At 43.2% G+C, this 144,179-nt stretch overlaps 3 protein-coding genes and 3 long non-coding RNA genes across 15 annotated transcripts in view; 3 read left to right on the top strand and 3 right to left on the bottom strand.

Moving 5' to 3' along the window:
• mpp4a (MAGUK p55 scaffold protein 4a) overlaps positions 1-9,610 on the top strand; it is an 80,819-nt gene extending 71,209 nt beyond the window's left edge. For 6 of the 7 annotated variants that reach the window (XM_060076425.1, XM_060076426.1, XM_060076423.1 and 3 more), the window contains 6 exons: positions 5,540-5,578; positions 5,936-6,112; positions 6,342-6,603; positions 7,040-7,148; positions 7,402-7,536; positions 7,791-9,610. In XM_060076425.1, the coding sequence (XP_059932408.1) occupies positions 5,540-5,578; positions 5,936-6,112; positions 6,342-6,603; positions 7,040-7,148; positions 7,402-7,536; positions 7,791-8,066 (998 nt within the window). In that variant the 3' untranslated portion in view covers positions 8,067-9,610. The remainder of the gene's footprint in view (positions 1-5,539; positions 5,579-5,935; positions 6,113-6,341; positions 6,604-7,039; positions 7,149-7,401; positions 7,537-7,790) is intronic. The other variant, XM_060076427.1, reaches the window with a different exon arrangement.
• An 8,509-nt stretch (positions 9,611-18,119) lies between these two features.
• On the top strand, positions 18,120-19,292 carry LOC132474174 (uncharacterized). Its single transcript, XR_009529611.1, has 2 exons — positions 18,120-18,387; positions 18,666-19,292. It is a non-coding gene; the product is annotated as an uncharacterized LOC132474174 (long non-coding RNA).
• On the bottom strand, positions 18,673-48,939 carry lmln (leishmanolysin-like (metallopeptidase M8 family)). Of its 4 annotated transcripts, none has more exons than XM_060074677.1 (17): positions 48,490-48,897; positions 47,252-47,355; positions 47,110-47,140; positions 46,948-47,030; positions 46,624-46,741; positions 43,777-43,955; positions 39,511-39,616; positions 39,223-39,317; positions 39,003-39,120; positions 35,888-35,995; positions 35,291-35,478; positions 33,247-33,379; positions 33,005-33,164; positions 22,023-22,153; positions 19,929-20,133; positions 19,585-19,706; positions 18,673-19,346 (listed from the first exon to the last, which is right to left on the bottom strand). In XM_060074677.1, the coding sequence occupies exons 1-16, from the start codon at positions 48,616-48,618 to the stop codon at positions 19,624-19,626; spliced, it is 1,971 nt and encodes a 656-aa protein (XP_059930660.1). In that variant the 5' UTR covers positions 48,619-48,897; the 3' UTR covers positions 18,673-19,346; positions 19,585-19,623. The 4 variants fall into 4 exon arrangements, with proteins under 4 accessions (XP_059930660.1, XP_059930662.1, XP_059930661.1 ...); XM_060074679.1 differs by having other exon boundaries at positions 33,005-33,152; XM_060074678.1 differs by having other exon boundaries at positions 43,777-43,952.
• Positions 48,940-64,367: 15,428 nt separating this feature from the next.
• On the bottom strand, positions 64,368-64,660 carry LOC132475177 (uncharacterized). Its single transcript, XR_009529827.1, has 2 exons — positions 64,504-64,660; positions 64,368-64,449 (listed from the first exon to the last, which is right to left on the bottom strand). It is a non-coding gene; the product is annotated as an uncharacterized LOC132475177 (long non-coding RNA).
• A 9,502-nt stretch (positions 64,661-74,162) lies between these two features.
• LOC132474127 (alpha-2-macroglobulin-like) lies at positions 74,163-132,709 on the bottom strand. The gene is made up of 36 exons (XM_060074655.1): positions 132,555-132,709; positions 132,156-132,336; positions 131,668-131,821; positions 131,403-131,455; positions 123,151-123,171; positions 122,746-122,914; positions 122,576-122,660; positions 122,218-122,368; positions 120,757-120,871; positions 114,544-114,653; positions 114,277-114,447; positions 113,801-114,031; positions 109,017-109,080; positions 108,450-108,595; positions 108,167-108,316; positions 95,310-95,453; positions 95,128-95,218; positions 88,908-89,052; positions 88,539-88,764; positions 87,695-87,821; positions 87,448-87,569; positions 87,279-87,330; positions 83,072-83,155; positions 82,507-82,683; positions 78,804-78,879; positions 78,573-78,729; positions 78,296-78,370; positions 77,219-77,381; positions 76,654-76,838; positions 76,262-76,474; positions 75,950-76,074; positions 75,122-75,212; positions 74,973-75,041; positions 74,629-74,737; positions 74,421-74,462; positions 74,163-74,340 (listed from the first exon to the last, which is right to left on the bottom strand). Exons 1-36 carry the CDS (start codon positions 132,638-132,640, stop codon positions 74,318-74,320), a joined length of 4,383 nt encoding a protein of 1,460 aa, XP_059930638.1. The 5' UTR covers positions 132,641-132,709; the 3' UTR covers positions 74,163-74,317.
• On the top strand, positions 122,798-131,815 carry LOC132474150 (uncharacterized). Its single transcript, XR_009529582.1, has 2 exons — positions 122,798-122,938; positions 131,406-131,815. It is a non-coding gene; the product is annotated as an uncharacterized LOC132474150 (long non-coding RNA).
• Positions 132,710-144,179: the final 11,470 nt, after the last annotated feature.

Genomic DNA, 144,179 nt, shown 5'->3' with positions numbered 1-144,179 from the left:
GAAGTCACCAGTTATAACTAGACAGTCAAATTCTGTGGAGATGCTAGACAATAATTCTGTGAAGTCATCGAAAAAATTTGCAGAATATGTGGGTGGCCTGTAAATAATTAATAGGAGAACTCTGGGGGAGCATTTCAATACAGCACTACGGTATTCGAACGATGGAAAATCACCAAATAACATCTGTTTCCCCTGAAATACATTTTTAAATATAGCAGCAACCCCTCCACCTCTTTTTCCAGATCTACATGCATCAAAAAAGTTATAGTTGGGAGGAGCTGTCTCTATCAGAACGGTTGCACTGTTAATTTGTTCCAGCCATGTTTCCAGTTTTAATCCAGTTTAGAAGTGGTAATAAAATCATTAACTAAAAATGATTTGTTATTAAGAGACCTCACATTAAGTAGAGCCATCCTGATGGTGTTGTTGATAGGCTTTAAGGTTGTTTTTGGTTTGGAGGCAATAGATATGAGATTTGTGAGGTTAGCAGTGTGTCTAAGTTTCCCTTTGTTTACTCTCTTAGTGGTTACAGCATGAATGCGAAAGTTGCCCTGCTTTGACGTAGGCAACCTTGGGTTCAGCAGATTATGTGAAACTTCCTTTATACTGTGTCTACGGCTGAACCCTTTTTTGTCTCAGTAATACTCAGGACTACTATCAGTATAGGGGGGGGGGCTGGGGCGCCCCCCCTATAGATTATAAAACACTTATAAAATAAGTGTTTTATAATCTGGCCTTTATCAAATAGCTGTGTGTAGACAGCAGTGAGGGCTGTCATCAGGGAGCGGGCGGGCTGACTGATCATGTCAATGAAACTTGGACGCGGACGCAGGTTAAGGGCACGCCCACCAACAAGAAACAATGCAAAGGCGATATAGTGGACTCAGTTAATTTAGCTCACGTTACCTTTGTCGAAGATAGAGCTCAGTGCAACTGTTGCTTCCAAATCGCCTCTCGCCAGGGTGGTGGTGGGAATTTGTGACAACTGATCTTAGCGGACGGCGAAGTGCACGCGGCAACCGGAAATATATATATTTTTTCATGAAATAGGCTATGCTTTTGTGACATCTGATTGCTCCGGGCTCGCCATTTCTGCTGCTTCATCGAATCTGTTTGCTGTGTGCGTTTGCGTGGCGCGCGTGTCCTGGCTTTTGTGTAAAAACACTGGCTTCGATTGGCTACCATGAAACCAAGACCACAACCATCATCCCTGTTCCAAAGAAGAGCCCACCAAGCTGCCTGAATGACTACAGACCAGTAGCACTCACTCCAATCATTATGAAGTGCTTTGAGAGAGTGGTGCTGACCAACATTCAGAGCAGCATACCAGACACCCTGGACCCCCTGCAATATGCCTACCGGAACAACAGGTCCACCTCTGATGCTGTCGCTGCTGTTCTCCACTATTCCCTCTCCCATCTGGAAAATAAAGACTCCTACATCAGGACGCTCTTTGTGGATTACAGCTCCGCCTTCAATACAGTCATCCCCCACAAACTCACAGACAAACTGTCTATACTAGGTCTGCACCCCACCATCTGTGACTGGCTCCAGGACTTTCTGACTGGCAGTTCCCCAATCTGTCAGGATTGGAAATAGGACTTCAGCCAGCATCATCACAAACATTGGCACGCCACAGGGCTGCGTGTTCAGCCCCATACTCTACACCCTGTTCACACATGACTGTGTCGCCTCACACATAGACAGCACCATCCTGAAGTTTGCAGACGACACCGCAGTGATAGGACGCATCACGGGCAGGGACGAAGCGGCCTACAGGAGGGAGGTGGCCAGTCTGGTGTCATGGTGTGAGGACAATAACCTCACCCTCAACAAGGACAAGACCAAGGAGATGATAGTGGGCTTGAGGAAGAAAAGGAGTCCTCATCGGCCACTGTTCATCGGGGAGCTTGAAGTAGAGAGGGTGAGCAGCTTCATGTACCTCGGCGTCCACATCAGCGACGACCTCACTTGGACACTCAACACCACACAGCTGGTTAAGAAATCTTAACAGCGGCTGTACTTCCTGAGGAGGCTGAGGAAGTTTGGCATGTCGCTTGAGATCCTCAGAAACTTCTACAGCTGCATTGTTGAGAGCATCTTGACCGGCTGTATCACCGTCTGGTATGGCAGCACTTCCGCTTTGGACCGCAGACGACTGCAGAGAGTGGTAAAGACTGCAGAGAGGATCATCAGAACCCCACTGCCCTCTCTGCAGAGCATCTACCACTGCAGAGTCCACAGGAGAGCTGCCTCCATACTCAAGGACCCCACCCACCCCCAGCATGGACTGTTTACATTTCTACCCTCAGGACGGAGGTACAGAAGTATGAAGTCCAAAACATCAAGACTGAAGAACTCTTTCTTCCCCACTGCCCTCAGACTCCTTAACAACAGATAGGAGTCTGTTGTTAAGGAGTATTCTACCTCAGGACTGCCGCAGCTGTTTACATTTTGCTCACGCACTTTGGCTTTCTTGGATTTGCACCATTCCGTTTTATTTATTTATTTATTTATTTATTTATTTATTTATTTATTTATTTATTTATTTATTTATTTATTTATTTATTTATTTATTTATTTATTTATTTATCTATTTATTTATTTATTTATTTATTTTAACTTAAATGTATTATTTCTTTTATCTATCTATCTTGTAAAAACATCTTGGCATTCAGTCTGTGGAAACAAAGGAAGAATTTCATTGTACAACTGACAACATCTCTTTTGTGCATATGACAATAAACACTTTGAATTGAATTGAATGAAACATGACTCTGCCTTAGCCAATCATAATCGCTTATCGCGTTGTCAACCCACCCGGTCTCCTCACTAGTAGTTTGTGTTTGGAGCCAGGGGTGCGTTTGGATTACTCAGTTCATTCAATCAATTCATAGTAACGCACTGCATTTATCGTACAGTAACGGTAACGGCATTGTAACAACGGAAATAGTAATTAGTTAGATTACTCCGTTACTGAAAAAATAACGCTGTTCTTTTAAACGGCGTTATTACCAACACTGATAATGAATATATATATATATATATATATATATATATATATATACCTGTGTATATTCTGCGTGTATATTCTGAGAAACACTCCAATCCAAAATACATGGGTTTACATTTCGCTCTGTGCAGTACGAATAATGTCGGACAATCGTGCTCTCGGACACGATTCAATAGATTACTTTCTGTGAGCGTGAGAACGAAAGGTTTTTGAGGAGGTCTACTTTAAAAAATGGGGAAATTAGAGTATCCCTAATACACTACATTTACCCTTTAATGTCTTTGTTGTTTTGATACATACATTAGTAGAGGGTGGACTGTACTATCTCCGCACACACCTTCTGTGGTCAAAGAAAATATCCCAATAGAAAGGCTGGTTTGAATTTCATTCTGTGTAGAACGAAATAAGTCTGACAATCGTGCTCTGGGGCACGATTCAATAGATTACTTTTCGTGAGCATGAGAACGAAATGTTTTCGAGGTGGTCTGCTGTAAAAAAACGGGGAAATCAGAGTATCCCTAGTACACTACATTTACCCTTTGATGCATATATTGTTTTGACACAAACATAAGTAGAGGGCGCATTGTACTATCTGCGCCCACCCCTTCTGAAGCCTCTCTCTCTCTCTCTCCCTCCCTCTCTCTCTTTCTCTCTCACTCTCATTTCGTTCTGTTGAGCACGATAATTGTCTGAGAAACGCGCGTTCTGTGGAGGACGTTCGTATACATTTTTGAGGAGGTCTGCTTAAAAAATCGGAATATTGACTTATAAATAACTAGAGGGTGCACTGTACTGTCTGTGCACTCTCTCTCTCGTCTGAAAAACACTCTGATTCAAATTGCATTGGTTTACATTTCTTTCTGTGTAGCACGAAAACATCAGATATTTTTAATCATTTATTTTCAGTTTTATGAGAAGGTCTGCTGCAAAAATGGAAATATTGACATACATATACTGTAACTAGAGGGTGCACTGTACTATCTGAGCACACCCCTTCTGAAGCCTGCCTCGCTCTCTCTCTCTCTCTCTCTCTCTCTCTCTCTCTCTCTCTCTCTCTCTCTCTCTCTCTCTCTCTCTCTCTCTCTCTCTCTCTCTCTCTCTCTTTATCTCTCTCTCGCGTTTCGTTCTGTGGAGCACGTCCGTTTCAGTTTTTGAGGTGGTCTGCTTAAAAAATCGGAAATATTGACATAAATATAACTAGAGGGTGCACTGTACTGTCTGCGCACACACTCTCTCTCTCTCGTCTGAAAAACGCTCCCATTCAAAATCCATTGGTTTACATTTCGTTCTGTGTAGCACGAAAACATCGGAGAAACACTCCCATTCAGAATGCATTGGTTTACATTTCGTTCTGTGTAGCACAAAAAGTCGGACAATCGTGCTTTGGGACACAATTCAATAGATTAACGTTTCTGAGCATGAGCACGAAATTGCATGATACCGGGTTGCATAGTATGATAGTATCTTGGTCTACTCACCAATAAACCAAATCAAATACTACAGCCTACGGACCAATAACATCAAAATCGAGAGTGTCGAGAGTCCACCTCGACACTGCATAGCCACCCACCCCCTTCTGGCCACCATTGTACACTGTATTGTGTTGTTTTGTGTTGTATTGTATTGTATTATAGTACTTAACTGTGTAGCAACTGCAGTAGCTGCTATCATTGCTGAAACACGGGGAATTGGTTAGCCTAGCAATTGTTGTACTTGCACTTGGTTCTATGAACATCCTTTCTGTACCGACAGCGATATATTGATGCACTTCTTATGATAAATGTACTTATTGTAAGTCGCTTTGAATAAAAGCGTCTGCTAAATTCCCTAAATGTAAATGTAAATAACATGTAAAGTTGCTTTCCTTATAGCCTACATACGCGATTGATAAGCTTCTATTTAAGCACATTCTTGACTGATATACTGTTATTTCACTTTCTATTGACAAATGTAGGCTACTTATTATTTGTCGCTTTGGCTAAAAGCATCGACTGAATGGTTAAAACATAAATTTAGTGCATTAGGTATACATAGGTCGATACAGGTTACAATGAACACAACCGTACTAGACAAAAGTCCAATAAAACACATAATCGGTACCTATACAGATACAACAAAAATTTAGCCAAGCTCACACATAATACCCAATACTGAAATTCATCATCTTATTCAAAGTGCCAATTGCAGCATTTATAAAATAATCCTTTGATTAGCTATTTTGTAGCATATACCACCCTTACATCAAGTTGTAAACCATATGTATTTGGAATTAGGGAACAGTATCATACGAACAGTAAAGGTAGAGCCTCTTCAGGTCTTTTGTGGGAGGAAGAACAAGAAGATTTATTCAGATGGTTGACCTTTAAATATAAGTAAACGCTCTACTTGGTGAAAGACCCATTCCTCCGCCACTAGTTCCTCCATTATCTGATATCGTCGCTCTTTACACGTCTCTATTACGTCGTAACCGATGAAGATTTAATTAATTGCTGCCATTGATTCCTGTGATATTTATTGTTTCCACAGATGAAGCTGAATCAGATGTAATTAATGGACTCTACCTGGGTAAGCTGATTGTTGTTAAGGTAGTTGGTCAAGTTCTGCCGTTGTATGCTGTTGAAAGTTCTAAAGTATGAAGGAGGATATAGATTAAGATATAGAATGTTCTGCTAATAATGCTCTCTATAAGGTTCTGCAGTGTAATGTTCTATAGCAGGTTCTGTAGTGTGATTTTCTCTAGAAGGTTCTGCAGTGTGTTGTTTTCTAAAGGTTCTGTAGGTGAATGTTCTCTAGAAGGTTCTGCAGTGTGATGTTCTCTACATGGTTCTGCAGTGTGATGTTTTCTAGAAAGTTCTGCAGTGTGACATTCTCTAGAAGGTTCTGCAGTGTGTGCATACTCAGTGAGTCCTCTGTGTGCGCCAGCGGGGTTCCGGCGGAGCCTCCGTCTGTGGCGGAGGATGGCCTACAGGGGGTGTCGTCTCTCCTGCTCCTCCTGCTACTCCTGCTCCCCGCACAGCACCTCCCTATCCAACCCTTATGAGGAGGTGGTCCTCTACCAGCGCTCCCCCCAGGAGAACCCCCGCCTCATTGTTCTTGTGGGTGAGACTTTCTCCTGCTCTGGACTGGTATCTACTGTTTATCCCTGGTCTGGACTAGTCTATACTTGGTTAAACTAGTCCAGCTGACCCTTCGGTTTCTATTGGTACTACTACTTCTGGTTTTATATTGGGCTCCAATAGTCTCTAATAGTTCTCTCTGCTGTTCTCTACTGGTATCTAATGATCTCTACTGTACTGGCCCGACCAACTTCTGGTTTGTGGTTCTGCAGGAACTTCAGGGGTCGGAGTGAATGAACTGAGGAAGAATCTCATCAGGATGAAGCCCTCCTTATTCAAGGGTCCCATACCACGTCTGTACTCGCTTCCCACCTTGTATCATGGACCCCTTTACCATCTCTATACCCTCCGTATTACCTGCTGTGTCTGTGTGTCATTAGATACCACCCGACCAATGAGAGAAGGGGAACAGACAGGGAGAGAGTACCACTTTGTCACCAGAGAGCTGTTTGAGTACATGGTCTGCAACAACAGGTACTCACCCAATTACAGTCACATCGACTGCTTCTTTGTTTCCATACTTGGATGTCTGTGTCCATTTGGTTTGTTTTTCATCTGTAGCATTGTGTTCTGTATTTATTATTTGAAATTGTGGACAGGAATAAAGAATTCATGAGTGTGTGTGTGAGTGTGTGTGTTTCTCTGTGTGTGTGTGTGTGTGTGTGTGTTTCTCTGTGTATGTTTCTCTCTGTCTGTTTGTTTCTCTATGTGCGTGTTTCTATGTGTGTGTGTGTGTGTGTGTGTGTGTGTGTGTGTGTGTGTGTGTGTGTGTGTGTATATGTGTGTGTGCGTTGCTCTATGTCTGTGTGTCTGTGTGTGTGTGTGTGTGTGTGTGTGTGTGTGTGTGTGTGTGTGTGTGTGTGTGTGTGTGTGTGTGTGTGTGTGTGTGTGTGTGTGTGTGTGTGTGTAGGTTCCTGGAGTATGGGCTCTGCAGGGGCCACCTGTACGGGACCAGCAGCGATGCCATCAGAGAGGTGCTGAGGAAAGGCAGGATCTGCATCATCGACGCTGAGCCTCATGTGAGACCAATCCTCTGGGCCAAGGGAGCCGCTCTCCTGCCCCTAGTGGCCACTCCAGACACACCACACCCTGAAGCAGAGATGAGGGATACGTTGTTTATATCCATGAACCTTCTGATAGATAATACAGCACGATCTTCAATAGGCTGTATTAATATGGAGAACTGAATGCTGCCAATTGAATATAGAATAATCCATTGTTTGTGTTCCTTCGTCTATGTGTCTGCATGCGTGTGGTGTGTCTGTGTGTAAGAGTCTCCATGCGCTGCGCAGCAGGAAGTTGAAGCCCTACGTGATCTTCATCCGACCCCCAGAGCGTGACGTCCTGAGACTGACCCGGCAGCACGCCCGCATCCTCACCTCCTGCTGCAGCTGCAGAGCCTATACCGTAACACACACACACACACACACACACACACACACACACACACACACACACACACACACACACACACACACACACACACACACACACACACACACACACACACACACACACGCGCACACACACACGCACACGCACACTATCTTACTATCAGCTCGCTCATTTCATTTCTCCCCCATTTCTCCTCCTTTCCCTTTACATCCTCCCATCTCCTCCTCCTCTCATTCCTCTCCTGCTCCTCCTCTCTCCTGGTGCAGGAGGAGGACTATGAGGAGCTGGAGGAGGCGTCAGGGCTGATGGAGATGAAGTACCGCCAGCTATTCGACCGGACGGTGGAGAACGGAAGGCTGGAGGAGGCGACGGCGGAGCTGCTCTCTGTCATCCAGGAGGCGCAGGAGGAGGAGCAGTGGGTCCCTGCTCCCTGGAGTGTCCCAGAAGAGTCCAGACGGGAGGAGCGGAGGGACAAGGGGATCCGGGAGGAGCGGAGAGGAGGTCTGACCTACACCATGGACTACACCAGCGATGTGTACTAGGAGGAATACCTTATGGCCGTCGCACTCCGGCGAGCCGTCCACTGGCATGCAACCTTATATCAGTTCTGAAACATCATTTCTAACGTGAGCGCTCTGACCCGAAGCTCATTCCAGCTCTGCTCAAAAGCTTGTCGCACCGTGCGGCGCCATGAAACACAGAACAAGCCCTCGAATCAAACCAAACGGCGTGTTTTGTCCTTTCTACGAAGCAGTGGTCCGTGGCTCGTCTGGTGTGCCACCAGCTTTAACTCAGACAGAGATAGTCAGTTCACCTTTTCGCTAACATATGCAAGAAAAACTCCAGTTAAGCACAATAACTGCTTTTAAACTGAGGAGTTCACATGCAGTGAGGTGAAGCCGTACATAAAGACTGGGGGCTTACGCTAACGTTACGCCAGAGGTTGGAAGCTGCAGATGCATGGTTCAAAAACCAAACACAAACTGCAGCATTTGACTCAAGCCATGTTTCCACCCAAAACGACGCATTACTTTTGGTCCACGGAACTGCCTTTCAGGGAACTGGAAGGTTCTTTCGGCCCCTTGAATGAAGACCCTCTTAAGTTAGGAAGATTAAGCTCCTTAACATCAGATATATAACGACAAGGACATGACAAATTGAGTAACTTAACATCAGGTATATAAGGACAAGGACATGAACAATTATTTCCCTTTACATCAGGTATATAACGAATAAAGGACATTACAAAGCGAGAAATAATGAGAGAACAATCATTGCATCATCGGTTACGACGTGAATATGCAGCATTTTCCAGAGTTTAACTGGACGGACCCTGAAGCTCATACAGCCAGAGTGTGTGTTGAGTGTAGAGTGCATGCTCCTGTGGGTTTAGCCGATGATCATAGAGCTAGTTTTAAATCCAGTTTGCAGGACAAGGGGGACTATGACCAATAGCGTGAGTGCGTTCTGTTATTCATCCATATTTTGGAGTCAATCTTTTTTTAGGTTGATTCCCTGCTCAATAACTAAAAGTAGTCTATTCCTCTTTCGGAGGACTGTAGCGATACAAATGCCCATCTTCATTTTATTGAATGAAACGCACGTAACAGATAGTGATAATTATAGGTCTATGATGGTAGTTTACCACTCGGGATGATCAATACATATAACAGATATTGATAACTATAGGTCTATGATGGTAATTTACCACTATGATTTAAATTACCACTACTACAGATTTTTTACATTTGAGGGCATTTAGCAGACGCTTTTATCCAAAGCGACTTACATCACATTGAAACACCAACGGCAGAGTCAACCATGCAAGGTGACAGCCAGCTCGTCAGGAGCAGTTAGGGTAAAGTGTCTTGCTCAGGGACACATCAACACTCTGGGGAGCTGGGGACTAGCAACCTTTCGGTTACAAGACAACTGCTCTACCTCCTGAGCTAACACCGACTCCTCACACACACACACACACACACACACACACACACACACACACACACACACACACACACACACACACACACACACACACACACACACACACACACACACACACACACACACACACACACACACACATCAGCTCGCTCATTTCATTTCTCCCCCATTTATTCTCCTTTCCCTTAACCTCCTCCTATCCACGTCAGCGCTAACGTCAGCGCTAACGTCAACGCTAGCGTCACCGCTGCCTGAACGTCGTAAAAGTAGACCAATTTGACGGTAAAAAACACCCAATCTGGCAAGACTGCCTGCACGGCCCCCGCGCTCTAATCTCAGCATAAATCACTGAGACCAGCTGAAAACGAAGCCGATATGGAACTTAAACTGTGATTCTGAAAAAAGTATAAAGATTATCGGAATTTGGTTTTCCGATTAATGAAGAGTTTACCACTATGGATGATCAATACATATTACAGATATGTAAACAATCAGAGTTCCTAGAGTGCTACCCCCCCGAGCAGGGACCTTTTGAGGGGTAAAATAATGTCCCTGGAACTTAATTGAAGATTCCTGTGATGGAAATTTACGTTGCACATTTTCAAGTAAGCAATTCCTGTCCATTTCATGTCCAACTCATCGGTTTAGATTGTATTCAGGAGCATCAGGACATAAGCTAAGGCCTACTGATACGGCCGAACAATAGCCACACGAGGGTCCGGTTCCCGTGGTGCTACCTTTCCTCCCAACCGGAGCGCACTTCCAACCAAGTGTCTTCATTGGAAACCCGGGACGGGTTTGCTCACAACATTAAAGTACCGTTGAATACTCTTGCTCTACCACAAATTAGAATGCACACGGAATTGCATCAGGAATTCAAGCTCTGTTGAAAATAGATGTCCAGGGGACAAAGCAACTGTCTCTGGGACCACAGACAGTGGTGTACTGGCCGCTGGGCTTACTGGGACAGATCTCGCTGGGCCACAGCATCGTCAGCCCTGTTCCAGGAATGCCTTAAGCATTTTGACTCAAGTTGTGCAGCAGTGAGACAGCGGACGAAAGCAATGAACGATCACAATCATGGCATCAGAGTTTTTGTAATTTATATTGAGTAGAACAAAGAAATAATGACGGTGTCATTTGAGGCTCCAGTATGCGTTTGTTTTTCACTGCATGCATCTTATACTGGTGGTCAAACAGTGGGTTCACATGTTAGGTCAAGAAAATCGAATAATTGGGTTAGTCCGACTATGATTGGATTATTAAAATGCATGTAAACACCTAAATCTGACGAAAATCAAGTTGTGTTTCTCATAGTCGGATTCAAACCCCTAGATTATTCGATTGATAGTCGCATTAATCGGGCATGTATACACTCAATCGGATTGGAATCGGATTTTGCGTTCTGCGCATGCTCGAGATTTTTTCCAGGGGCCATGAGCCGTAATTAGAAGGAGACGATAGTCGTCTTGTTGTCGACTAACGGCGAGAAACTGCGATTTATCTAAAAAAGGAAGCCGGGGTCGTGCAAATGTAGTTACCCCCTATAAAAAGAGTATCCCCGGCCGCAGGAGCGCGCATGTATTCAGTGCAGATGGAAGTACACAATACGCTTCGATTCCGCCCCGTTCACCTAAGGCTAAATTAAAAGTACTTTTTTTTCTAAATGTTGGTCATCAACAAGGTTGTAATGTAGTAACTTCGGGCACATCTGTCAAAACAATTGTTTTTTCTTCCGACAAGTTTACGATCTTTATTCATCGCGCCGTGACCAAACTGACGGGCATATTCCCAGTTATTATGTATCTTAAAGACTGTGTCTGGTTCTCCGACTCTCTGGTACCTTCAACAATAAGTTGAGACTCGTGGTGGGGGTTATCTCGGCCATGGTTGAGAAGAATTGGGGGAAAGGAACTTTGGCTTGGACTCTCAGAAGTCCCGAATGAACTGTGACGTGGAGGAGAAAGGGATTGTTGTTGTTGTATTGGGACTCCGCCGGAGCTCCGCCCCCGCAGGAGCTGCTCCGCCGCCGTAGGAACTCTGCAGCCGCCGCAGGAGCTCCGCCACTAGACTCCCTGCCAGGCAGACACATGGCCGACAACGTTGAAATGTGTTAATAGACTAGAGAAAAGTAATTTTGTTTGTTATTGTGGATTCAGATCTTAGATTATTGGAGGGGATCCACAAAAGCCTATATGATCGAAACAAGGAGATGAGGGAGCGGAGGGTTTATTTTTGGAAATTTTTCGGGTTATTGAGAGGTCGCAACAATGGAGCGTCGGAGAATATCATGGACCCGAACAGTTTGTTGTTGCTGGTGACATAAAGAGCTCAGCCGGTGGCTCCATTACCCCTAGTTGAAATGGGTACAGCGCCACCTATCGTACCGGGGTATGACATGCTTCAGCCAATGAATCGATTATCTCACCGCCATGTATACTCTGACAATTGAAGTTGTCCGATTGAGGAGCATAGTCAAACTAAGGCTTGAATCGGTTTAAGCTGTTCATGTTAACATACTGAATGAGAGGCCCAGTGGTTGACATTATATGTAACACAATATGTAAAGCACAAACATGTGTGCGTGTCAATGTTTATTCTTACCCAGCTCCCCCCTCCTCTGTTTCTCTCTCTTAATCCCATGACAGATGGTGTCTGATATGTTTTAAGTGACGGATTAAGGCCTGGCCTGGTGACCTCCAAACTCCTCCTCCTCCCCCACCTCCTCTTTTCTAGCCATTACGGCACTGGTTTATCAGCCCAGGATTCTGGGAGACAATTTGCAGGCGTTGCAACTCTGCTCATCAAATCCTTGCATTCCGATAAGCATTTTGACGCGAGTTATTGAGATACAATAACAAACAGGGAAGAGGTGAGAACTGTCAGAAATACTGAAATATATTTGACATTGAGTGCTGTAAACAGTAAAGACAGCAAAAAATGGGCTCTTACATGTTCATTCCTCACACGGGCCGCTCTAAAGCAGTAGGTGTTGTATGTACTGAGACCGTTGCGATGGTGATTGTGGACCATGGTCTGCTCCACATACAGCTGGGAGGCAGAGTTCTCCACCATGAACTACTAGTAGTGTTGCAGACTCACCATGAGGCCCTACGCGCCCCTACACACCCTTCCCGGTGTGAGTACCAGATGTGTTCGGCTGCCAGATCGGCTCGGGGTCCTGCGCTTACAGATGACGTATCGACACAAGCCAACGGACAAACCCGGAAGGGTTGTCTATAAATGGTGCTCAATCAGTTTTGGTTTTGATTTCATTGAACGGAGCCCGTTTTCTCACAAAGCCATTGGAAACATGTCTAAAAGCACTGATGAATGCATATTTTTATTTTCACATATGTTAAAGTAAGGATTGGTATTGTTAAAGTTAGATATTAAGACAGTATTTTCTAGTTTCTATTAACTGAAAATGAAGAACTTGGACAGTCATATGATTGATGAGATTTTATTTGCGCATACAAAACCGAATAAATAAGACAATACATTGATACAACTGAGGAACAGCTCAATGTAAATCCATAAAAAACGGCATGTTTAGATCCCATGGTGAATTGAGGATGAATTCATGAATGTGTTCATATTAGATATTCATCCTATTCCTTGAAAATAGATTTTTTTTTTTTATGATTTTCCAGATGTTCAATGAATTGTAACCTTGCCTATACAACTAATAACAATTTTCCACTAGGGTTATCTTTGCTCTATAATTTAACAAACATCTGTAAAATAATAAAAATTTCAAGGTAGGCCTATAAGAATGTATATAATGTGTTAACACATTCATGAATATATCCTCAATTGGCCGCGGGATCAAAACATGATGTTTTCATGGATTTACATTGAGCTATGTGTGTATGTGAATTGCAGTGTATGTGTTTGGATACACACACGAGCACACACACTGACATATGTATATTATTACTTTTTTTCTTTTCATGATGCCTGCAGTGGCGATATCACACAGGTGTATTCCCACAGGCTCTGAAAACAACAGTCATCAAGCCATATCTAACTTACCATTTTTTAGCAAAATCATTGAAAAAGCTGTTTATCAACAGCTAAATAACTACTTCAATCACTGGATGTGCCAAAATTGTCTTCAATTGAACAATGAAAAAACTGAAGTAATGGTCTTTGGTGCAAGGGATGAACAATTAAAAGTCAGTGCACAGTTGTATGTTAGAAAGCACACACCAAGACAGAAATCTTGGTGTAGTCATGGACTCAGACTTGAATTTCTAAAACCACATTAAATGCCATACTGAACTAACTGACTAAGGTGTACATTTGAGATGCATTTTTGACTGATAGATGCTTCTGCTTAAATTATTTCGGGATTTATAAATAACATGAGAAAAAAATGTCTGACAAAATCCCAATCCCAATGTATTGGCATTTATAAAACTTTTGAAGGACTAACTAAATACATTTTAATACCAATACCATTTAAGGTATTAATTTGAGCATTTGTATGACTTGGATTTATTTTATACAGCAATTAAATGACTTACTTGTAGATGTATGAAATCAATGCTTGTTTAAAAACAGTCATCAACAGTCATCAATTCACTTCTAAGAAAAGAACAATATAGATACATCACTCATGAACAATTATAGGCCCATATCTAACTTACCATTTTTTAAGCAAAATCATTGAAAAAGCTGTTTATCAACAGCTAAATAACTACTTACTTCTTAGCAATGAATACATTTACATATCGCTGACACACCGGCTACTGAGTGACGCGCGCATGCGCATTTAATGACATCGTTTACAGGAAGTGCGTCATTATTGCGCATCTAGGACTCGATCTGGCAGCCGAACACATCTGGTACTCACACCGGAACAGATTCAAGATCCTGGCAGGAAAATCTAGAGCACACTCCTGTCACAGTACAGGAGGATGCGGGCGGTGGGATATGAGAGGGAATAAAAGAGATGGGAGGCATCAAAGATGTTCAATTGTTACAATGTTTTTAGTCGTTGATACAATTTCTTGAGACCAGTAAGCTGTTGACTGCATGCAGTCATTGAAACAACTATTAGGCTAATTCAATTTATACAACGGGGGCCTGAATCCAGCGATATGATTGGTTCCTAAGTAACTGTTGTATAATGAGCGTATACATAACTGCTATGACGCCCAATCATTTTGTGAAAGTATCACTCCGCGCCTTGAAGTGGAAAGTGTCAAAGAATACAACCGTGTTTTTACTAGTGTGTGTGTGTGGAGTAATTTTGCCATAATTTTAACAGTTGTATAAAAGCAATAGCACAGTTCACTGAAGCCTAAAATCGGCGAGTGAACTGCTCCATAGGATAAATTGCCGGCGAACCGCTCTATCGGAGCCTTCTCTCGGAGGGACGCTAAAGTGTGTTGCATAGCGACCGTCGATGCATAGCGGCAGCCAGGAGGGACTACTTTTTGGTAGTCGGCTACTTTGGCTACTTTGACTTTCTTGGTTTCTTTTTAAATGTAGTGTGTCTATGACTTTCGTTTCGCCATAACAGTAACCGTTGTATAAAAGCAATAGATCACTTCAGTCAGTGCTGGCATGTGCTCATTATACCACTGTGAAGGGGGTCGCCGGCCCTCCGCTGCGCGTCGGGGCCGGACAACGCCCCACTGTACGTCCACACCAGGAGCGACCAAAGCGTCGAAGACGCTTTGCAGCGAATTTTCGCTGCAAATTCGCAGCGAATTTTCGCTGCAAATTTTTCTGTTCGCTTTGGTCGCTCAAGTCGCTCATGACCTACAATTCAATTATGCAGACGCATTTAAAGGAGCCGTATGCGTTTAGTAGGCCCTACAGACAGCCATATCAAATATTGAACTCTCCCATACACCTTGGCCATATTGCCGAGACGGTTTTGCTTGTTCGATAAAGTGCTTCGACAACAAGTAGGACAGTGATTCCCCCCAATATAAAAAAAATCCTAAAATGTAGGCTAATTACAACCGAGAACAAAAAACCCTGCGTGCTGTAGTAGTTGAAATATGTTTCACTGATCTGGATCTGCAAATCATGATCTGCACTCATTCGTCGCATTCAAAACAAATAGACGTTGGCGCACATGGCTAATTTGCATACGTGCACAGGACTGGTTGGCTCCGCAAGGCAAATAATGGAACATATCTATCTATCTAGGCCTTTCTGTCTATCTATCTATCAACGCGTGTCTAGTTTTAATGTGATGTATTGTGTGTATGTCCAGTCAGACTTGTTCTGTGTGGTCTTGTAGGCTACTGTCCTGTGTGGGACGAACCACCTAAATGGATTCCCGACGATTTGTGTCGTTTGGTATTAATAAAGACTTGACTATCTATCTATCTAGACTATTTAATTAAAAATTATTCACCTCAGGCTCCGTGAATAGTGGGGAATAGAGGGATAAAAGACAAGAGATATATCCCTTGTCATTTATCCCTCGTCTTGTCGATTAGTTTGTTTATGTGACGGTTTTGTTTAAAGCATGCTACACGCGATTGGTTGGTTAGATTGGTGGCATGTAGAGCAAATTATAATGATTCCCGCTTAAATACGAACGTTCTAGATGTAGCCTATAAATACTCCCGCTTATCATCACTTGATATCCAAACCACTATGGCGTTTCGATCTCTGAACTGAAAAAGGGTGGGTTCGTACAACACCGGGTGCCCAGTTACAGCCGCGATTAATACTTCAGCCGACATTTTGTTCAGTGAGTGAATAAAGGTAGGTAGGAACCAAAGTCCCTGCCGATGTTCCCTGGGATCCACGCAAGCGAAGAGCGTCTACATTCCGATTGGCTGTCAGTGTTTGGTCGCTGAAGCGAATAATAGTAATTTGCATAAAGTTAAAAAGTTTTCAACTTCTTTTTGACGCTCTGGTCGCTCAACTTTGGCCGCTGGTAGCGTTGGTCGCTTTGGTCGCTCTTGCCCATAGAAAGTGAATGACTTCCGGCGATTTGGTCGCTCAATTCGCTTCTGGTGTGGACGGACAGTGGTATAATGAGCACATACCACAGCCTGGCGTGATCTATTGCTTAAATATACCGCCGAGTTCACCTGGACTCTGCATAGCCTCCTCCCTTACCCCCAAACGACCCTCCTCCTCCCTTACTCCCCTAAAACCATCCCCTCTTACAGACTTATTATATGTTGTACGTCCTGGCACTTAAAAATGGTACTTATCTACTATCTTACCCTAGCTACCTTTGTTGTATACGTGCAATGCGTTAACCTGGTGATTGTTAGTGCTTAGCACTTGGTTCTATGAACATCCTTACTGTACCTACAGTGATATCTTGTTGTTTCTCTTTCTTCTGACAAATGGACTTACCTACGGTAAGTCACTTAGTCATAAATTACCCCTAATGGCCATTCAGTCCAACCGACTAGAATCTTTAGAGTAGAGAAAATATGTTGGTCCCTCCCTACACTAAGGCCTTGTTAGTGGTTATATAGGGCTGAGGGACTGACCCATACAAATAGGCTTGGGTAGTTGTAATATAGGGCTAAGGGGCAGACCCATACACTAAGGCTTAGTGGTTACATAGGGCTAAGGAGTAGACCCATACACTAAGGCTTAGTGTTAAATAGGGCTAAGGGACAGACCCATACACTAAGGCCTGGGTAGTGGTTATATAGGGCTAAGGGACAGACCCTTAAACTAAGGCTAGTGGTTACATAGGGCTAAGGAGTAGACCCATACACTAAGGCTTAGTGTTAAATAGGGCTAAGGGACAGACCCATACACTAAGGCCTGGGTAGTGGTTATATAGGGCTAAGGGACAGACCCTTAAACTAAGGCTAGTGGTTACATAGGGCTAGGGGGCAGACCCATACACTAAGGCCTGGGCAGTGGTTGTATAGGGCTAAGGGGCAGAAACTTATTTTACTTCAGGGAAAGTTAGATTTACTTGCGGTAGATTTAAATTATTTATTTGGTTGTTTAACATGTTAAAAAGTCAAGGTTAAAACAAGTAATCAACATGAATGTTAAGAGACAGCATTCTTTTATTTAAAAAAAAAAGGTTTCTGAAATAAAACAATTTCATAAGGACATACATAACAGACATTTCAATAAATTAAACAGGGGCACTGGCAGTGTGCGAATACGGGGGGCGAGCCCCAAATTGAAGACCCCCTGATTGAAACTTGAGACCCCCCGATTGAAACTTGAGAACCCCTGAAAGCCTAAACTACCTAATCGATAAAGACGGCAGTAGAAGAATAAATAATAATAAATGTCATAAATTGGCTAACAAGGTTTGTAGTGTCATAAGTGTCATCAAATAAAAACAGCAAGAAGAGTCAAGAAAAAATACATCGTAGAAACAACACCTTGATGTGTAAATCTTATGCGCATGGTTTTGTAAATCAATTCCCTCGGGTCTCAATCCGGCCGCACGGAATAGGTTTGTTCTACACCGCAGGGAATTCCCCATTAAGCATTGTGACCGGTTGCCATGGTTATCTCCGTGCGGTTAATTTGCAGTTGCGGTGTCAATTAGGATGTTGTCAGCTTACTGTTACATTAAACTGTAATCAGAAAAAGCGGTTATATGCTATAGACCCTAGAGTATCCGTGGTATAAAGGCTGGGACGAATTTCGAATTATAAATATGTTGAAAGTATGAAAGTGCACACCCCCACCAGCAATTATACAGTAGGAATGGCTGAAGTTAGGGTTTATCTTTTCACATTTTACTGTACAGTTACGTTGGTTTTACCATCCTGTTAAAGCTTCTCGTGTGCTTTAGTCTGATAGAGGTGCATCATGACATAAAGCAACTTCAACAGCTGATTTACAATCGTGTCCATAAACTCAACTCAGACTATATCGCTGTGGTTTTCATGAATATGTTGTAAAATTAAGATATTTCTGTTAATCAAAACCAAATATTGTTATTTTGTAACATTGTTGGATTGCCTCATCTTGACTATATCTTCTCCTCATGCTTGAGGCCTCTGTAGGGCCAGTAAGCCATCAGAATGCTTCATGGGGAACCCCTGCCGTGCGGAACAGATCAAATCCATGGGCACAGACGGGGAACCCGAGGGAACGCTTTACTAATCTGTTTGCACCAAAGTATTTTTTTCTACCATGTGACAGATAAGCCAACGTCTCAGACTCTACGTTGGTAGAACCTGCACTCCAGACTGTGGCTCTGGAGCTTTTCCAGTTTGGAGATAATTGCTTATATGGAAACATGTAAAAAAACAAAACTAAGTTCATTATTCAGTTTGTATTCTAAAAAGCTATTAGGGCCATGCCCATAGCCAGCAGTGAGATCACAAAATGTTAGAGCTAAAAAGGATTTGGAAACTAAATACACCCACCCCCCCCCCCCCCCCCGCCTGATACACACTGGGTATTTCGCACACTGGACACTGGCCCACCAGTCCCACATCACATTCACACCCTTTCATATGTACAAAAAACGATTCAGAAAACAGTGCTTAAAATGTTGATAAACCGCAGCTAAACTATTGAATAAACTTTAAAGTTAAAAGCACCATAGGAGTCAGCTTAGTTAGCATTAGCATGGCTAGCGGTAGTCACTAAGAATCAGGATGGAGTTGCCTTCTCACTTTATGACACAGTGAGTCAGCATCGCCATCATCAGCCTACTGTTTCATGTCCTGGGATTGGCACCTAGCGTTAGCATTGTCCCAAAGGCTAAGACAGCTTCGGCTGGTCACTGGTCGCTGCATCTGTGTGTGTTCCAACATTTACTGTCCGTTTTGGAACAGTGCCTTTATCTGTTGAGATCTGAGCAGAAAAGGATTGTGGGGATTTTCCCTGAGGATTCGTGATGGAGGGATGAAAAACCCTGCCTGGGGACCATCACAACCTGGTACTATGGTCAGCTGAGAAGGAAAGAGAGAGAGAGAGGTGAGTTTCTATCAAAAGTTCTCGCATATTGAACCACATTATAAAAAAATAAAATTGCTAATGTAGGTGCCTTTTATCCAGTGTAAAAAATCCTTACTTCATTATTTTGGGATCTTTTCGAGATCTGGCTTTTCCACTTTAAAATGTACAACTTTAAATTGTGCATAAAAAGAGAGAGCAGGGAGCACAGAGATAGAGAGAGACAGACGGTACCCTAGAGGAGGCGCTCTCCATCAGCTGTGTTGCAGAGCGTCACGGGGAAATCCGACTGCCAAGCAGGCTGACCAGCAGCAGCCGGACAGTGAGAGCCAGACCAGGACTTGCGGAGCACGGGTCTGGAACACAGCAGGTTTTCACTCTGAAAACATCTCTCTACATACACTATTTTGTAGTTGCAGAAAATAATACTTTTTGATGACATATTTAAAGGTGTTTTTGAGTGAAGTTAGCTAGAAATGCCATAGCCATCCGCCAGCATTAAGGGAGTGGAATGCTCTGAGAATGTCTGTTCCTGGTTGACTGAAATGTGATTGACGGCGTGGGGAGGACAGACTGACCTATAGCAGTGCTTCGGGTTGCGTTGAAGGGCACCGCCTGCTCAGGGCAGAGGTCACAGTGGTCGGCGCAGGAGGGACAGACCAGCATGCCGTTATAGACCCAGCCGCTCAGACGCACACTCACACTGATCAGCTGACCAGGACGCACGCACGGGAACGAGCGCTCCTCCACGTACACAGCCAGACCCTGGTGCGAACACACCACCTACACACACACACACCCACACCCACACACCCACACACACACACACAATTTGTTGAGATAAACAACCGCTTTTCAGCAGCGCACCTGAAGGATTTCCGCACATGGATGTGTTCCTTTCAAATAGTGCTGTAGTCAACCTAAAAAAAACCTCAATATATTTTCAAATCTGCACGTTCTATCTAGGTAAACTAGATGAACTCTAGAGTGCAATCTACTCTTAATTTTATCCTTAGTTGGAGAAATGTACAATATTTTTGTTCTATGTTGCGTGATTTATCTTGCATGGAATGATTATGTTGGGGCCTGATTCTGTCTGTGTCACGGCCGGGCACAGATTGGGTCTGCCCACACTTCCTACCTACCTACCTACACAGGTAATCAGGATAGGGTTTCTTTGGGAAAGAGCTGGCGGAAGCAGGAGGGATACTTTTTATTTGACCATGATTCATGAATCATGAATAGTAAAACGTGAACGTTACCGTGGGCATCAGGGATAATGTACAAGTTGTTTTCCCTAAGTTTATAAACGTTATTTAAAAATAATCTGCGCCTCTCCTGCACCAGTCTTAGCGACTCCACGCCAATTGAAATGCTACGGAAGCCGCAACATTCTTAAAGGACAATTTCACCGGCCAATATAATAGCCAATCAGCGTTCACTCCCTGCAGTCCAGAGGGAACTGCATGGAGAAGTGATTGTTGCCATTTGCGGACTCCCGGAGCGCTATATCTAAATAATATAATATTTATATAGGTATCTATAGTATATAATATAATATTGTATTATATTATTATTATATATCCTTTTTTCTTTATATTATAACATTTAGATATAGAGCTCCAGGTCTCCCGCCGGAGCTCCGGGAGTGTTCTAGAGTATCGTATAGAACACGGCCAAAAGCTGTGTGCACCGGATGATATTATGAATAAACGACTGCTTCTCTGGTACTACATCATTGCTTCTTTAGCGTTCGTGTGATCTACAGGTCACACGGTCACGTCAGAATCCATACCGTAGTGCAAATTCACACCGGTGTACTCTCTACCGTTTATACCATACACCCCTAAGTCCCACCCACTAGCACTGATCTGTTATGTGCTTGTAGTTTTTTAGAGCCCCCTCCCCCTTCACTTCCTGCTACAAATGACGCAAAAATCTTAATTTTACATCATTTAAAGCAGAAAGTGTTAGAGGTAGATACGGATCTCTCCCGTCTCAGGGGGAAATGATGGAATGATGCAAGACCATTAAAAAATACAACCCTTTAATATCAGTGTCCCTTTAATATCACGCAAGTGCTGTTTGGAAGAAGTCCGGAGTTCAGATCCGCACGGTCTGAGTCGAGCTCGGTTACAGCTTCAATGTAAAGCAGGTCTCACCAGACCAGACGGTCAGCGCAGTACAAAGACAGCACGTCGGGAGATTCACTTCTTGTCTTTGTTGTATTTAATAAAACGGGTCCCAGTGTAGGACGCTGCGATGCAGGCCGAGGTGGCGAGTCAGATCCATCCTCCGCTCCCACGGGCCCTTCGACTCCCAGGCAGACGGCGCAGCCAACAGGAAGAATAACGTAGGCCTTTCATTCTAACAAAGCCAAAACACTTTTTAACCAAATGCTGCCACACCAACGACTTAACGACCTGGTGTCAATGACTGTAGCCGAGTGAATGTTCAGCATAAAGACAAGTTATCATCCTTAAGTTGGGCGGGTTCAAAGTTGTGGAATCTGGTGTTTTGACCTCCTGGCTTATACGTCTTTTAGTCCAATCAACCATACGATTATTAAAACAGAAACGACAGAGCCTTCAATCTTTTTTCTTTATTCATAATTAATATGTGTGTTAAGTAGTTGAGTTTAATAGTGTGCTCGCGTGCGGGTTTGCATGTACCTTGTAGCAGCCTGACCCCCAGTCAGGGTAGGTCATCTTCTTGTCACACTGCTCCATGCTGAAGGCGGACCGCTGGTACACACACACCGAGTCTGGACCGTAGTGCTCAACTGCATAGTTCCTCCACCACTCTGCAGACACCATCACACTGATCAACAGCCCTTACACAACTGGGCACTTTCAACAGCAATTCAAATCAAGGGATCAATCAAGGAATAAAGGAAGGCCTCTGGACTTCCAAACTAAACCCTATTTTCCCATCATTCATTGGGGTCAACCATTTTTTTTTATATGGACAGCATTGATCCAGTGTAATCCTTATAAGGAGTAACACTTCTTCAATGTATGTTCTCTAGCAGTGCTTGTTTTTGCCACTTAAAGACTCAAATAATATTCCAACATTATGGAAAGGATCCCTACAGAGAAATAAAACCTTGTTTATTTACCTTTTGCTTGATCCTAGTCTGTTATTGTGTCGAATCAAGGGTGACGCTCCTTCACCCAAATCTCTTTGGGTGAAGGATAACACAAAGTAATGCTTGATTTTGAGAAAAACAATCAAGTCTCCTATCTCCAGCTGTCACTCTTGGTTGGACACAATAACAACCAGATCGTGTGAACAGTTTTTTTTTAATAATTATTGTATAACTCTAAAGGCAACCACACACCGGACCAACTGCCCGATTTGCGTCGGTAAATGAAGTCGGGCTATTTAATCTGGCCGACTCGAACACCGACATGGGCGGTACACACCTACGGGATTACAGCCGACGCCGCACGTTCCGCAATTGTGCGAGATGTAATGTCTCCAAAACAACAGGCGGCGCTAATCTGTATTGTGAGCCAAATAACACGAAAACCGGAAGTAGCAGGTCCTCTCTAGACCAAAACATTTGCTCTAGCTCTTTGATCCATTTTATTCAATCCAAGGTCAATCATCAAAACTATGCCAAACAATGCGTTGAGAGAGTGTGTCGACATCTTCTTCGATTACACTGTTTATCTGGTATGTTTACCATCCTCACTTCCGGGCTTCACTGATTCGCTAGTCAAGCTGCTAGCCCTCCACCAATCAGAATGGTAAAAGAATGACCGACTCGAATGGCCGATTACACATGTTTTTTTTTTTGTTTGTTTTTATTGAACATTTAAGACAAAACAGTAATTAAACAATACAACTTCTCGTAAGGGGACAAACAACCCGATACAATACAAAAGAAAAACTAAATTATGAAGGCCTAGGGGGATCCATAGCAAGACAGATTTACAATTACAAGACAATCAAATTATAACACATGGAACAGGGACGTCAAGGTCCCAAAAGGACTAATCTTCAAAATAACAAAAACTTTGAAAAATCTACACTTATCTTCCTTGCAATCCTGCTAGAGTGTATTGTTTTTAAGGACAAGAAAAACAGCTTATATCATTTAGAAACCAGTTAAAGGAGGGTTTGCTTTTTCTCCACTTGAAGATGATATTTACTCAACAGTAAAATAATATTAATCATGTCAGACACAGATGCATTCAAATTATCCATAAAAAAGAAAATGTGAGAGATATCAAATGTTGGAATGTCATGTACTTTTAGTGATAGCCAATTTCTTATATCAGACCAAAAAGCTTGGGACAAGGGGTATAAAAAAAAAACATGTTCTAAGGTTTTTTCACACACCACAAAAATGACACGGGTCAATTTCAAAACTAAACCTTTTATGAAGAAATGCGGCTGTTGGGTAAAAATTATTAATAATCTTAAAATGAGTTTCTTTAACTTTAGGCAGGGCTCCAGAGTGCGCCTAATTTGGGCGCACATGCACCTAGAATTCGGGGTAGTGCGACCAAATATTTTATTTGGGCGCACCGGTGCGACTGAAAATGTATCTGGTATGATTATTATTATTTATCTTTTTACAGAGCAGTCTATTGATAATATTGTAATAACCACGGAAGAGGCAGTGAATGAAGTATTGATTAGACAGCGATTTATTAGACACCTAATAAACCGTTGGAACACGCAAGACCGGTAACAATAGCAACGCCGGTGAACAAACCCGCGAAGCCCAATCCAGGGGCCTGTACTACGAAGCTCGATTAGAGGGTTAGCGAGGTATGTTGAGCTGAAAGCCTGGGTTAGCTGTACCATGAAAGTCGATCTCTTTAAGCGTCGCTGTATCACCATGGTGACTTACGCTCGCAACCAAACCTGGTCGGGAGCAGCTTTTCAGCGAGTCTACCTGGAGATCGGCTGCTTATATCGGCGTGCGCAGCTTCCTAGCCCCTCCTCCGATAATGGGTCACCATTTGTGGGTGTTCCCATGGACCTCGGTGCACTTATCGTACAGGCGTCTCTCCGGAGACAGAGGGTTTTTCGGGACAGAACCGATCCCTTAGCATTGTCTGACGATATTCTTTATGAGAGATACAGATTCTGCATTTATTTAAGGCATTTATTTAATGGTCAAGATATTGGCGTAAATATAGGCGTAAATATAGACGGTGCAACCGGTGCAGCTGCCCGGATTGCCCCCCCCCCCCCCCCCCCCCCCCCGTCAACAACTCAGCGCAAGGCAGGCACGGTCCAACCAGGGGCGTTTCTAGGTTTCGGAAACATCCGGGGCTTAGCCCAAGAGGGAATAGGACAGGCAAATTGTGTTGTATACTTTATTGCGAATGCAAATTTTTTTTCAGAATTCTTTACCTAAATAAACAAAATAGGCAGGTAATTATAGCTTTGAATAGCTACCTGACTGCTGCTTATCCCCAGACATCTAAAGTTCCATTCAAGTTATTTCAGAGTAAAATTAATACAAGTGAGACAGACGTTATATTATATCAGGGGTGTCAAACTCATTTTCACAAAGGGCCACTCTATGAGGAAATGATAATCACACTAAGGGCCGACATGCAGTTTGCTGACATGCCTTCTTTTTAATCCAAAAAGTAAAAACAACATATCTATGAATATATTGTATACAACCTGCGTACAGGGTCATATAGGCTAGGTTTCATTTCAACATTTTGGGGGACAAATTATAGGTGGGGGGTATGGGGGTGCTCCCCCAGACATTTTTGAGCGACAAACACTTAATTTCCTGCATTCTGGTGGATTTTTATTAATCTATCTGTGCCTTTTCTGCATCATTTTATAGTGGAAATATTTTTTTTCTTTCTGTGCAGGAAAAGACAACATTCAGGTTCCTAAAGAAAAACTATTATGGAATATAATGCAGTAAGGCTCTCAGGAATCCTGGATTTTTCAAAACTTTCTGCAAATTGAAAACATATCACATGTTTTGGGTATTTCTTTTTTAGGAATCATGATTCAGCACCAGTGTTAACTATTTATGACACTTAACATTGGTAATGAAATGACATCGAGCATTGGAATTGAAAAGGGTGGGCAGCTAGCTAGTTAGCTAAATTGTAACTTAAGGCAAAAGTTGGAAACAAATCATGTTAGCGTTCATCCTTAGACACTTGACACAATCAGTCATCAATATTGGCATGCTATTTAGCCTCATTGGCCTATTTTGACATATTTTCTTCAATGGAAGTTCATCAATTCATGGCTTAAAATCTTGAGCAGTAGAACAGAAATTCCTAGCAGTAAGCTACGGAAGTCCTAACAAATGGGAGCATGTGCGACGTGCGGATATGGCACAGGCTCTGCATGCAGCAAAATAAAATTATTAAAAAATATATATAATATTTTTTTCTTTTCTTTTTTTAAGAAAAAAGAATCGGGGCTAATCAAATTAGATCCGGGGCTTTAGCCCCGAATAAAACAGCCTAGTGACGCCACTGGGTCCAACCCTCCCACCCCCCCCCCCCCCCCTCTACAACTCAAAACTTGGGTGCACCATAAATATGTGCTGGTGCACCCAAATTAAAAATGTAGGCGCACCAGTGCACCCAAGGAAAAAGTTAGTCTGGAGCCCTGACTTTAGGGGAGACGGGCCATTTAATACATTTCTGAAATGCTTTATGTGTAATAGATAAGACTGCTGAATCTGGGACCTCAATAAGTGCCTCTCTGTGATAATCATGATCTATCCTAGATTTTAAAACTATGCCAATTACCTTGTTGTTAAAATTCCTATCAGACAAATTAAATGTTCCGATAACTAAACTTGGTAATAACGCCTTAATATTTGAGTAAAATAAGACATTTTTAATCAAAACAATCAAAGATAATGGAATTGCTTTGCAAAACCTATTGAATTCTCGCTGACAACAAGGGAAGTTATATTTAAGTATAAAAGTATGATAATCCAGAATGTTACCATTACAATCCAATAAATCAGTTACAAACATAATGCCTCTCTCAAACCAATCATTTTTAAATATCGATTTCCTATTAATGAGAATGACTATTATTCCATAGAGTTGAACAATGGGGAGAAAAATTATGGGTAAACATCATCTTCCAGAATAAGAGAATTTGCCTGTGGAAATTAGAAAGCTTAATGGGAATTTTGCTGACCTCAAAATCGCATTTTAGAAGAAAGTCTAAATCCCCCAATTTGTTAAACAAAGATCCAGGAACATGAAACCACATTGAAGTAGCCTGAGACAAGTAAGATTTAATCCAATTTATCCTAAAGGTACCGACCAATGCTTCAAAGTAAAGAGCTTTAACACCACCCTTCTCATATTCTCTCACCAACAGATCTTTTAATATGAGTTTTGTTTCTCCATATGAACTGGAAAATAACTGAATTGGCTTTTCTAATATTGTTGTTAGAAACGAACAAGGAGTGACAAGGATAGATTAATTTAGATATACCTTCTGCTTTTGACAAAATTATCCTTCCAAAAATTGTAAGGTCTCTTGTCAGCCAGTGACTGAGGGATTTTTTCACATGTTTTGAAACATTAACGTCTTCTCTTCTAATAAGGTTTTTAGATAATGTTATTCCTAAGTATTTCACATCAGGTTCAACTCTAATTGAAGCAATGACTGAGTCGTCACTAGTATGAATGGGGAGAAGTTCACATTCAGGACTCAAGTGCGAGTCCTGAAGCTTTTGAAAAAAAAGAGATTGTATTTAGGGATTTATCTCCCATTGATTTATGTTTTTAAAATATGGATGTATCATCTGCAAATTGACTTATTTTAAATTCCTTATTGAAAAAAGGAATACCTTCTATTTCCGTGGTATGATTGAAAAGAACTGTTAGCAATTGGGTTGCCAATATAAAAAGCTTTGGGGAAATAGGGCATCCCTGTCGGATGCCTCGCAGTACTTCATACCTAGAGGTAAATCCAGGATTCAGGGAAACAGAACTGCTTATATCAGTATAAAACATCTTAATAACATTACGGAAATTTTCCCCGAAGCCCAAAAAATGTAATGCTTCCAACAAAAAAGGATGTTCAACACAATCAAAAGCCTTGTAAAAATCTAGAAATAGCACAAAGCCATCCGTATTAATGAAGTCATTATAATCTAACATATCAAGAATCCACCTAGTATGTTTATGGATACTTCTACCCTTCACAAAAGCTGATTGGCATTCATCAATTAATTTTGGCAGACTGTCATCCAATCGGTTTGAATACACGTGTGCCAACAATTTATAATCATTACATAATAAGGTTATTGGCCTCTGTTACGTAGGTGGGTTGGCTCATCATTGTTATCGTGTTCCGTTCAATGTAAACATCAGGTTGGTATAGGTAGTTATTTTGTATGAGGAATTTAATCCCTTTTCTTTTCCCCCCCCTCTGCTCAGGTACCCCCGCCCCTCCCTGTAGAGTATCCTGCAGGCCCAGTGGTGACAACAGCTGAGGGCAATTACAATCAAAAGGGGCGGGTGGATAAAGCCTGTGCTCTCCCACACCACTTGGCTCTAAGCCACGGTTGATACTGGTTGTATCGTGTTATGGCGCTACGCCATTGATGTGGACACTACCTGTCACATTTGTAGGCTTTCATGCCATTGTTGGTAGGCTCTTTAGCCTTCAATTATGTTGTCTTGCTGATCTTTCCCGGCAAGTTAGATTTCCCTGGCGATAGTCATTTGCTTGTGTGGTACTAGTTTGTATTATCAAGCTGAGTGGGTTATTGTTTAGTGCTTGTTTGTCTTACTGTTGTTCCTGTTTTGTTCTCCCTTTTCCCTTATCCCTTTCCAGTCAATAAATATTATTATTCACTTTAGAAAACGTGTTTGCTTTGGATCCTTTCTACTACCGGGACCTGTGCTTTGGCACCTGCTGTACGGGCTGAGGTCACGCCAGCCCTATTCAGTGTATGCTGTGTACATTTATAGTTTGGTTAAATACATTTGTATGTGACAGCCTCCAATTATCCAGTGAAAGTTCATCCTTGTTGGGCTTCGGAATTAGTGTAATAAGACCTTGTTTCATAGTAGGAGACAGGTGTCCTGTCGAAATACAATTTGTTAAGGCATTATACAGTAGTAATCTGATTTCTTTCCAGAAAATGTGTAAAACTCAAAAGGTTAATCCGTCCAATCCTGGTAGCTTCCCCTTAGACATCCGCATAATTGCACTATCCAATTCTTCAATTCTGAGAGTATCCTCCATCAACTGCTTGAAATCCTCATCCATCGTTATTACACATTCCTTAAGTTTCCCAAAAAAATGAAAGACAGTCATCCACTGAAAATTTTGTTGTGTATAAGTTGCTATAGAAAACTCGTATTTCCTCAATAATTTGATCTTGACCTCTATGTTAACACCATTCATATTTAAACTCTGAATTTTCTTTTTGGTTTGTCGTTGTTTCTCCAAATTAAAGAAATAGGAAGAATTTTTTTCGCTTTCTTATAACCAGCGAGCTCTTGAGCGTATATAAGCTCCTTTTGCTTTCTCCAAATATAAATTATCTAGTTCAGTTTGAAGGCTATTTAATTTGACATGTTCTGCTATAGATAAATCCACTATTTGGCAAAGTTTGTTTACTTCAGTAATAATTTCCTGTTTTTGTTTTGATTTTAGAAACAAGTTTACTCGTTTTAATGGCAGACTCTTTAGTTTTAAATTGAAACCACTCCCATTTGCTCAAAGGTGACAGTTCCAATTCAGAAATTTCTAAAACCAAATTTTAACCTCTTTGCAAAGTCAGTATTTTCCAGAAGACTATTATTAAACTTCCATATGGGAATAAGATTTCACTCACCATGATGAAACTGAAAAGACAGTGTTGCACAATGGTCAGTTAAAGGTGAAGGTACAATTTCACAATTAGAAACATCATTAATCAGGTTGTTTGAGATTAACCAGTAATCCAGCCTTGAGCATTGACCATTGTTAGATGCATTGAACCATGTACCGGTAAATTGTTTTCTAGTTGGGTTCTTCATTCTCCAGTAATCTAATAGATTGGCCTTTGTCATCAGTTCAAGTATTGTTTCATGTAATGCGTGGCACTGTCTCGTTGAAGGTAGGCGGTCTAACCAAAGATCAGGGACCAGGTTGAAATCCCCCCCAATTATTACTGTCTGTTGAGTAAAGCATTTTCCACTCCTCTATATACCTGTTTTAAGATGAGAATAGATTTGTGTTCCGTAATTTCCGGTTGTAACCATATACACATAATAAAATGTGGTTTATTCCATTAATTTCTGCTGAAACCATTAACCAATAACCATTAGGGTCACCTTTGTGGTCAATTATCCTCCCAGGGAATCTGTTTAGTAAAATCATAACTCAAGCTGAATGTGAGGTTCCATGACTGCAGTAAATAGAATCTCCCCATTGCAATTTCCAAAATGTTGTGTCAGTCTCGGCAGAATGGGTTTCTTGCAAAAACCACAACTAGCCCTTTGCTCCTTACAGAAAAGAAAAATAGCCTTACGTTTTACATTATTTTTTAACCCCCTAGCATTTAAAGAAATAAAGGACAACATTTAGGTAGCAGGCCTAAGTAAATAGCCTTAAAAGAATGTACCAAAAGAGTGTAGCGATGCGCAGGAATGAGTAACTTAGTCCTTAACCTTTATGTTTAGTGCAAAAAAACCTCCAATCATCAAGGGAAAGAAAAAGACCTTCATACAAACAGCTATTGTAGTAAGGTCTAATATGTGAATAACAATTACCTATTATTACTCATACTATCGTAGTTCTCCGATTTTAAACTTTTATAAACTTACTAATAGAAAACTTTCAAGTCAATAAGCAGAAAAAAGACCAGTTATAGAAACCAGTATAACATAAAGATATGACCCTTATTATGAACAAAAAGAAGCATTCTCAGCCAAACACTGGCATGCAAAAATAGGATATTGGCTGTAACAGCGTCACATTAACCATATGATCTAATCATAACATCGGTTTATTAGCCCTGTAATCTACAATATAGTCATTCACGAACAAAGGGCGGGTAGGTAATACCTACAAATCGGAACTGGAGCATAAATGCCAACCGAATGTTGGAGAAAAGAGCTTCAGTCAAGTGTCAACGTAAGTTAGAGTTCTGCCAGCCATTTATGATAGAAAAACTTGCGTTCACTCTTCGATTATCGATGAGCGCGTATCCTTCCTTCAAGAATGCTCTTTTACCTCTCTTCCTGGCTTCCTGAACCAACGGCCACAGCTTCGTACGAGCCTCCCGGTCTTCTTTTGAGAAGTCTTCTTTGAAGCGTATGTGCATGTCTTTGCACACTCTGGCATCCTTACACTTCTTCCCGACTTCATCCCGCACCACTCTCATTCCGAACTGGATGATGATCGCTCTCGGTGCGTTGTTGGAGGTAGCGGCGTCGCCTTTTCTTCCCAGCCGGTGAACGGCGTCTACGGTGTCTCGCAGCCGCTCCACGGACATAGGGACAACTCTCGTAAGTATGCCGAGAATGACTTCTCTGGTGTCCTCTCCATCCTTCTCTGTGAGACCAATCATCCGCAGGTTCCATCTTCGTTTGTAGCGGGTTTGCTCTGCATGAGCTTCTTTCAACAGATTATTTTCTCTGTGAAGGATGTCAAACTTTTTTTGTAGCACGCAGATTCCCTCTCTGTTTTCTTTGGCAGCCGTTGTATTAGCTTCGATACGTCTGTCGAAACTCTTCAAAAGTTCAGTCTGTTCATCCATTTTCCGGGGCCTGAATTGTTATTATTTTAAGTTGTGCCATCCATACAGAATAATAAAGAATAGCGGTTGTAGTCAATTCTGTGTAGGACATGGTCATTATTCAAAAACAACGTGTATCGCGATACGCATCGTATCGTGGCCTCTGTATCGTGATACGTATCGTATCGTGAGGTTGTAGGGAATACCCAGCCCTAGCTGGTACCCAGTGGTGTAGTGCAGGGTATACGCAGGTATACCTACTTATCTTTCAGTCGGCATAGCGAACAACCGCTTCCCTTAAATCTTCTCTGATGCGCATCATTCTCAATATATTATTGAAATAATGGAGTTATATCATAGACACATGATCCCTCATAGAGTTCAGCCTCCAAGATCATTCAATCCTTAAAGAGTTACATTGGTTGTCAGTGAATGAGAGGATTCTGTTGATCTAGTGCTGGAAGGTTGTTTCTTCGTCCTTAACTCATAGTGGCCACTCATATTGCCTTTTAACTACTGTCGAGGTCTCAGAAGTAATGAGAGTTACTGGTTTGGAATTGTCTGTGTACTAGAATGAACGTGTACAAGGCTATTAATTAACTGAATGGCTTGATTCACTCTGACCACTCTCTGGTCTGGTCTCCCAGTTGCTGCTCCGTTTGTGTGCATCTCTGACCAGTCAAGTCTCCCAGTTCCGGCTCTGTTCGTGTGTATCTATGACCACTCTAGTCACCCTGTTGCTGCTCCATTCGTGTGCATCTCTGATTGGGTGGGTAGTGGTACGAACAAATTTAGCAGGCTCCACTGAACCAGCACCATAAAGGCTAGATAATCTGCGGCAGTTCCAATAAAACCCTCCCTAAGCATGCCTTCCGCTGATGTCAGAATCGGGATGCAGAGTGCTCAGAGACGTAGACGTGGTGCAACTGAACTGCAGCTTAAAGGGACCAGGGGCCGGTTGCACCAACTGGGCGTAACTAAGCCTGGTCGTAACTGCTAAGTAGGTCTTAGTTAAGACCTGGCGTTAGAATGGAACTAATTCCGGTTGCACCAACGGGATTTACGCCTGGTCTTAACTACGCCCGGTCTTAGCCATGCGCGGCCATGTGAATGTTCCATGGAAGGCGCATATCACGCGTTGCTAGGATACCTCGTGACAACAGCTGTTTACTATTTTACTTGACATGCTGTTGGACACCGAAATAAATAATTCATTCGTTCATTCATTGTCATTCATCCATTGTGTTAATGCCTGTAAAAACAGTACAACACTGCAAACGAATATAATTAAAATATGTATTTGTAATGTCTGGTTCACAACGAGCAGGCATTTAGACGGGAATGGTTCTTTCGGACAGAAGCAATGCATTGAACATCATCAAATGACAAGGAGCTAAATTTAGTTGTTTTGAGACTGTAGGAGAGATTTGTTGAATGTGTCGGCCTATATAAAACATATAAACATAGTTAAAACAACATTCACAACTGATTATAAGTTGAGAACGGACTAATCGGCCAGCGATATCTTCCCGACAGGCGGTCGATCTGTGAACACTGATCATATCGCCGGCTGTGTTTTGAAATGCCCCGTTTAGCGAAGCGCAATGAGCAGATGGTGGTAGCGCTGCATTGGATTGGATGTAATTGCTATAGAAACAGCCTGGAATTTCAACTCTACGCCTGCCCCTGACCAGGCGTAGGATTTACGCCTGGTCTTAGTGAAAAGAACGCTAAGCCCAGTTGGTGCAACCGGCGTAACAGTTAGGTTGGACTTAGAACGCCAAGTTACGACCAGGCGTAGTTAAGACCAGGCTTACGCCCAGTTGGTGCAACCCACCCGTGGGTAGTAGCACTAGTAAATAGCGTCTATTCCCAGTAGTATGGAGCACTGGTAGTATGTAGTACTAGTAAGAAGTGTGTATTCCTGGTAGTATGTAGTACTAGTACCTGGCTGGTTCTCTGGTACCCTGCAGTAGGAGTTTCTCTGGTATTCTCCGCTGAGGTGCCAGCTGAACTCCTGGCTGAAGGGGCAGTAGTCAGCAATCTCCACAGCGCCCCCGTAATACGGGAGCTCCTCCGCAGCCACGCCCTCGATCTGATCAAAGTACTGACGCACACCTTGAGATGAGTAAGTATGTACCTGGTGCTCTTGGGATAGTGCGTGCGTGTGTGCGTGCGTGCGTGCGTACCTGATATTCGGAGGGCAGTGTGTGTGTGTGTGTCTGCAGGTTGCAGACCGCCACCGCCTGCTGGTCCTGTCTGCAGCTGAGCCGGAGGGGAGACGACCTCACCGTGTCACAGAATGGAGTCGCAGGAACCCGCCTGCACACACACACACTCTGTACTGTATCGTGTTTTGGAGTACTGTAGCGTGTTGTAGCGTACTGTAGAGTGTTAAAGGGGACTGTAGTGTGTTGTAGCATACTGCAGCATGTTGCAGAGTACAGTAGCTTGTTGTAGAGAACTGTAGAGTGTTGTAGAGTATTGTAGCATGTTGTAGCGTACTGTAGATTGTTAAAGAGTACTGTAGAGTGTTGTAGCGTGTTGTAGGGTACTGTAGCGTGTTGCAGAGTACTGTAGCGTACTGTAGAGTGTTGTACTGTAGCGTGTTGTAGAGTACTGTAGCAGAGTACTGTAGCATGTTGTAGAGTGCTGTAGCGTGTTGTAAAGTACTGTAGTGTACTGTAGCTTATTGTAGACTACGGGAGTTTTAAAGAGGACTGTAGCATACGGTAGAGTGTAGGGATGGGAATCGAGAACCGGTTCTTGTTCAGAACCGGTTCCGAGTCAACCGATTCCTTGGAATCATTAACAAGCCTGCTTAACGATTCCGCTTATCGGTTCCGGTCGCGGCAAATGCGTCGTGACGTCACACACACGCTGCTTTGATTTGGTTCAGAACGCAGCAAACATGTCGCCGCCGAGGAAGAATCGCATTGTGCGTTCACACCAAACGCGACGGGGGGACAAGATCCCATACAAAGTGAACGTAGAGACGCGTATAAGGGCGAATTTTTCGCGGGAGAAAACCGGCGACAAGTTTTTGTCGTGATGACAGCCAATCAGCGTTCAACAGCGTGATAACTGAGTGACATGTGTAACGTAACAGCCAATCAGCGTTCAGCCGTCAAACTCAGTGCAGTGCAGTCCGGGTGAACTGCAGCATGGAGGAGAAAGTGATTGTTGCAGTTTGCGACTCCCGGACTCTATATATATATATATATAATAGTATATAATATATTATAATTGGATATACAATATCACGGCCAACAGCTCTGTCGCCTCCGGATGGCCGTAGCGTGGGGAGCTCTCATAGGGATTGGGCTTCTCGGGGTTTGTTTACCTGCATTGCTATGGTTTCCGGTCTTGTGTGTTCCAACGGTTTATTAGGTAGGCCCAACTAATAAATCTCTGTCTAATCAATGCTTCATTTTGTTTATGTCAGTTGAATTTTGTTACAAGTTGAATGCAAATGAGCACTGTTAGCATTCCAAAAGGCACAAGCTCTTACTTGGCTGTTTTCAGTCTGTGTTTTTAGTTTTATGGCACATAATGATGGCATTTGGGCTTAAAAAGCCAAACATATATTTTTTCGTCTGGACCAATTGATTTTGAAAATGTACAATTTCCTAATACTAGAAGCACTTCTGATCAGATATTAAAGAGATTTAATGCAAACAAACACATTTATACTTATTTTCTCACCCAATGAGAATCGATAAGAGAATCGATAAGGAATCGGATCGATAAGCAGAATCGGAATCGGGAAATTCTTATCAATTCCCATCCCAGTAGAGTGTTAATGAGGACAGTAGCGTGTTGTAGCGTACTGTAGCGTGTTGTAGAGTACTGTAGCATGTTTCCGTAGCATGTTATAGAGTGTTGTAATGTGTCATAACATGTTTGTAGTATCATAGGCCCTGTGTAAACAAGAACGGTTTACAATGCTTTTGATATTGCCACAAATAATGTTTAACAATAGTAATAAAAGGTCCAGGAATATTAAGAAAAGTAGACACAGCAAGCAATGCGGCAGATACAGCCTATAGTACCCTCCCTCTGGAGGGGGCTGTATAGTTCAACCGCTCCTGCTAGTCTTGACAAGGACAACATTGCTTTGCATTACGATCTCCACTAGTTTATAATTCACAAATCAAGATATTCAAAATCCCTTGGTAAAGGAGCCGCAAAACGGGAATCAGCAGGTCCTACTGTGTTGAAGTGACCCCTGACCTCTGCTTCTGTTTGTCCATCCAGAACTTGCAGCTCTTCATGACGAAGTCACAGCCGAGGCCCCGCCCCCAATCGAGGCGCTGGGCGTGGCTGTAGTCGGCATGGTACCAGCCTGTGTCCTCCATGAGCGCCAGCGTCAAGCGGGAAAACACCCGGTTCTGAGTGTGGGAACCCGTCATCGCCTCGTTCTGTCGCCAAGGAAACACACTTACACCGTTTCACTGTTCCTAGAGTTCTGCTACCTTAACTAGAACAACGTGCTCATTAACTTACCTAAGCAAACTTAACCATCTCTAATAACCTGAACCAACGTCCTCCAAAGCAGAAGAGACATCTGTCTGTAGTTCTGACCACTGACACCTGTTGCGTGAACAGTGAGGGGTCAGCAGACACAGTCCATAGGAGGGCATCCATGGCCCAGCAGGGCATCCGTGGCCTACTGGTTAAGGAGTTGGACCGGCAACCAGAGGGTGGCCAGTTCAAATCCCGACCGGTAGGCAAAAATGTGGACAGGGGGAGTTTTTGTGCAGCACACTCCTACGTCCTCAAACACGGATAGTTATCCAAAGGATAACTTAACTTAAAAGACAGACTGACCTCCAGGAGTCGTTTCTCCCAGTGGTTGAGCTGGGTTCCCGCTCCTCCCTGGTTCTCTAGCTCCATGCCCTCCAGGACAGGACAGTTGAAGTGTCTCCGGGCCTCCTCCTACACACACACACACACACACACACACACACACACACACACACACACACACACACACACACACACACACACACACACACACACACACACACACACACACACACACACACACACACACACACACACAGCTGTAAAGTGATGCAATGGTCTACAGGGCCAGATTAGTTCTACAAAAAGAAAGCTATGTTTTAACGTTTAATTGACCCCATGTTGCAGCTGATGAGGGGTATTGTTGTATATTAAATGCTTCACACACGCCATGGCGTTATTTTATAAGTGTCCAGGAAACCTAACCCTCTTTTGGAGGCAAACGTCAAAATTAACAACAGAAAGGAGAGAACCATAACCCTCACTCGAACCTCTGCCCAAACAGAGCTCCACATCCACACCCATCTCCCCCCGAGGAAACCCTTTGACATCAGACGTTCAGAGCAGCGTGGAGCGTTCTCACGCTGGCTGACGGACTGGCAAAGAGTTTTACTCCTGCTTCCCTTAAATAAAGATCATATTTCAGTAATAGGGAAAAGATTTCATAGATTACTGTGTTGAAGATATATTACCACGCAAAAGGAAAGAAAAAAAAAGCTGGAATCAAAGCTTCAAAAACATACACTAATTGTAGATATCCTACCTTTCCCCTTTTTTTATTCATTGTTTGTTTTCTAGAATGTATTTTTGTCCTTGGTTTGTGTTAGTTACATTTTGATGATGCTAAATCATTGTCTGTTATTGGATCATGGCTGTCAATTTGATATATTAAATTAACCGTTATTGGATAACAGTCTTACAAGTATTGGAGCGCAGGAGGACGAGAATGACACCTTGACTGTTCATCAAGGTGTCAATCGATGGGGATCCTTATGATAAACAAAATTTATATTAAAGGTCCCATGACATGCTATTTTATGTATTCTTTAATATAGTTATTAGTGGGCAACTAACACAGTATTCAAAGACGTTCCCGAAATTCAGCCGTGGTGCAGAGTTACAGCCACTCCGAGCCAGTCGCACATTGAGCTTCCCCCAAATGCGCTGTTTTGGTGTCTGTAGCTATAATGCAAATGAGGAGGAGCGAGGCGGGTCAAGGAGGAGGGTGGGGGTGTGGCCCTGAGCAGCTTGCAGCCACGGTACCATGCGCTCTGTTTACAGTGGATGTATCGCAATGGCGAGGCGCACACAGCCTTTAGCCGTGTTCTGTAAATATTCTAGAACACACAGGAGTCCTGGAGCTCTGTATCTAAATATTATCATATAGCCTACATAGATATCTATATCATATAATATATATTATAACGGCCAAAAGCTGTGTGAGCCGATATTATGAATCTCAAACGACCGCGTTGGGTTCTCCGACGTTCCTGGTTCTTCAACGTCCTCATCAATGTGAAGTAGACTGAACCGCGACAAGGAGGAGAAAGGGATCGTTGCCGGGCAGCGCTTAGGCACCTCCGCCTCCGGCGGTGGTCCCTCAGCGGGTCTCAAGCTGGAGACATTCGCCGCCAACAATCCCTTTCTCCTCCATGTCGTGGTTCATGTTCTTGAGGGAGTCAAAGCCAAAGTTCCTTCCCCCCAATTCATTCTCAACCTTGGCTGAGATAACCCCCAATACGAGTCTCGTTGTAGAAATACCAGAGATGAGAGTCCGACAGAACGGTTATCCAAATAACAAGGAAGTGTACAACACTTGCGTTACAGTCCTGGAGCTCTATATCTAAATAATATCATATAATACATAGAAATCTATATCATTTAATACATTTTATCACGGCCAAAAGCTGTGTGCGCCTCCAGACGATATAATGAATCACAAACGACTTTGTCGGGTTCTGCGACGTCTCTGGTTCTTCCATCAACCTGAAGTCGACTGAACCGCGCGCTGCCTGCTGCCGGCTGCCCGCTGCCGGGCGATGGTGCCTCGCGGCAACCGGCGGCATGACGCAGTTCATGTACTTCAGCCAGTCAAAGCCAAAGTTCCTTTCCCCCAATTCCTTCTCAACCATGGCTGAGATAACCCCCAATACGAGTCTCGTTGTAGAAATACCAGAGACGAGAGTCCGACGCGTTATGCGCCATAACGCCAAAAGCAGAACGGTTATCCAAATAATAAGGAAGTGTACAACCCTTGCGTTACAGTCCTGGAGCTCTATATCTAAATAATATCATATAATACATAGAAATCTATATCATTTAATACATATTATCACGGCCAAAAGCTGTGTGCGCCTCCAGACGATATTATGAATCACAAACGACTTTGTCGGGTTCTGCGACGTCTCTGGTTCTTCCACTTTCACATCAACCTGAAGTCGACTGAACCGGGCGCTGCCTGCTGCCGGCTGCCGGGCGATGGTGCCTCGCGGCAACCGGCGGCATGTCGCAGTTCATGTACTTCAGCCAGTCAAAGCCAAAGTTCCTTTCCCCCAATTCCTTCTCAACCATGGCTCAGATAACCCCCACAACAGTCTTGTTGTGGAAATACAAGACACGTCAAAGAACCGACAAGAAACACTTGCGTTACAGTGTGTGTATTGACACACACACACACACACACACACACACACACACACACACACACACACACACACACACACACACACACACACACACACACACACACACACACACACACACACACACACACACACACACACACACGTGGCGCTCGCACGGTCGAGTCTCATTGGCGGGCCAACGTCTCTGGGCGGGCAAGGCAGAGTAAGGGGAGGAGCTGAGATTCCTGATGACGTCATGAATACAGACATTCCAAATCAGCGCACTTGAGCCTCCGTTTTTTCAAAGGCGAGCAGAACAGCTAGTGCTCGTTTTACACCAAACGCAAGTTTTAGCCACTGGGGGACCATAGGCAGGCTAGGGGAACTCATATTTATGTTAGATAACCTCATAAAGTGAGATTTTCATGTCATGGGACCTTTAAGATATTTGTTTTAATACACGCACACACTCGTGAGTATGTTAACATTCGCACAAACAAACCCCTCCCTCTCACCACAACACGGGGCGTGACCAATAGATGGACCTGGTGTCTGATCATGAGACCTCCTCTGACGTCCCAGAGGCGGGAAACAGAGCGGACCACTGCCTCGCTCCACTGGTACAAACCCAGGCTGAGGAGAGAGGTTAACAATGTACTGGTTACAAGATGGATAGAAAAGACAGATAGAAGTAAATATAAGAGAGAGAAGCAGTGTGTGGGGGTGACCTCTGACCTCTCGTTGAAGGCTGGCAGCCCACTAGCGTAGCGCGGCGTCAGGGGGGACCCCTTGTCATCGTGGAAGAACGCAAACAGACCCGCTGAGAACCCCTAGAGGACAACAGCAGAATCAATGCTCACAAGACGGATAGAAAAGGCTGGCACCAATGTACAGTATGGAGTAGTAGGACAGAGTCACTGCTCAATGCTATACAGTATGTAATAGGAGGAGGAGGAAGATCCACAGCTCACTGCTGTACAGTAGGAGGAGGTGAGGAGAGGGAGGAGCAGGGAAGGGACTGACCAGTGCATGGATGACCTCATGCTTGACGGTGGCCAACATGCCCTCAAACTCCTGGGGCTCGGAGGAGATCATAGAGGGACACAGGTTGGCGTAGCCAGCCACCGGCCTAGAGGGAGACAACATTCTTTAAACATTCATCCCACAGGTAAAAATATGGCCCGGGACCCTTTGACGAAGACCGGCCTGCAACAGAGCAGGTCACAGATACTACAAAAACTCACTTTGGAATCACTCCCGGCTTCACCAAATGTTTTCCAGAACAAATGTATATCTATTTTGCATATTGGTATTGGGTGGCAGTAGGGATGACCTACCTATGTCACTCAACAAGCAACAAGCCATATCTTTCGACAATGAAAACCCCTTCTCTTGGCTCTTTAATTAAAGTGCATGTTATCCCCCTGTTCCAGCCTGAATGCGAAAGATTTGAGAGAATGGGTTTTGGGGTCTAGGAAGGAGTTATCCCCATGGTTACGACCCACTGCAACTTTGAAAGGTTTAGTAGGTAGCCCATGTAGCCTATATAATGAGGGATGTTGTTTATGAAATGCACCACACATTGTGGAGTTCTAATAAAAGAAGCATAACTTTCTCTAAGGCATGAACATCAAAATCAACCACTGCCCAGCCGGAGCTTCACAGCCACACGCACAGACGACAGCCGACAACACTGACAAAATATTGTATAGTATACTATTAGCATAGTATAGTACCGGTCTAGCGTGGTCTCCAGCTGGCTGTGCTCTGCATAGTATTATGCCCCTTTTCAACCGACAGAACCAGCTCAACTCGCCTCGACTCAGCCTGCCTTTTTTTGCGTTTCCATCGCCAAAATGTGGTACCTGGTACTTTTTTAGTCTCACCTCCGTCGAGGTTCCAAGAGAATTGATCCGATACTTTTGTGTGACGTAAACAGGCTGCTGGCCACTGATTGGCCAGAGAGTGACGCCACTGGACGAGCGTGATGTCCGAGCCTGAAACCCGACACCAGATGTTGTGCCGAAAATGGAATCCCCGTCTGAAACCGCAGCCCCTCTCCGCGTTATAGTAGTGTTTATAACACATCGTCACAAGAGATATGTACGATTTCTTCTTCTGACGAAAAGAGGGTTGATAGTTTATAGCAGTGTTTATATCATATCATCACAAAATGAGCAACTTGTCACAGAAAGCGATATGCAAGCTGTCGCATTCAAGATAATGAACTACGAGGGCACTAAAATCCATAATCGTTAACAATTCATACATTTATGCTTGATGTGACCCTAGAAAGCACAGACAAAATAAGCGAAAGCGCGTTCACGCCGAGAGGGGGTGCGATTTCATATGGGGATTCCATTTTCGGCATTACACGCGTGCTTTGCGACCCGCCCATGTTGAAGAGGTACTATTCTAGATGGAAACACGACGTGCCTGGAACCAAACTAAGTCGTGCCATGCCAAGTCGTGGCGAGTTGAGCTGGTACTGTCGGTGGAAAAGAGGCATTAGTATTAGTATGGTTAATATGATGGTATCGTATAGCATTGGTCTAGAGTGGCCTCTAGGGTTGGGTGATGTCCCCTAAATTGGCAGTTGACGATGTCTACAGTAAAACATCAAGACAATGATGTCTTCATCGTAAGGTGGGGGGGTTTAGCACTTTTTACTATCTATTTACTAGGGCTGTAACGATACGCGTATCAAACCGAAAATCGCGATACTCAAAGCCACGAACCTGTCTCACGGTGTGAGAAGGCAGAAGCGCGATATGCCCTTTCTAACTCTTCAGTCAAATTGTCAGATTGAAATTTGCCAATAATTTGTCTAAATAATAGTCTGCTGACAGCGCCCCCTCCTATCGATGCCGTAAATATGTGACGAGATGCCCTCTCTGTGATCACAGCTCTCCGTGGCTACGGAGGATTGCATTTCTCCACAGCCGTCGAAGTCCTCATATGCGATATGAACGACATTTATCCAGAGTGGGCCAAGCGCGAAAAAAATTGCCTGTGTGATTTGCCTGCAGTTTGTCTGCTTATAGGTCGGAATGAAGCGGCCACCGATTATTGACAGGATGGGTACTTTATTCTACCGGACTCGTTCACTTCTTCACTAGACACACGCACTACCGCTCGCTCTCCTCGCTCGTCCACTCACTCGCTGACGTCACTCACACACGCATACGCACACTGCCATTCTCCCGCACACACATATGCTACTCGTAACACTATGCCTCGTTATTGCGACGTTCATGTTTTTCCTCATCTATTGAAAGTTAGGCTATTAAACATGTTGCATTCTATACGGCCTGATTATGTCATTATTTAAGCTACATAGCCTAATAAGAAGCGCTAATAAGGATATTTGAATAAACCAACCAAACAGTTAAAGGGGCCCTGTTATGCCTACCAGCAAAAAGCATCCTCCAACTGCAATCTTTATTGCAGTCTTTATTATTTCTTTATTAATTTAGCTATACTTTAATAGTATTCTTTCGGTTCAAATCTGTTCAGTGTTCCAAATTATTTGTTATTAAATGTTACATTAAAATAATTGGTATTAAAGTGTTGTTTAAATAAAATGCTTTTTAAATTTAAAAGAATCGTGGGATGTATCGAACCATGGGTCAAAAATCGTGATACAAACCGAATCGTGAATTTGTGTATCGTTACAGCCCTACTATTTACACAAATATTTTTTTTACTTAAAAACTATAATTGGGTTATTTTACTAACCTAACTAATTACTCATCCAGGCTTTTGCACGCAAGAAAAAAAAAAAGTAACTTCCACTTAAGAGGATTTGAAACAATGGTGTTGTGTGCAAGCTCATGAGTGATCCATGCAAAAGATGGGCGACCAATCTTCATGATCACTTGCGTGTGCGCCACGCAGAAGTTAATAGAAATTATGATAAACAAAATATCACAGAGCATAAATCAGGTTTGTGAACGTATACAATGTCTGATATCAATTTGTAATATGCAAATTGTGTCGGCGTCGGCCCATTAACATTTTTTAAATTAAGATATTGATGATGCCTGCCTCCTCTTTGCAACGGAATTTGTTTAAGATATAAAACCATTTAATTTAACATACACTCAAAAACGTTTTTAATTTTTTTTTTGGAAACTAAAATTCATGTTTCCGCAGTTTGCTTTCCTGGTATTGAGCGGGTCTGCAGGATCGCACTCTGCGCAACCCAGTCAGAAAAAAGTGAATGGTCACAGTCACGTACGATTACGTACTCAACGCTGTCCAAGCATTGGTGGTAAAGGCAACTTTCTCCGCTAAGGAGAGGATCTCATGGAGGAAGGCTGCTGCTTCGCTGTACATTTTCTCCAGCCGCATAGTTTGGCGACATGGCACTGTGTAGTCTGGCTCGGAAAATGCGATCAGGCCGCGGGAGACTAACACGTCACGTCTCTGGCATAGGCTGCCGTATTTAAAATAGCATTCATATGCATTAGTTATATTCTCAATTTAATTTACAGAGCAATCCCTGCGATGGTGACTCCATCGGGACGATGACATCGTCAATCGGCACAACCCTAGTGGCCTCCGGCTGGCTGTGCTCTGTATAGTATAAGTATAGTATAGAATTAGTATAGTTCAGGATTAGTATAGTATAGCATAGCATAGCATTAGTGTAGTATAGGATAGTCTGGTATTAGTTTCGTTCTAGCGTGGCCTCCAGCTTGCTGTGTTCTGCATAGTATAATTATAGTATCGAATTAATATAATGTTAGTTAAGTATAAGTGGAGCATTAGTATAGTATAGTGTAGTATAGTGTAGTTTTAGTATAGTATTAGTATGGTATAGCATTAGTACCAGTCTTGCTTGGCCTCCAGCTGGCTGTGCTCTGCATCGTATTAGTATAGTGTTAGTAAAATATAAGTATAGTATTAGTATAATCGTATTGGTATAGAATAGAGTAGTGTTGGTACCGGTCTAGCGTGGGCTCCAGCTGGCTGTGTTCTGTATGTTATTAGTATAGATAGTGTTAGTATAGCATAGTATTAGTGTAGTGTAGTATAGTATTTCATTATTATTACGCTATCACGCTAGACCATTGTTTTGGTCTAACGTGGCCTCCAGCTGGCTGTGTTCTGCATAGTATTAGTATAGTGTAGTACGAGTATAGTATTAGTATAGTGTAGTGTTAGTATCGTATAGTATTAGTATGGTATAGTATAGTACCAGCCTAGCATTGCCTCCAGCTGGCTGTGCTCTGTGTAAATTAGTGTTAGTATTAGTATTAGTATAGTAACGTATAGTATTAGTACCGGTCTAGCGTGTTCTCCAGCTGGCAGTAAGCTGCATAGGCTATGATGTTCTCCTGACCACAGCGTTCTGTCATCACTCCGCTGACGTAGAGGATGAAGTCGGAGTGCTCCACACCTACGCCGTCTGGGGGCCCCTGGGGGCCACAGGACGTCCCTGACTCACTGCAAACCTTACACTGCTGCAACGAAACAATACTTCAGTATTAATACACTTTACACACCTCACAATGCTGCAACACAACAATATTATAGTATCAATACTCTGTAGACACTTAACACTGCTGCTACATAGTACTAGTATCAACACTACAATACTATAGTATTAATACCCTGTCAGCGACTGCTCTGTAATTGTTGTGCATATGACAATAAAACCATCTTGAATCTTGAAATTAATACCCTGTACAAACTTAACACTGATGCTACATGGTACTAGTATCAACACTACAATACTATAGTATTAATACCCTGTACACAAGTTACACTGCTGCTACACAGTACTAGTATCAACCCTACAATACTATAGTATTAATACCCTGTACACAATTTACACTGCTACAACACAGTGCTATTATCAACACTACAATACTATAGTATTATACACTTACTTTTTATTATTATCATTATTATATTTATTTTTTATTATTTAAGTCTCAGCTTTCCTACTTGTGTTTCTCATATACTTTTACTTTCTCTTTTATTGCACTGTTGGAGGAGCCCAAGACGAAAGAATTTCATTGCCAGCGACTGCTCTGTAATTGTTGTGCATATGACAATAAAACCATCTTGAATCTTGAAATTAATACCCTGTACACCCTTAACACTGATGCTACACAGTACTAGTATCAACACTACAATACTATAGTATTAATACCCTAGGGCCCTATGACATTTTTTTAATTTTCATGAATTCCGTTTTTACACTTAAAATCATCAGAACGAGTGTCAAATAAGTGCCAACGAATAAAATGTAATCAGATAGAAGACTACATTTATTAAAACATCACAACATTGCACTGTTTTTAGTGCTTTTAGTGCTTTAGTGTTATATGTGCTGAAGAACAGGAACCTGCTGGAAATCAGTTATTTTACTAAGACAGGCCCGTTTTAAATTGTAACTTTGTTACTTTTAATACTTTCCTGCTTAAAGGTCCCATGACATGCTATTTTATGTATTCTTTAATATAGGTATTAGTGGGCAACTAACACAGTATTCAAAGACGTTCCCGAAATTCATGCAGAGTTACAGCCACTCCGAGCCAGTCGCACATTGAGCTTCCCCCAAATGCGCTGTTTTGGTGTCTGTAGCTACAATGCAAATGAGGAGCGAGGCGGGTCAAGGAGGAGGGTGGGGGTGTGGCCCTGAGCAGCTTGCAGCCACGGTACCATTCGCTCTGTTTACAGTGGATGTATCGCAATGGCGAGGCGCAGACAGCCTTTAGCCGTGTTCTGTAAATATTCTAGAACACACGGGAGTCCTGGAGCTCTATATCAAAATATTATCATATAGCCTACATAGATATCTATATCATATAATATATATTATAACCGCCAAAAGATGTGTGAGCCGATATTATGAATCTCAAACGACCGCGTTGGGTTCTCCGACGTTCCTGGTTCTTCAACGTCCTCATCAATGTGAAGTAGACTGAACCACGACAAGGAGAAAGGGATCGTTGCCGGGCAGCGCTTAGGCACCTCCGCCTCCGGCGGTGGTCCCTCAGCGGGTCTCAAGCTGGAGACATTCGCCGCCAACAATCCCTTTCTCCTCCATGTCGTGGTTCATGTTCTTGAGGGAGTCAAAGCCAAAGTTCCTTCCCCCCAATTCATTCTCAACCTTGGCTGAGATAACCCCCAATACGAGTCTCGTTGTAGAAATACCAGAGACGAGAGTCCGACAGAACGGTTATCCAAATAACAAGGAAGTGTACAACACTTGCGTTACAGTCCTGGAGCTCTATATCTAAATAATATCATATAATACATAGAAATCTATATCATTTAATACATATTATCACGGCCAAAAGCGGTGTGCGCCTCCAGACGATATAATGAATCACAAACGACTTTGTCGGGTTCTGCGACGTCTCTGGTTCTTCCACTTTCACATCAACCTGAAGTCGACTGAACCGGGCGCTGCCTGCTGCCGGCTGCCCGCTGCCGGGCGATGGTGCCTCGCGGCAACCGGCGGCATGTCGCAGTTCATGTACTTCAGCCAGTCAAAGCCAAAGTTCCTTACCCCCAATTCCTTCTCAACCATGGCTCAGATAACCCCCACAACAGTCTCGTTGTGGAAATACAAGACACGTCAAAGAACCGACAAGAAACACTTGCGTTACAGTGTGTGTATTCACACAAACACACACACATGTGGCGCTCGCACGGTCGAGTCTCATTGGCGGGCCAACGTCTCTGGGCGGGCCAGGCAGAGTAAGGGGAGGAGCTGAGATTCCTGATGACGTCAACAATACAGACATTCCAAATCAGCGCACTTGAGCCTCCGTTTTTTCAAAGGCGAGCAGAACAGCTAGTGCTCGTTTTACACCAAACGCAAGTTTTAGCAATTGGGGGACCATAGGCAGGCTAGGGGAACTCATATTTATGTTATAAAACCTCATAAAGTGAGATTTTCATGTCATGGGACCTTTAATAAAAAAATAAAAAATATCAGTAGATTCCGTTTTTATTGTCCGATTCCGTGATTCCGTCTGCGTTTTTGTTATCGCGGAATTCTTAGGGCCCTAATACCCTACACACCTAAAACTGGTATTAGTGTGAATAGCTGTGCAGGTACAGGTGAGGTCTGCTGAGTGTAGTGACAGGCGTTATGCAGTACCAGCTGCTGACCTGCAAGTGGTGCTGTGGGACGATGACGGGTCCACAGCGGGTCTGCTCTGCACACGCCCCCTGGCAGTAGCGATGAGGGTCGCCCCTCTTCCTCAGGTAGCGTCCACTAGCACACTGCCTGGAGACATAGGAACTAATTAAAACTCTTGTAGTCGTTTAACATAATATAACTTATGGACCCATTACATTATTAGCTGCTTTGCTTTCAGCCTCACATGTTAGACTTAGTAAAGGTGTTTGCTGTACCACTAAATGTAAATGTGAGAGACAGGAAGTGGGGCATTGGGAGGGAGGAACGGGAAGGGAAGAACCTTGGAGTGGTACCTGCTTAGCAGCAGCAGTCCCACACGGTGTCGGACACTGAAGACCTTCTGAAGGTACTCAATGGCCTGAGGAAACAGCTTGTCCTGGGAGCAAACAGGTAGAATATGAATACACATGCACGCTAACAAATCTTGATTGGTGCTCTGTTTTCAGTCAGCTCACCTTCACAAGCCTCCGTTTATCAGCTGTTAGTCTGAGAGAGCGAGAGAGCGAGAGAGAGAGAGAGAGAGCTGATGGATTAAAAGCCAAATTACAAGTCAAGCAGCCAGTTGGCTTGGTCGACATTGAAACGGTGCAAACTCACTGGTCGACACTGGAGTCGTAGATGATCTTCATCTTCAGACGAAGGTCTTCAGGAGAGCTCCTCTTTGTCAGGCGGTCTGACCTCAGGTTCACCTGGAGGACCACCTGGCAGAGGGCGGGGTGGGGGGGTTTACACAATTTGTTGCTAGACTACACACCACCGCTCTGTTGCTAGGTTACACACATCCTCCTGTTGCCGTGTGAAGGAAAATAGAGTTACATATTCACCCGAGGCGACAGTAGAGATGCCGTGTAGGGTATATGTTTAAACGCTGTTTTAGATCCGATTTATCTTGCCTGCAGTCATCCTCAGAGTACCTGAATAGAAAGTTAGCCCAAATCACGGCTTCATCCCCTCCCCTTCCCAACCTGTGCTCAACTAGAGTAAACACCTCACTGAGCTGGTACTCGATGTGTAATACCTCATAGAAGGAGTCAATGCAAGCCAATACATGGACCTGAAGCACCTAGCCCCACTAGATACCAGTGCCGTTACTAGGCTGTTTCATTCGGGGCTAAAGCCCGAATCTTATTTAATTAGCCCCGAATCTCACTTTTTTGTAAAAAAAATTAAAATATAAATCTACTTTCCGACTGTCCTTGAACGCCCCTCGTTTACCTCAGTGTTTACAACAGGTTAGTTGAAAGCACAAGCTCTAGATTTCACTATGTCCTATTATTTGTCCGTAATTCTTAGATCATGGTGAAGTCATTGACCGGTTCGCCCAAGTCAGACCAAGGAGGTACCCACTTATGCTCAAAGGACAAAAGCCCAAAGAATGGAGCATGAAACAGTCAGATAGCAACATGGAATGAAGGAAGGCAAATGCAGAGAAAGAAAGTAAAAAGTCAAGTACTACTAAAGCATACAAAATTTGTCGGACAAACTTCAGATACCTAGAAACGACCCTGCAGTATACTGCCCAAGTGCCCAGTATACTAGTAGTATTGCTCACTGCCCATTATACTAGTAGTATTGCTCACTGCCCAGTATACTAGCAGTACTGCTCACTGCCCAGTATACTAGTAGTATTGCTCACTGCCCATTATACTAGTAGTATTGCTCACTGCCCAGTATACTAGCAGTACTGCTCACTGCCCAATATACTAGTAGTAGTGCTCACTGCCCATTATACTAGTAGTAGTGCTCACTGCCCATTATACTAGTAGTAGTGCACACTGCCCATTATACTAGTAGTAGTGCACACTGCCCAGTATACTAGTAGTACTCTTCTGTACCTCGCTAGGAGCCGGGACGTGGTGGCCGAAGGCTCCCTGGACTAGCAGAGACCCGACTAGAACCAGAGACAGGACCCAAGCCCTATCCAAAGCCAGGACCCCGACCCGGGCCGAGGGCCGACGGCACATCCTCGCTCCCCGACCAGCTGCTCTCTCATCGGTCCGCTGGCGGTCGCTCCATGCATCGGCTGCTGAGTGGAAATATCACGTCACTCCGCGACGGAATAAGAGATATAAGGGGTATTATTACGATCCTCCCCCGCGAATGGAAACGTTTCAATACAGCTGTGGATGTATTGTTGCAATAAGAAGAAGAACAAATATATTAAGAAGGTGGTTGAATTAAATGCTTAATTCTACGGACTGGCGCTACGGTCTGCTGTCTTCTTCTTCATCAGAGGGCCAGAACGCTGCCCCCTGTTGGCCCGGAACAGAAGGCCAGAGCACTGCCCCCTGTTGGCCCGGAACAGAAGGCCAGAGCACTGCCCCCTGGTGGCCCGGAACAGAAGGCCAGAGCACTGCCCCTGCTAACCATGGACATAATAAAGCTGCTAACCTGGCTGCAGCACGCAGACTGGGGTCGGCAACCTATGGCACGCGTGCCACGGTTGGCACGCCGCAGAATAAACACTGGCACGGCACCTCAGTGTTATTACGATACTCACTTTATCTGTCCCGTTTAAAAAAAAAAAAAAAAAAAAAAAGCCGGCTTTTGTCTGCCGGCACTAGGACCCGGAGGACACCACTGGAATTTATGTTGGAGTGTGGCCATTGGTCAGGTTGCAGCGGGAGAATTTCAGATCAAATTGTCTGAAATTCAAGCGCACTGTCCCCTGTCTTTGTGCTGACATAAATTAATGACAGAGCGTGATATTGTGAACAATGGCCACACCCGCTGCAGCTAAAACTAGGCCATTTCAGTGCTGCTGGACACAAGAGTTTGGTTTTGTATTTGTGAAGGACCGTGCTGTGTGCATTTTATGCTGTGAGAATGTTGTGTGCAGAACGTCAAGTGTTAAGCGTCATTTTGAGACGAACCACGAGAAGACCTTCAAAGACCAAGCAGACTAATTAGAGTCAATCAAACGTGCTGTGTCCAGATATGAAAAACAACCTTGCTCCTTCAAGGTTTTTACCACTGCTAAAGATCATGGGACAGAAGCAAGTTATCGCATTGCGCATTGCATTGCAAAGCATGGGAAGCCGTTTACAGAAGGCGAATTTATTAAGGAGGTTAACAACGGAGCACTCTGAGGCATGTTTGCAACTCAAAGTAGGCCTAACTAACTACAAGCCACAGATCACAGAGCTCAGTCAAGCAAAGCAGGGCCAGGGATCACACTGACTGTCTGGTAGGCATCTGATAATTTGATGTTGCCTCAGCCTACACTATTTTTTGTTTAAATGTGTAGCTGTTTTTCAGTCTTTGAAATATTGATGTGGCTATTTTGTTAAGAATACAGATACTGTTATTGTTGAGAATAAAATTCCAGGTATATTGGAAAAAATAAAAAAATTGTGACATAATTTAACTTTGCGTTATTGTTGATAATGGCACACTAGATGAGAAGAAAATTTCAAACTGGCACTCCATGTCACAAAGGTTGCCGACCCCTGACGCAGAGGCTCAACGTTACGTCTGAACGTCTGACTCCGCCTCCGCAGATCGAGGAGTGGGCTAAAGGCGGCTGCATGCTTCAGCGTTGGTGTTACGTTGTTGCGCAAAATTTACTGACTCTCACCAAAACCGGCCCTTGTCAGGGAGCAGCTGGCAGATTATTTTTTGTCAGATGCTGGCGTGTTTCCCCACCAGTACAATGTGCTACGATTGGGTATGCGCACTGACCAATAAATATATATACATTGGTCACTTGGAAGTGTAGCAGGATAAAGGTGCTATCCATGTTAGTCACGGTTAAGTACCACTAGTGGCCGTCATGATGTGGGCGGTATAAAAGCAGCCATCCTCCACCTGCCTCTTTCTTTTTGCGCTCCTGTCACTTGCGCGTCACTTCCGGGCCAAAAGGTAGTCTGGTCCGTTAAGGTGCGAACACACCAAGCGCGTACCTCGCGTACCATGTACGTGCGTAACGCAGCGAAAATGTTGCTTGACCATTTTGTGTCAAAAATGGTCAGATACGCGCGTATCTGACCATTTAAGGAGTCCGAGGATTAAGGAGTCCGAGGAAGGAAACCCAAACGCCGCCGTGTTTGGATGGATGATAGAGCTTGGATCGGGTTAGATTAAATAATCTCGGATATAAATAACAATAATCGGGTTAAATAACTTCACATGGTGTGTCTGGTGTGTTTCCAGCATTCGTAGTGTTGATCAGCAGAGAAATAGTCCGCCAAGACGTTGAGGTTGCTTAGCAATCAGAGACTCTGTCCATGCAAGTGAACGGAGCGTTCACTCTTCGTCATAACTATCAAACCAAACATCCTTCACATTCACCGAGCGAACATTATGAGAGTAAAATGCACATTTCTCGCTAGAAATGTTTCCATAAACGCATTTAATGGCGTAACTATGTTACTATTTCCACTCAGAATAAAGAAAGTTGCCGGCCGTGGCTGCCATGGACATGGCTGCTCTGGAGTCCGAGGTAGGAAACCCAAACGTCGCCGTGTTTGGGTGATAGAGTTTAGATCGGGTTAGATTAAGTAATCTCGGATATAAATAACAATAATCGGGTTAAATAACTTCACATGGTGTGTCTGGTGTGTTTCCAGCATTCGTAGTGTTGCTCAGCAGATATATAGTCCGCCAAGACGTTGAGGTTGCTTTAGTAACCAGAGACTCTGTCCATGCAAGTGAACGGAGCGTTCCCTCTTCGTCATAACTATCAAACCAAACATCCTTCACATTCACCGAGCGAACATTATGAAAGTAAAATGCACATTTCTCGCTAAAAATGTTTCCATAAAAGCATTTAATGGCGTAACTATGTTACTATTTCCACACAGAATAAAGAAAGATGTCGGCCGTATGCTTCTGTCCAAGCTCACTACTCTCTGCCAGTGACGTCGGGTCAAGCTCAACGCTGATTGGCTATTGCGGCGCGTATGAGCATAAAAAGTTCAATTTTTTGAACTCCTCGCGTACATGTACGCACGTATATGTACGCGCGTATATGTGCGCGCGTATATATACGCGCGTATATGTACGCGCCTCATACGCCCCTACAGCGAGTAAAATGTTGCTTGGTACGCATGATACGCTGTACGCACCTCATACGCGCGTACACCAATGCTTCCCTATGGAAAAATTGCCGATTTTATACGCGTGGTACGCAGGTGACGCGTTTGGTGTGGCCGTACCTTTAAGGTGCGAACACACCAAGCGCGTACCTCGCGTACCATGTACGTGCGTAACGCAGCGAAAATGTTGCTTGACCATTTTGTGTCAAAAATGGTCAGATACGCGCGTATCTGACCATTTAAGGAGTCCGAGGATTAAGGAGTCCGAGGAAGGAAACCCAAACGCCGCCGTGTTTGGATGGATGATAGAGCTTGGATCGGGTTAGATTAAATAATCTCGGATATAAATAACAATAATCGGGTTAAATAACTTCACATGGTGTGTCTGGTGTGTTTCCAGCATTCGTAGTGTTGATCAGCAGAGAAATAGTCCGCCAAGACGTTGAGGTTGCTTAGCAATCAGAGACTCTGTCCATGCAAGTGAACGGAGCGTTCACTCTTCGTCATAACTATCAAACCAAACATCCTTCACATTCACCGAGCGAACATTATGAGAGTAAAATGCACATTTCTCACTAGAAATGTTTCCATAAACGCATTTAATGGCGTAACTATGTTACTATTTCCACTCAGAATAAAGAAAGTTGCCGGCCGTGGCTGCCATGGACATGGCTGCTCTGGAGTCCGAGGTAGGAAACCCAAACGTCGCCGTGTTTGGGTGATAGAGTTTAGATCGGGTTAGATTAAATAATCTCGGATATAAATAACAATAATCGGGTTAAATAACTTCACATGGTGTGTCTGGTGTGTTTCCAGCATTCGTAGTGTTGATCAGCAGAGAAATAGTCCGCCAAGACGTTGAGGTTGCTTAGCAATCAGAGACTCTGTCCATGCAAGTGAACGGAGCGTTCACTCTTCGTCATAACTATCAAACCAAACATCCTTCACATTCACCGAGCGAACATTATGAGAGTAAAATGCACATTTCTCGCTAGAAATGTTTCCATAAACGCATTTAATGGCGTAACTATGTTACTATTTCCACTCAGAATAAAGAAAGTTGCCGGCCGTGGCTGCCATGGACATGGCTGCTCTGGAGTCCGAGGTAGGAAACCCAAACGTCGCCGTGTTTGGGTGATAGAGTTTAGATCGGGTTAGATTAAGTAATCTCGGATATAAATAACAATAATCGGGTTAAATAACTTCACATGGTGTGTCTGGTGTGTTTCCAGCATTCGTAGTGTTGCTCAGCAGATATATAGTCCGCCAAGACGTTGAGGTTGCTTTAGTAACCAGAGACTCTGTCCATGCAAGTGAACGGAGCGTTCCCTCTTCGTCATAACTATCAAACCAAACATCCTTCACATTCACCGAGCGAACATTATGAAAGTAAAATGCACATTTCTCGCTAAAAATGTTTCCATAAAAGCATTTAATGGCGTAACTATGTTACTATTTCCACACAGAATAAAGAAAGATGTCGGCCGTATGCTTCTGTCCAAGCTCACTACTCTCTGCCAGTGACGTCGGGTCAAGCTCAACGCTGATTGGCTATTGCGGCGCGTATGAGCATAAAAAGTTAAATTTTTTGAACTCCTCGCGTACATGTGCGCGCGTACATGTACGCGCCTCATACGCCCCTACAGCGAGTAAAATGTTGCTTGGTACGCATGATACGCTGTACGCACCTCATACGCGCGTACACCAATGCTTCCCTATGGAAAAATTGCCGATTTTATACGCGTGGTACGCAGGTGACGCGTTTGGTGTGGCCGTACCTTTAGGGCGACTATTTGTTGCTGCTTCAGGGTTTTCGTGCGAGCTATGGTGTAAGTTCTTGTAAGCAAGTTATTTTAAGTATTCTTTCGTGGCAATGTAGTTGATGCTGTCTGATGGCTAACGCTAGTGTGTTCTCAGGTAAACGCTGATGACGGCCGGAGTCCTCTCTCACTCCCTCCTCCTGTGTGAACGCGAGTGTGTGTGTGTATGCCAGTGTTTGGTCGTAAACAGGTATGTGTTAGCATAGCAAACAACTGTAGCATTTCTGTTTTATGTAGCCACACTAACATCATGTTTGGTCGTAAACAGGACCAACTGCAATCAGCTCATTGGGGTCGCTGCTGCTTTGCCAGGCTGATTTTGCCTTCCCACGCTACTCTGCTTTGCCAGGCTGATCTTGCCTTCCCACGCTACTCTGCTTTGCCAGGCTGATCTTGCCTTCCCACGCTACTCTGCATTGCTGGCTGATATTGCCTTTCCACGCTACTCCGCTTCACTGCTGCTTCCGCCGCGTTGTTTACTTCACGTGCTTTGCTCCGGCTGGCACCTCGTGCCTACTGCCGCCTGTCGCTGCGGCGCACCCCCCCCCCCCCCCGAGTAGTTCTACCAAGGGTGCTCATCCAGTGTGCCTTTTAACCGGGGTTTCCCCCCATCCGTGTGTGCATGAGTGTTGATGTGTGTTCTAATTATTTGAATGATTTGTTTTCTTTTGGTTTGATTACTTATCTAGTTCTGCGTTTATCAACTATTTTGTGTGTATTGTTTTTCTTTTGGTTTGATTACTGATTTAGTTCTGCGTTTATCTCAACTATTTTGTGTGTATTGTTTGTTTTCTTTTGATTTGATAACTTATTTAGTTTTGCGTTTATCTCAACTATTTTGTGTGTATTGTTTGTTTTCGTTTGGTTGCATGGTGAAGATTTTGCATTGAAAAGGAAAGAAGTTATTTAATAAATTGTATTTTTCTATAACATTTGAACTACGTCTCATGCCTTCTAAACGAGTGGACTTACCTGTGTGCTTTGCACTTTACATAAATTCCCTGAGGTGAAATTCCCAGGGTGGCGTTGTCGGTTCCTTTTTCTTATTTCTTAGTTAGATCTTTTAGTTTATTTTCCTTTCGCCCACCACCTTGCCACACTTGGCGTTGTCGGCAGGATCACTTTTTTTTTCGAACGGCTGAGACGTGTGTTCCTTTGTATACATATTTGTTTGATTTTCTTTTTATTTTATTTTTTGTGTTGCTCGCTGTATTTGGTGCGATCTAAATTTTGTTTTTGTGCGTGCAGATTGGGGCGATCAGAGACAAAGCAGCAGTGGCCCCTCGTGGATCTTCGTGAGGGAGTTCTCCCTCACTATAGGTTTGACTTTCGTGGTGCTTTTGCATCATCGTAGCTACTAGTAGTGTAGTGAGTTTGTAGTAATCATGGAGGAGGAAACTCAGGAACTTAGAGAGCTGATTGCACAGTTAAAAGCAGATAATGAGCGGTTGGGACAGGGACAGGCTGGCTCAAGTGCTCTACCGTCTACCTCTTCAGCAGTACCTGCTGCCTCTCCTACTTCTGTTCCCTCTGTAGCAGAGAGACTAATTTTTGTGCCTAGAGATAGGAAGTGTACCATCTTTAGGGGAAGGACAGGCGTAGGATTGAGTGAGTGGGTGGAGGAGGTGCAGGCGAGTGTGAGGGCTCGACATCTGTCCCGGTCTGACCAGGCGTTTTTTTTGTTCGACCACCTAGAGGGAGAGGCCAAGGAGGAGATAAAGTATCGCTCTGCCTCTGAGAGAGAGGACCCCGCTAGAATACTTGCCATTTTAGACGAGCTGTATGGGTGCTCAGAGTCGTATGTTGCAGTGCAGCAAGCTTTCTTTTCCAGAGGTCAACAAGAAGGAGAAACGCTTCAGGAGTTCTCCCTCGCGTTGATGAGCCTCATGGGGAAAGTGAAGCGGTGCGCCCCCGCTGACATGCCACACGCCGGGGCCCTTCTGAGAGATCAGTTTGTTGAGCACATCTTGAATAGTTCCTTGCGACGCGAGTTGAAGCAGTTGGTGCGTCGCCAACCTGATAGCACCTTGCTTGAGGTGAGGGGCGATTCGATGGGAGCGTGAGGGTTTGCCTGGTGGTGTGAGAGGTCGCAGCCACTCGGTCCCCTTAGTGTATGGTGTCCAGTATGGTGTTCATGGTGCCCCCCAGGCTATTGCCCCACCTACCGCGGTGTCTGAGATGAGCGAGATGAGGGAGATGTTGAAGCGTCAACAAGAGCAGCTTGATCAGCTTGTGGGAAGCATTGCTCAGCTACAAAACTCCAACCAGTACCGTCGTCCACCACGGCCTGGGCCTCTAATATGCAGGCGTTGTAACCAGCCGGGACACTATGCAAATGAGTGTGATGGCGAGCGCGTTCCCTCTCGTTCACAGTTTCCCTCACGACCCCCCTTGAATGCTGATCGACAATCTCGCCCTCATTCCATGTCGGAAAACTAGTGCCCATCGAACTGCAGAGCCACAGTTCGGGTGGGGCCGCCACTGGCTCTCAAGCTGTTTCACATAACATGGATGCGTCTGGATTGATTTCGTCTTGCCCCCATTTGGATGTCGATATGGGCGGCATGAAGGTCCCTTGTCTGGTGGACACCGGCTCCATGGTGTCTACCATTTCTGAGAGCTTCTTTCGCCAACATCTTGAACCTTGGGGCCAGGAGCGCCTCCGTTCTTGTCATTGGTTGGAGCTCAGAGCTGCCAACGGTCTGACTATTCCTTACCTCGGATATTTGGAACTTGACGTGAAACTTTGTGGCAAATTGATGCCGCAATGCGGTGTTTTGGTGGTTAGGGACCCGCCTGGTGGCATGCCTTCTCGAGTGCCTGGTATCCTGGGGATGAACGTGATTCGTAAGTGCTACCAGGACCTTTTTGGCCAACATGGTGTAGCGTTGTTCTCCCAGGTCTGCATCTCTGAAGCCCCCAAGCCAGTTGTGCAGGCACTGCAACAGTGTCATCATGCAAGTGGCCTATCTCCCTCAGACACTCCAGGGGCGGTGAAGGTCAGGGGTAAGAGGAGCTGGCAGATTCCGGGTGGTGTTATGAGAATGGTGGCCGCCACATGTTCTGAGCAGTACTCAGGTTCTACGGTACTTTTTGAGCCTTTGGATGCTGGTTTGCCTGCGGGGTTGCTGGCTTCCCCTTCTTTAGTTTGCGTTATAAGGGGTACAGTCTATATACCTGTTATTAATGTTGGCTGCAACGATGTTATGTTGTACCCCCGCACTGTTGTTGGCACACTGGACTTCGTGAACGTGGTCAGCCTTCCTGCAGGAGTCACCGAGGTGCCATCAAATGTGGCCACTGTGTCTTCCCAGACAGCTTCACCCAGTGTGCAGCAACAGGTGGACGATGTGGATGTGTCGCCATTGTCGGTTGGTGAACAGGGTCAGGTGAGGTCACTACTTGGACATTACGCTTCAGTTTTCTCCACCAGTGACACCGATCTGGGTTGTACTAACCTCATCTCCCACGACATTCCTTTGATTGATGATACTCCAGTGGCGCAGCGTTATAGGCGCATTCCACCCTCAGAGTATGAGGTGGTGAAGGAACACATCAATCAACTGCTCTCATCTCAAGTAATTCGGGAGAGTAGCAGCCCCTACGCGTCCCCGATTGTGTTGGTACGGAAAAAGGGTGGCAAACTACGCATGTGCGTTGATTACCGGCAGCTTAATCGTAAGACCCGCAGAGACGCCTTCCCTCTACCACGCATAGAAGAGTCTTTGGACGCATTGTCCGGTGCTTGCTGGTTTTCAACCCTGGACTTGACCAGTGGCTATCACCAGGTGCCAGTCACTGAGACAGACCGGCCAAAGACCGTGTTTTGTACACCTTTCGGTTTATTTGAGTGGAACAGAATGCCTTTTGGGCTCTGTAATGCGCCCAGCACTTTCCAAAGGTTGATGCAACGCATCTTTGGTGACCAGCAGTGTCAGTCTTTATTGTTATATCTTGATGATATTGTTGTGTTCTCCTCCACTATTGAACAGCATCTGGAGCGACTCAAAGTGGTGCTGGAGCGGCTTCAATGCGAGGGGCTTAAAGCCAAGCTCAGCAAGTGCTCGTTCTTTCGTAAAGAGGTGCACTATTTGGGCCATGTGATATCGGCTGATGGTGTCTCCACAGATCCGGCCAAGATTGAAGTGGTTGCTAATTGGCCGTTTCCCGCTACTGCCTCGGAGCTTCGTTCTTTCCTTGGTTTCGCCAGTTATTACCGGCGGTTTGTGGAGGGATTCGCTAAACTGGCAGCTCCTCTGCATAGGGCTGTGGCTGAGTGTGGTGGCACCAAGAAGCCTGACCAGCGGTTTTCCAGGTGTTGGACTGAAGAGTGTAACAAGAACTTTGAAACACTGAAAGCGAAGCTCACCACTGCGCCCGTGTTGGCTTATGCAGACTTCACCCTTCCATTCATTCTGGAGGTCGATGCAAGCTATGGTGGCTTGGGCGCAGTCCTCTCTCAGGCGGGCAAGGTGAGGCCGATAGCCTATGCTAGCAGGGGCCTGCGACCTACAGAGAGGAACATGGCGAACTATAGCTCTATGAAACTCGAGTTCTTGGCCCTTAAGTGGGCCATGACAGAGAAGTTCAGAGAGTACTTGTTGGGAAATAGATGTGTTGTGTATACTGATAACAACCCCCTCAGTCATTTGTCTTCTGCTAAACTGGCTGCTACTGAGCAGAGGTGGGCAGCCCAGCTAGCCTCTTTCGATTTCGAGATCAAGTATCGATCAGGGAAGAGCAACACCAATGCCGATGCTCTCTCTCGTCAGCACCCATCTGGTCCCCAGGATGTAGAGGCGATGCTTCCAGGGACAGCCATACCGAAGGCTTTGCAGCAAGCGTTGGGTTTGGGAAAGGCAGAGGCCACCCAAGCTACCATCACAGCCATGCCACAGCTTACTCCGCCTGAACTTCGTCTCGCTCAACAGACTGACCCTGTGATACAGGAACTGTTGGTGTTTTGGAGGAGGAAGCAGCGTCCTAGTAGTGAGGAGCGGGCACAGCTCTCCCAAGCTACGCTAGTGTTGCTGCGGCAGTGGGATCGCCTGCTTGAGAGGGATGATGTCCTGTACCGAAAAGTGTTCCAACCTGATGGTGCTGAAGCCATGTACCAGCTGTTGTTACCCAATGTACTGAGAGACGAGGTCCTGACCCAAGTGCACCAAGAGCATGGTCACCAGGGGGTGGAGCGAACACTGGCGCTTCTCCGGTCTCGATGCTACTGGCCTGCTATGTCCTCCGATGTAGCCCGTTGGTGTCAGCAATGTGAGAGGTGTCAAGTGGCCAAGGATGTTCACCCAAGGGTGCACGGAGTCATGGGACATCTCTTGGCTTCCCGCCCCAACGAAATCCTTGCCATCGACTACACTACTCTAGAGCCGGCCCAGAATGGTCTAGAGAGCGTTTTGGTCCTTACTGATGTTTTTAGTAAGTACACCATGGCTATCCCTACTCGGGACCAGCGCGCAACCACTGTAGCAAGGGTTTTGGTGTCAGAGTGGTTTTATAAGTTTGGTGTCCCCGCTCGTTTGCATTCTGACCAGGGCCGTAACTTCGAAAGCTCGCTCATTCAACAATTGTGTAACTTGTATGGTATCGTAAAATCACGTACTACCCCGTACCACCCCGAAGGAAATGGTCAATGCGAGCGGTTTAACCGGACACTCCACAACCTGCTGCGTACTCTGCCAGTGTCTCGTAAAAGGGATTGGCATACGTGTCTTCCTCACGTCCTTTATTGTTACAACACGACTCCCCACCAATCAACGGGAGAATCTCCCTTTGCCTTGATGTTCGGGCAGGAACCAAGGCTACCACTCGATTTCTTGTTGGGTAGGGTCGAGAGCCCGGTCGGGGGGTCCATCCATGAGTGGGTGCAAGAGCATCAAGCCCGCTTGGAGGTGGCCTTTGAAGGCGCAAGGGAGCGCTTGAAACATGCTGCCGCTCGGCGAAGACGAGTCCATGATCAGCATGTAATAGATTTGCCTTTGCAGGAAGGGCAGTTGGTGTACTTGCGCGACTTCAGGGCCAGGGGGCCCCAGAAGACCCGAGATCGGTGGAGCTCGATGAAGTATCGAGTGTTGAGGATGCCTAGAGAGGGTGGCTCAGTGTATACTATTGCGCCAGTAGACGATGAGACATAGGGCAGACAGGTCCACCGCACTATGCTGAAGGCGGTCGTAGGGGTGGACTCACCTCGTCCTGCCTCTTCCCACAACTCGTCACCCAGGGACGAACCATCTCCAGAAGAGGAGCCTCCATTTGAGTATGATTTGTTAGTCCTTGACCAACGACCTTTTGTGGCAAATTCTGCCATACCATCCGCCGGACCAATTATGTCCCAAGGGCCTTCATCAATTCCAAACCCGGGGGCATCCTCATGTTCTCCTTTGGTCACTTGCCCTGATTCCAGCAACATGGGTCCACGCCGGACCCCACGTCAAACGGCTGGTCAGCACCCGAATGTGCATCGTCTTCCGCGGCCTGCTGGAGAGGTGCAAGTGGCCAACCCTTCTGCTTCTGTGTCCAACTCAGTGTCTGCCTTGTTTAGACCCTGGAGTTAGCTTGTTGTGTTGATCGTCGGGACGACGATCCAAGAAGGTGGGGTAGAATGTAGCAGGATAGAGGTGCTATCCATGTTAGTCACGGTTAAGTACCACTAGTGGCCGTCATGATGTGGGCGGTATAAAAGCAGCCATCCTCCACCTGCCTCTTTCTTTTTGCGCTCCTGTCACTTGCGCGTCACTTCCGGGCCAAAAGGTAGTCTGGTCCGATAGGGCGACTATTTGTTGCTGCTTCAGGGTTTTCGTGCGAGCTATGGTGTAAGTTCTTGTAAGCAAGTTATTTTAAGTATTCTTTCGTGGCAATGTAGTTGATGCTGTCTGATGGCTAACGCTAGTGTGTTCTCAGGTAAACGCTGATGACGGCCGGAGTCCTCTCTCACTCCCTCCTCCTGTGTGAACGCGAGTGTGTGTGTGTGTGTGTGTGTGTATGCCAGTGTTTGGTCGTAAACAGGTATGTGTTAGCATAGCAAACAACTGTAGCATTTCTGTTTTATGTAGCCACACTAACATCATGTTTGGTCGTAAACAGGACCAACTGCAATCAGCTCATTGGGGTCGCTGCTGCTTTGCCAGGCTGATTTTGCCTTCCCACGCTACTCTGCTTTGCCAGGCTGATCTTGCCTTCCCACGCTACTCTGCTTTGCCAGGCTGATCTTGCCTTCCCACGCTACTCTGCATTGCTGGCTGATATTGCCTTTCCACGCTACTCCGCTTCACTGCTGCTTCCGCCGCGTTGTTTACTTCACGTGCTTTGCTCCGGCTGGCACCTCGTGCCTACTGCCGCCTGTCGCTGCGGCGCACCCCCCCCCCCCCGAGTAGTTCTACCAAGGGTGCTCATCCAGTGTGCCTTTTAACCGGGGTTTCCCCCCATCCGTGTGTGCATGAGTGTTGATGTGTGTTCTAATTATTTGAATGATTTGTTTTCTTTTGGTTTGATTACTTATCTAGTTCTGCGTTTATCAACTATTTTGTGTGTATTGTTTTTCTTTTGGTTTGATTACTGATTTAGTTCTGCGTTTATCTCAACTATTTTGTGTGTATTGTTTGTTTTCGTTTGGTTGCATGGTGAAGATTTTGCATTGAAAAGGAAAGAAGTTATTTAATAAATTGTATTTTTCTATAACATTTGAACTACGTCTCATGCCTTCTAAACGAGTGGACTTACCTGTGTGCTTTGCACTTTACATAAATTCCCTGAGGTGAAATTCCCAGGGTGGCGTTGTCGGTTCCTTTTTCTTATTTCTTAGTTAGATCTTTTAGTTTATTTTCCTTTCGCCCACCACCTTGCCACAGAAGCATGACTTTTGATTCATTAGTTATCATGTTACACAAGTTACCTAATTTGGTTTACGTCAAACTCATTAATTCATATGCATATAAAATGTTTATACAACAGCTACTGCCTTGACAGATGAATTAATTATTTAAGTGTAGGCCTATTAGCCAAAGGCTTTAAGCTATAGCGCATAATGTCCACATAAATTATATGGTAGGCAGCATTATTAGAGAAAAGGGGTTTATTTATCAAATACAGAAAATAGTCCCACCATACACGCACACATTTTTCATTCACTACACACTCACGCTTTCAAATTTCATTCACTCAAAGAGGCTACTGAACTTATGTTTCACACAGAACATGAACACTTATGTTTCACATAGAACGTGAACACAAAACATTACGTAATTAATTCAAATAGGCTAACACTAAAACAAATAAGGCCAGTAGGCCTAATAGAACGAATATCGGGTGACAAGATCATTAAAATGGCTCACAATCCCGCATCAGCTGTTTGATGTCGCGCATCAAAATAGCACTTTGCCCCTGTGGAAGGGTTCGCATAATTATGTGCCAGATCGTGTGGTAGGTGGCGGTATGAAAACAGGAAATGTGATACTCCAGACAGGAAGTAGTAACCAGACGAGCAGACCAATCACAGCCTTGCAGGCTGCGCGGCTCGCGTAAAAGCTTACGTAAAAAATGACGCAAGTCTAGAAAAATCGCCCGACGCACGCAAGACGTGAGAAGTCGCGCAAGGGGTGCGCAATGGCGCGCAAGGGCCTCTTGCGCTTGCGCTTACGCTTACGTAACTGAGCATAAAATGTGGGCGCTACCTACGGACAGAGTGGCGTAAAACCCACATTGTAGAATGTAGAATAACGTCAGTGGCGTTTCTACATGTAAAAAACAGGTGGGGCTAGGCTACTATTTTTTATTCTTTTAAATGACGAACCAGTGTTCATGACGTCCCCCGTTTATTTTCACAGTCGTGGCGATCTTTGTAGACGTTGATGTAATGTTCTTATTCTTCTATAAATAAAACATCATTAATAGAACTTGTGCTAGCTTCAGCTAGCTGTTTTTAATATTCAACTCATTCAGTCTACTTTCACTCTGCCGTACAACATACAGTCAATCCAGCATCTTTTGATGTAAGAGCTCCACCTAGGGTCAGCTCCTTTGTTAGCACTCATCATTACATCCCCTTCCAAACAGGTGAGTATGACATTAAACACAACACATAACTGTCAGTCTGAGTAACATTCAACATGTCAAAATTAGTGCAACAAACTATATTCCTTAGCACTTAGATTTTCTCTGTAACCAAATGTCCTAACAGTGCAAATAAAATAAATTCTAGCTTATAGCCTAAATTTCAGGAGGGCCGAGCTCTCTGAGTAGCCAACGACGTGCGTTGCGACGTAGGTTATGGCAAGCCATCACCGCCAGAAAACGGCATAATTTCGACACGTATCACCTTCATTACACCGTAAAATGTAGAAATGTAGAAATGCGCAAAAAAGCACCGCTTTTTACGCCGCAATTAAGCCTTTCAAGAGCGCGCGTAAAAAGCGCAGTTTTGAACATCAAACCGCGCGTAAAAATACGGCGCTTTTGTGGACATCATAACGGCGTAAAATACGGCGTTTCTATGCTAATAATCTCTGCCCTTCTTTTCTCTCAGCCAATGCAATTGAAGTGTTTGCGCCCAATCACTGACCAAGACAAGCAGACCAAATCAGTTCAGCACAGATCTGCTTTGAGGAGTTCTCCTCTCATTTGTTGTTAGTTGTAGCGTCATATAGATATATAGCAGTAAATCCAGTTCCAACAGTGTGGTCACCGTGGCCGTGGCCCAATCGACAGAGACGCTTGCTCTGTAGGCAAGAGGTTGTTTAAAAAAAACAACAACAACATATAAAGATGTTTCAAACGTTCCATCGAGTCTCTCGCATTCTACAATAGCCAGCTTTATTGTTTTCCGTGGGAGCCGGCGACTTAGGCTGTTTCCCAAAGTGAAGGCTGCAGCCTTGCTAGGACGCGTCCTTGCTAGTCACGTCCTATGGAGATGAGACTAGAGTGCTAGCTCGAGTGCTTCCTTATGGCAAGCCATCCCCGCCAGAAAGCGGCATCATTTAGACGCGTATCACCTTCATTACGCCGTAAAATACGCCGTAAAATGCAGAAAAACTGCGTATTTTACGCCGTCATGCGCAAAAAAGCGCCGCTTTTTACGCCCGCAAATGAGCCTTTCAAGAGCGCGCGTGAAAAGCGCCGTTTTGAACATCAAAACGCGCGTAAAATACGGCGCTTTTGTGCACATCACAACTATAGTATGCTAATAATAACCTACGCCCTTCTTTTCTCTCAGCCAATGCATTTGAAGTGTTTGCGCCCAATCGCTGAACAAGACAAGCAGACCAAATCAGTTTAGCACAGATCTGCTTTGAGGAGTTCTCCTCTCATTTGTTGTTAGTTGTAGCGTCATATCGATATATATTAGTAAATCCAGTTCCTACAGTGTGGTCACCGTGGCCGTGGCCCAATCGATAGAGACGCTTGCTCTGTAGGCAAGAGGTTGTTAAAAAATAAATAATAATAATACATATAAAGACGTTTCAAACGTTCCATCGAGTCTCTCGCATTCTACAATGGGCAGCTTTATTGTTTCCCATGGGAGCCGGCGAAACTAGATTTCTTCTTCGAAGGTTGTGCTCCACACAGAACCTCCTCACCATCATAACGGAGTACTTCGGGGCACCAGAATGCTTTAGAGCGGTACTGATCGCATCGTGTCTTTCCAGTGTCAAATAGTTCAGGAATAAAATCACCATAAGGTTCAAGTGCGGCCATAACTAAGGCTAAATATAATTAGACAGTCTATTGCTGGTTTAGGTGGTTGGCTCTTTTTTCTTCGCTGCGTTCTGCCTTCTGGTGTAGCCTATATAAATGTATCTATTTTTGTAGGCCCTATTTGTTTTTCTGTTTCGGGTTTTAAAAACCAACACACAAAATCAAATGCCGTTTATTTGTTTATTCCTTTTGCCCTTTTTCAGTTTCAAAACCAAATCTGAAAAACCAAAAAACAATCCTGTTATTAGTTTTTTCTGATTTTGTTATAAATCCGAATATTCAAAGACCGAACCATACACGGATTCTCCTACCTCATCACTTTACTGACACACACAATGTGTGGCAGTAAAGTGACAGGATCATTCCATAGACAAAAATCTTTCCATCTAACTAATTTAATTTAGGAGGATAGTCATTGTAAGTTAGTCATTGTAAGTTAACCAAGTATTCTCATTATAGCCTAGTTATATCCTAGTTTTGCATATTTATACAGTGCATCCTATTTTCATATTTCATGTGCCATCTGTATTTTTATGTAGGCTACAGCATCTGTATTTTAAATGTAGCTTATATCTTCTTTTTACATTTTACCTTTTGCTGAGGTGGGCGCTGTATTAGCCTACTGTATAGGCTGTCTGTATTTGTGTAAGAGTTATTTGTATTGTGTAACCTGCTGGATTATGAAAGTTAGTTTGGGGCAAATAAAGTGTCTGTCTGTCTGTCTGTCTGTCTGTCTGTCTGTCTGTCTGTCTGTCTGTCTGTCTGTCTGTCTGTCTGTCTGTCTGTCTGTCTGTCTGTCTGTCTGTCTGTCTGTCTGTCTGTCTGTCTGTCTGTCTGTCTGTCTGTCTGTCTGTCTGTCTGTCTGTCTGTCTGTCTGTCTGTCTGTCTGTCTGTCTGTCTGTCTGTCTGTCTGTCTGTCTGTCTGTCTGTCTGTCTGTCTGTCTGTCTGTCTGTCTGTCTGTCTGTCTGTCTGTCTGTCTGTCTGTCTGTCTGTCTGTCTGTCTGTCTGTCTGTCTGTCTGTCTGTCTGTCTGTCTGTCTGTCTGTCTGTCTGTCTGTCTGTCTGTCTGTCTGTCTGTCTGTCTGTCTGTCTGTCTGTCTGTCTGTCTGTCTGTCTGTCTGTCTGTCTGTCTGTCTGTCTGTCTGTCTGTCTGTCTGTCTGTCTGTCTGTCTGTCTGTCTGTCTGTCTGTCTGTCTGTCTGTCTGTCTGTCTGTCTGTCTGTCTGTCTGTCTGTCTGTCTGTCTGTCTGTCTGTCTGTCTGTCTGTCTGTCTGTCTGTCTGTCTGTCTGTCTGTCTGTCTGTCTGTCTGTCTGTCTGTCTGTCTGTCTGTCTGTCTGTCTGTCTGTCTGTCTGTCTGTCTGTCTGTCTGTCTGTCTGTCTGTCTGTCTGTCTGTCTGTCTGTCTGTCTGTCTGTCTGTCTGTCTGTCTGTCTGTCTGTCTGTCTGTCTGTCTGTCTGTCTGTCTGTCTGTCTGTCTGTCTGTCTGTCTGTCTGTCTGTCTGTCTGTCTGTCTGTCTGTCTGTCTGTCTGTCTGTCTGTCTGTCTGTCTGTCTGTCTGTCTGTCTGTCTGTCTGTCTGTCTGTCTGTCTGTCTGTCTGTCTGTCTGTCTGTCTGTCTGTCTGTCTGTCTGTCTGTCTGTCTGTCTGTCTGTCTGTCTGTCTGTCTGTCTGTCTGTCTGTCTGTCTGTCTGTCTGTCTGTCTGTCTGTCTGTCTGTCTGTCTGTCTGTCTGTCTGTCTGTCTGTCTGTCTGTCTGTCTGTCTGTCTGTCTGTCTGTCTGTCTGTCTGTCTGTCTGTCTGTCTGTCTGTCTGTCTGTCTGTCTGTCTGTCTGTCTGTCTGTCTGTCTGTCTGTCTGTCTGTCTGTCTGTCTGTCTGTCTGTCTGTCTGTCTGTCTGTCTGTCTGTCTGTCTGTCTGTCTGTCTGTCTGTCTGTCTGTCTGTCTGTCTGTCTGTCTGTCTGTCTGTCTGTCTGTCTGTCTGTCTGTCTGTCTGTCTGTCTGTCTGTCTGTCTGTCTGTCTGTCTGTCTGTCTGTCTGTCTGTCTGTCTGTCTGTCTGTCTGTCTGTCTGTCTGTCTGTCTGTCTGTCTGTCTGTCTGTCTGTCTGTCTGTCTGTCTGTCTGTCTGTCTGTCTGTCTGTCTGTCTGTCTGTCTGTCTGTCTGTCTGTCTGTCTGTCTGTCTGTCTGTCTGTCTGTCTGTCTGTCTGTCTGTCTGTCTGTCTGTCTGTCTGTCTGTCTGTCTGTCTGTCTGTCTGTCTGTCTGTCTGTCTGTCTGTCTGTCTGTCTGTCTGTCTGTCTGTCTGTCTGTCTGTCTGTCTAAATGTACGCACGGTGCGTTCAGGATTAGGACTGATATTATGTCGGCATAGGCCTAATCAATCGGGTTTTAATATTTGAAGCATTCATATCAGTTTATTCTTTTTGGCTACTCTGCTGTTGGCCTTGATGGGGAGATTTTTTTTTTGCTTCCATGCACAAATAGTTGAATCCAACAACATTCCTGCGTCTCCAGAGCCCATTTAAGCACCGTGTCAGACTCAGTAGACTGTTACAAGCCTCTGAACGTTGTTAGAGCATGGCTCCCCAGTGTCTCTCTATGGCTCCCTCTCACTCCTTTCCACTGTGTATTTATATCGATTGAACAAGAGAGGATGTTACGATAACTCCGCGAAAATAAAGGCTCCATGGCTGTAATAATTTGAATATAATTAACTTATAAAGCGTGTAACAAGACACCTAGATGATCTGGCTGGCTGACTAAAAAGGCACTGAAATTGGAACTTATAACACAGGAGGTCTGGCTTGCGGACTAAAAAGCATTGCGATCATAAAAGCGTGACCATCTGACAAAAGCACAAATCTGACAATATATAGATTGGATCCGACAACCTCTTCCCTACATAGCAAGCGTCTCTATCGATTGGACCACGGTTATCACAACGTTGAATCTGCATTTACTAATATATATAGCCTATCTATGAATATGACGCTACAACTAAAGGCGGCTGCATGCTTCAGCGTTGGTGTTACGTTGTTGCGCAAAATTTACTCAAAGCAATTCATGCTCCCTTTAGGTTGCGCGTGTTGCGCGTGTTGCCAAGCAATTTACCGCCAGAACAGTAGGTGGAGTAATATGTGGAGTAAAGTTTTTCGTTGAAGACGACCTCGAGAATGACGTCTTTGTCTGTGGGAGTCGTTGGTTTGTTTATGTGCCAGATCGTGTTCTCCCCATACACAGTGAATGATGGCAACAGACAGAGGAACAGGGGTGATGAAGTTGTTGATCATTGGGGTTGTATAAATGTGCATATCTCTCTACATTTTAAAACGACATAATGTGTTGGCAGCAAAGTTAACTTCACTTCACGTTAATGCTTTTGTATATGAGCCTGCCGGCCGGGTTCCATTCTATCAAACCACCCACCCTCCTTCCTCCTACGGCAGCGTTTCTCAAATTGAACCATGAAAAGGAGATTTTCCTGGTATTGGTCGAAGACTACCTAAGTGAAGCCTATATGGTGTATTTGTGTGTGGGCGTCGTCGTCGGCTGTTTATAAACCGCCTCCCAGTCATGTTCTACACATTCAGTGAACTATGGCAGAGAAATGTGATACTCCAGACAGGAAGTAGTAAGCAGACCAATCACAGCCTTGCAGGCTGCGCGGCTCGCGTAAAAGCTTACGTAAAAAATGACGCAAGTCTAGAAAAATCGCCCGACGCACGCAAGACGTGAGAAGTCGCGCAAGGGCGCGCAAGGGCCTCTTGCGCTTGCGCTTACGCTTACGTAACTGAGCATAAATCGGCCTTAACGCCAAATGAGAGGAGATCTGTGTTGAACTGATTTGGTCTGCTTGTCTTGTTCAGCGATTGGGCGCAAACACTTCAAATGCCTTGGCTGAGAGAAAAGAAGGGCAGAGATTATTAGCATACTAGAGAAACGCCGTATTTTACGGCGTTGTGATGTGCACAAAAGCGCCGTATTTTACGCGCGGTTTGATGTTCAAAACGGCGCTTTTTACGCGCGCTCTTGAAAGGCTCAATTGCGGCGTAAAAAGCGGCGCTTTTTTGCGCATGACGGCGTAAAATACAGCGTTTTTCTAGATTTTACGGCGTTTTTTACGGCGTAATGAAGGTGATACGCGTCTAAATGATGCCGTTTTCTGGCGGGGATGGCTTGCCATACTTCCTAGCGTTTGTAACGTTCAGACTTTGGAACGACTTGGTAGTGTGGAAGCGCTTCCGCTTTTTAATACTGCGTGTCCGCTTGTAAACACATGTGCGCTTATGAATAAAACATGGCAGCAATCAAGCTGATCGATATTTATTTGACATTTGTCTTTTATGAATGTGGTCATGTCTCCTTCGCATGGAGCCTCTTTGGGGAAGTCACAAAAGCTTTGTTGCGGTTGATCGAATCGTCTTTATTAAAAGGAAAATCCATTAAATTTTTATAAAACTAAGTGAAATGTTCTTAACTTAATTCATGTTCTTAACTTAATTCATGCAACACATTTATAGTACGGTTGATTACTATTATGCAGGGGGACAAAGAAAGAGATGATAAACATGTATTTATTTGGATATATTATTTAACTGATCTGATTCATTCATTCATATATGCCTACAATCTACCAGTGCTTTGAACACATAATTATATCATATAAAATACAATTATATACGTTCATTCAAAATTACAAACATTACAAACATTGCAAATGATCGGTTGTGCATTCATTTTACAAAATTGGATAGTGGCACTATCCCTTCCACCGGTAAAAAAATGTTTGCGCGCCTCCCTAAGGTGCACAAAAGCCTCCGTTTGCTGGGCTGACCCTAAAAAAAACGATTCAACACAAACATAAATAGGTATACATAAATAATGTAATCTTGTGAGCGAGTAAATTGACATTGGTGACAGTAGTGTTTAACACCATTACGTCCATGCAAAATATAGCAACGTATCATTAAGTTGCAAAAACGTTTGAAAAGTGGCACAGGTCTTTAGGCTTGATTATTTGCATTAACATGATGAATCTATAAAAAGCAATACGGCACAAAATATTTCTGAAAACTAATAACTTCACTTCATTTGAACGTGTACTGCTCTGCCATTTTCAAGAACCATCCCAGTGAACGCAGAGGATTGTGGGTAGTTTTGGCTCGTCTAGGATGCAGCGATGCATCCTTGAAAAATCTCGGAATTCTCAAAAACAAAGGACGCAAAAATGGCGCGACTTTCGAGTGTCCTCAACATTGGAACAGTGCTTGTCGGCGTTCTATGACGTAGCGTCCTTAAAAGGGCGGCCGTTGAGCATGCTTCCTTGACATTGGGAAACAGCGTCTGCGAGTGGACGATCTGAAACTAAATCGGAAACTAGATTTCTTCTTCGAAGGTTGTGCTCCACACAGAACCTCCTCACCTTCATAATGGAGCACTTCGGGGCACCAGATTGCTTTAGAGCGGTACTGATCGCATCGTGTCTTTCCAGTGTCAAATAGTTCACGAATAAAATCACCGTAAGGTTCAAGTGCGGCCATAAGGCTAAATATAATTAGACAGTCTATTGCTGGTTTAGGTGGTTGGCTATTTTTTCTTCGCTGCTGCCTTCTGGTGTAGCCTATAACTATAAATGTATCTATTTTTGTAGGCCCTATTTGTTTTTCTGTTTCGGGTTTTAAAAACCAACACACAAAACACACAAACACAAAATCAAATGCCGTTTATTTGTTTATTCCTTTTGCCCTTTTTCAGTTTCAAAACCAAATCAGAAAAACCAAAAAACAATCCTGTTAATTGTTTTTTCTGATTTTGTTTTAAATCGGAATAATCAAAGAACGAACCATACACGGATTCTCCTACCTCATCACTTTACTGACACACACAATGTGTGGCAGTAAAGTGACAGGATCATTCCATAGATACAAATCTTTCCATATAACTAATTTAATTTAGGAGGATAGTCATTGCACAGCTGTAACCAAGTATTCTCATTATAGCCTAGTTATATCCTAGTTTTGCATATTTATACATTGTTTCATATTTCATGAGGCATCTGTATTTTTATGTAGGCTACAGTATCAGTATCATGTATGTTAAATGTAGCTTATATCTTCTATTTACATTTGAGCATTTTGCTGAGGTGGTCGCTGTATTACTGTATAGGCTGTCTGTGTGTAAGAGTTATTTGTATTGTGTAACCTGCTGGATTATGAAAGTTAGTTTGGGGTCAATGAAGTGTCTGTCTGTCTGTCTGGGGGAAAATGCTGTGAAGAATGTGCGCACGGTGCGTTCAGGATTAGGACTGATATAGCATATGTCGGCCTAGGCCTAATCAATCGTGTTTTAACATTTGAAGCATTCATATTAGTCTATTCTTTTCATAGGCTACTCTGCTGTTGGCCTTGATGGGGAGATATTTTTTTGCTGCCATGCACAAATAGGCTGAATGTTAAAATACTTCTTAACTTAGAGAGATGGCAGCTGCAGTAGTTCGCAATTGGACCAATTGGACCTTCGAGGATTCCTGGTCACTAAATTCCCGTAAGACCACTCTCTCCCACCAGTCTTGGCTGCGGACTCGCATCCAAATTCCTCTTGTTTGCGACGGAGCTTAGGGTAAATATAAAGATCTGACGAGAAATTGACGTTGCTGCTCTGTCGTCAAATAACTTCATAATATAGGGCAAGGTGTTCTGTGGATCAGTTATATATAATAAAAGATCATCAGCATATAATGACGTTTTATGTTCCTTACCCCCTCTTACAATACCACGAATCTCAGGAGAGGAGCGTATTGCCATTGCAAGGGGCTCAATAGCTATAGCAAATAAAAGTGGGGAGATAAGTTAGCAAGATAAGTAAGCGAATAAACCGGTACATTTTTCTGGCCCTTCTGAAACGTGGGTATAGTTCTTTATCGGCAACATGTTCAAATTGAGTAAGGAAAACAATAACATGCTGATACCTTACTTTGGTGAAGATGTGCGCCAACCAAACTGGTAGGTAGATGCCGACTGTCCTCTACTGGTGATAACAAATAATAGTCTCTCCATTCACGGTCCATAATAAAGTCTCCTTTCTTCCTTCCATCTCCATAAGAAAATAAATAAACCGGGAGGGAAAAACTAAAAGTATGAACATTAGGTAGGTTATAGTCCAGTATGAGGGATCAGCACACAGCGCAGGGAACCGCAGCGTCTATCTTCGTTTGTTTACGTCTCCAAAGAGGGACGAGTGCGTTTGGCAAGGAAGGTTTCCACATCCGCGGGTGCCTTAAAGGAATGTGAAACTCCGTCGTGGACAAGACGTAGCTCCGCTGGATGGTAGAGACTGGACTGGGGTAAACGCCGCTCTGCGGCGGCTAAGCTCGGCGCTCATGTCTGGGAATATATGCACCCTTGCCCCTCTGAATTTGAGCTCACCCTTGTTCCTGGATACTTGGAGAATCTTTTCCTTATCCGAGTAGTAGTGCAGCCGAACTATCATGGGTCTGGGACGGTCGCCGGGTTTGGGTTTAGGAGCCGGGGATCTGTGAGCGCGGTCCAGCACCAAAGGATCAGTTATCTCGTCGCCCAGAACGCAGGCAAAAAACGAAGCCATGAGTGCAGTGGGCTTTCCATTTTCAACACCCTCGGGAATTCCAATGATCCTCAGATTTTGACGGTGGCTTCTGTTCTCCAAGTCATCATTCCGGTCTTTCAGTTTCCCCACCTCTTGTTTGAGATCCAATATGGTTTTATCCAGCCCTGCAATGCTAGAATCATGCCGGTTGAGCGCGCCCTCGATATCCCGTATAGTGGTGGCCGTCTCGGTCTGGGCTGAGCGCAGAGATGACATCTCGGCTCGGAAGAGAGAGGCGATATCAGCTTTGGTGTCCTGCCGAAGGGCTGCTATGTCTTCTTTAATTTCAGCGTGGAGACTAGCCATCTCCTTCTTGATTATATCCCCCAGTTGTTGACGAGAAATGCCCATCTCTGCTTTTATCAGCTCTAGAAGAGCGCTCTCCGTTGGTTGCTCTGCTGGTGGGGTTGATGGTCGGGTGGCAGCCGCGGTAGCGCTAGCATTAGCATCGGCCATGAGCGTTTGTCTGAGTGCAGGGCTAGCTAAACTTTGAATTGCGGCTTTGGGTGCTTTTTTCTGGCTTTTAGTCGCCATTTTGCTTACAAATAGTTTTCCAGTATGAAAAATTGCCTCGTTGTGCAGCCGAAATAATAAAATGTTGTGGCTAATCTATGTATATCAATATAAAATACGGAGTGCGTTGGACTTGCGACTACTCCATTTTAGGTCCAAACCGGAAGCCTTGTCTAACATTTTTTAACTAAATTCGAGAGCTCCCAGCCAGAGCTTTGTGTTCAAACCCTGCCTTTAAATTTGCATCACAAGTGATCCTGTGTGTTCTTCAGTTTATAACCCAACATATTAGCTGTCCCCAATGAAGATAAAGAATTAAAGTAAATAAGTAAAAAAGGCCCTGATGTATATATCCGAGCAGCTTATTGTAAGATTAATTTCTGACATACTGTCCGCGTTCCAAAAAGACGTACAAGGAACAAAATAACCAGCTTCCTTCAACAAGCAATTGGGGTGTCAGAATTGTCCGTCCTTTTCGGGTCACCGTAGCTCTCCACCTCCTCTCATTCCTCTCTCCTTTACGTCTCACTGTCTTCCCCTCATTCTTATCTCCTGGTTCTGACTCTGGTCCACTTGCACGCAGCTTCCAGCCTCTGCATCGGTGTAAGGGTACGGCCACACTGAACGTGTGACACGCGTTAGATTACGCCTGTAACGCGCCTAACCTGACGCTTGATCATTGTGTGTCACAAAAATGGTTCAACGCGCCTACGCAGCTAGATGAACCTGCACAGCGGAGGTGTCTTGCTTCCCCTGAAGAGGCTTATTTTCGATAATGACCGGCGACGTTCTATACATTATCCCGCTTATTACAAGGCTACTTGCCAAAACGAAAACATAACTTCACATTTTTACAATTTATTCGTTCCCAGCATTCGTAGTGTTGATTAGTAGAGAAATAGTCCACCAAAGACGTTGACGTCGCTTAGCAACTGAAGACGCTGGGGTTCACAATTTACCGGAGTAGGCTACTACCCATGCAAGTGAACGGAGCGTTCTACGGCATTGAGAAGACCCGTGTAATAAAGGCCTATAATATTCTGTTTATGGCATAGATTTCTCCTCAGATGAGGACAATAAAGCAATGTTTAAAAAGAACAACGCAAACGCTCGATCAAAGGCCCTGCCCGACCCGGCCCGAGGATAGTGGTGGGAAATATCGTACAGACCCGGCCCGCGTGTCCAGCCGGGTCAGGTCGGGCTCGGGAAGAGAATCTAGTGCATGACATCCTCCATAGGCACTCACAGCTGGGTGAGTTTTCACACACTGAAACGATGACTTGGTCGTCCATGTTCTTTCTGCTTCTGTGCGTCCTCCGTCTCTCTGCCAGTGACATCGGGTCAAGCTCAACCCTGATTGGCTAACGCCTCATGCCCACTGCACCGTCAAAGGACGTCGGAAGGCTTGGCTGACGGATGGGAGAGCTTTCCGGGGTCGTAAGAGGCCGAGACATTGCACACATTTGCATACGCGATCTGATTGGATGACGGATCCGTCGCTGCTGAAAAAGTTGAGCGTTGTTGTACACTATTATTCCATCGGCCCAGTGCACCTCCAGTGTGTCCATTGGTGATTGTTACCAGAGCGCTCTTTCTTTAAGAATTTTCTTTAGCCCTGCATACTTTTGACGTTTAGTAGCTATTTCTGTCATACTCATGGACATAAGTCACTCTCTGTCCCTCCACTTACTTCTTCATTCGTAGCGTTGGGTTTAATGTAATTTGGAATGACTATGAGGTACATTCTCTTGAGTAGAAGTCTTAATTATTTACGTTAATGGTCAGATGAAGACAAGCAATTACAGAGCTTGATGAAGGATACATTTTAAATGCAACAAAGTATTTTATTTTGTGACATAAAACCACCAATAATACCACATAACAAACAATGAGTAGTAATATATCGACCAATATACTTTGAACAAAATGGTTGAGTTTTTGCATTGTTGAAAGCTTGGGTTAAGTGTTGAATATCTGCTTATTCATCTGCAATCCTCAACTCTGCAAAAGGAAAAAGACAATTAATGCAAAACAAAATACTTAAAAAAGCATGAAGAGAAAGTCAGACTTTGTATCCTTACTTTTATTACAAGGGTCATTATATTCTGTCTCAGCCTGGTCACCTGAGTAGAAAAAATATGTGTTACACAAAATTATGTAATAATTGTGTAATACAAAATTATGTAATACTTTTGTACCCCAAGATGTCCGTCTGCATTTTTTCATTCACCCCAGCCCCCTTTTCCTCTTCCAACCCCTCCCTTTCTCTTATATCTGGTACATATTTACTTTGCTGGTAGTAATCGTAGATCTTGACCACAGCAGGCTTCAGGTTCTCCACTTCAATGTCCTGCAAGATGTCTAAAAAGTGGTTGATGGGCACATCAACCGCAAGAAACTGTGGACAGAAAGCACAGTTTCGTCTGGAACAGATGTATGGAGACCATGCTGGTCTACAAGTGTCAAAAACACTTGTGATCAAGGTCGCAATGCAATAGGATACATTTAAATGACATAAATTAAAACATCATGTCATTATAAATTACATGTGTGTGTTATAACCCCCCCGTATGTAACTTCTTTTTAAAATAAATGTCACGGTATGTGTTTCTATTGCATGTTAGCTTGCTAACCGGTTTCAAGTAAATGATGACGTGATCGTCGTTATGTTCAACGCGATCCACCAGCAGTGCAGACTTGAGCTGTGAGGGGGGAGAGGACATTCAATAGATTTATAAAAAAATAACACCCTGGACAAATAATGTCAAAAACATTTACCAACCTTTCTCAAAGACTCTGGCTCAGGAACAAATCCAGACAGTAATTTAATATCCACCATCACCATGTTGGTGGAATCCTCCTTTCCCACATATCTGTGAAAAATATTGTCAGTGAGAAGTATTGTATAAAATTAGGGATGTCCGATATTGGCTTTTTTGCCGATATCCGATATGCGATATTGTCCAACTCTAAATTTTCGATTCCGATATCAGCCGATACCGATGTCGATATTTGGGTTATTTTTCCTCAAACCTAATTTAGGTAACATTACATATCTCCTGTTGTGGAATTAACACAACATGCTTAATGTTATTGTGATGCCCCACTGGATGCATTCTTGAATGCAACAAGGCTTTCCAAATGTTAACATTGTCTGTGCAAAATAAGAAAAATACTTCAACTTCATTTAAGGGAAAAGTGCCATGTTTATTTTATTTTTTTTAATGGTCTCAGACAACAGTTTGGATTACACTCTCCCTGAGATAATCTTGACAATGCCCACAACAAATAGGGCAAACTTGACTTCACAAATGATAAAACATTGTACCTGAACAACTATGTGCAACATAGCAGTATGTTTCTTTAACTAAAACTCATTGAGTTTCAGGAGCGCATAAGAACTATTTGGGTGTAACGCAAGCATTATTTTATCGGTTTTAAGGCAAAAAAAATCCGATACCGATATTGACAGATATTACATTTTTATGCTAATATCGGGCCGATAATATCGGTGGGCCGATAATATCGGACATCTCTATATAAAATAGTTATTCAAAACAAAATAAATTAATAACAATGATCAGCCTAAATCTACCCATGGCTAACTTACTTGGACTCTAGCCTAAGGGTGACCTTAGGCCTCAGCTGGTTGGTGCTGCATTCAGAGTCGGGTGTCACCTTGATCCGGAAACTTGATTCATCTCTTGGCGTTGGAATATTGTAGTGAAGAGACAACTGGAAGAGCAGAACACAACAGAATATCTTCACGCCATGTGTTCTTGACGAATGTATACCTTACATTGCCTTCTAGACCGGTCAAACCAGGAGCTCAGTGGGGGCACGGGAGGTCGTGTTTTTTTCATTTAGGTCATAAGGTCATTTAGACAAAATCCAAGCACAAGCTGTTCTGCTGAATGCTTACCTGCATGGAGGCACAAGCAGTGCCTTTCACCACCACACTGTATTTTCCCGTCACGTCCTTCATCGACCTCTCCTGGTAAAGCAGTTTGTTGTCCTGGTTCACCTCAAAGGTCATCTGGCCGCTGGGGAGCTGGATGTCCACAGTGCTGGAGCCTTCTGGGCTGAACACCAGTGTAGAGTAAAGAGCGAGGGCCTGAAGAGCTACCACCGTGTCCTGAACAACAAGAAAGCTTTGGTTTGTGAAGGCTAATGGTAAAGCTATTGGTCAATCGGTCAACGGTATGATTGGAACAATTCTTTACTTTTAAATGTATATATTAATGCATGCCCGCTATATAGTAGGTCTGTGATACCCCTATAGAGCTGTATTCCCCTATAGAGGAGATCATGTACCTGTGTGGAGGAGAAGCCTCCGTAGGAGTTCTGCTGGCTAGTGAGCCACCTGACGATGCGGGAGGCGTAGCCCAGGTCAGCAGTGGTGGGGGTGGCGCTGAGAGTGGCCAGCAGCACGTAGGAGCTGATCTCCACGGAGAGGGACATTGACTTCTCAGACCTCGGAGACCAGTAGAGGTTTCCCCCTGAGGAAAACACATCCAGGATAAAACTGAGGGCCGAGAGAGGTGGACCTGCCTTGGCTTTATTTAGTTTACGGTTTCAAAGTATACAAAAGATCAGATCAATAACCACTTGACCCTTTATAGAAGTTACACAGATTACACAATGCTGTCAACTTTTGTTAGATCGGTTTCAACAGCGTATTCCTTTTTTACCGACCCCAGGCCTCGATCTCCATCCTTTCCCTCCATCACGCATGTCCACCTTGTCTAACACATCCTGACCAAGAAAACTAGTAACAACTAGCCCAGCTCATCTGTTCTGTACACTTGTAAGATCACCTCATAAGGGAGATGTTAAAGTTGTTTAAGGGGAACAATAGAGCCATTGAAAGTCCTCTGACCTTCCTGTGTGGCCACCTTGTCCAGGTGCTCCAGCAGCAAAGTCCGTGCCTCCATGTCTCCAACCAGGGTGAAGACGTAAGCCAGCAGAGCCGTGGCGTACGTGTTGCTTTTATCACCCAGGCTTTGCCTCAGGCAAGACATGCTTTTGTTTATCTGTGGATCCTGTAGGCGGGGATGTCAAAATAATGTGGTTCTATCAAACCTTGAACTTTCCAACAATACTTATATCATATACTGTATCTGCTGTACAATCACCGTTACCTGTATTAAATGGCTCATAAAATAATATTCAAAGGTGTGAATAATTTTAATAGAATGAAAATGTCAATTCATTTCTCTACGTGTAACAAATGTACTGTACTAAATCTTAAATTGACCACGTCAGAGATTAAACATACTAAACTCCCCGATAACAATGCTATGGTGTTTTATCCTTTGAAATTTCCGTTCTGGGTTGGAATGTTTGTTTTTGTTTTGGTCTGAAGGTTGTGATTCTCTATTCTCTATAACCCGAGTAATACGGGTTGCCAGCTATTAAACAAATACACAAACACAGCATGCTGCAGCTATGGCAGCAAACAGACAAACTGGGTCAACAGAGAATGTACTACATTCTACACAACCTAAAAAGCCTTTTAGACTTTGAATAAAAGGTAAAGACGGTAAATCTTGGAGTTGCATTTGATAGATGGAGCCAAGAAGGATTTCACGACAGATGCCACATGAGCCGGTTAATAATTTACAAATGTACACATCTGCTGATCAACTTACACTGTAGGACTCATCATCACTTGTCATACTCAAAATATAATTATTTTACTTGTCTTAAAATACAATGTTGCCCCCGACTCATCTTGCGCTTGTGTTCTTTCATTGTCCTTAACCGTACAACCCAATTGGGAGAAAGCTCTCCAATATTGTGAATTTGAGATACAGTACCAATTGTAAACACTCTGTGTCACTCTGTGTTACATATTGTATCCATTTTAATTTAATTAAAGTGGTAAGCCCTTATGCATAGTTCCATGGGTATCTTTCAATTTAGATAACCAGCGCTTGAAAGATTCAATACTTACAGAAACAGACATATTGGTCTCCAACAAAGCAGCCGTCACATACGCAGAGAGAGTGACTTCGTCTGAGACGCCTCCCTGTAAGGCAAAGCAATGAAAAGCTTGACTCTGATTCTTTTCAAATATCTGGTTGAAGCGTGTGTTTACAGTTGTACACCAAATGTGCCTCCACCTTCTGCTTATTAGTCTCAACAAAACTGAAACCTGCCCAAAACATAAAGAGGCCCTTTTATCCTCCTCATAGTTAAGCAAAGTCAGAGAGAAGGTTCCATGTCTGTACCTTCATTCTGTTGTTGAACAGACTGCCCAACTTTTGGAAGCAGCCGTTGTCTTGTTGTTTGCTCTCCAACCAAGACTGAGCGTCCGCTAAGATGGTTGGGTCAATGTAGATGAAAGACTTTGCTTTGACGAAGGATCTCAGCACAAATGCTGTGAGCCTGATGAATAATGACAAAAGAATGTCAGTCACTCAAAATTTAAATGATTCATGTCAAAGTCTACCAAATCTTACCAGGTATTCCCAGATCCAGTTCCAAAGGTGCTGTAAGCTCCATCTGAATGCTTGTAGTTCAGCTGCCTCTGGTAGCCTGTGTGTGATTATAACATATCATTATAGCCTATTTATTTTCAGGGAAGGACCAAACAGGGAAAATTACAAACAAAATGAGGCGTTAACGTTTTTAATTACATTTGCTGCACACACCCAAAGAGCATGAATTCTTAGGAGACTTACCAAGGGTCAAGAAGTGAGTTAATCTCTGCGTTGATTTGCTGTAGCGTGAAGCTCAGTATGTGCTAACCTAACTGAGGTGCGGGATGTTGTTGGTTTTGTCGTCATATTTGAGTATGTCATTTGTTTTGTAGACAATGAAAATGTGTAATGTGCATCTTAAGGTACGGCCACACTGCACGCGTTACGCGCGTTAGAGGCATTGAAAATCTGCATTTTTGCACAGGGAACCATTGGTGTAGACGCGTTACACGCGTTAAAGCGGTGCGTTAGGGGCGGCATACGCACGTAATGACGCACTTAAACGCACCAATGCGCCCAACGCACCAACGCGCAGAGTTAAAAAATGTGAACTTTTGACGCGCCTACGCGTAACGCTTAGCCGCGATAGCCAATCAGCGTGGGGCTTGACCCAACGTCACTGGCAGAGACGCTTGCACAGAAGCACATGGCGGACATCTTACTCTTTATTCTGGGTGGAAATAGTAACATAGTTATGCCATTAAAAGTGTTTATGCAACCATTTTTAGCGAGAAATGTACATTTTACTTTCATAATGTTCGCTCGATGAATGTGAAGGATGTTTGGTTTGATAGTTATGACAAAGAGGGAACGCTCCATTCACTTGCATGGGCTGCGTCTTTGGTTGCTAAGCAACCTCAACGTCTTTGGCGGACTATTTCTCTGCTGATCAACACTACGAATGCTGGAAACACACCAGACACACCATGTGAAGTTATTTAACCCGATTATTGTTATTTATATCCGAGATTATTTAATCGAACCCGATCCAAGCTCTATCATGCACCCAAACACGGTGGCATTTGGGTTGCCTACCTCGGACTCCTAAATCCAGCGCAGCGATGGTGGCTGCGTAGGCGCGTTGAACCAAGCATCAAGTTAGGCGCGTTACTCGCATAATCTAACGCGCTCAACACGTTCAGTGTGGCCGCACCATTAAGGTGTTAGAATTAAGGCTGTTAACATGCAGTGGCGCTGTCATTTCAACCTAAGCTTTGTAAAGGCACATTTTAAGAGTTTTATTGTATACACGTTCGTCCTGAGTGCTACAGGGTTTCCCTGTGTGTTTGTTTGCTAGGAGGGGAATGCTGACCCATGTACGGTATACTAGCTGCTTCGACCGTCACACTTTCCTTTTGGCTCAAGCAGGTATGAATGTTTTATCTGTTCTATATGTTATATCAAAGCTGGTCGTATTTACGTTTGTGGGAATGCAGCAAATTGCATTAAGTACTTTATTGGGTGTCAAGCAACGAAGTTGCGAGACAACCTATTGTTTTTGTATGAATTCCTATTATTATTATTATTATCCTTCAGTGGGAGTCTATTGCAGCCCATAGAACACCTTGGTGAAAAGTTGTGAAATTTGGCACACTGGTTCAGGACAGCCCCATTAGCCCATCAAGCTAATTTCAGGTCACTAGCCCATCAGCTCTAGCACCACCAAAAGGTCAAAGTTGGACATGCATTCATGTTTATAACTTTCGACCCATTCATCCAATATTCACAAACCAGGTATCATTGGATTCCTTGAACCAAGCCAACTTCAACACACCCTATGACGTCATTCATCAAACTTGCGCCATCAAACTTGACGGCAAAGCCGCCGAACAGGAAGTAAGCCTGTTCTCAGCAGCTCTTTAACATATCATAGCCAAACTTGCTAGATTATGTCCAATCATCATGAAACTTGACATATTTGATCTTCAGACCAAACTGAACAAACGTGCCAAACAGCTTTTTCTAATTCCAAACCGTTTGGCCGTGACAGCCAATCAAACTTGACGGCAAAGCCGCCTAACAGGAAATAAGCCCGTTCTCAGCAAATCTTGAACATATCGTAGCCAAACTTGGTACATAAGCTGTGTTCGAAATCGTTCCCTATCCACTCACTCACTATTCCCTATATAGTGTCCATGATATAGTGCACTATTTAGGGAACGAACAAACGAGAATTCGGACACTACGCTTAAGATTTCTAAACGTCATTTGCGTCAGTAAATGCGCCGGGTATTTGTGTGACACAGACAGATGCGCCAACATCATGTAAACAAACCATGAAACAAACCGGTCACTCACGACGAAAGCTGGAGGTTGTATTGATGTTGAATGTTACATTTCCTTGTTTAATTCATTTTGAATGTTAAATATTCTATGTTAAATCCCAAATAAATTGTTGACATTTCTAAACGAAAGCCGGAGACTCCATCATTAAATGTATTCGTTTTCGCGGTTATTCAGCTTCTTCTCCTCCGGGAAAACACGACCGCATTGCATTGTGGTATACGGGAGTAACATGTAGGGTACATCGTATGTACCCTATTTTAAGTCCACTATATAGTGCCCTATATGGTGGACCACTGAGAATTTGAACACCCTACAAAATGGCGTGCACCCTATTTAGTGCACTACATCCATGATAGGGAACGATTTCGAACACAGCTATAGACTCATGACATCATTCTGGGGACAGCCAAACAATTTGGTGACCTTTGACCTCAGGGGGACGTCAAACAACAATGACTTTATTTACCATTCCGCCCACTTACAATATAAACTGCAATTCTGACAGGTTTCGATGCTTCGTGAAGCGCCTCAAGAACTGATGCTTGTTAACATTGTGTCTCTGTTAGGGATATTGTTCAGAATACCACTACGTATTTGTGTCATTTGTTTTGTCGGGCAGACGATAATGCGCCCTTACCACTAGGTAGGGTCATTTTTCCATTTTGTCTACATTTACGCGTACTCGCATAATGCTGTACTTCATCCCAACTGCCGTAATTATTACCGATTACCGAGACGGTCATAATGTTGCCACCTAGCCGATTACCTCCACCCGGCAGAATTAGTTTACAGATTACCGAGAAGGTCGTCATGTAGCCCACCAGCCGATTACGTCCGTCCGGCAGAGTTAGTTTACAGATTACCGAGACGGTCGTCATGTAGCCAACCAGCCGATTACGTCCGTCCGGCAGAGTTAGTTTACCGATTACAGAGACGGTCGTCATGTAGCCACCCAGCCGATTACGTCCGTCCGGCAGAATTAGCTTATCGAGTCCCATTATGCTTGACACCCACATTGCTGCATGCAGCTATATTTTTATTTCTTTTCATGATATATTGTTAAATACATATTTCTATATATTAGCGGTCTGCGCTAACCTAACTGAGGAAGGGAATGCTGACCCATGTATTGGGTCAGATGCTCAGTGACACTTTTCTTTTGGCTCATGCAGAGCTAAATAAATGTGAACAGCCAGCCTCCATTGTGGTCCAGTCCTTCTTCCATACAGCCCAGACCAATTTATTCACCTACATATCATTGAAGCCTATTTCGTTTTCAGGGAATGACCAAACAGGGACGGTTACAAAATACAAACGTTAAACAAAATAAGACGTTAAAGTTTTCAATTAAGTCTGCTGAACACATCCAAAGAGCATGAATTCTTAGGAGACTTACCACTGGTCAAGAAGTTAGTGGCCCTGGCTTTAATCTTTGAGGTGATTTGCTGTGTGTTGGTCAGGTACTCCAGGATGTAAATATTGGGGGCGAGTAGAGCCATGTTCTGCTCTCCACATCCATAAGGCATGCTCAGCAGACCGTCTAGGTTCTTGAGGGCTCGGCCCAAGATGTCACCTGTGGGAAGTTTAAGGTGAGAACATGGATGTTTTAAGAAATGTTGTAACTATCTCTTTCAACAGCATATGCTTTCATCCAGAGGGGTTGGTCGTTTTTTTTTTAGATATAATAATAATATAATAAACAAAAGGTATCAGGGAGGCCTACTGGTAGACTGCAGACATTGGGGTTTGGACCCAGAACCCTTTGACTGGGAGCCAAACACTGACCACTAGGTTTCCTCTCCCCTGAATACTGCTGACCTTTTAATTAATTAAATTCTGACCAGTTAATGTGTGCTTAATTGTTCTGTATCATTCCCCAGACACACAGTGGTTTTCTTCCTATTGGGCATGGTTGATAAGGCAGCCCCCAACATGCTCAGTAAAAAGAGATCACAGTTTACCCAGGACTGAAACTGAAGCTCTGGCAGATCCTTGGATCACATCCTCAGGTAGGCTGAGCTCCACCTGCTCCTGAAGACTCTCTCCTAGGTATGGAGAACACATGAATATTCATGTAATATATATACAGGCATATGGCAACACCAGAAGGAAGAAATGTAACAAAGATGGCTTCATAAAGTTATGTCATTGAGTAAAGTAACGGTATAATCAACACGCAAATGTACAGGCTATGCATTAGCTGAAAAATGTCAATTTAAAGAATAATTTATCAATTATTAAGGCCATCAAATGCAAACTACTAAGAATGAAGAAAGTGTGCCAAAAACCAAAGATATTGATTGACTGGTGAAAGTTGGCTAAACCAGAGCAGCTCAAGCTAGCAAAAGCCAGCCAGGCCCCGGAACTAGCATGTGTAGCAGTTATGGAAAAGTGTTAGCCTGGAAATCCAGACACACATCTAGAAAGTAGTAGGGTCTGTCAACGAGTAATGAAAATGGCCCAACTCGAGGGGCGGAACCAAGCATGCATTTGAAAATATCACTGCACACAATTGGAGTACACTACGGCCAATCATAATAGAATAATAGAATAATAGAAACAGGGGTGACGTATCCAGTGCTGTGTTCCAATATCCATACTTCCTTGAGTACGCTGAAATGTAGTACACCATCCGCACTCACTAAGTGCGCTAATTTTCAGATGTCAGTGTTGTTCCAAATCGAATACTCTGTGGTGCACAAACCGTAAGTTACGATCACGACTGCTGCCTTGGCTCCTCACCCGCAATAAACATCCTGCTTTGAATGGTGAACTCTTTACGCCTATTAGCTATCAAAAGCTATAAAAACTACAAAGTGGAAAATGCGCCAACTTTGGCTCAGCCTGGCTCCACCCTCGTCCGCTACGTAGCTAAGATGGCTGCCGTTGAGTACGAAAAGTGTACAAGTACATCGATCCACACTTCGTGATTTGACCGTTTTGAGTTGTCAAGTAAGGTAGATTTCTTAGAGTCCAGGAGACAGGGAGGAGGTGGAGAGGTCTGTGGGAGGATAAGGGCGGGGGAGGCAGGGGCTGTTGGAGAATTACCAAGGCCTAGGGAAAGGTGGGTTTTTTTTCCAGCGGTTGAATTAAAATCAGAGGGAGACAGCAAGTGCAGATCGAAAGCGATCACCCACACAAGAGCAATGGAATCATTTGATTTTATATGCCTTATTTTTGGAATTTTAAATTACTGCAATAAATTATGTTGATGTTGACTTCTAACATGTCTATCTTTGCTGTTTAAATCTAACAGTAGTCTATGAGTAATACTGTATATCGGCGGTAACCACTGTTTTTGGATTGCGAAATTGTACCAGCTGGGCATTCCGTGGTATTGGATGTGTTTTAATAAAACACATCCGATACACGAAATGTCCGCTGGGCAATAGCAGGCTAACGATGCTCTTAGCATCCTACAAGTACTGATACGTATCCGTGCACATTTTTTAATCGGTATACGCAAATATTGAAGTGTTCCTAGTGGGTATATGGCGTATACCTGCGAATCACGTAGAATACACCACTGGATGGATCCACGCTCGTACGATCATTCTCACAAAGGATCTTTCAAACCTTCGTAAAAAATGTCTGAGCGTTTCCCACAACTCCTCTTAACATGAACGCGTGTGCACTGCTCTAACGACGTTCGTAGGCTTGTAAATGTCTACTGACACAGTGCTGAAATGGGCTCTGTAGGAGGAGGCGACGCAGAAATGTTGTTGGATGAATGGACGGGTTGCCCCGTCCTGGTGATGGCTTTTCCCCCTGGCACGCTATTGGCTGGTTTAACACAATGACGACAGGGAAGCGACTGCAAGCAGCCAATTGCGTACAGAGTTATTCTAACTGGGCCCATTGATCACGCCTCTTGTGCTGCAGAAAATGACAGCAGCTTCCCCAGACCAACGTGCAAACTAGGATTTAGTTTGGTCTGGCAATAGGCAGGCTAATATTTTGTGCCAGCAATTTTTTTTATAGATCCTTTAGATCCTGTCCACATTGTTGGGCAGGGGTAGGACGGTGCGGGCAATGTAAGCTGGAAAGCGAGCAGCGGTGGGGAACGCTTTGCACAGTTTCCCGTAGCAGCCTACGTTCACTGCAGACACTATGCTCTCAACTTGGCGATTGTGCACTCCACTAAGGTCAGGGATGTTCATAACTGTCTAGACAGGAAATACTGAAGAAGAAATATTGAACTTCATCACAGCCTCACCAAAGTGCTTTATGGCAAACAATCGCAACAAAAAACGCCTGCAAAAATTCTCCAACACCTGCTGGTCTCAGCATTATTCATGTACAGTATGTCGTCTGTCATTGATCAAAATGAGGACATTTTATCCACGATGGTTGCATTAAAATCAAAGGGAGGAAGCAAGTGCAGCTCGAAAGCGACCTCCCACACAAGAGCAATGCAATCATTAGATTTTATTGTATGCCCTTGTGACAGGGTTGCCTTGTGACGTGACGTTTAAATCGGCACATTTTGGCTGTGAGTATATATTTTTGGAATTTCAAATTGCTGCAATAAATTATGTTGTTCTTGACTTCTAAAATGACTCTGTCTTTGCTGTTTATATCTAACAGTAGTCTATGAGTAATATATCGGCGGTAACCACTGTTTTTGGGGTATTGCGAAATTGTGCCAGCCGGACATTCCGTGGAATTGGATGTGTTTTAATAAAACACATCCAATACCACGGAATGTCCAAATCTTTATAATTGCAGGTAAAAAGGCCATCACAAGGATCTGGTTGAAACTTGACCCTCCTGGACCGGGTCATCGGACGGACATTGTAGTATAAATCAGAGGTGGGGGTAAGTCACTCATGTGCAAGTCACAAGCAAGTCTCAAGTCATAACCTTCAAGTCTCAAGCAAGTCCCAAGTCACTGTGGTGAGAATCAAGCAAGTCACAAGTCAAGTCATTGCTCAGGTCAAGCAAGTCACAAGTCAAGTCATACAAAAATCTGATGATCTAACCCAGTTTCCACATTTAAAAATCGGTAAAGAGAGTGGTTCATAAGTTGAGTTTTATTTCAACATTAACAATAACAATGTCTTAACATTAACAATAACTCAAACTATTCAAAACATTCCAAAACCATTATGTGAATAGTTTGAAAATGTTTTTATGATCATTACCTCCAACCTATGAACAGAATCAAATAGAACCTCTAGGTGGCTGTATACGAGAACAGTTCAAGTCAATCACTCAATCTCCCTACATGTTGTAGAATATTATTTGCAACACATGGCATCAGACATGAAAAAAAAAGAATATTTCAAAAGTGATATCACATACACATACTGTAGGAAGGGGAAATAGCCTGAAAGCTGGTAGCAATCTTGCTGCCTCGCAACATACATCGACTTACAATGCATTGCATTTGCAAAAAAAAAAATTTGACAGTACTTTGTCACTGAGTTGTGAATGATGGGGTCACATTATCACCCCACCATGGCTGAACACACGTTCAACAGGTGCACTTGGTGCAGGGATTGCCATAACTCTTACCTCCACCTTGAACAAAGAGGGGAGGGTGCGCCTGTTCATGGCCCAAAACTGAAGGCAGCTCTGTCCATCACAAATGTCCAGGTAGTGGTTCAACTGAATTTGGGGACTGGAACTTGAACCCTCTTAATTTTTTTTGCAGTATGCTGAGAACAGCCCAGTCTGACGCTCTGGCTCTGACGGTGTAATTCTACTTGAAAATGACTTGAAATCCTTATCATAACCCACTTACAGCCACTGAGTTAGAAGAAGCCTACTGACATGAAAATTAAACAAGTCAATCATCTGTGGAACGGGCAGGGCTCGAAAAACTCCAGCCAATGATTTTCAGAACCACGAGTGGCATTGGACAGTAAGTACGTCAATCAAACGGTCGTACTGCACTCCCCCGCGAGTGACCCCTTCGTGCACGTGCACGTACTCAAAGTTGACTTCACGACATCAAAGTGTTCTTGTTTTTAAAAATAAAGTAAAAATAAAAGGATGATTCAAAGTATATTTTTCACTATGGCAAATATTTTTGAAACCTCTCTCAAATGACCTAACCCATCATTTAAATATATAAAATAACATGTAGAAATATAAATAGTGATCATGCAAATTGCGAGATGACTATTTTGAATTATCATTTAAAAAAAGAAAAGGTTTATTTACCTTTTGGACAGAGCAAGATGTTGTGTGTCTTAGTCTGCTCCGTTCCCTCAGCCTAAAAAAAATAATGATACAAGAAAACATTTCATATATATGTATTATATATAGGCTACAGACACACACTCAAAATGATTGTCAGATTACAAAACCATTTGGGTGGTGTAATCATCACCTTCACGATGAGAGAACGCGTGACCACGTCGATGCGGCCTCTCTCGGGTACGTTCACAATCTCGTTGTCACACGAGGTGTGGGATCCCACTGCCTCTGCAATCATGGTCACATTCACAGGCCCTACAGATACAAGGATACATCACGGCTTTAGCACAATAAAAACACATGGTTCAATGGTCTACTATGTCTATGATTTATTGTGAAATGTCTTCAGTCTACTGGAGTACTGGGTTTTTAACCCTCACCAAGGGCTGTTGGGGTCAGTTTCCAACTGTGAGTCCTGCGGCCCTTGGCACATAGACAGGAGGCTTGCTGGGCCCCGGCGAGTGGTGTGAGAGTGTAGTCTGAAGAGATTAAGGGGCTCACGCTCACCTGCCAGAACACACACCCTCTGTTATTGAAAGCATGGCTTAAAAGATGTGGCTTGTTTGTTAAGACCCCAGGTCATTGTCTTTGTCGAGATGTAAATCAATCATTAGGATTTTTGTTTAACTCACCTCCTGTGTAGACACTTGCAAAAATTGATCAGTTGATATCCATTATATCCTAAACAAGTATTTAAAAGCTCCCATAGCTGTATCTTTGTTTTGTCCGTCTGTGTGAGCATGGGCAGTGGCATGTAAACACAGAATCATAACTTGTAGATTCGTTTATGGGCACCATTGGAGAAAGTTACCTAGCCAGGGCAGTCCGTTTGCGCTTGCCTGGGTTGGACACGACAAAGATACAGCTATGGGAGTTGCTTAACAATCGTTTGGTATATGATTGATGCTAATTGATGGCCAACTGTCTTTTTTTAGAATGCTTCTAGAGGTGAGTTGAACAAAAATCATGGAGGATTAATAGCTTGGCAAAGACTATGTCAACAATGAACCTGGGGTCTTACCAAACCAGCCAAACCCTTTAAGCAAATTTGGTTTAGTTTAATAGAGCTGAAAGTAAAAAAAAATGAAACCCTCAACAATATGATTTTAGCTGATGAATCTAAATCGACATGTAATCATGTCTACATGTAAATGTTCACATTACAGTACAATTAATGACATATCAGGGGGTATTCTATGAAAGTAAGGAATGTTGTTGCTGTACCATTATACAGCTGCTTTGGTAGTTGAAGACGGTCGCCTTCAGCTCCAGGTTCTCCCCTCGGATGATGGAGTAGGGGAGGCTGAGATCCAGGAAGAAGGGCTGGAAGACGACCAGCTCTTTGGGCGAGGCCAGGCCAAAACCCTGCTCTGACAGGCAGAAAGCCTCAGTCTCCCAGGTGGTGATGGTGTCCGGGACGGTTACGTGCACCTCCTCCAGACCTGACTTTCTAGAGAGAGAGAGAGAGAGCGAGATAGAGAATTTGTTTCACATCGACATAATAAACCACGCTCTCCCTCAGTTTCTAAGCTATCACCTTTATAACTCGGAAATCCAAGTAAGTAGAATTCTGAAAGTAAAAAAACTGCTCACCCCACTTCCACTATGTCCCACAACCATGTTTCAGGGAAGAAGGTGCGGACAGTCTCTATGATTTGAGGTTGAGGGTGAGAACCTCCATGAGCATCCATTCTGTTCATCGCAACTGCCATTGGGTAACTGTTCATCCTATAAGTTACTAATCAAAGCAAAAAGGTTTAATGTTAACTGAGCCCTGAATTTGATTTGATTTGATTGAAATTTATTTCGAACATGTAAAAGAAAACAAAATATATATCATACACAAATTACTGATGTTAAACAAAATAGAAAGCATAATTAGATCCATAAATGATAAATACTTGATAATTGTAACATGTTCGAAAAGGAGTGGGAAGAAGTTTACACTTATTTAATCCCACCCCTTCTCCGTAACTCATTGAAATTAAGATTCCTTAGTCATTATAATAATAATTATTAACATTTTCATTTATTATTAATAAATATATATATATATTATATATATATATATTATTTTTTAACGTATCCAAACATATAATTTCTAAAAATAAAATGTATAACTTATATGTTCATATCAGATATATACTATAATTTCTTACACATGTCAAAAAAATGAATAAATAAATAAACAAAAAACATTCATGAAAATATATACTGTAGATATTATCTCACTATTGATATATTTTAGTATCAAAACTATAATTTAAATTCAGAAAAAAATTAAAAAATAAATACAAAAAAAAGAATAAATAACAAACTAAATAAATAAACAATTAACCCCCAATGAAAATCAAACACCTTCATCCTTGTACCCTGTGAGAATCATTTCCTTTAACCTTGTTTTGAATAGTTTTATGTTAGGACATTGTTTGAGCTCTTCCTTTATTCTACAATTTTACTCCACGGACAGAAATACAAAAACTTTTTCTGGTTGTATGCACCTTTTTCATTTTAAAATTAAACAATCCCCGTAAAAAATAACTCCCTTCTCTTTGTGTGAATTTCTTTTGAATATTTGCCGGTAGTTTGTTATTTTTTGCTTTAAACATTAATTGTGCTGTTTGAATTTCAACCAGATCTGTTAATTTGAGTATTTTTGACTGCATGAATAATGAGTTTGTATGATCCCTATACCCAGCATTGAAAATGGTCCGTATAGCTATTTTCTGCAGAATAAAAAGTGAGTGTAATGTACTTTTGTAATTATTGCCCCAAACCTCTGCACAGTAAATTAAATAAGGTGAAACCAGTGAACAATAGAGGATGTGTAATGATTTATGATCCAGAACCTGTTTAGCTTTATATAATACTGCAATGCTTCTTGACAACTTGGAGTGTATGTTTTATGTGAGATTTCCAGTTTAGTTTCTCATCAATTGTTACACCAAGGAATTTTATTTGACTAACTCGTTCAATGTCAACGCCATCAACCTGTATCTTTATTTGTTCATTTGTTCTGCAGTATCCTAATAACTTAAATTTTGTTTTGCTCAAGTTTAACGATAATTTATTAATATCGAACCATAATTTTAATTTGCTAATTTCAAAATTTAACGCCTCTACTAATTGATATAAATCATCACCTGAAAAAAATATATTTGTATCGTCAGCAAACAGAACAAGTTTCAACACATTCGATACATTACATATATCATTTATGTAAAGAATAAACAATTTTGGGCCCAACACTGACCCCTGGGGGACACCACAAGCAATGTCCAAACACACAGAGGAACAATCACCAAGGGCCCTATCTTGCATCCGGCGCAAGTGACTTAGTCACTGGCGCATGTGTCGTTGCTAGTTTACTACTGGCGCAGAGCGTTCTTTTCCCACCACCGCCACTCGCCGGTAAATTAGGGATTGATCATGCACCCCAAGGGGCGGTTCGGCGGAAGGAGGAGGCGTGTTCTGGCGCAAACGGTATTTTGCCGTTTCTGAATACCATTGCGCTACTGACCAGGAAATACCTGGTTTAAAGTCAGTGGCGCGTTGTTCAGATGCTATTTTAAGGGCGCATGCATACATGCGCATGCGATGCATACGGATTGCTTGTGCACCTCGCGCATACACTTTGCTTCTCTCATCTACCTAGCCGCACATTCTTGGTAAATTATTTGGGAAAGAACAGCTGATGCAGCGGTAATAAGTTGTACTTTTAAATCAATGCATCTGCAAACACCGTACAGCAAACACATATTTTCTTGACACAGACATCGTGTAGGCCTACATGCCCATAACTTTTAGGATTGATGAGTATTTGATCGTGAAAAACATTGTTTTACCGCGAGTGAGTGTTAAAAAGAATGAATGAATGCGGGCGCGCGTGTGTGCTCTGTTTAAACACACGCAAACTAAACACGTAACGCATAATACAATCAATGGCAATGTCTATTACCGCGGGGACACATGCATATTAGGCTAGCATACAATACTGATAAGAAACATTGTTTATAATGTATTGCGTATATCATTAAATAGAACCACAATAAATTTCGGCAAAGAAAACGTATATGATATAACATATGATATGCGGTAAGCATATCATATGTTATATCATATACGTTTTCTTTGCCGAAATTTATTTGAGGACTCAGTATTTCTGAAGTTGTGGAAGAAAACCCCTTATTCAATGTGTGAATTAGGCCATATTATTTGGCAATAAACTGAGCCATTTGCAGTTTGAAATTCATGTGCATCTGTCTCATCGGAGACTGCAGACGCGCTGTCAAAATATCAACTCGTCCGATTCAAATGCGCTCATGGCTCTTAAAGGGGATGGGAGCTGGCACGCTCATTGGTTTGTTGGACGTTACGCCCAAACCACACCTACGGGTAATTAGGCTGCTTCAGACCAACCCTTTTGACACTTGTGCCGCGACGCAAGTGTCATTTATCCGCCTGTAAAATAGCGATAGCGCCGTAGAACCGCCCACAAAGCTACTTGCGCTTTGCGCTTCCCACTTGCGTTTCAGACCGTTAAAATAGGGCCCCAAGTGTCACAAATGGTTGCCTGTCACTCAAATAACTCCTCACCCAGTTGCCCACTATGCCCCTGATGCCGTAACGCTCCAGTTTTTCTATTAATATGTCATGATTTATTGTGTCAAATGTATAGGAATATCCCTATTGATTGTTGTTTTTGGTCTATAGAATTAGTGATTTCTTCAACTGAATCTAATAAAGCCATTGATGTAGATCTATTTGCTCTGAATCCGTATTGATTATCAGTGAGCAGTTTGTGTTTATCTATGAAATTGTCCAGTCGATTATTGAATAGTTTTTCAAGAATTTGAGAATTGTGGCAATAACGAGACCGGTCTGTAATTTGTGAAGTGGTGTTTGTTCCCAGATTTGTACAAAGGTATGACTTTTGCTATTTTCATTTTGTTTGGAAATGTACCAGTTTGGAATGAAAGGTTACAGATGTATGTGAATGGTTTTGTTATTCCATCAATTACCTTTTTTACCACAGTCATATCTATCTCATCACAATCATTTGATTTTTTACCCATACAATTCAAACGATATCAACAATTTCCCTTTCGTCCACTGCTGTGAGAAACATAGAGAACTAATTTCTACTAATTAATTTTTCCATATTTTGATCAGATGACCCTTGATCAGGAATTTTTTCTGCAAGGTCCAAAACAATATTCACAAAAAGGTTATTAAAGCAGTTGGCCACAACATCCATATTGTACTCCTCCTTATCATCAACCAAAAAATACTTAAGATAATGCTTAAGTATTAAGAATAAGTATAAGAATAATTCTTAAGTATAAGATAATAAGTCCAGAACCATTTAATACTGTTATAACACTGTTCATATTATGTATGTATGTTCCATATTAATTCCTTAATATAGTTCCTTAATATAGTATTTTTTATTAGTTCTTATGATTTTAGTTAACCTATTTTTATATGTTTTATATCTGTTCGCAGCATCTTCAGTTTTCAGCCTTATAAAATTCTGGTACAGTGTATTTTTCTTGTATAATGTTTTGAATATCCTGAGAAATTCTTCATATGCATTGTTAATAGGGATGCACCGAAATGAAAATTCTTGGCCGAAACTGAATATACTGAAACAGTTGGCCGAAAGCCGAAACCGAATACCGAATGTGGCTTTTGCTGTTTTTCATTCATTTTGCTTTAAATGTTTCACCATTGCATAAATCAAACAAGTACATGTCCTTTATAAACTTTTGTGTGTTGCTTTTCAATAAAAAAAATCAATTACAAATTTGATACAAAATATTCATTTAATACTGAACGTTTTCTAACATTCCAGCAGACCTTATAGCAAGAATTTAAGAACAATGTACCTTTAAATAAATGAGTAAAACATTTTTATTTATTTTTTATAAAAAATAAAAATATTCAGTGTACAGACCTGCAAACTCCTCAGAGGAAAAAAGGTGACAGTGTCACAGGGGATTTTTTTTTTATTGTAATATACAAATAACACTAGTCTGAGCGTGACTTAACAAAACTCAGCATACTTTATCAAAAATCAATGTCAAAACATCCTTGAGGCTTATAAAAAATATTTTATTTACAACTGTCACAATTTTTTTATTATTATTATTTTTACTTATTATTGGAGAGACAAAAAACAATTATTATTCTGTGAAGTTGATGAATTGTCACTTTTAGGTTTTCTACCCAGTTACCAAAAAAAGAAACACTTGGAATAGTATGCGCTGTGGCAAGCACATGGTTTGCATGTGTTACTTCGAAGGCAAAAAAAATCTAAAATACAAGAAAACACAAAAACCTACATTCAACCAGTCTGACTCTCTGAGGAGGTAGGTACCTCCAGGTACCCCCTCCATGCCAGGGCGCCCTGAATTTATGTTTATTAACCGTTCCTCCACCGGGGTCAAGACAATTTGAGGGCCAGATCCAGTCTACCGACTGTCGGCCTTTTCACGATTGGCTTAAAAAAATTGCTTATTTAAATTTATACCAATACGATGGTGGGAAAAGCTTACCAGTTTGTATGTTTTTTATACTTGATCCGCTGACCGCTTGGAAGCCATTATTATGTGGTTATGTGGTAGGATCTTTAAGAATGCTTAACTGGGATATTTATATATTCATGGCTCAAATATTAACGATCATGCTTTTGACGTGTAACTAACGCATTTACGCGGTCAGCGATCCGCTGCCAGGCTTTGGTTCTCCGGGTTGCAGAGGCTTTAGCGTTCCCTTTTCTTGTGATAATGTCCTTCTCCTCGTCATAGCTCCCCAGGAGAACCTGAAGTTCCATTTCATTGAAATAAGCGGCCCGTTTCGCCATTTCGATCAGGGTTTCCATGATCCATACATCACGTCTTTTTAGGTTTGGCGGTGACGCGCACAACCCTGTGTTGTGCGCTGTGGAACCGAAAACTCTGGGTTAGTCGGCACTGGTTAAATCAACCTAGAGTTCAGCATTAACTCAGTGTTTGTTAAACCTCCGTTCGTGGAACACCCCTCTAGACGAGTGTTTCGCAAGCTCTCTTGCGTTGTGTGCTTCAAGATTCCGATTGGCCCAGAGAAATGTCAATTATAAGAAAGATTCTGAAGCAAGTGCTGAGATTCCGATTGGCCCAGAGAAATGTCAATTATAAGAATGATCCAATAATTGTTCGCAATTCTGGACCCCCCCCCCCCCCCCCCCCCCAAAACAAAACTTTCCGGTTCTACAGGATTCACGTGAATGACCGAATTGACCAAGAAAACGGCGATTGTCGCCGAAAAGCGACAAGTTTGCAGCTTTGAGTGTATTATTTTCAGCTTTTTTACTCCTTCGGCCGAAACCGAACATTATGTTTTGGGCCAATTTCGGCCGAACATTTTCGGTGGCCGAATATTCGATGCATCCCTAACTGTTAATAACTATTTTCTCATGCATTTCATTCCAGTTCTGTGCCTGCAGTTCATTTTTAAAAGCAATCATCGATTCTTCAGATCTAACTCGTCTGTATTCTTTATTTTTGACTGGCTTATTGATCTTATAGTTCCTGTCATAAACTGTAAAAACTGGTAGATCGTCGCTTATATCATTTATCAATAGTCCGCTTGGTGTATTGTTTTCAATGTCATTAGTGAATATATTGTCTATGAGAGTGGCACAATGTGATGTGACATTCTGAACAGTACTTGAAGAGGGTACTGTTCAGAGTGTGGGTTAACCCTGAATAATTATAGATATCCGATTATTGGACATAAACATACTTCCCCAGACAATAAAAAAAAGTCTCACCCATGCGTTGATGGTAGTAGTTTACACCATTGTACGTGACACAGGAAGGTGATTTGAGAACCAAATTTGTCAACATCTTCAGCCCCACTCCCTAGATGAACAAATAATGTATACAAATTATCAGAATCTTTTCCACATTTTGGTTGCATGCTTAATTCCAATGTATGTCAATGAACAAGTACCTCAAATACTGAGTACGCGTTGCTGTCATCATGGACTGGGTATGGCAGGATAGATCTTTTGGATCTCACCCTCAAACAAGCCTCAGGATCATTGACTTCATATGGATACATGCTTGCTCTCTGGACTGGCAACAAGTTAAAAATCTGCAAAGGGTTCAAATAAAATGCAAAAAGCAGTTTGTTTTCCCGACTGGGCCTTCATTCATTCATTCAAGGTTCCACAATATATATTAGTAGCCAGGGAAACACATTTGGGGGTAAAGTTCTGAGCAGCCAGGGCCAAACGGGAAGGAGGTGCAACAAATAACCCTCCCCTATGGAGAAAAGAACTGCAGAAACATGATATTGCAGTCATGTAAATTAGTTTGTATAGCTCTTAATCACAGTACAATCTCAGAAGAGACTTCCTGGGCCGCATTATATGACAACCCCTAACCATAAGTCATCTAAATGGCAAGGAAAAAGTATTTTCAGGAAAGAAATTAGGTTAGCATGAAAATGAACCTGTTTAAGTTTATTATAAGCTGGTAGCCATGGTTTATATATATATATATATATATATATATATATATATATATATATATATATATTAGGGCCCGACCGATATAGATTTTTGAGTGCCGATGCCGATTATTTTCAGAGAAAAATTACGATTACGATTTAATCGGCCGATTAAAAAAAAAACATATAAAACGTAGTTTTTGATACCTTAAATATACTTTATACACTTTTGACGAAGATGTGAATTGAATGCAGAACCTTTGAGTGTTTTAGAATACATTTACAGTCAAAAATGAGTGTAATGTAAAATGTAAAATAAATAACTAACTCCCAATGTGCTGCGCTCGTGAGCAGTGACTAACACGTGCGTGCTGAGCAGTATGGTCTCACCGTTAGAGTCTACAGTATAACAAATTAACATGGCCTGGGACCTAAAGAAAAACAGGCACAACATGCTCAAACAACGCGTCTTGTGTACATTGGTGAGGTGAGCGCGCAGCTGCCTGAGCGAGCGTGCTTTCATGTTGTACGGTAAAATTCAATCTCCTCTTTTTTACTCCAGCTAAAGTTGTTAGTTAGCAAGGCGAGTAGGAGCGCAATCTGCAGGATACTAATCGCAATAACATTTATAAAAAATAAAAAAAAAAACGGTTGTAATCGGCGTCTTTTTGGCCGATGCCGATTATTTTCAAAAAGGCTATAATCGGCCGATTAAATCGGCAGGCCGATAAATCGGTCGGGCCCTAATATATATATATATATATATATATACATACATGAAACATACATATATAACTTCTAACTTCTTCTTCTTGATTCAAAGTGCAGCAACGCATAGCCGGCGAGCAAGTGGAATGGGGGAGATGGGGAGGTTGTGGGTTTTGTGAGCTTGAGCTATGCAGCAAGCAGCTGCAAGATGAATGTGTTACTTTAAAAAACAGAATTTTACGGTTGGTTGGATGTTTGGTTTGCGTGGAGCTGGCGTAACTGACGGGGTATGACAAAAAGTGAATGGTTGTATTTATCAATGAAAGAATGACTCCCTTGTGGTCAGATGATCACATAATCTCCCTACTAATGCTGCACTTAATTTAGTTTTGATTAATCAATGTCACGAATTGGCAAGTTTCAGTTGATTATACGGCTTGGACCTAACCGAGTGAACAGTGATACTGATGTCATTAATGCTGAGCCAAAATTACATTTGGACTGAGGGATACTCAATCAACATCATTAATAGCCAGGCCATCAAGTGTGCAGGTTAGTCAAGAGTGGAAAGTGATACATAACATTGGTAATAATTTCACTCTATTAGTTATGGTGATATTGTGATGGAAAAATCCATATGTTTACTTTAACGATTGAAGCTTTGTTTTCTATTGGTTATATTATCTAGTCAGCCTATTCCTGGAGTTCTTTAGGGTTATCCTTTTACCTGGGGTCAACCGGCCACAAGGGAGCATGATCCCCTTATGCATTCCTCTGCCTGATACAAACACAGGCAACTTTGTCTTTTTGGTACACATTTCCCTGATTTGATCATTGACAATTGCAGTACAGAGAGGGGGTGAGGCTGTTTAATTAGCTTTGTGTTGTCTGGGCTCACAAAGAGAGGGGACTGGAGTATGCGTACATTAAATAATGTTTTAGCGATTTATTTTTGCATTTTGAAGTCTTATTTGTCATAGAATCTGTGAATGTGGTGCATGCCCACGCGTTCTGAAAGCCGACAGAATTTCTTAATTTTCTTAAATAAATCTTTACATATTTCTTTAATTAACAATCATTTATGAACATATGTAGTTTTTCCTCTGATCATTTCAGATTCAGATTCAGCTTTATTGGCCAGGTTTGCGAACAAACGAGGAATTTGACTTCGGTCCCTTTGCTCTCTATGTACAACACTCAACATTTAACTTATTGTTAATAATATATAAAAAAGAAAAAAAACAGAAAACAGTACAAAAAATAAATAATAATAAATATAAATAAACCGTTAAGTTTACAGAATAACAATACAATAAATAATAAAATAGAGGGTAGGGGCTAATTCTGAGCGTTCAACAGAGAGACTGCTTGGGGAAAGAAGCTGACTTTGTGTCGGCTGGTTTTGGCAAACAGTGCCCTGTATCGCCTGCCCGAGGGAAGGAGGTTGAACATTTTGTGACCAGGATGTGAGGGATCTAGGGCGATTCTTGTTGCCCTTTTCCTGACCCTGGACTGGTACAGGTCCTCAATGGTGGGAAGGTCAGCTGCAATGATCTTCTCCGCAGCCCGTATTGTCTGTTGCAGTCTGGCCCTGTCCCGTTTGGTGGCTGACCCAAACCAGACAGTGATCGAGGTGCAGATGACAGACTGGATGATGGCTGAGTAGAAGGTGGTCAGCAGCTCTTTAGGCAGATTAAACTTCCTTAGTTGTCGCAGGAAGTATAACCTCTGCTGGGCCTTTTTCTGGACGGAGTAAATGTGGGGACACCATTTTAGGTCCTGTGAAATGGTGTCCCCAGGAACCTAAAGGAATCCACAGTGGACACTGTGTCGTTCTGGATGGTGAGGGGGGGGAGTGGGGGGGGACTTCTCCGAAAGTCCACTGTCATCTCCACAGTCTTGTTGTGGTTTAACACCAGGTGGTGCTGACTGCACCATTGGACCAGCTGTTCCACCTCCTGTCTGTAAGCAGACTCATCACCATCCTGGATCGAACCAAAGACGGTGGTGTCATCTGCAAACTTCAGGAGTTTTACGGACGGGTTCTTTGAGGTGCAGTCATTGGTGTAGATGGAGAAGAGCAGCGGGGAGAGGACACACCCCTGTGGGGCGCCAATGCTGATGGACCGGGTTTTGGAAGAGATGCTCCCCAGTCTGATGATAGTGGAGCATTTAAAGCAGGTGGGCACTTCACACAGCTCCAGGGACCAGTTAAAGATCCGCTTGAAGATTGGCACCAGCTGTTCAGCACAGACTTGCAGACAAGAGGGGGACACACCATCAGGTCCTGGAGCCTTCTTGATCTTCTGCTTCTGAAAGAGCCGGCACACATCCTTCTCGCAGATAGTTAGTGCAGGTGGGGGGAGGGGGGTGGGTGATGAGGGAAAACCTTTTGTGCGTGAGGGGTGTGACAATGGATGCTCTTCAAACCTGCAGTAAAAGTCATTCAGGTCGTCTGCCAGTCTGGGATTTCCTGCAGGGTGGGGGGATGGTCTCTTGTAGTTTGTAATTTGTTGTAGGCCTTTCCAAACTGATGCAGGGTCATTGGCGGAGAGGCTATATTTGAGTTTCTCACTGTAGCTTATTTTGGCTACCTTGATCTCCTTTGTCAACTTGTTCCTGGCCTGCTTATATAGGTCCCGGTCCCCACTACTATGGGCCTCCTCTTTAGCTTGACGCAGCGTCCTAAGATTAGGAGTGAACCAAGGTTTGCTGTTGTTGTATGTGCAGAAGGTCTTGGTCTGCACACAGAGGTCCTCGCAAAAATGGATGTAAGATGTTACAGTGTCCGTGAGGTCGTTTAGGTCTGTAGCTGCAGCTTCAAAAACGCTCCAGTTGGTGCAGTCAAAGCAAGCCTGCAACTCCATCTTTGATTCCCTTGTCCATTTCTTTAAAATCTTTGCCACAGGGTTAGAAGTTTTTAGTTTCTGCCTGTAGGTTGGGATGAGATGAAGCAGACAGTGGAGAGTCCTAGAGCTGCCCGGGAAACAGCGCGATAGGCGTCCTTCAAAACTGTGTAACAGTGGTCCAGTGTGTTTTTGTCTCTGGTGGGAATCTTGATATGCTGTCTGTATTTAGGGAGTTCCTGGTTGAGTTTGGCGTTGTTAAAATCCCCAACAATAATAACGAGAGAGTCCGGGTGTTTTTTCTCTATGTCCGTTATCTGGTCGGCCAGCTGCTGCAGCGCGTCTGCGACGCACGCTTGTGGTGGTATGTAAACACCAACCATAACAAATGAGGAGAACTCCCGCGGAGTAAGTGAGGGCTACACATCTTTTCCAGCACTGTAACATCTGTACACCAACCAACGTTTAAGTAGAAGCAGATTCCTCCGCCTTTCGTTTTCCCCGAAAGCTCTGTGTTGCGGTCCGCCCGGATGAGTTGGAAACCGGGCAGCTGAAGTGCGCTTTCCGGGATGCGTTCACAGAGCCAGGTTTCGGTGAAACACAGGGCAGCGGATCTGTCAAAGTCCGAGTTGGTTTGATTGAGAAGCAACAGCTCATCCATCTTATTTACCAGGGACCGGACGTTTGCCAGGTGATGGCTGGAAGCGAGATGCGTAGTCCCCGCTTCCTTCATTTCACAAGCGCTCCTGCTCGTTTCCCCCGTCATGCGTCTCCGGCAGATTCCAAGGAGAACCGTTGCTCCTCCGACCAGGATTTCAATAAAACTTGCTGAGTTTGTGAAAACTGGAGAAAAAAATCCTGTCGAGGTATGCCGGATGATTAAGAGTTCCTCTCTGGAAAAAGTTGCTGGTGAAATACCACCGAAAACATAATAAACGGACAAAAACAAACAAAGTACTAGAGAGCGAAGTACCTAGGCTGCCATCCCCGCGCCATGGCAACGACATGTTTCATGTCGACATTTTCTCTAGTCATTTCATGATTAGAGATGTGCAGCTGTGTTTCGAGCTCTATGTGAATCTACGTTGTAAGGCTTGAATGCAGTGTTGAGCATATCTCATTCATGCGCTCTATGTCAACTCCCGTTTTGGTGAGAGAGAGGGCGGAGGGGCTCGTAGAGAGAGTGGGAAGGTGCTCAAAGAGAGAGGGGGGAGGGGCTCAAAGTGCTCAATGTGTGTTGGGAGAAAAGCTGAATTCACCTCAGCTTCATGACACCAACAATGCTAAGGGACTAAGCTAAGTTACACATTTCCAAGGATACTACTGTTGCATGCACCCGTAGACCATCACACCAAACAACATCATATTATTACATTAGTGGTTTGTCATACATTGAGTGGTACATTGATCTGGTTTGGCAGGAAGGGTTTCAATGCACGAGAAAGAAAAATCCAATGCATGCACTTCATAATAAGCAGACATTGGACAAAATCTAGTTTAGCACAATATAGATATACATTTATAAGAGGGTTTCTGTCGCAGGTTGCATGAGTGTGCATGAGCGTATTTACATTTATTTAGGATTCTCATTAGCATGCCTTGCATCAAAAGTCACGCTAGCCACTGATGTATGAATATACACACAGTATATATATATATATATATATATATATTAGTGGTGGGCATAGATTAATTTTTTTTATCTAGATTAATTCCAAAATTAATCTAGATTAAAAAATCTGTTTGTTTACCTTGACAGCGGTCAATTATACTGGGCGATGGTGAATTATCAAATATACTTCACCGCCGGAAGTTGTGAAGTGCCCATGCAAGTGAACGGAGCATAAACAAAAATAATTGACAGCTGAACGTTGGGAAGGCCCATGCAAGTGAATGGAGCAGTCTACAGCATTGAGAAGAGCCGTGTAATAATCCATAATAATGTAAGGTTTAGAAGTTAAATATTTGAAAGTTGTAGAATAAATTAATATAATTGATATTGGAGTTAATTTGCTAGAAATGTACTTACAATTTTTAGTCAGTTAATCATTTACATATTTATGTTACACAATTATTACATGTTTACATATTTAACACAGTCAGGATATTCGGTTGAATCTGCCTCTCTGATTCCTTCACGTTTACCTCAGTCTAAATTCTAGCTTCTGATTGGTTAGTTCAGTCACGTGATGGGTCCGAACAAGGAACTGTTTGAAAATAGATTAACGGCGATATTCTTTTTATCACGCGATAAAAGTTTCGCGTTAACGCAGCCGTTAACGCCGATAACGCAGCCGTTAACACCGATAACGGCCCACCACTAATATATATATATATATATATATATATATATATATACATTACACATATTTATATACACACGTGTGTATATATATATATATATATTAGAGCTGTCAGTTAAACGCGTTATTAACGGCGTTAACGCAAACCAATTTTAACGGCGTTAAAAAAATTATCGCGCGATTAACGCAAATATTTTATTTACAAAAAAAAAAAAAAACTTTTTCTTTTTTTTTTTTTGGCTCAAAGCAAAGAAGCAGTAGCCTGACTGCTATGTTCAAATGACATTTGTTCAAAGCAGTCGTTTAATTGCACTATAGGCTCTTTTTTTGCATCGTCCTGTTTTGATCAGTATATGCCAATGTTGTTATCAATAAAAAATCATTTGCACAAGACAAGCCGATGCACTTCACCATGTTGATAAGAGAATTAAAATGAGAAGAATTATGGGACAAAAAAATCAAGGGATATTTAGCATAGAAAAATAATTTGCGATTAATCGTGAGTTAACTATGACATTAATGCGATTAATCACGATTAAATATTTGAATCGCTTGACAGCTCTAATATATATATATATATACACACACACAAGCTCCACAAGCTCCCATTTATTTCCCCGGCAGTGTTGGTGGCCGGTGAATAACATGGGGTTCAATGGGTGAGAGGAGGAAATTCCTCCTCTGAGTGGGTGTGACCAGCTAAGGGGTTTGAATCGTGCAAAAATCTATTTACGAATAGGCTGGAGCCCTTGCTGCGCTATGAACCAATAAGAAGAAGCCCTGGCTGCGCTATGAACCAATAATCAGGAGCCCTGGCTGTGGAGCAGCCCAGAGGGAGGGGTTATCCCCTCAATTCTAGGCTACGAGAACCAATGAACCCTGTGCTCATTCTTATGCCTCGTTTCCACCGAGCGGTGCTGTGTTCGTTGATATTTGCGTTTCCAGCAAGCGGTGCGGTGCGGCTTGGTTCGCTTATATTGGCGTTTCCACTGCCAAAAGTAAGGCAAGGTCCCAAGATAAACGTGCTGAGTGCCGCACTGAGCGCCGCGCTGAGTCCACCTATTTTTCGGCACTCCTAAGTCTGAAAGCGCGCCGAAAACGTGGAGCTACACACGCCGTAACTCTAAAAAGATCCAGTTTGGTATGACCAGGGCCCCGTTTCCCGAAAGCATCGTTGGTAACGAACGTCGTGAAAATGCTCATAGCTAACGAGGACTCCAGGGGTACTCGTAGGATGCTAAGAGCATTGTTAGCCTACTATAGCCTCAGTGGCACCAGCGGACATTCCGTGTATTGGATGCGTTTTATTAAAACACATTCAATACCAAGGAATGCAGTGTGATCAAGTTCACTATTTATTGGACCGTGATAGACAGTAACGAACATCCCTGACCATATTTAAACGCGTTTGTAGTCTACACTCAGACGTGAACTCATTATTGCATGCGGGTGTCTTCATTCATAAAAAAAGATAAACATTCAGGAGTATGCAACAATACAAATTATTCTAAAGAGGTCAGAGACTCTGTGCGCAGCCCCGCCTTCTCCAGTGAACCAAGAAAGCTGTGACGAACGGGGGATTTGACTAATTGGCTTTGCATCCTTTCGTTCTGCCCTTTTAGTCCATTTCATTTCTGCTAATTTGTAGGTCACCAAAACACTGACACAACTTGAGTCTCACATACTTATGCCACCATACGCCACTAACAGTGCAAGCAGGCCATTGGCAAACAAGTGCACAGACCTTCCTCCCTCACTTTAACAACCACCAGCTGCCACTGAAGTGTGTACGTACATATGTATGTTTAGATATATATATTAGCGCTGTCAGTTAAACGCATTATTAACGGCGTTAACGTAAACCAATTTTAACGGCGATCAATTTTCAATCGCGCGATTAACGCAATTTTTATTTTTATTTCTTTTGCCTCAAAACAAAGAAGCAGTAGCCTGACTGCTATGTTCAAGGCAGTATGTTTGTATGTTCATCGTTTAATTGCACTATAGGCTTTTTTTTTGTATTGTCCTGTTCGATCAGTATATGCCAATGTTGTTATCAATAAAAAAACATTTGCACAAGGCAAGCCGATGCACTTCTCCATGTTGGTAAGAGCATTAAAAGTAGAAAAATTAATGGGACAAAGAAATCAAGGGATATTTAGCATAGAAAAAGAATTGCAGTTAAAGGACAATTCCGGTATTTTGAACATTGAGCCCCCTTTCTGGTTTGTTTAGGATGAAATAGAGTGGGTGACACCGAAATTTGAACTATTAGTCCTTTCTCGGGTATTTGGCTCATTTTGAATCGCTCCTGCCTGCTTCACAATGGTTGTCTGTGTGCATACACAAACCTGTCAACCCAGCAACCCTAAACGTTCGTTTTCAAAAATGTGCAAGTAACCGAGTGGTTAGTGGCATTCGTGAAGTTAAAAAAAAAAATATCGGCGCAATATATGTTTTCCATCCGTGTTAGTTGCTAAATTGAACTATTTTTTCAGATACCTCACAACCGCATATAAACTTCCGCACAAGGTCCCACTCCGCGCAGCACCTACTTTCGACCTCCGTCGGCATCTGCCTGCACTTCCCACAGGCACACCACCGCCCGTGATCCTGGGGGGACCGCTTCAGCCGGAGCTTCAGGCGCCTCCGTAGCCCTAGCCTCCATCTCACGTAGCTCCTCTTGGGTGAATTCTGGTTCAAAACGATATCCTCTGCCGTCAAAATCGAGTGCGTCCTCCAGAAGCCACCTTTCATAATCCATTTTCAGTGATTTTCTATGTGATTTTCCCTAATCCGAAGTGCTCACGGTACAAGACTTCAAACCAACGTAAACAGCCCAACTTTCCGGTTCGGCGGAGTAATATCATCGTGCAGTAATGAGTCTTCCAACTGAAATCAACTGGCGATAAATGTGCAATAAAACACGACAGAAACCATATATTGCGCCGATATTTTTTTTTTAAACTTCACGAATGCCACTAACCACTCGGTTACTTGCACATTTTTGAAAACGAACGTTTAGGGTTGCTGGGTTGACAGGTTTGTGTATGCACACAGACAACCATTGTGAAGCAGGCAGGAGCGATTCAAAATGAGCCAAATACCCGAGAAAGGACTAATAGTTCAAATTTCGGTGTCACCCACTCTATTTCATCCTAAACAAACCAGAAAGGGGGCTCAATGTTCAAAATACCGGAATTGTCCTTTAACTATGACATTAATGTGATTAATCGCGATTAAATATTTTAATCACTTGACAGCACTAATATATATACATACATACACATACATACACACACAAACACACATGTCAGACTGAAAAGTGTAAGTCAACAAGTGTGGGCACCCCTGCCCTTCCCTACCATCGGTTCTGAAACAATGGTACGCAAACCACTGGTGGTACACGTGCGCTATTTAGTGGAACGCAGAGGGATTTCTGAAAAATTTAATAATTAAAGCTGCAAGCAGCATTTTACAGGTGCCAAGCCTAAAGCCAACCAATAAGACCCTGTCAAACCATTAGGACCCTAACAGACCATTAAGGGTGCACTCACACTAGGCCATCTGGTACAGATGCTAATGAGCCGACACGCACACACGCAGGGCTACGCAACCTGAGCTGGATGACGTATAGTCCATGCGACGACCATGGACATAATAAAGGCGACGAGCCTTCTTTCCCATTAAACGGTAAACATGGCGTCAAGCGATGTTTACGCTTGTTTGCGTACTCGAAAAAATCAGCAGTGAGAGTGGGCTCTATCTGAGAACGGCTCCAAATAAGCAACAGACTCAGCCAAGTGCGAACTGTGTTCTCTGTGTTGTTGTCCATTGTTGTTAAAACTCTGACTGGCGGCAGACTTTATTATGTTCAATGCAGCGGACGCTTGGTGATGACGTGTTACTTACGACGTGATGACATATGTACAAGAGCCTACCGTGGCCAGGCCACAGTTGCGACGGCCACCGGCCACGGCCAGATGGCCTAGTGTGAGTGCAGGCCAGAGAACAATTGGGCCAGTTGAGCACGGTTAGGTATGAAAACGGCCAACGGCCACGGCCAGATGGCCTAGTGTGAGTGCACCCTAAGACCCTGACGCAGACCGATAAGACCCTGTCGACCATTGAGACCCTGACAGACCATTAAGACCCTGACGCAGCCAATAAGACCGCTTCTGCATGGAATTGACAACGCTGGAATAGCCTCAGCTTGGATCAGTTGATGGGCGAACAAAATGTCATCACCGTACGTCAAAAGGCTGAGGAAATATGATTCTTTAAAGTTTTAAATTGATCGCTTTGCGCTCCCTATAGTCCTATTCTGATGAACTTCAGCCTGGTTAACCTTGACCTATGCTTCTTTAAATAGACCATGTTTGGTGATGATTGACTCAAGTCAACCCCGCCTTTAGTCATCTATCATTGATTGGGCTAATTTGGACGTCCAGCTGCCATTTGGTTACAGGTTCTGGGTTTCCTAGGAACATTTGCTCAACATGAGGAGATACAAATGTCTACAGGATTTCATGACTGTAGAAGAAATAGGTTAGAAAATATTTCTGTCCAAATTCTGCATTTTCAGTTAATTGATACAGCTCCCCCTATCGCCCAATCTGGGTACAATTTGGAGAGGTTGCATTTTCAGTTAATTGTTTTACCGCTCCCTATAGCCCGATATTGATACCATTTGCAGGGGTCCATCTTGACCCATGTGCCTTTGACTACACCAAGTTTGATGAATGGTTTAAGCTTAATAATAATAATAAAACTAACAATTACAATAGGTTGCCTTCGCACTTTGTGCTTGGCACCCTAATTATATGATTTAGTCGCATTAGCACTAGTGCGTGAGAGCAACCTGTTGAACAGTCATGTCAGTGCTCTGACAAAAGAACAGAAGAAAAAAGTGCAACTGACGAATTAAACATTTGCTTTGTATATTTTCAGTTGGTCTTCCGTTGAGGCTAGAGCATGAGGATGTCTAGTCTGGCTAGAGCGGATCACAGCTTTTGTGATCGCCACACCTGTGGCGATCACGACGGAACGGGGTAACCACAGCGTATGTTTGTAACGTAACTGTGTATTTGTGTAATAGCAATTGCAGAAGTATACCGGTTTTCTGTCAATTTAAGATTTGGGCGGGTTTTTGGTTGATGGGTTTTTAGTCTATAATTAGGCTGGAAATTGCCATTCTGATCTGGCAACACATGCTATCTACACAAACGATATTCCATATGAAAGCTGAGCGGTATCGGTATCGATCGTGAAAAGCTTTTATCAGGATATCCCTAATTTATTTAAAAACCTAATAAAATAAAAATAAAATGGGGTTTAAAATAAGTTTTGCCTTTCCTGTAATATTCTTTTTCATCAACCTGTTTCCTAGTCGGTTTGTTGCGAGTGCTAACATCCACGATTACAAGCTAAACTGACGGCAAGATATAAGAGCGCAAATGATGAATGATTCAAAAACACTGCGATCGTGGCTCCAAATGGGAACTATTTGGAAAATAACGTTGTAGTCAGAATAGGTCAAAAACTGAAGTGGACCACAGTGAACCGAGCACATGTGGTATGTGGTGATGTTCAATGAATCCATGAAACCATTGCATCTGAAACGTCATCTTACTACCGCACAGGCAGTGCTGAAAGACAAACCAGTTGATTTTTCCTTGACGGAAGAAGCAGTCGAAGTCCACGATTAATTAGTCAGGGTCAACATCATTGCGCACCTCGTCTTAAAAAAGACGAGGTGCGCAATGATGTTCAGAAACTACTTCTTGGTGATGGTCGAACCGAAAAACTGGATGAGAAACCCGATCAGCATCGAAACCTCTGAAATACCTGTGGACTTCACTGTTGGTTAGCAGGAGAGTTCATCAGAATTGTCATGTGACAAAACAGTGAAGTCTGCTTTAAAGTTGTTTTTGGACTTTTGGAAACAGTAATACAGCAAATACCCTGTGCTTTCGGACAATCCTGTGCGAGAAAGGCTTCTCTTCACTTGCCATCATAAAAATGAAATACAGAAGCAGGATTGATGCTGAGCCACACAAGACTGAACCTGACCTCGATTGATCCAGACATCCAGGACATCCATCCCACCCAACTTTTAATATTATTTTTATTCAGCCTAACATTTTTTGCACTGGTTGTTGGCTTACAGTTGTTATTCTGAATGTTGTCACTTGCTCTGTGCGTGTGACAGTTCTAGTGCTCCTTGTTTGTACAGCTGACAATAGTTACCAGTTAGTAATATTATTTCAAGGAATAAATGTGCCTCCTGCGTAAACTGTGCATACCAGTACAGGGCCACAGGCCTACGCTATTGTATTTAGTTATAATCAAAATGCTGGTACTTAGGGAGACAAATATTTTTTCTGATGTAATACGTGGTATAAAAGGTTTTAGAACCACTGCTCGAGATTATTCTGCCTCCTATAATGGTGGAGTGAAGGAGGAAGGCGTGGTGATGGATTCAGGCTGTCCCACTTGCCTTGTCAGCAGTCAGCTTCTTCCCGGGCTCCTTGATAAGGACACTCTGATCCACCGCAGTGATGCCACACAGGGAGCCTGGGTTGGCTCTCAGCTGCAGTCTGTTCTCTTCGCCTGGGATGGCTGTACTGGGAGAAAACTCCAGCGAGACCTTAATCCCAATTAGATGTTGGGAATATTTATTAACCCCCTTTATCACAGCAGTCCACGGCACTTGGGAAACACTGTTCTCTAACGATACATAACCGCCAATATGACATATAGTAGTATTAAGTAACACTGACCTTGGTAGCGAAGCATTTCTCTGTGTCGAAATCAGCTTTGTGGGCAATGACGTTCTCACTGGGAAGGCCAGCGTACACAACCACCTGGACCAATGGCGCCATGTCGGGAGACACTTCCAACTTGATGGAGACTTCCCCCTTGGTCACTGAAATAATCATTCTATTAGCCTCAATTATCCATAAATTAACAGTTCTATGCTAGCCTGGTCCTACCAGACTCTCGTACTTCATTTCATATGCACAGAGAGTCTGGCCTCTCCATTGACAAACTTTAACTCACTTGAGGGCGGGTGTCTGTTTAAAACCATTGGATCTGCCCAGTGCCACTCTGGATCTGCCGTAACCAATCGCTAACGTTTGACTACAACTCAAACTAGCGCACAACCTTAACGTCATTGTTTTCAGCCACTCCCTCTGTACCGCAAACCCAGACGTAGTACTGAAGGGAAATGAAAATTGAGCAAAGTTTGTAGGCGGGCGGAGCCAGGCTAGTTCTATACACCGAAAAATAAAGAATGTCCCAGAGCCTGGAAAGTGCACTGTCCACCCAGTCTACTGTCTACCCACCAGGTTCATCCAGAACTTCAACCTTCATGAGTCCTTGTCTGGATATGGCTCCTCGGGCCAAGATCTGCAATGATTAAAGGCAAAGTCGTTTTTTAGTTGAGTCTTGGTCTCCAGTACTCAAAGTAGCTTGACTCAAATTAAAATATCAGTTAAAGGAAACTTCTGCATTTTTCAACCAGGATCATAGTTGGTGTAATGCAACCACTTCTTTTGAAATTGCTTCAGTTTTGAGTGGGAACGCAGACGTTATCCGTGATAACTCGCCACTGACATGCAATGATTATATTCATTATAAACATTTTGGAAAGGATCCCTACTGAGATATACAACTTTCTTCTTTAGCGTCTGCTTTATCCGGTCTGTATTTAATTGTGTCTAACAAGCGGGGACGTTGGAAGTAGGGGTGCGCCCCCCCCCCCCCCTCTCACCACCGCCCGCACCCCCTCTCCCCACCCCCACACTTTGCCCTGTGCTCCCGCGATTGCTCTCTCAACAGTCTCAAGCCTCGATTCCACCGGAGGCGTACGCGCCGCGGCACGGCTGCGCCGCGGTCACCGCTGCTGATCGCTTCCACTCGAATCAATGAGACCATTTCCACCGGGCACGCCGCGGAACGTTTCAGCAGCGTCCCAGGAGCGGCGTGCCGCGCTGCGGCGCTATCTTTCCGTCGCACTTCTATTTTTGCCGCGAGCCGCTGCTAAACCCCGTCAATTTGGACAGAGCAGATCGAGCCGGCAGGAAGTGAAAAGTAAAAGCCATAGAGCATCCGGTCAATTTTCAAAATAAAACACCATACTCAGCTCATGTAACTTCACATCAACATTATTACGTCATGACCGGTGGCACCAGGTCAGCAGTCAATCAATCAAAGGGTCGGCAACATGGACGACGAGAGACTCATTGTCGAAGTTCAGCAACATGAAGTCATTTATGTACCAAATCATCCTTTTTATAAGGAAAATGTCAGAAAGGACAAAGCGTGGCATTTAATTGCAATAGTTTTGGAAGTGGAAGGTGAGTACATTAGGTTTAGGATTATCGCGTGATCTCGTGATCTTGCGTGAATACGGCTGGCTCGCAAGGCAGCGCTATGCTGCCGTTACGCGCCCGGTAGGAATAGACGCAGGGCAGAGGACGCAGCCGTTCCGCGGCGCGTACACGTCCGGTGGAATCCCGGTGTCATAGCCTATGCTGCGTTCGAGTATTCTCTGCGAACAGACTCGGATCTCGGCTCTGACGCCACGCCCACACTTCAAGCGTTTTATTATTTCGCTCGGTCGTTGGAGGACAACATGGACGCCACCCGGAAAGCTGTTGTCGCGGACGGTAGCATTGGCAGAGGACCAGGTGCTCCAAAATAAGTAGGCTATAGGCCATAGGCAGAGATACGGACGCAGTAAGGTATTGCATTAATACGAATGATTGAAATTGCCATTTAAACCACCAAAGTGGTCCAAGCACAATGAAAACAGTTCATACTTCAAGTCACAATGGGCGCAGCCATCTTGAATTCTGTCTCGGAATTTTGCTCGGTCACCACTGAGTTCAACCGAGATGGCGAGTTCGCCGTCCGAGGAAAAGGGGCGTGTTTGTGCGTGTCGCTAGGCAACGTCCTCGGACCTCCGAGACGGATGGATATTAAAACGCAACAGCAGTCCTCTCTTTCCCATCTCCTGCTGCCTCACATCCACTTGACATTAACACTATAATATATATCATATAGGCAGACCCGCCGCATTTCTTCACCGTGCCCAGGACCAGATTACGTTTACATTGCCCCGTCTTCCCACGCGCACTTCGGTAGAGTCAGAGTGCTGGAGGGGCGGGGGGCGCACTAATGAGCATTACCAGGCAAGAGGTTATCATTAGCAATCCAATCAAAACTTATCTGTATGGTTTACAAAATAAAATAAATGTTGTGTTAGAAAACAAGAGTATTTGTGCGACGTTGTTTTAACTTGCACATATTTTTTGTTTGTGCGGCTCGAGCTCAAGCTCTATTTTCAATTGATTCCAATGAACTTTTATTTGTTTCATTTGATTTCGTACTACGGTCTACGGATCGGATAGTTACATGTAGCCTACACATACATCCACATCATGGAAAGCATGTCTCCGTCCGTTTGATAAGACTAGTAGCCTATTATTATTAAATAGCCTACAAGAAAACGGTCAAGTGAAATTGTGCTTTTTTTCCTCTACATATAAATTGATTGATAGGTTGAACAGAACAGGGCCCCGTTTCCCGATAACGATGGATCGTACGATCATTCTCACGATGGATCTTGCGATCCATCGTCAATTTCTTTGGAGCGTTTCCCGAAACTCCTCTTAACGTGAACGAGCATTCGCTGCACTCACGACGTCGTAGGATTGTAACTGTCTACTGACACGGTGCTGAAATGGGCTCCGTAGGAGGGGGAGACGCAGGAATGTCGCAGGAAAATTGTGTTAAAAAGGGTTAAAATATATCCCCATCAAGGACAACAGCAGAGTAGCCTACGAAAAAAATAGACTGCAATTATATGAATGCTAAAGACATTAAAACACAATTGATTAGGCTTAAACCGACATATATCAGTCCTAATCCTGAATGCACTGTGCGTTTCACGGCATTTTCCCCCCTTAAATAATTCCTCTTCACACCTGTGAATAACCCGGGAGACGTCCATGATGAGGAATACAACGAAGCCCACCGTCTGGCCCGGTGCATCGTTGAGCACACGATCGGGAGGTGGAAGTTGCGCTTTAGATGCCTTCACAAGTCAGGCGGAGGGCTCCAGTTTTCTCCGGCCAAGTCATGCGCCGTGATATGTGTGACGGCTATGTTGCACAACATTGCAGCTAAGGCTGGGGTGGCATTGCTTGAACCGGAGGACGTTGAGGACGATGACGATGAGAAAGATCGGTGTGAGGACGGCCTCCCTCATAACTACGCGGCTGGTTTTCATGCGCGTCGAATAGTGATTGAGACTGTTTTTTAACCCCCTCCACCCTCCCTCATGTCACTAAACATTCCCGTCAACGTGACCAATCCCCACCATATCCCAGCCTTTTGCCTGCTCCTTTGCTTGTTTTTTATAAAAAAAAATATTTCTTTATTTTTTTTCATTTATTTTATTTTGTTATTTTTTATTTTTTTTTATTTGTTTAATTTAATTTATTTTTTACATTATTTTATGCTACGTTTTATGAGTAGCCTATGTCAGTCTGCACAAATCCCCCCACTTTCTCTCACACATTTTGAGTGCCCTGCCTGCGCAAACATTTTCTGGACTGTCCCGTTTTATTTTGGCCATTTTAACATCTTTATTAATAAATTAATTAATAATCTTTATTAATTACCAAACTAAGAACATAAAGGCACAATGCGTTTTAATAAAACGCATCCAATATATGGAATGTCCGATGGTGACGCCACTGAGGCTATAGCTGACGATGCTCTTAGCGTCCTACGAGTACCTACGAGCACCCCTGGGGTAGGCCTACTCGTTAGCTACGAGCGTTTTCAAGACGTTCGTTCCCTACGATGCTTTCGGGAAACGCGGTGAAAACTCTACGGTGCCCTTTCGACGCACTTCACGATCCACTTAGGCTAACGACGCTTTCGGGAAACGGGGCCCAGAACACATAAGCCACGCATAAAAAACACGATCGTCAAAACAGGACGGGTCACTGTGAGCTGCTTTGTGTGCGAGATCAATTTAGGGGGGTGGCTTTATCATAAACAAACCTAGGCTTACCTGGCCAATCAGGGGAACGAGCAGCACATGGCTTATTTGAATAATGTTATGATTGACAGTAGCGAAGCACATGGCTAATTTGAATAATGTTATTGTGGTTGTATAGTTTTTCTGTTTCAGTGAAATATAGCCCATAATTTATTGTTGTGTTTCCAGTTTGGTAAAATAGTTTGGTTGGCTACAGTGAATTCTATGAGAATTAAAGTTAGGAGATGTTCTGGTAAAGTAACCTCTCTCTGATGTGTTCCCTGTTAATGATTTTTTTACTGAATTGATTTTTGTTTGTCAACAGACACTATTCACAAATTAATGTTCTGCTTATTTTGTGTCAGAAAATGCGGAGTTGAAAACCGAAACTTAACTATCGCCTGGCTGGGCTGACTTGAGTTGGAGCAGCCAAATAGCCTAAATGAATAAATACTGTTACTAAATAGAAGTAATGTGTATGTCGTGTTGTGTGATTTTCATCAGTAGCCTCTGAACGCCACTAACTGTTCTGTAATAGGCCTACACTATCGCCGATCACATGAACACCCAGCAGGCTTCTTTTTTTCTTTTCTTTTCTTTTTTTTGATTGATGTGATTTTCGGCAAACCAAACAACAGTTGGGTGGTCACGTGGTTTTAAAAATCAAAACCCAGCTCATGTGTATTTGAATCTAAGCCAAGAAAATGAGATAAAACAACAATGCTGCGCCAAGCAGCACCCGGCAGGAGATACAATGTTGCATCGCGCAGTATCCGGTATCAATGGTTAACCTATGATTCTAACCAGTAGCCACCGCTACCAATTTCCAGCACCCCCCCCCAAAAAATAGTTCCAATGTGCCTGCTAACAAGTCTCGCTCAAGGAGAAGTCTCGCTCTGAAATCTATTTTTAGTGTTGTTGCAGAAAGATACGCTATTGTCGATACAATCTCAACCCTCCTTCACCCAAATATTTAGATAATACTAAGCCGTGCTTTCAGCAGTCCAACACATATAGATGTTTCCAAATATCGGAAGCTTTCTGCAAATTAATCGATTTGGAAATTTTTCTCACCAGATACATTATATCCACGGGGCCCGGGGCCTCCCCAACAAAAGCGAAGCGGACATTGATGAGTTCCTCCACGTTGCAGACGAGCTTGGTCTCCCTCTTCTTCACCTCCAGGGAGCTGATGGTTGGAGTGTCCTTTGTTTTGAGCCTGAACAGCATGAAGGTGTGTTCGCCGTCTTCGTAGTGAGGAGTTCTGTACCCTTGGTACTCTTGGTATATGGGCAGCGCAGACACCTTGGTGATAAAAAAACCAAAAAAAAAGTATGTGGTTAGGGATAATTCAATTTATAATTCAACAACTAAATTATCAGCCTGGCGAACTACATACAACCATTTAACATAACAAATATTTTGACAGACTGATGTACAATTGAGGGTTCAATAAACAAAACTTGTTTGCAAGAGTATACAAAGATTGTCCAGAACCATAACTATAGACATCCTTAGGATTTGATGTCTCCATGAATTGTCTTACTTACTGTAAATTGGAAGTCGGCTGGATATCTGGATGTGTCAAATAAAAAACTGGCAAAACCATCACTATCTGTGGTGAGGTTTTGACTTAGCAGTTTCTCTGACCACCTCTCACCCTCAAACAGATGGAGCAACATGTCTGGGATGGGCGTGTTGTTGAAGTATACTGCCTTCACCTGATGGATTAACGACAACACGTCAGACAGCGTCAACCATGGCATCTTGTTTACCGCAGCCCAAACTTTTTTTTATGAACTGCTCATCACACTAACCTTGCCTTCCACAACCGATCCTTTCTTATAAACCTCGGGCGTATCAACAAATGAAAGTTTTCCAATCACGTATGAAAGTTGAATTGTTTCACTCCCCAAGTAATTGAGTCCTTCGAAGTCATGAGAAAGACAACTGTGTTAGTTTGCAGTGGGGTTAAGCTAAATGTCACGGCAATCTGCATCATTTTTCAATGTGTGTTTGAGATAGAAGATAGAAACTGTGTGACTTATAGTGGTGTAAAGGAACAAAGTAGAAATTCTTGTTACAGTAATCAATATTCAGATGGAATCTTTCCTGAGTTGACATAACTTACTTAACGTAATCCCTGTTTCTTTGATAACACGGAAGCTACAATTGACTCACGTCTGTCTGACAGACAGGCCAGACTGTGCCACAGGGCCCCTACCCCTGCACTTTTACAGTCGACCCTTCCTCCTCAAATCATTCTATACCGGTTTGTTTCTGTGTAAATGCAAGGCGGGATGCGTTGGTGAAACATCTCACTCCGTTATCAAAGAACCAGGGATTACGTTAAGTAACCCAAAGTTATTTTTCTAACCTCGTTCAGTGTTTCACTATGGAAGATATAGACCCATCCGTATTGCATATGCCTCCCGAAGCCGTGCAAATTCAGACAGGCAGCAAATATCACTCGGATTCTGGTGAGATGGTCTCTACGGCTTGAGAAACAGAAGGCCCTGAGACACCTAGCCTATAAAACTTCGTCGTGAGGCGTAGCCCAGCTCGCCGCAGCACAAATGTCACGCACTGACACTCCTCTGAATAAGGCCCATGAAGTAGTCATACCCCTTGTGGAGTGGGCCCTCAAGCCTTGGGGGGGGTCTGCAAGCCCCTACATCCATCAGCAAGAGATATAGCATCTACAATCAAGTGGGACAGCCTCTGGCGGGACAAAGGCTTGCCTCTATGGGGAGTGGCCCAAGACACGAACAGTTGATCCCCTTTCCTAAAAGCAGCCGACCAACTCACATACACATGTAGAGCCCACACTGGACATAATGTATTGAGTCTCTGGTCCTCCACAGAGGAGAACGGAGGCGGGTGAAACGCTGACAGTTCCGCCGTGAGAAACCTATAGGCTGACTCCACCACCTTAGGAACAAAATCTGGATTGGGCCGCAGGCAGACCTTGGAGACCCCCGGAACAAACTGCAAGCAAGAAGGACGGATAGACAATGCCTGTAGATCACTCACATGCTTAGCTGTGGTTAAAGCTAAGAGCAACAACACTTTCAGCAACACAAACTTCATCCCCACCACCTCCAACGGCTCAAATGGGTGATGAGACAGGGAGTCCAGCACCACCGATTAATCCCACAAAGGGTCCAGGGGCCTTGAAACTGGGAGCTTGCGATGATGAAGCGACAAACTAAGGGATGCTGCAGGCTTATCCCCAATGCCAACATGACAAGCTGAGATGGCCTCCAAGCAGTGGCGGTTTTAGGCACGGGCGACCCGGGCAGCCGCCCGGGGCGGCATATTTGTGGGGGGCGGCAAATCACATGGGTGGCGCCACGAGTAGTATAAAAAAAAAATGCGCTGCGTAGCGGTTATCAATGAAGTACGACATTGTGTGGGGAATAGGTATTTTGGCGCCCCCTGCTGCAGGCGCACACCTGCTCGTTGAGAAGGTGCCGTGTATAGACGGAATGAAACCCTCACTGAAGTCCCCCCGTCCCGTCCCGTCCCGTCAACAATCTTGCCCGGGGCGCAAATGGACCTAGGATCGCCGCTGCCTCCAAGTACACTTTAATCGTGGAAAAGGCCTTACCCTTTTCCAACAATTCCTGCAGGAAACACAGTAGGTCCACTACTGAACACAACGATGGCCCGAACGGGACTACTTGGTATTCGTAAGCCCTGTTCTGAAATGCGAACAGGAGAAATTTCCGGTGTGTGGGATAGATGGCGATGTGAAAATATTCGTCTGAGAAACCGATCGTTACAAACCAATCCCCTGGATAGCTTGAACGACAGAGCACTTTGTGTGTTAACATCCTGAACATGTATTTGCGCAGGTGTCTGTTAACACACGGAGATCTAATATGGGGCGGAGGGACAAGCTCCCTCTCTTTGGAATGAGAAAATACCGGGAGTAAAAACCCTGTTTGGCTCGCTCGTTTGGGATAGCACTGAGATCGCTTGTTTTTGCAACAGGGACGATATTTCGTCCTCTAGGATTCATGCCGAATCCCCACTGGCCATAGAAACTAACACGCCGTTGAATCTGGCTGGTTTCATAGCAAATGGCAGTCTGTAATTCTGGCAAACAGTAGACAGGATTCACGGGTGAACTGCGCATGCGCGCCACTGTTCCACTCGAGTAGCGAGCGGTCCTATGCAGAGATGGAAATTAACTTTTTTGCCCACCGGCCACTGTGGCAGGTAGATTAAAAAATCTACCACCCACTCATCTTTTTTACCAGCCACTTTTTATACGCTACATATATATTTTAATATATGCGTACATTTTAAACAATATAATAGTAACAATAGATAAGAAAAGTGTTTTTCATACACAGTTGGTGTTACGATGACAGGTTTGGGGATAATTCATCTATACAAAGTATTTTCATTAAAAAACGAATTGACATATTAATAATAAAACAACATGCTTGGCTACACCATCATAAGTCAATAGGAACATTTGTTTTTTTAAATTTACATGTGACTGCATACAAATGTGTCCACACAGACAAATGTGTCCACACATACTAACGTATGATAGTAAGCATTATATGCCCTTATATTCAGAAAAAAAAGACTGCCTCAAAAGGCTATTGGCTTAAGCAATACAAGTAGAGGCATATACTTGAACTTTATACTCTGAACTTTTAAACGTTGCAAACGTGCAAAAACATAATTATATATTTATGTGGCATTCAGTCCAATGCTGAAAATATATCTGTGGCATTCAGTAGGCCAATGCTGTGGTAAAGTGTGTAAAGTATGACCAATGCCGTGTTCCAATACCCGTACTTCCATGAGTATACTTAAAGGAAGTATACTATCCGTACTATTAAGGTACTCACTGAGTACGTTAATTTTTCAGATGTGAGTGCTGTTCCAAATCGAGTACTCCGTGGTGCACTAACCGGAAATTACGATCACGACTGTTGCCGCGGCTCCTCCCCCGCAATAAACATCCCGCTTTGAACGATGAACTCTTTACGCCTAGCAGCTATAAAAAGCTATAAAAACTATAAAAACTACAAAATGACTATTAATGCAGGCTATGTGGAAAATGTGCCGACTTTGGCTCAGCCTGGCTGCGCCTCTTCCGCTACGTAGCTAAGATGGCTGCCGTTGAGTACGGAAAGTGTCCTTTGATCCACACTTCACGATTAGCCCGTTTTGAGTACGACATCCGGGTCCTTGAAGTATACTTCTTTTCGCCGGATCTGAATTGGAACGTACTACGTACTCAAAATTTGGCTAGTAAGTACGGATAGTACGGGTATTGGAACACGGCACAAGTGTTTCTTTCTGTTCAATAGATAGAACTTTATCAATCCCCTGTAGGAGAAATTTGTTAATGTTTGTCCCTATAAAACAATAATGGTAAAATAATAAATACAAAACACGACGGTAACTGAGTAAGTCAAACTTTTCTCTGCGTGAGAAATGCGAAATGTGACGTGTGCATGGGTTGAATTGCGTGTGTCTCACGCCGAATGCGTGAGACTTGAGAGCCCTGTTACCAATATTATCCCGGATATTGACAGTCGCAGTTCAGCAAAAGAGGCGTAGAAGAAGAAGGGGGCCGGATGTTGACAGTAATGGTTGTGGAACTGTGCAGCCCCGTATAACGAATGTATTAAATATGCTAATTTGATCGGACCTGACTGGAAAGTATTACCCGACAGTGGCGGGTGAAGTGACACAATTCACCCGCCACCATACAAATCCATCCGCAAATGGCATGTGGCGGGCGTTAATTTCCATCCCTGGTCCTATGTGATCGCGCTTCAACCTCGGGACCCGAGGGGAGTGGTCTGCTCTCACAGGAGGAGCTTGAGTTCCCCCTATCGGAATGTAGGGTGAAAGATTTTGGTTTATTTTGTTTTGTGCATTTCACCCTTGGCTCTGAGCCTGGTTGTGATAATGTAGGGTTTATTGTTTTCAGGTTAAAAAAAGAGTGAACCTGCTTGGTGACACTGTGAAAATGCTTGGTGGCACTGTGTCAACTGTTGCCCCTGACTCAGTTCGCTCTGAACGTGAGGCGAGACAGACCATCTGGAGAACTTAAACATATCGAGGTCCCTGAACCATGAAACTTGGGGCTCTGTTCTACCCTCCCAAGCTTTCTTTTATTCATGGGAGGTGGAGAGAGAGAAGCTGGGAGTGCTAGATTGCACGCTTCTTCTTCCCATCCCCGGGGTGGGGGGGAGAGCGGTTCCTGGCACCCGCAGCAGCGAAAAAGTATTTGCCCCATGGCCTCTATGACCTAGGCTGTTGGTTGGCCTGTGGGCCAGCCGTGTGGGCTGGTCTGTAGGCTCTCTGAGGTCTGCTTCCCCCTTGCTGTCCCCTTTCTGCCGCTGTAGCGGCCGCAAAGCTTGACCTCCCTGGTTGGGGTGGGCGGGGAGCCTGTTTTCAGGGAAGGCAGAGATCAAAGGCTTCTCCTTCCTGTTTCCTGAGAGTGCTGGTCTCTCTCATTTTCTCCAGCGCTGGACCAAACAGACCCTTGGTTGGGTCATATGCAGCATCCATGACCTCGGCTTTCTATGCGTCACTCAGCCCGGAGAGATTAAGCCACAGCGCTCTCTCACCTGAGACCGCCATTCCCATGACTCGGCCACAGCCCTGAACTGCGCCCCATGAGGAGGGTAAGACTAGGTCATTTACGATGCCAATTTCATCCCAGAGGGCAGGGTTGGGTGACCCAGAGTCTAGCTGACGACCCATTTCCATTAGGATTTCTACCTGATATGCAGACAGTAGTGTCATGGCATTGAGTGAGCATACTGACTGTGCTGCATATTTATACATCCTCTGGAAAGTGGAAGTCGTGAGGCGGTCCATCTTACCCGGCAGAGAGATGCCTGAAGCAGCGGAGAGAAAGCGACGGTTTGGGGGGAGGTGGTAAGCCACTGAAGGCTCCACAGCCGGGGAGAGCGACGGTTTGGGTGGAGGTGGTAAGCCACTGAAGGCTCCACAGTCGGGGGTTCGGCCAGCCCCAGCTCTCCCATCCCGTGGATCTCAAGTTTTGAGCAGCCGTTGGTTGGAAGCTTGCTCTTAAATGGGCTGGATCAGTAGCGGCTCATTTCCATTCATGCAGATGGGAACTGCTGGCAGGAGCTGCTTAGAGGGTGGTTGGGCTGGTGGGAGCCTCTTGCCGTCACACAGGTCTCTCTATGCCCCTTCAGCATCCGGTGCTGCACGCCAGTGAATGTCCAATTTAGCAGCAGCCTGTTTGGGGTGGGGGTCCCGGCCTGATATGGAGGCTCCACATAGTTAGACTCTGGCGGTTTTGGCTCAGCCAACAAGTTAATGTTAACTGTGCCACGGTAAGCTCACCTTGACGCGTGTTAGCTGATAAGCTACACCGTAACCAGAGACACCTGTAAGCAAATACAGGGTAACCCGAGAGGCACCTCTCCTTTACGCGAACACTGCCCGGAGAACATGGTGTAATAGATAGCTTCTTACGAAGTACCTACTCAGCTGAACCAGGTTAAAATTCTATGACTGCGTTCGACGACGGAATCCTTGATGGCACGTCTGTGAACTGTTCAGCAGTTAAGCTAGCCTAGATGAGCTGAGGGAGCTTGAGTAGCTTTCTAACGGGAAGAAAGAGAGAATGATTTGACGATGGAGGGTTGACTTTAAAAGGGGGCGGGGCCCTGTGGCACAGTCCGACCTGTCTGTCAAGGTAGGTCGTAGTGCAATTGGAGCTTCCGTAGTAGGTCAAGCCGAGGCGATTCCCATAGTGAAACACAGAACGAAGTTAGAAAAATAACACTCCTTAAAATGTTCATATGAACTGCCTTCAGAATTACTGGTAACTAGGCAGTTACCCAAATATTTAGCTCTATAAGTAAGAATAAATACTTTTGATACTTTTATTTGAGCAACTTTTTGTGACGTTTGCTCAAATTACATTCTTATGGATGATTTTAACCTGACAATTTCAACAATAATGTCTATACTTTTATTCAAGCATGACTTTCTAGATACACCACTGGACTTACCTGTTCCTTCCTCTTCCACTTCCGCGGTGACAGAAAGTTCAGTCCTTACCAACTTTTCTACACGTGTAAAAAGTGCCATGTTGAAGTTAAATGTTGCACAGCCAGTCTTGTCAAGCTAGGAAAAGTATAAAAAAGAGATATATACACTTATATACACTGGCACTTGAAAATAGTACTTAGCATTGTGTAGCATATTATCCTAACTATCTTTGTTGTACACAGGGTAGAGTTTAGATTCTCTGCCCGAGCCCAATCCGACCCGCGGGCCGGATCGGGACAATATTTCCCACCACTATCCTCGGGCCGGTCGGGCCGGGCCTTTGATCGACGATTTTTTATTTTATTTATATTGGTTTATTGGCCTAATCTGAGGAGAAATCTATGCCATAAACAGAAATATTATAGGCCTTTATTACACGGGTCTTCTCAATGCCGTGGAACGCTCCGTTCACTTGCATGGGTAGTAGTCCGGTGACTTGTCAACCCCAGCGCCTTCCGTTGCTAAGCGACGTCACCGTCTTTGCGGACAAATTATTTCTCCACTGATCAACACTAGGAATGCTGGTAACGAATAAATTGTAAAAAGACACACCATGCGAAGTTATTTTTTCCTTTTGGCAAGAAGCCGTGTAATTAGCGGGATAATGTATAGAACGTCGCCGGTCATTGTCGAAAATAAGCCCCTTCAGGGCGAAGCAAGACACCTTCGCTGCGCGTAGGTCGGTGTACTGTTTGCCCTGTCGGGGCATATTTTCCCGATAATGACCGGCGTTCTATACATTATCCCTTACATATATATTTAGCAGAGTAGGCCTGGTAACAAATGTGTACAAAGTTATATATGTATTAAAAAAAAAGTCTGGTTGAAATCGGGCTCGGGCTCATAATTACGGTTGTGTGTCGGGTCTTATTGTGTGTCGGGTTTGATTTTCTGGGCCCGATCTAAGCTCTAATACAGGGAATAGGTAACCTAGCAATTTGAAATGCTTAGCACTTGTTTCTCTATGAATATCTTTATTGTACTGACGATATATTGTTTTTTCTTGTAAAAAAGTCTACCATTGTAATTGTGCATGTTTGTATTAATTTACATATATACTAATAACTAAATGTGTAAGGCTAAGCTGCTTTTATTACATTTTGTATGCTAACTCTGAATGCTCATTCCAGTATAGGTGTGTGTTCTTCAGCCCTAAAGGCTTGAACACACTTAAACACACGTACAGAGCACAAGTGTAAAGCAAATCCACGTTTACTCTGTTCCAATCAATTAGCACTTTCACACCGCAGGCGGAGCTAAAGCGTATTGCAGAGCTGAGCACATTGTTCCAACGTTTAACTGTCGATTTTGACCTTGATCTTTTCAAATAATCAATTTCAATAGCAATTGCAAGAAGGTTCAGCTTCTGTTTGAGCTCTTTGGTGTGTGGATGACTTATAGAGGGTCTGCTGCTACCCTACCTGTTTAGTCTCTTTGTGGCAAGGGACAACAAACTCAGGTTCTCCCTCTGGGTGGTTGGGCGATGACCTCACTGGAATCATGACATAATGATCCAGAGGTCGGCAGACATGCATCGAAGCGGTGCCTGGCACAGGTTGTTTGTATGTGTAGCTGGATGGAGGAAAATAATTGCTTATGGAACCTCTTTGTTGTAGTCAGAACATCATGTCTTGATGCCATGTTATTGGATCATATCACATCACATCTTAGCACAAAACATCTATTAGCCTATTAATCAAAAACACTGATCATATCACCTTAAATATGAGCTAAGATCGTACCACAATAAATAATCACTATTGTACTCGAGATTCTTACGTTGAGCACACTTCTGCTGTTATGTCCTCTTGAGCAACACTCATTTCTTTAGGCGCCGTCACCTTCACGTCAAACTTTGGCAGAACTAGGAGGCAGAACATGGCTGTTGGTCATTCTCATGCCTGGCAGTACCATGCATACATTAACGTAAGGAAAGGAACAGAACTTACCATATTTCTCCACCTCAAAGCTTTGTGAAAATTGGACTTCGTCGTCCACATTCCACACCTCAATCCGGTATGTTCCAACAGGTGCCTCAGAGTTCAATTTGTAAGAAAGCTGCAGTAATGTTCCGTTCGGTGCCTGATTCAACCACTGTCCAATCCGGTTTGTGCCATACTATTTAGGTAAAGATATACACATGTAAATATGCTTGGTGAGAATCACTTTATTTATGTCTATAACGGGAAGGCATCGTCCCTTTCAAGGAGCATTGTTAAGGAAAATAACCAACGTCTTATTTAAAATACAGAAAGAGGCCCCTTGTTAACAAAAGTTAAGTATTATATCAGATTAATTTATCAGATGATGATCTAAGAACTGTGTATATATGTAGGGTATTTATGCAATCTTACCTTGATTAAAATTTCCTTGTACTGTAAAAAAAAAAAAGATATCCATTGATGATTGATATTACCTTTTTTTCCAGTTCTGTATATAACGTTTTTAATGATATGGATATAGTTTAATGACAATATAATGACAATAATGACAATGACAATGACAATATAATGACAAACAGACTTTGGTCAAATCTGAAAAAAAATATTACAATATATTTAATAAGATTTAACCATTGAAAAGTAATTAATAAAACATTGTTAATATGGAGTAATGTCTTTTAAAACGTATAAATTAATGTTTAACAAAATGATAAAAAAAAATGTCGTCGCTCTATGCGATGATGTCGCATAGCAGCGCTGGCCCATTGGGGTTTGAAATGATGTTCACGGAAGAATTAAAGGATTCAAGTTTTATGTTTACGTGGCACTGTGTATTAAAAGACATAGGCAGTGTTTCCCCCACGTTCACACAGCGGCGCGTCGCCGCTGCTGAATTTTCTCCGCCGCTGCAATAAAAATCCTTCTCCTAATTATTATTATATATATTTTTTTTTTTTTACGTAGCTCCTTTTAGAAAATGTACAGCGCGTAACGTCAATTGCGCAGCACGCGGCACATCGTCACGTAACCAACATCAAAGAAGAAAAATACACGAGTGTGGCAGTTGTTGGCAGTAGGCTACCCTACACGGTTGCAAAGTTACATTGATTCTAGCAGTAGCGAGTGAAGCGGAAGATCGAAGAAAGAAGGAAGAGAGAGAGAGAGAGAGAGAGAGAGAGAGAGAGAGAGAGAGAGAGAGAGAGAGAGAGAGAGAGAGAGAGAGAGAGAGAGAGAGAGAGAGAGAGAGAGAGAGAGAGAGAGAGAGAGAGAGAGAGAGAGAGAGAGAGAGAGAGAGAGAGAAGTAAGTTGCTAAAATGTGTCGCTACATGACCACCAGTGTTAAAAACCCTCTAAGCCCAATCATTTTATTGTATCTATAAACCGCAACCTCCGTGCCGTTTTTCCTCTAGTATCGTGTGTGTGTGTGTGTGGGTGTGTGTGTGTGTGTGTGTGTGTGTGTGTGTGTGTGTGTGTGTGTGTGTGTGTGTGTGTGTGTGTGTGTGTGTGTGTGTGTGTGTGTGTGTGTGTGTGCGTGCGTGCGTGCGTGCGTGCGTGCGTGTGTGTGTGTGTGTGTAGGCCTATGTGTGTGTGTGCGTGTTGTCGCTCTTTTTGGGATCACTCATAGCCTTTACAGGAGCTTATATCCAGTCAGGAATTTAGAGCCTAGGTATTTTCGGGAACTTTGAAAAATGAATCCATACTGTTAGATCCGATGTTGTTCTTTATTGCCATATAAAATCCGTTTTCATCGCGTAGGCTATTTTAGTTAGGGATTTATGCTAATCGCCTGTAAGCATGTGGTCATTAGCATAAATGCAGGGAAAAAACCTAAGGACTTCTTAAAAGATCATGAATAGTTTCTATTATGTATAACTTATATTTTATAATTTTCTCATCACTTTTTGACTCCCAAGACTAAGAAGAAGTGTTTTAAGCAATAACAAGCTTATCATCGCTCTCTTGTCCTCTTCCCCTGACTCTCACTGTCTCACAAAGGAGCTGAGCTCACCTGAGGTCTATTTGTAGTGCTAAGGCTCACACTGATTGGTATTCAATTAGCTTTATTTTTTATTTTTCATGTGTGTGAGTCTGTGTTCTTTTCAAATTTTAGTTAGGTTTATAATTTAAAAAGATGTGTTTTGCCCATTGTTGCAGGAGATTTCATTTTTTAACAAAGTGTCTTATGTAAAAAACAGTTATGCTTTGGGCATAGCAACCATGTTTAGTGTTTAAGCATTAGGCAAAAATCTGTAAATAAATTGTGCAAATTATATTTGCGTTGTGGCATTTTTTGTTTAAATATTACTATACAAAAATATAAAAATCTGTAAATGAAGACACCAAAGGCGAAGTTACAACACCAATAATCCCATCTACAGTAATACACAGGACTGTTTGAATAGGATTTAAGTGCATATTCTCCTCTCAAAGTGCACCAGATTCATGCATTCCAATGTAAAGGGTACAAAAAAAATTTGGCCGGGGGGGCATGCCCCCGGACCCCCCTAGGGATCGGGGAGCACACCACCTCTGCTGAAAAAAATCCTGCGGGAAACACTGATAGGATTATCCCCCCCCCCCCCCTTCAATATTTATGCCAAAGTCAACAAGCTAAACACAGGTTCTGTCTTATCACAAGGTATTTTGAAAGGGGTTACATAATTGGCTGAACGAACTCGTATTCACCAGCAGAGGACGCTCTAGGCCTTACAGGTGGCTTGGCATCGGTGACTGACACCAGTAGCACCGAATTAGGACAGTACAAGAAGTATCGCTAATGAGTGTATGCTACGCTAAAGAGAGCGCATCTCCAATTTAAACTGTTTATATTTCCAACAGGTTTGTTGTAATACACACTAGCGAAATGTGTAGTACAGCGTAGACTTTGCCCTGTTACATTAATACTATAGGGAACATTGAAGTTGACCGTGGCTGGCGCATTTCCACTGCAGGGTGCGGAACGGATCGGATCGCAAAGGTGCGGGTCGGATCGCGTTTCCACCGCCAAAAGTGGGCGTGACCCGGACTTTGCCGTACCCGTTCCGACCCCATTCTAGGGACTCCTAGGTACCCAAAACGAGACCAGACGCCTGAAAGGGTACCCTGGAATTCTAGCTACACCCCCCCTCCGTTGATTGGTCGACAGAATCGTCACTTCCGGGTGACGCGGTGATAAAAACAAACAAACAGTAGCCTCGAGGTATTATTCTTTACAATTAACATGTCGCGTAAAAAGCTTGCTTGGGCGAACAAGGAGGTGGAGACGTTCGTCTGCATTCTTGCGGAGGAAGACGTTGTTTACGATGTTTACGTAGCTGCCGCGGCGATTGACATCCGGCCTACCACCAAGGGTACTGTCGGCAGTGGAAACGCGACCTCGGAACTGAGCTGGGCTATACTGCCCCCTCCCTACCGCCCCTTTGCGATCCGATCCGTTCCGCACCCTGCAGTGGAAACGCGGAAGGGTGTTGTTGATTTTGTATGTGGACGAGCCAGTGTTTAAGATTGCGGGCGCCGATAGCGATGACGCGGCTAAATAAATAAGCTAGTCACGTCCTGTGTGGGGTTATGGTTAGTGTAGTCTCGCAAAGCCAGACCAAACTACAGCAAGTAGGTTAGTGTAATAACTGTTTTTGGCTATGTGTGGGTGGGGGCCGAGAGTGATGGCAGACTGCTTGATGCATGATGAACCGAGTGAATGTGTCGGGAGACAGAATAAGCCGTGGTTATTGATGAACGGGGCCGAGCTAATCCCCGCTAGCATGCTAATGCTAAGGCTAATAGCCGTTGGGTATTTCCTCCCGGTCACGACAGTTAAAGGGACAGTTCGGTGTTTGAATAAGAGTGTAATAGAGTCTGTGTTGAAATGCTTTTGTTTTGGTGTCTTTGAGAGTATTGTTAGAATAAAACAGGTGCTGACTGTGGGTTAAGGAAGAGTTATATTAGGCTAAGGCAGTGCATAGGTGTAGTTCATAAAGGTTTAACAACAAGAAAGCAGTAATAATAAATAGTGATTAATAAGACCAGGTTATACAGTGATTCAGTCTGAAGTAATGTTATTTTAATGTTCTAGGTCATTTGGGTTTATGCATTTATGTTTACCTTTACTTACAGTATGTTTAAAGTGGTAATTCTACACTTAAAAGAGACAGTATTTTCATAGCTGAGGGAACATGCTAATACTTACCTGTGGGCCCTGTAATAGTAAAGTGAACATGTATTTGGGTGCCCAGCATGGTTAGTTAGACTAGTAACTGTAGAAGAGATACTGAGTATTGTGCTAAGAGTAGCAGGTCTATTACAAGTGTATAAGATTAATGTGTATTATAAAGGGTATTGTTATTGAGAGCATGTGTTTTGGAGATGTATTAAGGTATGAACACACCAAAAGCGTACCCGCGTATAGACGCGGATAAAATCGGCAATTTTTCCATAGGGAACCATTGGTTTACGCGCGTATGAGGCGCGTACATGCGTAAAAGCAACATTTTACTCGCGTTAGCGGCGTATGAGCTGCGTACATATACGCGCGTACGCGAGGAGTTCAAAAAATTGAACTTTTTACGCTCATACGCGTGATGCTTCGCCGCGATAGCCAATCAGCGTGGAGCTTGACCCGACGTCACTGGCAGAGAGTAGTGACGCTTGCACAGAAGCATACGGCCGACATCTTTCTTTATTCTGGGTGGAAATAGTAACATAGTTACGCCATTAAATGCGTTTATGGAAACATTTTTAGTAGGGCCCGACCGATTTATCGGCCTGCCGATTTAATCGGCCGATTATAGCCTTTTTGAAAATAATCGGCATCGGCCAAAAAGACGCCGATTACAACCGATTTTTTTTTTTTTTTTTTTTTTTATAAATGTTATTGCGATTAGTATCCTGCAGATTGCGCTCCTACTCGCCTTGCTAACTAACAACTTTAGCTGGAGTAAAAAAGAGGAGATTGAATTTTACCATACAACATGAAAGCACGCTCGCTCAGGCAGCTGCGCGCTCACCTCACCAATGTACACAAGACGCGTTGTTTGAGCATGTTGTGCCTGTTTTTCTTTAGGTCCCAGGCCATGTTAATTTGTTATACTGTAGACTCTAACGGTGAGACCATACTGCTCAGCACGCACGTGTTAGTCACTGCTCACGAGCGCAGCACATTGGGAGTTAGTTATTTATTTTACATTTTACATTACACTCATTTTTGACTAAATGTATTCTAAAACACTCAAAGGTTCTGCATTCAATTCACATATTCGTCAAAAGTGTTTAATGCTATCAAAAACTACGTTTTATATGTTTTTTTTTTGTTGTTTTTTTTAATCGGCCGATTAAATCGTAATCGTAATCTCTGAAAATAATCGGCATCGGCACTCAAAAATCAATATCGGTCGGGCCCTAATTTTTAGCGAGAAATGTGCATTTTACTTTCATAATGTTCGCTCGGTGAATGTGAAGGATGTTTGGTTTGATAGTTATGACGAAGAGTGAACGCTCCGTTCACTTGCATGGACAGAGTCTCTGGTTGCTAAGCAACCTCAACGTCTTGGCGGACTATTTCTCTGCTGATCAACACTACGAATGCTGGAAACACACCAGACACACCATGTGAAGTTATTTAACCCGATTATTGTTATTTATATCCGAGATTATTTAATCTAACCCGATCCAAGCTCTATCATGCACCCAAACACGGCGGCGTTTGGGTTTCCTTCCTCGGACTCCTAAATCCAGCGCAGCCACAGGCGCGTAGCTGCGTACGTAGGACCATTTTTGACACAAAATGGTCAAGCAACATTTTAGCTGCGTTACGCGCGTACATCTTTACGCGGGTACGCGTTTGGTGTGTTCGTACCTTTAGATTAGATTATATGGGCCAGTAGCGCCGAAGTAGGACAGTACACAAAGTATTGCTAATGAATGTATGCTACGCTAAAGAGAGCACATCTCTAATGTAAACTGTTTATATTTCCAACAGGAAATAAATGTGTTGCAGAAGAAAGCCAAGCCTCATTCGTATATCTGTAACATATTGTAACGATTATTCAGGTTATATTTCATAACATAACATACTTTCATAACTAGGGCTGGGTATCACGGCCAAGTTCCTGAATCGATTCGATTTCGATTCTGAAGGCTTTCAATCGATTAATCACGATTCGATTCGATTAGATTCGATTCAATCCGAATCGGTTCCATCTGCTCCTAGATTGAATGATAATTTTCTTAAATTGTAAGGAAATATTCTTTATAGGCTATCATCGTTAATTCATCACTAAAATCATTAATTGTGACTAAAATCTTGTAGTTGTGACTGTTAATTAACATCCTTAGCAAGATTTTACATTCTATTCAACGTGATGGCCTGCCTAATTCAATATATTAATGAAATTATCTCCATGCAACACACTGCAAAAGACATGTTTTTATTTTGTAGGCTACATTAATGACAATCCAGGCAACTATAAACAAAACTGCCTCCATCTTCCTAAAAGATATAAATATAACCATTGTAAAGATTATACCATTTAAGATAAAATATTCAAGTATTATAAAACTCCTTAAATTCACATTTTTTCAACACATTTAAAATAAATAAATAATAATAATAATAATAATCGATCTCATGCCCTGTGAATCGATAGCGTGAAATTTAAACGAAATCGATCCAAAATCTATTAAATCGATTTTTTTACCCAGGCCTATTCATAACATCATTTGCTAATTAAAAATTAGATGACTCAACGACCCAAACAGGTGGAGATAATGTTAAGGGGTCTGGGCCAGCGCTGTTATCCATTGTCAAAATAATACAGAAAATAACTTTAGCGAGCACACCGAGCTTCAAGTCCCTGGGCCGCTTTAAAGCAGACTTGTGATTGATCGAACAATGGGGCGTTTTTTGTTTTGTTTAGAGTTATGGCGCCCCCTGTCACTGAAGAGTTCCTTTACTTTTCGAAGACCTGCTTTCCCAGGGTTTTTATAAGTGTACCAACTTGAACTACCCTGAGTTGTTTGCCTTCGGATTGGTTGAAGTCAGTGTTTTTTCCCCCATTGACTTTTAAGTTGACCTTGTGAAGCCATTTTCTTAGCTAACAAAACAAACATTCCACATTACCTAACGAGGTCTTTAGGAGGACTTAGGCCCTTCAAAAAAAATGAAGGATTTTAGGCCTCTGGGGTTCTCTGAAACGCACTTTGGATTGGTTGAACAATCTTGGCTCATTTGCATAATCATATTTCTTCATAAATTGGCAATTACCCTGCCATGTCTAACATAATAACAATGTAAGGAGTATATTTACCAATTTGTCTGTCATTTTGGTTTACGGTTTGGGTTGTATTTTATTTCAAGGTTTTCAAAACTTTCAAGGTACAGCAAAATCTATTCAGACAGACCTAATGGTTCCCAAATAAGGCCCAAATGTCAAATAAGGCCCAAATACCAGGTTTCAGATTTTTTAAAAAAAAAACAGGGCGCGGCGCACAGCTTTATAGGTTTGACCACTAGTTATAGCGGCCCCTATGGCCATAGCGGGTCAAAACCTTTTGGAGATCTCCTTACATTCGGTCTAAATATGCTAATGTTCAGGTTTGGAGTGGTTGATTTTAGAATTCACTTTCCATATTAAATATTTATATTATAAATATTAATAAAGAAAAATCTGCACGGGTCGGTCTATAAAAGAAGACACGCACTGCATTGGTATATGCCCGTCTTTTGGTAGGTGTTTGGTGCAAATCCAAACATAGTAGGTTATTATTGAGAATGGCGAGGAAGAAAATAATAATAAGACATAAGATTACAATATTGTGGCTTGCTTAGCAACCACTAACAAGACACATAATAACAATAGTGTGGCTTGCTTTGCAACCACACTAATAATCAAACACATGATAACAATAATGTGGCTTGCTTTGCAACCACACTAATAAGACACATGATTACAATAGTGTTTTGCTTTGCAACCACTAATAAGACATGATTATAATAGTGTGGCTTGCTTTGCAACCACACTAATAATCAGACACAGGATAACAGTAATTTGGCTTGCTTTGCCACCACATTAATAAGACACATGATTACAATAGTGTGGTTTGCTTTGCAACCACTAATAAGACACATGATTATAATAGTGTGGCTTTCTTTGCAACCACACTAATAATCAGACACATGACAACAATAGTGTGGCTTGCTTTGCAACCACACTAATAAGACACATGATTACAATAGTGTGGTTTGCTTTGCAACCACACTAATAAGACAAAATATTACACTCATAAGTAGAAGTCAATAACAGATTTCTGTTCTACATCAGGCAATTGGCATTGATTTTACTATCAGCCAAAATGTTTGCGGTCCTTTAACTCAGCAAAAAACTGTTTACTTTGTAAGTAGAGCATCCCCCTCATGAACTGTTGTCCCAGGTCAGAACTGTAACAGGGGCCTTTGAACAGCATTGAGCTGTTTACCCAGCCTGACCCAACATGAGACCAAGACTGAAGTGCACAAGATGCTTTTTGTGAATCATTTATCTAATTTCTCTTTGCTTTTGCTACCGGCCACAGTCCATGAAGTAAATAATTAAAATATTTTCAGATGCATTCAATTTACAGATTTCGGTTTTATGGCTTTTTACTTAACATCTGCAGCAGATTGCACTCACCAGCTCGTTGACTGATCTGAGTTTGCTGTCAAGGGTTATCACTCTGAAATGTACTGCAAGAAGAGAGGACAGATAAAGTCTGAGGAAATCTTCTGGGGAATGATTTAGTTTCACACACAGCAGACTAGACATTGGACACATCTTTTTATTCTTTAAAATCCAACTGTTTTAGATCAATTGGACATAATCAGTGATTGCAATGGAATGATTTTAGTTCAAATACGTTTAAATGTTGAGTGATTCAGTCAAATGAAACTGAAATTACCAGTTTGTCCTGGGAGGTAGATGGGTTTATCCGTTTGGATGAACGTCTGTGGGTTGTAAGATTTGATCATCACTTTCCTCACTTCTTTCATTACAAAGTCTTGGCCTTGAAGAATAACCTCCAATTCCTGTACAGAATTCTGCACTTTTGGAACCTGGAAAAAAAATGTGGTTTTGTTTATTATTTTGTGACCTGTACGTAATTAAATGAAGTTAGGCATTGGTTCAATATTTTTCCAAAAAAATATGGTTTATTACACAAACATAATGGTTGGTACAAAGGCTCAAACAAAATAAGCCTGATCCACCTTCAATTTCTTTCATTAGAAAACTTCAAAAATATTGAGATTAAAGTTTGATAAAACAAAGGTCAAAACCTGTATTAAATCTCACACACAGGATTATAGGCAACAATGCTTTGTATTCAAATTGATATTTGGTATTGTAAACAATGAACCAATTTAATCAGTCTAGGAAAGAGGGGACAACCTTGAAAAGAATACATTGGCGAAACTGTTTATCGGAGGTTTGCTGAAACAGCGTAATGTTCTCGTCCTCGGACATCAGAGTGACAGTCATCTGCAGCGTCTCATTTGGCCTGAGCAGACTCAGGCAGAACCTGCTTCCAGCCCCGGCCTCCAGCACTGCTGGGATGGTCACTATGTAGTACCTGCAACAGCGCACACACACACACACACACACACACACACACACACACTGCTGTGGCTGACATAACAGGATAAGCCGTTATAACAACAGCATGGTCCTAAAACTGTTGCTTGTTGGTATGTACCGACTTCTGCCCTTCGGAAAGGGTTCGGAGCTCGTTCAAAGTACATTTTACTGTCTGAGTTAGTAAGTATCTCACAGAAAAACAGGCAGACTTACGGTACTGAAGCAACCTGGCCCAAACATGTCCAGCTGAAGCAAGCAAACGCTAGCCATCTCCACATCTGTAAGGCAGCTGGCTCCATGGCTGACTGGGCTATCCTTACAGCTGGATCTCTCTCATATAGGCTGTGCTAAGAGGGGCCGTCCTCCAACGCATGACCTCTTACACACACAAATGCAGAAGCACACACATACTGAGGGTCAATCTTCGATTGAGATCTGGATCTCATTCCAGTCTTATTGGCTCTTTGGTCCTTGTCAAGCCAACCATGACTCATTTTGTGGTGTTTTGTCATTTAATGAGGGGAAAATAAGAAGATTTAAGGCTTAATGTTTACAGACTAAACATATTTGGATGTTTAAGGCCTTGTCATATGTCACATGTAATCCACATGCTGCAAAAGCCTTTTTCAATTTGAGTCTATATTTTAATTTCACACCGATTGATATGACTAAATTACATAAAGTGAGGTACAGACATAAGAGTGGCAGGTCAATATATGAACCGTTTGGCTGCTTTTACTGTAAGGAGGATTGATCTTATGCAGTGTGCAATTAAACATTTTACCACACGGGGGCAATATTAAAATTTGCGGTTCCTCCCCCGCAATAAACATGCTGCTTTGAACGGTGAACTTTTTACGCCTATCAGCTATAAAAAGCTATAAAAACTACAAAATGACTATTAATGCAGGCTATGTGGAAAATGCGCCGACTTTGGCTCAGCCTGGCTCCGCCCTCTTCCGCTACGTACAGGGTAGCCGCGGGGTCTTAAAAGTCTAAAAAATGTCTTAAATTTCATGTTCCTAAATTAAGGCCTTTAAAAGTCTTAAATTGCGTTACCCAAGTCTTAATTTTTTAAAGATGGTCTTAAATTTCCTACTAGGATATGTTTCGTAGTCAACCGGACTAACACAAGGGGAAAATAGGGGGCGTTTTGCGTATCGGGGTTTTGCGTAACGTCAGAGAACGTCTCATTTAGAGAACGACTCGGAGTATGCGCGAACAATACTTTGGGTTTTCGCGCCGGCAATCTCAACAAACATAATCAGTCGAGAGGAGACGCCACATCATGGGGAAGCAGGGCTCTCAAGTCTCACGCACTCGGCGTGAGACACGCAATTCGACCCATGCACACGCTCACACGCCACACTTCGTATTTCTCACGCAGAGAAATTACCAGGATAGCGCCCACCAACTTGCGCCACTATTTAACAGTGGAACAGGTAGGAATCAAATGGGTTCCCCTTACGAAGGGTGACCAGACGTCCTCTTTTGCCCAGACATGCCCTCTTTTTGAGACACTTATAAAAATAAATGTGTCCGGGCGGAATTTCAAAATCGTCCGTGATTTTATTAAAGCCTCATACATGTTCACATTAAATTTGCGTTGCGTTCCTCTGGGTCGGTCACAAACTACTTAAGCTACGCCCTCCCCACCTCAGTTCTGTTCGCTTTGCATTGCTGGAAGTGAGTAGGGGGAGTGGTTAAGTAGAGCCTTCAGATTGGACGGTTTGACTTTAGAGTTACCGTCATGTTTTGTATATTTTTTTTGTTGCCATTATTGTTTTATAGGGACAAACATTAACAAATTTCTCCTACAGTGGATTGATAAAGTTCTATCTATTGAAAGAAACAGAAAGAAACACTTGGTCATACTTTACACACTTTACCACAGCATTGGCCTACTGAATGCCACAGATATATTTTAAGCATTGGACTGAATGCCACATAAATATATAATTATGTTTTTGCACGTTTGCAACGTTTAAAAGTTCAGGGAAAAGTATAGCCTCTACTGGTGTTGCTTAGGCCAATATCCTTTTGAGGCAGTGTTGTTTCCGAATATTAGTGTTAAGGGCCAATAATGCTTACTATCATACATTAGTCACCATGTCTGTGGACGGGTTAGGGTTAGGGTTAGGGTTCGGGCTGGCTCCATACATTACGAAGGAGTTAGTAAAAGAGGTCAACGAGGCAAGTGGTGGATTCATTGAAATGGTTGAGGAAATTTGAATGCTGAGAAACTACAGCAATTTGAAAAGAGTTTGTTTGTTTATATTTTATATTGTGTGTTGAAAGTTTGATATTTAAACCAAAAATACAGCTACACTTTCACACCATCACTTTGTGTATTGTTTTTTTAATCTTTTATTATCATTTCTGGGTACATAGTCTTAAGAGACATCAGGCCTCTAGACTTTGAGTTAGGCCCTCAGTTTGGCTCTTTGATTGGTGAGTGCACACTTATCCTTTGGCACATTCATTAATGTATTGACATGAATGTTTCATATGTTCCAAAAAAACATGAATAACATATGCACGACCGCGTTTTACGACTGCTTAATGGGTGCGATGTAGGTCTTAATTTTCATTGAAGTGGTCTTAAAAAAGTCTAAAAAAAGTCTTAAATTTGGGTTGATCAAACCTGGGGAAACCCTGTACGTAGCTAAGATGGCTGCCGTTGAGTACAAAAAGTGTACATCGCCACGATTTGACCGTTTTCATTACACTTATTTTCGCCCGATCTGAATCGGAACGCCCTACGTACTCAAACTTAGGCTAGTAAGTACGGATAGTATGGATATTGGAACACGCGATGTAATCATGAAGCGGACGAGGCCACGGCGAAGTCTGGTGTGAGACCATTATGATTTTAAAAATGACTTCTTGGGGAGCACTATAGGCCTACCACTCAAGGCGAGGTTAGCATCGTAGCAGAAATAAAGAACTTTCTGAGCCCCTTGATTGTGGAAAGTTGTTCCCCCGCTTTGTTAGCACAGAGGTATTTGTGCATCACGGCAACGTCGGTCTCCTCAGAGCGGGTGTTTTTCGGCGGCTGGACTTACGGTCACCACGCTGCGGTCGCGTCTGACCCCAGAGCATGTCAACATGTTCATCTTTCTGAACAAAAATCCGTAGACTGGTTGGTTAAAGGCCCACTATGCAACTTTTTTAGCCCAAATTACATTAAGTATGCAGGTTGAGAGTTATGCTGATGGTTCTGCATCCATTTCTGGGTCGATTGGTGGGTGTGTCATTTACCCATGTCGCCTCTGCAGTGAAAAAGCGCATATGCAACTTGATCTGTTCGGACCGACACAATCCGGATGTGACGCAGCGGAAGTATCCTCGAAAATGTAGTCAGATTGTAGTTTCGAAAATGCTTTACGGCACAGACACACACCCAAACATGGCACCGGCTAGATATAAACAGCCAGTTGCGAGGCAATTGTTGCATTCATCATGGATCAATCGACTAATGGTACGGCCACACCAACCGCGTTACTCGCGTTATCCAACGCGAGTAATGCGCCTAACCTGATGCTTGATCATTGTGTGTCACAAAAATGGTTCAACGCGCCTGTGGCTGCGCTAGAGTCCGAGGTAGGAAACCCAAACGCCGCCGTGTTTGGGTGCATGATAGAGTTTAGATCGGGTTAGATTAAATAATCTTGGATATAAATAAGGATCTCATCTAATCTCATCTCATCGTCATCCGTTTATCCGGGGTCGGGTCGCGGGGGGAGCAGCTCAAGCAGGGGGCTCCAGACTTCCCTTTCCCGGGCCACATTGACCAGCTCTGACGGGGGGATTCCGAGGCGTTCCCAGGCCAGTGTTGAGATATAATCTCTCCACCTAGTCCTGGGTCTTCCCGAGGTCTCCTCCCCAATGGACGTGCCTGAAACACCTCCAAAGGGAGGCGCCCAGTGGGCATCCTTGCCAGATGCCCGAACCACCTCAGCTGACTCCTTTCTAAGTAAAGGAGCAGCAGCTCTAATCCGAGATCCTCACGGATGACTGAGCTTCTCACCCTATCCCGAGACGCCAGCCACCCTTCTGAGAAAACTCATCTCAGCCGCTTTTACCCGCGATCTCGTCCTTTCGGTCATCACCCAACCCTCATGACCATAGGTGAGGATAGGAACGAAGATCGACCGGTAGATCGAGAGCTTTGCCTTGCGGCTCAACTCTCTTTTCGTAACAACGGTGCGGTAAAGCGAACGCAATGCCGCCCCCGCTGCTCCGATTCTCCGGCCAATCTCACGCTCCATACTTGAACTCCTTCACTTGGGCTAAGGACTCATAAATAACGATAATCGGGTTAAATAACTTCACATGGTGTGTCTGGTGTGTTTCCAACATTCGTAGTGTTGATCAGCAGAGAAATAGTCCGCCAAGACGTTGAGGTTGCTTAGCAACCAGAGACTCTGTCCATGCAAGTGAACGGAGCGTTCACTCTTCGTCATAACTATCAAACCAAACATCCTTCACATTCACCAAGCGAACATTATGAAAGTAAAATGCACATTTCTCGCTAAAAATGTTTCCATAAATGCATTTAATGGCGTAACTATGTTACTATTTCCACCCAGAATAAAGAAAGATGTCGGCCGTATGCTTCTGTGCAAGGGTCACTACAGCAACGAATTGCTTTACGGCACAGACCCCCAAACACGGAACCGGCTCGATATAAACACAAGTAACTAAGGGATTGTTATATTCATCATAGATCAGCCGACTAAAAAGAGACAGAGAAACCCAATGTCGGAGGAACAGAAGAAGAGAAAAGGATACTCAACCGTTTGTTTTCTCGACCGTTTTGTTGTGAGCCCTGTATGTTTCTAGCTTGCTTGGTTGCAACCATATAAACACCTTTGTTTCCATGGGTGTTTTGCTGTTCGTCTGTCTCGTCCCCCAGACACAGACTGAATCCCCGAATCCAGGTTCTTGTTTATTTCGATTATTATGTTGGCCAAACCTCTTGATTGTTCGGTTCAACCTAAGATAAAACAATTATAACCTAGGGTATAAATTCTCCCCGTCAACGATAAAAAATTATGGATTTATGTTTATTGCAATGCAAATACACCATTTTAAAAATGTATAACCTTGCCTACACTTTATGAACATCTACTTCGGACATGGCTCCACGCATTCGCCGGCTTCTTTGAAAACAAATGCACATGGCTCGCGTAGAAGTGCATGGGGAAGGGACGTCAACGAGTTGTTACGACAGTGTTGTGAAATATCTACTACGAAGCTGTAGGGGGCGCTGTGTAGAGAAATGTGCGTGCCAAAACCAAGAAAACAGCAAAGAAATGCCCGAAGTTGCATAGTGGGCCTTTAAGTTATAACATGATTGTTTTTTTTATATTATTATTGTTATTATTTTGGGAAGAAACTAGGGTTCTGTTTATTTTTAGTTATGTTTATGAGCACCGGCTTCGAGCTGCATGCTCCATTGCTTAAAGCAGAGTAGCGCATAACTATTGAACAGATCTGTTTTAACTGAGTTGTTCATCTAATAATAAAGATCCCAATGAGGAAAACACGCTGCTTTTGTATTTTCATTTCATTTTTAATATAGCATATAAATACTTAAGTAATATCACACGAGAGGGAGTGCGTTGTATCAGCACTGCTGTGCTGATACAACGATACAGCTGTGCTGATATTCACTACAACAGCACGACCTCGAGTGTGATATTGCTTTTATACAACAGTTCTACAAGCCCCAATAATTAGTTAACATTTGTTTGTTTATTTAATTATTTATTTGGCACCGCCAACATAAATGGATCCGCGACTGGGACTGAACTAGGGTGACCAGATTTGAGTTTGTAAAAAAGAGGACACTTCGTCGCGGGGGGGGGTAGTGGATAGCATGCCGCACCATGACCATGTGAATGCATACAAATGTCACAAATGAAATGACAATATGAACATCTATTTATTGAACTTTAACAAAATTGCAAAGTGCAAATGTAAAACAAATCTTTTTTGTGGCATTTAAATGTGTCAATAATGATAACAAATAAAACATTCTAAATAATAAAATCTTTATATGGCCACATTAAAATAAGAAAATTAGAAACTTTTCAGTCCTCCTCATATATTAAAGCAATAATGATAACAAATACAATATTCTAAATAATAAATTACTTTTTTTTTTTTTCTTTAGTTCGTCCGTGAACTTACATTTACGTTTAGGCATGGCTGCAGATGTAATGTGCTGTTGTAAACAGAGTGGAAGCGGCAAGGTGCTCAATGTTGCCAGATTGGAAATGGCAAAGTAACGTACCAAAGGCCCAAAATGGTCGTATTTGGAGGATAATTATCGTGGCTCTGGCAACCCTGAGATCGGTCGCCCAATGACAGACTCTCTCTACAGTCAGCTCGCGCAAGAAGGTGGAACGTAAGGGAGATACCATTTCCAGAACTTGGAAGGCCGTAATAACCATAGACATATACAATGGTAATAACTAGTAGGTTATGTGAAAGACCCAGAAACACAAATATGCGACGAGGCAAAAAAATAAATAATAATAATAACAATAATATATTTTATTTTTTTTGCGACGAGGCAAAATACCGGACGTTTTTGGAATCCCTGCCGGACGCATTTTTTAGGTCTCGAAAAGAGGACATGTCCGGGAAAAAGAGGACGTCTGGTCACCCTAACTGAACTGTTGCAAAGCAACAGACACACTAGCTAGCAGAACATAAACAGCGGAGTGATACATGTATAGTTAAAAGTCCCGGTGCTCTTATACTTGGCCGGAACTAAATTGGAATGTAAAATATTAACGATTAATCGACTAATTGATCTCTAATTCTCCCGACGATCGACTAAGACAACTTAATCAAATGCCCATCCCTAGATACAAGACTGTGTTTATTATCCCACCAAACATACAACAAACACAATTCCCATGGTTCAACTCTAAGGTAGGTTTAATTTGTTGTGTAGAATGATAGTGTTATGGCCCGAGGGAGGAGGAGCCCAAACGCACGACAACAGACAAGGGTTTTAAAGTTCAAATGTTTATTTGCTGGGAATGAGCAGAGGCTGGTTGATGCTGAAGGCAAGCCGGGTTAGTGTACAAACCGGGAAGGCGGTGTGGAAGGACAGCGCCGTGGTAGTAAGAAGACCCGTGGGTCATTTGGTACTGGTCCGCAGAGAAAGAATGAAAAACTTACATTAATTAAACGATGAACGATGTTCTATTTTGAAAAATGACCGGATTGCCACTGTTACATCCGTCTATGATGCACTCTTGTCGCTTTTCTCGGTTACGTGATACGTTGCCGCTCAAATTAAACCCACAAGCTAGCAAAATTTGTATAAAACAAACGTCTTTGGAAAGTTTCTTTGCGAAGGGGAAAAAGCCCAGTGAGGAGACGGAAGAAGAGCCTACGACTTCCAAGAAAAAGAAAGCTGCATTTAACAGGCAATACCAGGAGTCCTTCTTAAAATATGGATTTATCGCGACACGTGATTCCAGCGCACCAAGCCCACTCTGCATAATATGCGGCGACCGGCTCTGTAATGAGGCAATGAAGCCTTCAAAACTGCTTCGCCACTTGGAGACCTAGCACCCTGCATTAAAACACAAGCCTTTGGAGTATTTTAAAAGAAAATAGCATGAACAAGAAGGACAGAAGCAATGACTGAGGGCCACCACATCAACAAATGCGAGTCCGCTGAGAGCATCATACTTGGTGGCTCGTATTGCTAAGGCTAAGAAGCCATTCACCATTGGTGAGGAATTGATCCTGCCTGCCACTAAAGACATTTGCTGTGAACTTCTAAGAGAGGCTGCGGTTAAAAAGATGTCACAGGTGCCTCTTTTGGCTAGCACCGTCACTCGGCACATTGAGGAAATAGCAGAGGACATTGAGACACAATTGTTGAAGAGGATTAATACATCACTGTGGTACGCACTCCAGGTTGACGAGTCTACAGATATTGACAACAAGGCAATACTACTTGTTTATGTGTGATATCTTTATCAGGAGGATGTGCATGAGGATATGTTATGTGCACTATCATTGCCAACCAAAACCACAGCCGCAAAACTATTCAAGTCGCTGGATGATTATAAATCAGGAAAACTGTAATGGTCCTTTTGTGTCGGCATATGCACAGACATTCAACCTGCACAGATATTCACAGACATGGGGGACTCGAGTCACATGACTTGACTCGAGTCAGACTCGAGTCGCAAGTTTGAGGACTTGAGACTTGCTTGACTAACACTGATAAAAGACTCGACTTGACTTTGACTTGGTCTTCATGACTCGAGACTTGACTTAGACTTGAGACAGATGACTCAAAATGACTTTTTTAAAGTTAGATTAAAGGTTGGATATGGGATTTGCGATACGCCAGCAGATTTAGAAAATACACACTCAAATGGTCCTACCCCCTCTCCTTCAACGCTTACTCTGACTCCACCCATATCAAGTACATGGACGCGCAATCACGCACGAGCGCAAACACAGATGCGCGAGAATGAACCAGGCTAGCTAGGTTGGAGTTTAGGGTTGTCTTCTATTGCTAGGTCCAAATGTGGATTAGCTAGTTAGCTAGCTCTAGTAGCTACCGCAGGATAACGACAAACAGAAGCTTGCTCTGGGTCACGAGCTTTGAGTACGTGCACGTGCACGAAGGGGTCACTCGCGGGGAGCGGGGGAGTGCAGTACGACCGTTTGATTGACGTACTTACTGTCCAATGCCACTCGGTGGTTCTGAAAATCATTGGTTATACCCACAGATTCTGTGGGTATAACGTTTTGGACTGTGGGAGGTTCGGTGTGGGAGTTATAGCCGCAAACGCGTTTTCCTTGGTATAGCGCCACCTAGTGACCGGCTTGTCTGGATTTTGTCGTCTGCATAGTCCTCACGGACCTTGATCTAGTCATGCAATTGGCGTGTGTGCACCATTTACGGTTTGGGCTGTGGGCACACTTTTAGGGGGGTTAGAATAATAAAAAAAATCCTTACAAAAACAATAGGGATCCAACCTGTTGGCTTGGACCCCTAAAAATCGCTACAAAAACAATAGGGATCCAACCTGTTGGCTTGGACCCCTAAAAAGAAAAATCGCTACAAAAACAATAGGGATCCAACCTGTTGGCTTGGACCCCTAACTAGAACTGCAAGCAGTTATGCAGGGGTCCAAAAAATGCATTTCGCCGGCACAACGCAAAGCATGTGTTCAAAACGCTACCGTGAACCTGTGGATATATAGGTTTTGACTGTGGGAGTTTCGGTGTGGGAGTTATATCCCCAAACGTGTTTTCAGAACATTCCTTTGGCCGGTTAGGAGATGAACAATTCCCTCGTTTATGGCGGCCCCTAATGGCGAAATTTTGTATAAGATATACAATTTCCTCGTTTATAACGCCCCCTAATGGCTAAATTTTCCGAATTTTTTATCGACCGACATTAAGGTTAGCACCAACATGTGTGCAAAATTTGGACTCGATCCGATGTGTAATTTTTTATTTTTCTTTATTTTAGATTTTCCACGTCTAATTTAGCTAATAAACCAATATTCAAAACGCTACAGTTTCGTCATCGACAGTCGAGTCAAAAGTGTTTTTACGTTTTCTTTTTGTGTTTGTCTGAAGATGTCGTGTGCAAAGTTTGGTGTCGATTGGTGAAAAAATGTGGGAGGAGTAGGGAAAAGGCAGTTTAGCGGTTTTCGCGATTTTGCGGAAAAAAATTATTGACGCAAATGGGCGTGGCCTATGCCAAAAGATGCAGCAGACTCCAGTGAATCTGTGGGTATAACGTTTTGGACTGTTCGGCATGGGAGTTATAGCCCCAAACGCGTATTCCTTGGTATAGCGCCACCTAGGGACCGGCGTGTCTGGATTTTGTTATCTGAGTAGCGGTGCCGGACCTGGATCTAGTCATGCCATTGGCGTGTCTGCACCATTTAAGGTTTGGGCTGTGGTCCCACTTTCAAGGCGGATAGTATAATAAAAAACACTACAAAAACAATAGGGATCCAACCTGTTGGCTTGGACCCCTAAAAAAATCCTTACAAAAACAATAGGGATCCAACCTGTTGGCTTGGACCCCTAATAATCCTTACAAAAACAATAGGGATCCAGCCTGTTGGCTTGGACCCCTAATAATCCTTACAAAAACAATAGGGATCCAACCTGTTGGCTTCGACCCCTAAAAAAATCCTTACAAAAACAATAGGGATCCAACCTGTTGGCTTGGACCCCTAATGAAAGCTGTCGTCCCATAGGTCATCAGGAATTTGTCTACAAGCACGCTTGTAGACCTCAGATGAAGGGGCATTAATGTTTTGTAGAACATTGTAAACATAGGATATCAATTTATCTGAATCCGCCTGTCTGTTAATACACACGTCAAGTTTATCTGGGCTGGAAGTCCGGCAAGTGTGTTTTCACATATTCCCTGATCTGAAGATATCTGAAAAAATTATTAGAGTTTAATTTATACTTCTCCCGCAGATCTTGAAAGGAGGAGAAGGTACCCTTCAGGTAAAGGTCACCCACGGTTCTAATCCCTTTGTCCTTCCATTGGACTAAAGCACCGTCTAATGTAGAGGGTTTGAAGGAGGGGTTATTTACGATTGGTAGAAGGAAAGACATATCTCTTAAATTAAGAGTGGACTTCAGCAGCTTCCAGACCCGTATGGCAGCATGTATGAAAAGGTTATGATCATATGTTGACCTATTCAGTGATACTGGGGACATGACCATTGCACCTATGGAAAAAGGCAAGCAGTCCCCTCTCTCCATTTTTAGCCACTCAGAATTGAGGTCGGTGTCATCCAGCCAAAAAATTACTGTTGTGATGAAAAACCCATGGTAAAGTTAATGTTAATATTAATGTTACTGATAGTGAAGCCTTGGTCACTTGACAGACATTGCAGCATGGAAAATTGTCAGCCACATAAATTCCATTCAGGTGAGTTTCTCAGCAGGCAGGCAAGACCACTTCTGTTGAGATAAATACTATGGTCGGTCAATTAAAAATATTCAAAGAAATAGAAAATATATCACAAGAGTTCTTTGATTTCTACAGTAATCCTGAACCCCGGACGACTCGGTGCAAGTCTGACACGTTACCTCGAGACCATCTCCCTGATTACAAAACCATTGTCAATATTCAATTAAAATATGTTATGCTTAATACAGTAATGCATTCAACAGATGGCGTTTTTTTTGCCAGGCGGCCTCCCTGTTTTTATTAATGGTTACGGTGTTCCCTTTTTGAGTTATTATATGCTTGTACTAGGGATGGGCATGAGTAGTAAATTCCAAACTCGAGTGATCGAAGGAATTCCTCGAGGATCAATCGAGTACTCGTTAAATCAAATCTATTTTTAGAATGCAACGCATCTGCAGCAGGAATAGGCCTGATGATGAACGGCAATATTACCAACCAAACATGTAATGCTTATTCTCCATCAAAACAGTCAGAGTTATCAGAGTATTCATTATTTATTTTTGCAAACGTTCAAAACACATTTTCCTTACAAAAATAAATATGCGTCTCACAATTTAAATCACGTCGAACCAAGGCCTGTAACAGTTTAAAAAAAACGAAACAAGTAGCCTAACCATTGCAAATAAATGCTTAAAGCTGCAAATAAAACGGCAGCAAATGGACTATGGAAATACTCAGCGTTGTGATCTTCTCTACACGCCCGGGATTACAGCTGCGTCTTGCGGTGGTGAAAATAGCCGACACACTTTCACTTTCACCATTGCTGCGGGTCTGCTTTCCCGAACTCACCGTTGTGTTTCAGGAGCATATGTTGCCGCATAGTACCTTCTGGTAGCTCG

Source organism: Gadus macrocephalus, chromosome 16, assembly GCF_031168955.1.
Source record: "Gadus macrocephalus chromosome 16, ASM3116895v1".
Taxonomy (NCBI): Eukaryota; Metazoa; Chordata; class Actinopteri; order Gadiformes; family Gadidae; genus Gadus; species Gadus macrocephalus.
This window is presented reverse-complemented; position numbering and strand designations above follow the sequence as displayed.

Excerpts from the sequence above, each read along its gene's own strand:
- lmln (XM_060074677.1), bottom strand. The coding sequence starts at position 48,618 with ATGTGCCGTCGGCCCTCGGCCCGGGTCGGGGTCCTGGCTTTGGATAGG. Across the intron at positions 39,318-39,510 it reads ATGAGGTCATCCATGCACTG|GGGTTCTCAGCGGGTCTGTT; the intron begins GTCAGTCCCTTC and ends GTTGTCCTCTAG. Across the intron at positions 35,996-39,002 it reads TGGTCACGCCCCGTGTTGTG|GAGGAGGCCCGGAGACACTT; the intron begins GTGAGAGGGAGG and ends GTGTGTGTGTAG.
- LOC132474127 (XM_060074655.1), bottom strand. The coding sequence starts at position 132,640 with ATGGAGCCAGCTGCCTTACAGATGTGGAGATGGCTAGCGTTTGCTTGC. Across the intron at positions 120,872-122,217 it reads GCCACAAAGAGACTAAACAG|CTTGACAAGACTGGCTGTGC; the intron begins GTAGGGTAGCAG and ends TACTTTTCCTAG. Across the intron at positions 87,822-88,538 it reads ACCAAAGCAGCTGTATAATG|GTGAGCGTGAGCCCCTTAAT; the intron begins GTACAGCAACAA and ends GTGTTCTGGCAG.